At 38.2% G+C, this 142,600-nt stretch overlaps 14 protein-coding genes and 1 long non-coding RNA gene across 22 annotated transcripts; 11 read left to right on the top strand and 4 right to left on the bottom strand.

Annotated features, from left to right (window-relative positions):
- The first annotated feature begins 21,569 nt into the window (after positions 1-21,569).
- On the top strand, positions 21,570-24,956 carry LOC103439318 (protein DEFECTIVE IN MERISTEM SILENCING 3-like). Its single transcript, XM_008377861.4, has 7 exons — positions 21,570-21,816; positions 22,644-22,734; positions 22,990-23,233; positions 23,635-23,826; positions 23,900-24,220; positions 24,310-24,511; positions 24,645-24,956. Exons 1-6 carry the CDS (start codon positions 21,796-21,798, stop codon positions 24,485-24,487), a joined length of 1,047 nt encoding a protein of 348 aa, XP_008376083.1. The 5' UTR covers positions 21,570-21,795; the 3' UTR covers positions 24,488-24,511; positions 24,645-24,956.
- A 3,305-nt stretch (positions 24,957-28,261) lies between these two features.
- On the top strand, positions 28,262-30,119 carry LOC103439319 (cyclic pyranopterin monophosphate synthase, mitochondrial). Of its 2 annotated transcripts, none has more exons than XM_008377862.4 (3): positions 28,262-28,378; positions 28,768-28,901; positions 29,210-30,119. In XM_008377862.4, exons 2-3 carry the CDS (start codon positions 28,797-28,799, stop codon positions 29,798-29,800), a joined length of 696 nt encoding a protein of 231 aa, XP_008376084.1. In that variant the 5' UTR covers positions 28,262-28,378; positions 28,768-28,796; the 3' UTR covers positions 29,801-30,119. The 2 variants fall into 2 exon arrangements, with proteins under 2 accessions (XP_008376084.1, XP_008376085.1); XM_008377863.4 differs by having other exon boundaries at positions 28,377-28,696.
- A 12,807-nt stretch (positions 30,120-42,926) lies between these two features.
- LOC103439320 (aspartyl protease family protein 2-like) lies at positions 42,927-44,908 on the top strand. Its single transcript, XM_008377864.4, has one exon. The coding sequence runs from the start codon at positions 43,175-43,177 to the stop codon at positions 44,636-44,638; it is 1,464 nt and encodes a 487-aa protein (XP_008376086.1). The 5' UTR covers positions 42,927-43,174; the 3' UTR covers positions 44,639-44,908.
- Positions 44,909-50,362: 5,454 nt separating this feature from the next.
- LOC103439324 (UV-stimulated scaffold protein A homolog) lies at positions 50,363-53,046 on the top strand. 2 transcript variants are annotated; one of them, XM_008377870.4, is made up of 2 exons: positions 50,363-50,662; positions 51,046-53,046. In XM_008377870.4, the coding sequence occupies exons 1-2, from the start codon at positions 50,483-50,485 to the stop codon at positions 52,801-52,803; spliced, it is 1,938 nt and encodes a 645-aa protein (XP_008376092.1). In that variant the 5' UTR covers positions 50,363-50,482; the 3' UTR covers positions 52,804-53,046. The 2 variants fall into 2 exon arrangements, with proteins under 2 accessions (XP_008376092.1, XP_070680889.1); XM_070824788.1 differs by having other exon boundaries at positions 50,376-50,694.
- A 2,225-nt stretch (positions 53,047-55,271) lies between these two features.
- LOC103439323 (E3 ubiquitin-protein ligase SINAT3) lies at positions 55,272-58,767 on the top strand. Of its 3 annotated transcripts, none has more exons than XM_070824786.1 (4): positions 55,272-55,777; positions 56,899-57,285; positions 57,722-58,052; positions 58,569-58,767. In XM_070824786.1, the coding sequence occupies exons 1-4, from the start codon at positions 55,577-55,579 to the stop codon at positions 58,616-58,618; spliced, it is 969 nt and encodes a 322-aa protein (XP_070680887.1). In that variant the 5' UTR covers positions 55,272-55,576; the 3' UTR covers positions 58,619-58,767. The 3 variants fall into 3 exon arrangements, with proteins under 3 accessions (XP_070680887.1, XP_028961583.2, XP_070680888.1); XM_029105750.2 differs by having other exon boundaries at positions 57,722-58,085; XM_070824787.1 differs by lacking the exon at positions 56,899-57,285 and having other exon boundaries at positions 55,350-55,777.
- Positions 58,768-61,108: 2,341 nt separating this feature from the next.
- LOC103439352 (uncharacterized) lies at positions 61,109-65,964 on the top strand. The gene is given in 7 exon segments (XM_029105749.2): positions 61,109-62,298; positions 62,301-63,347; positions 63,775-64,291; positions 64,293-64,401; positions 64,648-64,857; positions 65,201-65,418; positions 65,541-65,964. Coding segments are annotated over 7 exon segments (3,342 nt in total). The 5' UTR covers positions 61,109-61,253; the 3' UTR covers positions 65,737-65,964.
- Positions 65,965-67,870: 1,906 nt separating this feature from the next.
- Positions 67,871-70,744, bottom strand: LOC103439321 (phosphatidylinositol 4-kinase gamma 4). Of its 2 annotated transcripts, XM_070824785.1 has the most exons (3): positions 70,469-70,739; positions 68,733-70,373; positions 67,871-68,517 (listed from the first exon to the last, which is right to left on the bottom strand). In XM_070824785.1, exons 2-3 carry the CDS (start codon positions 70,098-70,100, stop codon positions 68,131-68,133), a joined length of 1,755 nt encoding a protein of 584 aa, XP_070680886.1. In that variant the 5' UTR covers positions 70,101-70,373; positions 70,469-70,739; the 3' UTR covers positions 67,871-68,130. The 2 variants fall into 2 exon arrangements, with proteins under 2 accessions (XP_070680886.1, XP_028961581.2); XM_029105748.2 differs by having other exon boundaries at positions 68,733-70,744.
- A 9,614-nt stretch (positions 70,745-80,358) lies between these two features.
- Positions 80,359-81,953, bottom strand: LOC139197415 (uncharacterized). 2 transcript variants are annotated; one of them, XR_011582794.1, is made up of 6 exons: positions 81,663-81,953; positions 81,482-81,555; positions 81,301-81,398; positions 81,120-81,217; positions 80,939-81,036; positions 80,359-80,763 (listed from the first exon to the last, which is right to left on the bottom strand). It is a non-coding gene; the product is annotated as an uncharacterized lncRNA (long non-coding RNA). The 2 variants fall into 2 exon arrangements; XR_011582795.1 differs by having other exon boundaries at positions 81,482-81,536; positions 81,663-81,903.
- Positions 81,954-91,725: 9,772 nt separating this feature from the next.
- Positions 91,726-102,929, bottom strand: LOC139197556 (uncharacterized). 2 transcript variants are annotated; one of them, XR_011583037.1, is made up of 3 exons: positions 102,262-102,929; positions 101,938-102,091; positions 91,726-92,227 (listed from the first exon to the last, which is right to left on the bottom strand). XR_011583037.1 is itself a non-coding variant. In XM_070825246.1 (3 exons), exons 2-3 carry the CDS (start codon positions 101,951-101,953, stop codon positions 96,025-96,027), a joined length of 774 nt encoding a protein of 257 aa, XP_070681347.1. In that variant the 5' UTR covers positions 101,954-102,091; positions 102,262-102,929; the 3' UTR covers positions 95,942-96,024. The 2 variants fall into 2 exon arrangements, 1 of the variants encoding a protein (XP_070681347.1); XM_070825246.1 differs by lacking the exon at positions 91,726-92,227 and adding an exon at positions 95,942-96,782.
- LOC114825786 (cytochrome b-c1 complex subunit 9, mitochondrial-like) lies at positions 97,944-98,333 on the top strand. The gene has a single exon (XM_029104803.2). It carries the CDS (start codon positions 98,027-98,029, stop codon positions 98,243-98,245), a length of 219 nt encoding a protein of 72 aa, XP_028960636.1. The 5' UTR covers positions 97,944-98,026; the 3' UTR covers positions 98,246-98,333.
- Positions 102,930-104,253: 1,324 nt separating the features above from the next.
- On the top strand, positions 104,254-109,309 carry LOC103439325 (phragmoplastin DRP1B). The gene is made up of 16 exons (XM_008377872.4): positions 104,254-104,525; positions 104,630-104,693; positions 104,778-104,882; positions 104,980-105,081; positions 105,346-105,396; positions 105,501-105,562; positions 105,712-105,802; positions 106,214-106,278; positions 106,596-106,790; positions 107,000-107,119; positions 107,280-107,350; positions 107,464-107,689; positions 108,050-108,100; positions 108,244-108,472; positions 108,674-108,813; positions 108,931-109,309. Exons 1-16 carry the CDS (start codon positions 104,397-104,399, stop codon positions 109,057-109,059), a joined length of 1,830 nt encoding a protein of 609 aa, XP_008376094.1. The 5' UTR covers positions 104,254-104,396; the 3' UTR covers positions 109,060-109,309.
- A 3,864-nt stretch (positions 109,310-113,173) lies between these two features.
- Positions 113,174-114,142, bottom strand: LOC139197765 (uncharacterized). Its single transcript, XM_070825724.1, has one exon. The coding sequence runs from the start codon at positions 114,140-114,142 to the stop codon at positions 113,174-113,176; it is 969 nt and encodes a 322-aa protein (XP_070681825.1).
- A 1,728-nt stretch (positions 114,143-115,870) lies between these two features.
- Positions 115,871-117,581, top strand: LOC103410197 (uncharacterized). The gene is made up of 2 exons (XM_008348940.4): positions 115,871-116,176; positions 116,522-117,581. Exons 1-2 carry the CDS (start codon positions 115,916-115,918, stop codon positions 117,161-117,163), a joined length of 903 nt encoding a protein of 300 aa, XP_008347162.3. The 5' UTR covers positions 115,871-115,915; the 3' UTR covers positions 117,164-117,581.
- A 3,688-nt stretch (positions 117,582-121,269) lies between these two features.
- LOC103439327 (uncharacterized) lies at positions 121,270-123,950 on the top strand. The gene is made up of 2 exons (XM_008377874.4): positions 121,270-121,657; positions 122,826-123,950. The coding sequence occupies exons 1-2, from the start codon at positions 121,595-121,597 to the stop codon at positions 123,462-123,464; spliced, it is 702 nt and encodes a 233-aa protein (XP_008376096.1). The 5' UTR covers positions 121,270-121,594; the 3' UTR covers positions 123,465-123,950.
- Positions 123,951-134,022: 10,072 nt separating this feature from the next.
- Positions 134,023-135,187, top strand: LOC103410207 (cytochrome b561 and DOMON domain-containing protein At3g61750). The gene is made up of 2 exons (XM_029104900.2): positions 134,023-134,281; positions 134,543-135,187. The coding sequence occupies exons 1-2, from the start codon at positions 134,024-134,026 to the stop codon at positions 135,185-135,187; spliced, it is 903 nt and encodes a 300-aa protein (XP_028960733.2). The 5' UTR covers position 134,023.
- The last annotated feature ends 7,413 nt before the right edge of the window (positions 135,188-142,600 follow it).

Below are 142,600 nucleotides of genomic sequence, written 5' to 3'. Positions count from 1 at the left end.
GCGAAACAATAAGCAATTGTAGTGGAATTGAGTTTTCTATAATTGTCTTTCACTTATTTCTAATTTTAGAATCTCATCTATTGCACTCCTTTTAATTTTCTCTCACATTTAAAAGTTGAAACTCTATCAAACAATGCTTATTCGAAGCAAACCATCCTAAACCATATTTATTCTTACATTTATAAAGTTTGTTGATGCACAAAATCAGCGAGGACTTTGGTACAACAGAAAGTGTTAAGTTTGTGACCTTCGCTAGATTGCTCTGGTCACTAGTGTGGATAAGTATGTAAATGGATAGAGACAGGGAAACAAACACAAGATGTACGTGGTTCACCCAGATTGGCTACGTCCATGGAGTAAAGGAGTTCTCATTAATTGTGAAGGGTTTACACAAGTACATAGGTCAAGCTCTCCTTTTGTGAGTACTAGTGAATGATTTAGTACAAATGACCTTAGGAAATATTGTGAGAGAATGATCTCTATTTATCGAAGAGAGTTTCTAGTTTCATTCTAACATTGACACGTGTCATGTTGTGATTGGCTTCTGATGTTGACACGTGTTGCGCGGCTTCTTATGTCGATACGTGTCGCTCTATGATTGGCCTCCTGGTTGGAGGGAAACTTTTCCGGGTCCTTGACGATATAACGTTGACCGGTGCTCAGTAGTTTCGGGATTGGACAAGTATGGTACAAACAGTGCTCCCCTAAGTTCCCAAGTGAGGGAAGCTCCTCGGTTGAGGACTTGCAAGATCCAAGCCATTGAGTAATCGCGAAACTTCTAAGTACCGAAGTATGGTATCATTTTCACTTGCCTTATCTGTCTCATATGTAGATGTGGCATTTTCTCTGGAAGTACTTTTCCTCCATCCAGGGGTGGTATCTTTAACCGATGAAGATTCACAAGGTAATGTATCAATTTCACTTGAAGCTTACTTGTAGTTTCGGGCTTGGTCAAGTGCGATACAAACCCTATAGTAGGAGTCCCCCAAGTCGCCGAGCTAGGAGATTTGCCGAATGAGGTAACAGACAAGGTAAGCAATCAGACTTTCAAGCAAGCAATCTAGATCGGAGGTTCGACTTTGGCTTCCAGTTGATTGTTCTCTTTTTCCTTGTGTCGTAAACAGCAACAATGATAAGGAGAAGTAAATGGAGAATAGATGATATGAGATACTTTTGCTTTTGAAGAAGTAACTTTCCACATACTTATTCTTAAACTGGGCTTAAGAGTTTTCTGGTTTCCTCCAGAGTATAAGGCCGACTCAAGAATTTGAGGGTCAAAACAAGTCCATCAAATCTAAAGAACGTTCGACCCTGATGATATGGGATACTTTTGCTGTTGACAAAGTAGTGGATGTATCGGCACATGTTCTGTTACGCTTGTTTCCACATGCTTCCTTGTATTCTTCTCACTTGCCCTATCTGTTCATCAGGCAGATGTGGTATCTTCTCTAGAAGCATAAGATGTTGAAGATGAGTACTCGAGAGCAATGCCAGGTAAGTAATCAGGCAAGAGGTTCCAGGCAGTCAGTTCCTGACTGGAAACTTAATTCTAAATGCTAACTGATTGCTCTCTTTCTCATTGTCTTGTAGGTAAGAACAAGGCCAAAGGAAAAGACGGGGAAAAAACATGATATGGGATACTCTTACTTTTAACCCTGATGATATGAGATACTCTTACTCTGGTGTGACTTGTTTGCAGAGGTATTATCGGAAGGAAAAGAAACTGAATATTTCGAGAGACTCTGCTGAGAGTGCCCTCTCAGATGTGAAGAAAAGTTGAGCATTTTTTTTATTTGCAGGTCTGCCTGGCTGTGGAGGATGAAGGTCAACATATATAGGAGTCTCCCTAATAACAAAAAGTAGTGCTATTCCTTTACCCTTCTTTGTCATAGCAATGTAGTGGGAGCTGCAAGCTTCACGTGTTTTAACTTTGTCAGAGCACTTTGAAAAAATGGTCTATGGTATCTGGAAAGCTGATGTTGCGTGTGAAGATTGTAGACAAGCTTTATCCAAGGAAATCTGGCTCTCGAAGTTCAGAGAGCGATGCCTCTTTGATTTTTGAACAAGCAATCCTGTCAGGGATTTGGCTTTCGAGATTCAGAGAACGGTGCCTCTTCGATTTTTGAGAAAGTAATCCTGTTGGGAGTCTGACTCTTGAGATTCGGATAGCAGTGTCTCTTCGATTTTTAGAAAGTAATCATGTTGGGAGTCTGGCTCTCGAGATTCGGAGGGCGGTACCTCTTCGATTTTTTAGCAATTAATCTTGTTGGGAGTCTGGCTCTCGAGATTCGGAAAGCGGTGCCTCTTCGATTTTTGAGAAAGCAATCATGTTGGGAGTCATACTCTTGAGATTCGGAAAGCAGTGTCTCTTCGATTTTTGAGAAAGTAATCCTGTTGGGAGTCTGAGTCTTAAGATTCAGATAGCAGTGTCTCTTCGATTTTTTAGAAAGTAATCTTGTTGGGAGTCTGGCTCTCGAGATTCGGAGGGTGGTGCCTCTTCAAATTTTTAGCACGTAATCCTGTTGGGAGTCTGGCTCTCGAGATTCGGAGAGCGGTGCCTCTTCAATTTTTGAGAAATCAAACATTTTGGGAGTCTGACTCTTGAGATTCGGAAAGCAGTGTCTCTTTGATTTTTAAGAAAGTAATCCTGTTAGGAGTCTAACTCTTGAGATTCGGAAAGCAGTGTCTCTTCGATTTTTGAGAAAGTAATCCTATTAGGAGTATGGCTCTCGAGATTCGGAGAGTGGTGCCTCTTTGATTTTTGAGAAAGCAATCTTGTTGGGAATGTTTTCTCGAATGTGAGTAAAGGTTGTGCATTTTTGCCAGTCTGCCTTGCCACAGAGCATGAAGGTTGACACACATTGGAACTTTCTAGTTATCAAGCAGTGGTGCTATTCCTTTACCCTTGTGGGTAATAGTAGGGTAGCTAGACCTTCAAAATTTATGTGTCTAAACTTTGCCAAAGATCTTTGGCAAAGTTATCCGTGGTACACGAGGAGCTGATGTTGCGTGTGGAAAATGATGCCTCTTCGGAATTCGGAGAGTGGTGCCTCTTCAATTTTTGAACCAACGGCTATGTTGCCCTTTCTTTTGTAAGGGCACCAATTGTGTGCAAGAAGTACATTTAGAGAGATAATGCTTATAGGAATTTTCCCCTTACTTCAGAGATTTATTGCACCTCATTTCTCCTTCATCATTTCTGAGAATGTCTGGCCCATCCGACCGTCGTTTTGACTTGAACTTTGGTGAAGAAGCAGCCATGCTTTCTCAAGACAACATATGGCGCCCATCCTTCTTATCCCCTACTGGTCCTCTTACCGTTGGGGACTCTGTGATGAAGAATGATTTGACCACTGCGGTGGTGGCTAGGAATCTTCTCACTCCCAAAGATAATAGACTACTTTCCAAACGGTCTGATGAGTTGGTTGTTAAGGATTCTCTGGCTCTCAGTGTTCAGTGTGCAGGTTCTGTGTTTAATATGGCCCAACGCTTATTTGTTCGAACTCGCCAAGTTGATTCATTGGCGGCTGAAGTGATAAGTCTCAAACAGAATATCAGAGGGCTCAAGCATGAGAATAAACTGTTGCACAGGCTCGCACATGACTATGCTACAAACATGAAAAGGAAGCTCGACCAGCTACAGGAATCTGATGGTCAGATTTTACTTGATCATCAGAGGTAGGTTTGTGGGTTTGTTCCAAAGGCATTTATTGCCTTCGTCTTCTGGGGCTGTACCGCGTAATGAAGCTCCAAATGATCAACCTTCGATGCCTCCTCCTTCTGGGGTTCTGCCTAGTACTGAGGCTCCGAATAATCACCCTCTGGTGCTTCCTCTTTCTAGGGCTCTGCCGACTGCTGAGACTTCTCCTGAGCAACCTTTGTGAAGGCTCCCTTTTGTTTTTTATTTTGATTCATGTATATGTACATATTTGTAACTTATCAGAGATATCAATAAACAAGCTTTGCTTCATTTCAACATATTGTGTTAAATACACCAAGGTCTTCTTCACTAAGTTCTTTGAATTTTTCCTTTTGTTGAAGCTTGTATGTTGAATCTTTGTGAGTGAAGCATGTAGGTTGAGGTAGTGCTCCCTTAATTTCCCGAGTGAGGAAAACTTCTCGGTTGGAGACTTGAAAAAATCCAAGTCACTGAGTAGTCGTGAGACTTCCGAGTATCAAGGTGCAGTAGCATATGGTAGGAGTCCCCCAAGTTTCCGGTCGAGGGAGTTGACGAAGGAGGTGTCTTGTTAGTAGCCAAGTTTCCAAAGTAACAAAACTTCACCATTTTCCTTTCTAAGTGGTAGCCCAAAACTCCTCCTTCATATATATTTGTTATGAAAGTTGTTAGGCCCAAAGAAGATGAGGCCTAGGCATTTTTTTTTTTTTTTGAATTTTCGAATTTCCAAATTTTTAAATTTTTTAATTTCCGAAAAAAAAAAGTGTGTATATATATTAAGCTTTATAGGTGAAGTTTTGTAGGTGAAGGTTTGAGGTTGAAGCTTTGTTAGGTACCATGAATTGATTTTGCTTCACACTATCTTGATCAAGATAGTGTGAAGCTTTTGTAGGTGAAACTTTTGTGTTGAAGCTTTGTAGGTGAAGCTTTTGTGGGTGAAGCTTTTGTGGTGGGGGAAGCTTTTGTGGGTGAAGCTTTTATAGGTGAAGCTTTTGTGGTGGGTGAAGATTTTGTAGGTGGGTGAAGTTTTTGTGGGTGAAGCTTTTATTGGTGAAGCTTTTGTAGGTGGGTGAAGTTTTTGTGGGTGAAGCTTTTGTGGTGGGTGAAGCTTTTGTGGGTGAAGCTTTTGTGGGTGAAGCTTTTGTTGGTGAAGCTTTTATGGGTAAAGCTTTTGTAGGTGAAGCTTTTGTGTTGAAGCTTTGTAGGTGAAGCTTTGGAGTTGAAGCTTTGTAGGTGAAGCTTTTATGTTGAAGCTTTTGTAGGTGAAGTTTTGGAGTTGAAGCTTTGTAAGTGAAGCTTTGGAGTTGAAGCTTTTGTTGGGTACCATGAATTAATTTTGCTTCACACTATCTTGATCAAGATAGTGTGAAGCTTTTGAGAATTTGTAGTTGTCCTCCATTGATGAAGCTTTTGTTGGTGAAGTTTTTGTGGTGAAGTTTTTGTTGGTGAAGCTTTTATAGGTGAAGCTATTGTGGGTGAAGCTTTTGTGTTGAAGCTTTGTAGGTGAAGCCTTGGAGTTGAAGCTTTGTAGGTGAAGCTTTTGTGTTGAAGCTTTTGTAGGTGAAGCTTTGGAGTTGAAGCTTTGTAGGTGAAGCTTTGGAGTTGAAGCTTTTGTTAGGTACCATTAATTGATTTTGCTTCACACTATCTTGATCAAGATAGTGTGAAGCTTTTGAGAATTTGTAGTTGTCCTCCATTGATGAAGCTTTTGTTGATGAAGTTTTTGTGGTGAATCTTTGTTGGGTACCACGAATTGATTTTGCTTCACACTATCTTGATAAAGATAGTGTGAAGCTTTTGAGAATTTGTAGTTGTCCTCCATTAATGAAGCTTTGTCGATTTTTTTTTTTTTTTTGGAAAACTAGAAATTTGAAAATGTGGGAGAGATAACATATACAAATTTTGCTTCCATACTGTTGAGCAAGAGATTGTGATGCAAGCCACACCTTGTAGTAGTCGAAGGTTTGGATGAACCATATAAATTGAATTTGCTTCGAACAGTCTAGAATTTGCCTCGAAGGTTTGAGAATTGTAGTTACCCTCCATTGATGAAGCTTTTGTTGACGCCATAAATTGGTTTTGCTTCACATTATCTTGATCAAGAGTGTGTGAAACTTTTGAGAATTGTGGTTGCCCTCCATTGATGAAGCTCTTGTTGGCACCATAAATTGGTTTTGCTTCACACTGTCTTGATGAAGAGTGTGTGAAGCTTTTGAGAATTGTGGTTGAACTCCTTTGATGAAGCTTTTGTTGGCACTATAAATTGGTTTTGCTTCACACTGTCTTGGTTAAGAGTGTGTGAAGCTTTTGAGAATTGTGGTTGCCCTCCATAGATGAAGCTCTTGTTGGCACCATAAATTGGTTTTGCTTCATATTGTCTTGATCAAGAGTGTGTGAAGCTTTTCAAAATTGTGGTTGAACTCATTTGATGAAGCTTTTGTTGGGACCATAAATTGGTTTTGCTTCACATTGTCTTGATCAAGAATGTGTGAAGTTTTTTAGAATTGTGGTTAAACTCCTTTGATGAAGCTCTTGTTTACACCATAAATTGGTTTTGCTTCACACTGTCTTGATCAAGAGTGTAAAGCTTTCTACGAGTTGTAGTGTTTGCATTGTTACAGAGAGGAAATGTCTGAAGTAGATGCAAGAGGGCTGAATAGCTTGATCTTCGTACGCCATGCACTGAAGTTGTTGTTGGCTTACAATAAGACTTTGTTGGTGACTATAACTCTTGTTGGGCATAAGTGCTCCCCTAGTTGAGTTGTCAAGCATGAGGGTTTTTTATTATTTGTGAATGCTAGGAGTTCAAATGTACAAGTTGTACCATTGGTTTTCTGGTAGGTGGAATGAATGGTGAGTTGCTTTTATCACTTGGTTGGTGGTACGAAGGTGAGTTCCTTCATCACCTTTCATCACATTTTATCACCTGGTTGGTGGCATGAGGATGAGTTCCTTCTTCACCTGGTTGGTGGCATGAAGGAGAGTACGGGTTGTACATGTCATCACCTGGTTGGTGGCATGAAGATGAGTTCCTTCTTCACCTGGTTGGTGGCATGAGTGGCAAGTTGCCAAATGATATTAGAGTACTGGTTGTACATTTCATCACCTGGTTAGTGGCATGAAGGAGAGTACGGGTTGTACATTTCATCACCTAGTTGGTGGCACGAAGATGGGTTCCTTCTTCACCTGGTTGGTGGCATGAATGGCAAGTTGCCAAATGATATTAGAGTACGGGTTGTACATTTCATCACATGGTTAGTGGCATGAAGGAGAGTACGGGTTGTACATTTCATCACCTGGTTGGTGGCACAAAGATGAGTTCTTTTTTCACCTGGTTGGTGGCATAAATGGCAAGTTGCCAAATGATATTAGAGTACGGGTTGTACATTTCATCACCTGGTTGGTGGCATGAAGGAGAGTACAGGTTGTACATTTCATCACCTGGTTGGTGGCACGAAGATGAGTTCCTTCTTCACCTGGTTGGTGGCATGAGTGGCAAGTTTCCAAATGATATTAGAGTACGGGTTGTACATTTCATCACCTGGTTCGTGGCATGAAGGAGAGTGCGGGTTGTAGATTTCATCACCTAGTTGGTGGCATGAAGATGAGTTCCTTCTTTACATTTCATCACCTGGTTGGTGAGAATAAGGGCCAGGTGTCGAGGCACATTGTAGCAAGTGTCGAAGACACAAAGTATGTTGAACCCTTTCGAAGCACAGTTGGCTTATGTATGGATGTGTTGGAATGTATGATGTTTATGTATGAATGTGTTGGAATGTATGATGCTTATGTATGAATGTGTTGGAATGTATAATGTTTATGTTGATTGATATGAGTGATGCTTATGATTGTTTTGCTATGCATGAAGGGATCCATGCTTTTGATATGTGAACCATGTTGGTTGTAACATTTAGTATCACATACTTTGTGTCAAAGTACGCATGTTGAAGCTCTGAGTTGGAGTATAAGGGTAGGTCAGCGTAGACCAAGTGTTCCAGTGCTAGGAACGTAAAAGACTCAGAAGAAGTTGTCTGAATTCCCTATTCTTTAAATATTTGCCGAATGGCTTGTGTGACAAAAGATCTCAAGCGGATGAGAGTAAAAACATTTGTAATGTGTATGCCTTCTTATAATAGCATTTCCTTCAGTACCTAGTCATCCACTTTGAAAGAGTGAGGCTTGGCCCCATAGTCATAATAGTCAACGGTACGTTCACCCCTGGTTGTCTTGATACGAACTTTTATCCCCCTTGTTGTAATGGGCTTGCTGAGAGTAAAAATCCTTCCTCTTGCCAAGAGATAGATACGTTTGGTGACTTAGCGAGTAGCTAAATGAGGCAAGAGATGATGCAATGGGTGTCTGAATGGCCAATATCTCCTCACTTAGTAGAATTTGACTTCCACTTCCCATTTGTTGATAAGGGTTAACCATATAGAGGTTCCATTGGTATGTCCTTGCTTCAGCGGAGGCGTGGTTGTAAGCATGTGCCATCACCTCAGAGTAAGTCTTCCAAGTGTTGGCATTGATCATGTACTTGAAGAAACAATCATGTAGGTCTGCAGTGAATGCCTTGAGGGCAGTCTTGTCATCTGTCTTAGTGCAGCGAGAATACTCATGGCTGAAACGACCGGCATACTCTCGTAGTGACTCGTTCGGCTTCTGGCGAATAGTGTACAAGTCATTTGCAGAATGCAAGTGATGGTCTGGAAGATGTGTTGAGAGACAAACAGTTTTCTTAATTCCTCAAATGAGTCTACTGTCTCAGGTGAAAGATGGCAATACCAGTTTAGAGCTCCGCCAGAGAGGGTGAAGGGGAAGAGAAGACATCGCTCTTCGTCGGTATGCATCCGATATGCCATGGTGGACTTAAAGAAGTTAAGGTATTCAATTGGTCATCCCTTCCAGTATAGAGTTGTAAACCAAGCTTTTGTTTTGTCTTCGCTTGAAGGGGGTGTCGAGGATCCTTCTTGTGAGAGGGCCAAGCCTGGGTTGGTTACAGTCAGGTATCTCGCTCTGACGTTTGGCCTTCAACTTGTTTATTTCCTCAAGGAGCTGTAGGACAAGGGGGTCATGAGTGGAGTTATGTACCACTGGAATTTTCTTTCGTAAGTCTCCATCGCCTATTAGAAGTAGGAAAGTTTGAGCATAGGCGTGTGGTTTTTTCTTGGACTCGCCGTACTGACTTCTAGGGCGAGTCTGTCGGAATACCTCAGAGTCCCCCGTACCTTCATATTCCTTCCCTAGATTGGCAGCTGGCCTGGGTCGTGGGAGATGACCGAGTCTTTCAGAAACCCTTGGGTCATTGATCTTCGAGCATATGTGGATGGGATTCTCTCGACGTTGCTTTAGGAAATCTCGGCAGTCACGATAAACGACTTTCGATCCTTCCAACCCTTATGCCAGTAGGTGTCTTCCTCCACTTTTTCTACTTCAGGAAGAGCATCTGGGTTGAGAGAAGTCTCATGTTGACCAATGTTTTGATGATTAGCTCACTCCTCATCAGGGATACCCATGTCGAAGGGAGGTGACCCTCCGTGTTGGGAGGCACCCAAATGATGGTTGATGTCCATAGGGGCAACGAGCTCGCGTGTTTGAGTACGCCTAGTTTCGTGGAGCGTCTCAAAAAGCTTCTCATACTGCTCCTAGAGGACCTCATTCTTTATTGCTATCTTGTTGTTCTGAGCTTCTAGCTTATCGACTTTAGCTTGAAGAGCAACCATTTTTCCTTCCTTCTTTCGTTGTTTCGCACTAGGTGCAAGAGGGGTGTCATTCTGTGTGTTATGGCTTCCTTCGCTCCCCATGTTGGAAAGGGATGTCTGGTCAAAAGAGAGTGTACGAATAGTGGAAACCAGCTTGGCAAAGCTGAAGAGAATGGGAATAAGTGTCGTTCCCACAAACGGTGCCAAATGTTGATGCACAAAATTAGCGAGAACTTTGGTACAACAGAAAGTGTTAAGTTTGTGACCTTCGCTAGATTGCTCCGGTCACTAGTGTGGATAAGTATGTAAATGGATAGAGACAGGGAAGCAAACACAAAATGTACGTGGTTCACCCAGATTGGCTACGTCGATGGAGTAGAAGAGTTCTCATTAATTATGAAGGGTTTACACAAGTATATAGGTTCAAGCTCTCCTTTTGTGAGTACTAGTAAATGATTTAGTACAAATGACCTTAAGAAATATTGTGAGAGAATGATCTCTATTTATAGAAGAGAGTTTCTAGTTTCATTCTGACATTGACACGTGTCGTGTTGTGATTGGCTTCTGATGTTGACACGTGTCGCCTATGATTGGCTTCTGATGTCTTCACGTGTCGCGCTGTGATTGGCCTCCTGGTTGGAGGGAAACTCTTCCGGGTCCTTGACGGTATAACAATGACCGGTGCTTAGTAGTTTCGGGATTGGTCAAGTATGGTACAAACAAAGTCTAACGACCATTGAATGCATTGCTGTGAGCATTTTCATTTTTCACATCATCTTACAGCACATGATGCAATGATTTTAGGGAGTTATAACGAAAATGGCCTAACACTATTCATTTTTAATCAAAATTACATTTTTTGTATGAAAAGTCTATGATGAATCAAGCTTTTTTCTTTATTTACTCTTATACCATCATTTTATTATTGTAGCGGGGTTCACAATGATGTTGACATTTCTGTCTGGAAATACATTATTTTACATGATGCTATTCAACTTATGTTAATTTGTTGCAAGTTCTTCATGCTTCTATCATGTTGTCAATGTTATGCAGTTCTTTTTCTGTCAAATTGTTCCAGTACTGTTCATCGCTTTCTACTACCTCTGCGTCTCTTTCTCTATCTTTTTTCACCTTGCAGTACATTTCTGCTGTTTCTTCTTTAAAATTTTGAAGCTTCCAATAGGGTTAATGATTGATCTTTGTCTTGCTGTAAATATAAATTTCTTCTTCTTCTGCTACTAATATCATATCATACCTAAAATCTTCAAACTCATCTAAGGCTAGCATGTGGATCCCTCGAAATTTTAGAATATTTTTGTTTGAATGAGTCCACCTATATGAGAAGATATGGGATAGTCTAAATGACTCTTCATTGATCATGGTTATATTCCTAGCTTTCTCCTTATGCATATGTACATACCAATCTGAATGACTACTAATAAAACTTATGCAATTTTCTTTCCACTTTTCCAGATAATCTTCTGCTAATTTTACAAGTTATTTAGGAAATAATTCTAGTTAGGAAATATGGTTAATGAATATTTTATTAAAATAGCCAAACTCTAATAGTAAGGCAGGGGTAACTTCTACCACATTATGATTTTTCTAATGCTCATAACTAAAATGTCGTGGTCTAAAATCTCTCATGTTAATCTTGGCCACAGCTATGCTAACCTCTGGTTTACAAATACAATTATTTGTACTATCACAAAGACATGGTGGATACATCTTTGTAATAATTTTATCTATCCCTGATTTTGGATCAAAGATGGACTGATACAAAGCACATTGTAATTGTAATTGTAACTCTTTTATGGACTGTAATGCTCTGCTCAGGATCTCATTTTGCATATCTGGTGGCATTATTCTTAATTTTGCTTTTGAAATTTCTTCTAATAGGATATCATCTATTATTAAGTCTAAAGATATATTCTTAAGAAAACTTTTATATATTTCTTGTTTTTCTTTGTCACTCAGATGCTAATACTGCTCATTATTTTGATGATGCTTGTCTTTTTCTAAGAGTTCAATCTTAATCTCTTCTATGGGCTCATTAGCTTCTTGTTCTATGGGTTCAATAACATCTTTTTCTTTATTCTTATGCTGATCAGTTTCTAAACATATTTTCAATTCTCTTTTCAGGGTGTCACTTGCCTTCTGCTGCATTCTAAGATATTGGAGTTCTTGGTTCATTTTGGTAAACTTACTAAGTAATAACTCATGGTCCCTAGAAATGACTTGAAAGTTGTGCTCAAGAGAATGAATATGATGTTGGCTTTTAATGGATACTAAAATTAAAACTATCAAACTCTTGTTCTAAAGCTCTAATTAATTTTTCATGACCTAACCTCATGCTTGGCTGTTTGATTTGGATATTCTAAAAACTATCTAGGAGAACCTGCTGCCTATCAGAAAACCCTAATACTCTTGACCTATACCTCAGAGTTGGATTTCTGATTCCTTCAACAATATTGTTATTAAAGTTGAAAGTTGGTATTGGTGGTGATGTTAATCTGTTTATGCTATTTTGGAAACCATTGAATGGTGGAGGTCCATGGTGCATCATTCTGCTATTGAAAGGTGCTCTTCTGCCTTGTGGTCTTGTGCCATTTGAGGATGATGGTCCACGATATTTCATTCATGTTTAACAAATTAATCTTGATAAGATATCAGCTAATGTATTGTCATTACCTTTTATATGTTCAAAATTTGGTTTAAAACCATTTCCTGTAATTGAATCAATAAAATTAACCCATCTTCGGGCCGTCTGTTTATTAACATGTATTTTGTTATAATGATAAACTATATTTTGACAATCTGTTCTAATAGTAAATATTTCATTATGTAAAAATAAATAAAATGCCTCAAGTGAGTTAATTATTCCTAAAATTTCTAAATCTATTGACGGGTAATCTTGACTGTACATCACTAAATTTTCCTGATGAATATCTACAAACTTGTTCGTCAGACTTTGGAGACTCCTTATGCTTTTTTTGGTATAGTATACATGCTCATCCTAATAATGAAGCATCTGTTTCAACTATTTTGTAATTATCATTTAATGGTAATGTTAATGGCTTAAGTTTAGTAATTTCTTCCCTTATATTAAAATACTTTTGTCCAGTTTTGCTAGTTTTACTGTGTTATACTGCTATTTTTCTTCCTAAATCAGGGATAAAATTTCTTGCATAATTTAACAATCCTAAAAATACTTGTAACTGTTTTTTATCTTCTAACTTATCTGGAAATTCCAATGTTCTAAAAATCGGCCTAGGCGCTAGGCGGGGAGTGCCGCCGCGATTTAGGCCAAATTGTCCGGCTTAATCGGGTAGGAATTAGGCGCCCGCCTAGACGCTCTCTAGGCGGTCTAGGTGACCTAGACGGCGACCTAGGCGGTGGCCAAGGCGGTAGGTTTTTTTCTAGCGAATTGAATCTTTGGTCTTCGGTGGTTGTCGGCGTCGTATCTTTCGTTTCCAATCGGTGTTGTATCTTTAGTAGAAAATGAAAGATCTAAAGAGAAAAGGGAGGATGAGAGAGAGAGAACAGTTAAGGTTGCAAACTTGCACCACATCGGAGGAGGAAAATTACATAGGAAAAGAAAGATAAAAGATGAAGAAGTGAGAGGAGGAAGAAGAAACGCTAAAAAAAAACCAAAATAAAGGCTTTAAGCTTTCCAATGCATCAGATGTGTTGGTGTGTGTGTCCCAACACTTAGCATTCAATTGTTTTTAATTTTTTTACATTATGTCTGACATAGATTAGGGCTGGGGTTATGTGAGAGAGGTTGGGAACCGTGGGATGAATTTTTGGTGTGGCTCCACGGATTGGAACGTTAGATGATGTGAAGGAGGTTGGGTGGAGGGATTTAAGAAAACATTAAATACTAATTTTATTCAAAATATCTTATTTTATTATTTTATTCTTAAAAATTAAATTGTTTTGTTTTGGAAATCCTAAGTAGAGAGGGGGATTTTTTGAGACTTTCTCCTCCTTAAGACCACATCGTACTATACTTAAAACTCTAACATCACATATACCATTTATTTTTGCTAATCACAATTTCATTATTGATAAATTCTTATAAAACTATCTCTAAGTGCTTTCTATGTTCATTTCTATTTTTACTATGTACTAAAATATCATCTACATAAACACTACAAAAATTATCACATTTCTTGAAAATTTGATCAATCTTTTTTTGAAAGATCAACAGAGCATTTTTAAGTCCAAATGGCATAACAAGCCATTCAAAATGTCCTTTTGGACAAGTAAAAGTTGTTCACTCAATTTATTCTTCTGCTAATCGTATTTTCCAAAATCATGATTTACAATCAAATTTACTAAAATATTTACTCTCTTGAATTTTATTTATAAGCTTATCCTTATTTGGTAACTTATAACTATCTTTATATGTATTATCATTTAATCTCTTGTAATTATAAACTATTCTAGCATTACCTCTCTTAAGCTCTGAATGTTTTCTCACAATAAATGCTGCTGATCTATGTCTAGACTTAGAGGGTCCAATAACTTTTAAATTTAACAACTCTTTAATTTGTTGCTCATACTCTTGTTTATCTGTTAAATTATAAGGCATATCAGCTGTCTTAATGGTCAAATATGGATTAATTATATCTAATTTTGCTAGTATTTTATTTTTACTTTAATGTAACTGTGGATCTTCTCCTATGATTCTAGTTTGTTCTGCTAATTGTAATAATTCTTCTAAACTTTTTGGTTTATCTAACTGTAATATTTCTATACGGGTTCCTTCTTCTAAAATCGGATATTCATGTTCAAATATCTCTTCATCAAACCCTTCTATGTTATTATGCTCATAATTTTCTTTTGAGTTTTCTAAATAATAATTATCTTGGCCACTAGGCTCTTCTATACTTATATTTTTGTAAACTTCTACAGTATTACTTTGGTCAGTTATTGTGATATCTCTTTTGAAAAATGTTATGTTAGGATTCATAAATAAAAAACCTTGTAAACTTTTCAAAAAATTTAAACCTAAAATGAATGGATATGGTCCTTGTAGACATCGAAATTTCGGTGAAATAAATGTTGACCAATAGTTACAACTTCAACGCTCATGTGTCACATAAATTTTACACGTAGCGTGTGACTAAACGAAAAAATCAAAATAAATCGGAAAAGTCATCAAATAGGACGCATGTCAACACCTAGCAGAAAACAATTTATTTCATCTACATATTATATTCAAAATTAGGCCTTAGAAAATTCTATAAATAGAAAGCCAATGCATTCATTTTAGGGGAATTTAGAACCAATTTATAACCAATTCATGACCAATTCATATTACACCAAAACCTTGAAGCTCTGAAGCTTTGAAACTCCGAAGCTCTCAAGCATCCAGGTTCCCGAAGAATCAAGAAAGCCCTCTTCGTTCTTCGTTCATCGTTCTTCCAAGATCAAGCCACGACGGCCTTTGGATCAACAATCATCCACCTTCAAGATCAAGCCCCAAAGGCCCTTGAAGAACTTCCACCAATTCAAGATCAAGCCCCGACGACCCTTGAAGAAAGTGTTCATCGTTCATCATCCGTTCATCCTAAGATCAAGCCCTAACGGCCCCTTTGGATCAACAACGTCAACAAATCCACACATCCAACCGTCCTTCAAGATCAAAGCCCAAAAGCCCTTGAAGGTCCGTTCATTACCGTTATTCAAGATCAAGCCCAAAAGCCCTCGAAGATTCGTCAATCATTGTTCTTCAAGATCAAGCCCAAAAGCCCTTGAAGATCCTTTCATTACCGTTATTCAAGATCAAGCCTCAACGGCCTTTGAAGAAACACTCATCCTCAAGATCAAGCCCCAACGACTCCTTGAAGATCCGCTCAAATCCACCTTCAAGATCAAGCCCACGGCCCTTGAAGAACGTTCATCCTTAGATCAAGCCCAACGGCCCTTTGGATCAATCGCACGTCCACAAATCAACACCTTACGAAGATCGAATCAAATGATCAAATTTGAGAGAGATTGTAACCCAAAATCATCAAATACAAAATATTATTTTGTGCATGTGTTCTTGTCTCGTTTGTTTCAGGAAAAATACGTGTTCACAGTCCTACTGGTGAAACAAATGTTAATGGTAAATTAAATTGTTGTTTTTCTACTTTAATAGACTCATTATTAATACAATTTGTTAAATAAACTGGTCTTTCATCAAACTATGTTATTCTCACTAGTTTTGCTAATTTTTCTCTATTTTTTTCTAGTACTAACTCTTCTCTTATGACACTTTTTGTGCTTCATGTATCTATCATAACTGTTATTTGTATCTTATGTTCTTTTGTTAATTCTATTTCACAATTTATGGTAATCAAAGAACTATTTTTTGGCTTTTCTATACTATGAAAAGTATTTCCTAATATTTCAGTACTTTCTTGTGATTCTGCTGAATTAATTTCTAATAACTTATTATTATAACACTTTTCGCACAATATTGAATATGTATTATAATATTTATTTGCAACTAATTTACTACACTTATGACATTTTTCTGGCCAACCTAAATGAATGTATATATATTTTTCTTCATATTGTTCTTCTATGAATGCACACATATAATATTATAAATCACTATTTGTGCTACTTGAATCTTCAGAATATGAGTCTATCATGTTAATACTCTCTATACTAAAAATATTCTCATTATCACTTAAATCATCTAAAATGTATATTGACTAAATATCTTCATCTTCTTCTAACTTAAACAACTCCATCAAATGTACTTTTTCTCTTGATTGTTTTCCTAATTTTGGACATTTAGGTCTAATGTGTCTAGTCTCTCCACATGAATAACATTTACAACTACTCTTATATTTTGGTGCTTTATATTTTCTAATCCAAGGTCTGTCACTTCTTTTCCTAAATTGTTTTGGAATATATTTTATTTTCCTATATGTTCTTGAAGATTTTATGCTGAAATTCTTATATTGTTTGTAGGGTTTGTATAACCTATATTTCTTTTTGTATATTTTCTTATGCTTATTTTCCTTATGACAACCATATTATTGTGGTAAATCTATATTTTTACAATTCATGTAAAATTGCTTCCTAATTTGTTTCTTAGCTTTTATTTGATTACACTATTGTCTAAGTATATCATATACATGTTGAATTCTATGGCCTACTGCAATATCATTTTTTCTTTGGATGCTTTTGTCATTCATTCCAAATCTTTTCTCCGATTGATCCTTTTATTTTTGTCATATAAGTATCTAGTAAATTAATATCACTAATTCTACATGTTCTTTCTAAATATTTAAAGAAGTCTATTGTATACTCAGCTATATATTGTAAATCACAAATTTGTAATTGTTCTAAATTTCTAATTGCTCTTATTTGTTCTTATTTGCTTCTGCCATCTAACCTATTATGATCTAAAAATTCCTGTTTAATCAAAGTAACAAAACCATCAATGTTAAAATGTGTTTTAGCTGCCTTATGCTGTTCTGGATTTTGAACTTTCCATGACTAAAAATAATCAAAAATTAAACCATCTAAAATATGCTCAAAGTAATCTAACATATTTTGTGAATTACTAAAATCTAGCATTAATGCTACATGTACGCAACATTTCTATCATCTCGCACTAATTCTTTCTTAATCTTGTGGATCTACATTATCTAAATTTAATATATTTCCTGCTATATTAATTTGTTCTAATCCTCTCAGATATGGAATCCTATTTTTTCTAGGTGGTTTTTATCATAGTTTCTTCAACATAATCTATTCCAGCTTGTTCTTTATATTGTTCATTTATTGGTCTCAAAAATTGTTGATCAATTCTACCTGTGTATCCTGGATTTTGTACTCCTGATGTACTACTTTCTTCTGCTGGATTACATTTTGCTTTCAATTCTAATAAATTATTATATTCTTTTGATCTTAAAATATGTTCTACTCTTATTTCTACGATTAATTTTTTCATCTCTTCATTTGAAATTCTATATAGTCCTAAATCATATGTCTTATATTTTTCTAAGTATTGTTCTTCATCTAAATGATCAATATCTTCTATAAATTTATCTACAATATGGTCAAAATTTTGCTCAACTAAATTAATATCTAAATTATCAAAAGCCATATAAATATTCTCATTTTCGATCTCACTTTCATCCTCTTCTATTTTTCTAGTTGCTTGTAATTACTAAACCTAATTGTTGCTTGACTTGCACTAGTTTCATATATTTGAACTTTATCTGGTTGTCTATTTATTGCTACTTGTAAATTAGGTAATGTCCACTGAGTTCATTCTAAAAAGCTATTATCTACGAGTTTTGCTTCTATTATATTTACATGTTTATTACCAAATGTTTGAACTAAAATTTGAAATTCTAAATTAAACTTATGATTATATCTATCAGACACTTTACCAATATACATTAAGCTAATACACAAATTTTTATACTCTCCTTTCATATTATAATTTTTCGTTCTTATGCTTACTTTAATATATTTACTAAATTCATTAGTTGTCATAACATAATTTGGAATACATCATATGATTGCTAAGTTTGAACTTAAGTATACTTCAGTTGTTGCTATTGCTGCTTGTTGGTGATTATCCCATCTATCATCATATATGTATACTAAAGCTTTTGTGCCTACTTACGCTCTGGTTAATCCTGATATTCCAATTAATATTGTTCCTATGTGAATCAGACTGAAATGTGATTTTCTCAAATGAGTAACTGATTCTTTACTAATTAAATTAAGTGTAACTTCTTTATCAATACAGTTGACTTCATGTTGGCTGATGCTACTTACAATTCTGCTTCTATTTTCAAATAAGCCTAATTTATACAAATTATATTTATTTTTCTGTGTTCTCTCAAAACTTCTTCTAATAAATTCTTATGTTTCTTCGTCATTTGGATAAATATCTTCAGCTCTAACTACTTCTTTTCCTTTTCTCCTAAAAAGTTCCATTTTCTGTTATCAAAAGGATTTATCTTAGGTCTTCTAATATGATTATTTGTACTTAAAGTTAAATTTTCTAATTTTTCTAACAAAGATGGTGGAAGCGATGAAGATGCTTTATGTAAGACTTGATTTATTTATGCTATTTGTTCTTCAACTTGATCTAATTTTTCAGCCAAACTTAAAACTAATTGAATAATTAAATTATTTTGCCTAATGGGAATATTACTACTGGCTACTTGTGTTGAAAAATCTGTTAAACCTACTGGTTCTTTATCTAGCTTACTAGTTTCTTTCAAAGTTTGGATATATTTTCTACTAGTTCTAGAATCGGTCATTAAACTAATAATTTATTTACTTTATTATGCAACTTATCTACTCGTTCACTCAACTCTTTTTGCACTAATTGAATTTTTTGAACTTCTAATTTTAATTGCTCAACTATTTCTAATAATCTAAGTTCTACCTACTTAGGCTTACTATCTATGAGATCAACAAACTTTTTTATCTCTCTTTTGCTAGGAAACATTTGAATATTTTTATTATTATCTTCTAACTGAGATGTAAAATAATCTAAATTTTGTCTAATTGTTTTTATGAAATCTTTCTGAAAATACTCTAACAACTGGTTTAACAAATAATTATGCTTATTATTTTCTAATTTTATATTTTCTGCTTGACTAATAATAAGATCTACAATACTATTAGCTTGTGGATTTTCTTCACTATGCAAAATATGATTATGTTTTCTCAATTGAAAATAACAAACTAAACTATTTTGGTCCAAGGTTATTTTTCTTTTTTGAGGTTCACTAATTTCAAAATTAAGATAATCTATCATAAACTACAGTCTACCTTTCTCTAAAATTACTGCTAACTGGTTTCTTAAAAACTCTATTTCTTCTCTCAATGTCTCTAAAACTTGATATGTCTCTAAACTAGTTATATTTACAACTAGTTATATTTACGAATAAATGAAGGATGTTCAAGATAACCAAGATAAAACTTATGCTTCTTCAAGGTCCTGCTAATTCTTTTGGATATATATGCTAATCTTCTCTTTATGCTAGTTATAGTTGGGTGTCTGGGACAATAAATACCTAGTGATTGTGGTTGACAAGGTCTACAAAGACAATAGTATATGTTGTTCATACAAAATAAACAAGTGTGATATCAGTTGTTTCAATGACTTTCGTCCTCAATGTACTTTACTATTATAATTATACTATTAAAATTCTAAATTTGGCTCTGATACCAGATTCGGATAGCAGACCCTGTTAAATAGTCGAATGGCCATTATAACAACTAGACATAAAACCTTGCACATGGAATTCGACATGTTTCAGCATGACGACCACTCACAGTACAAGTATAAGGCCTTAAAGGCTGAACTCAGAGGTACCTTGATTAATGTCCAGTTATTTGTATGGCAAACATTCAGCTATAACAAAATACTCGAACAAAATATGATCATCAGTTTAACAGGTTAATAATATAACTATAATAGTGTTTCCCTATTTTGGACTAGAAGTCTTAATTAAACAAACACACTAAAGAAATAAAAGAAAGTTTACTTAAGACTAGTACACTTGAACTTTTATTGATATATAGAATGTTTGCAAAGAAGTGTTTACAAAGTATGCTATGAAGGTTTTGGATGCTTGAATGTTTGCAGGTTGAAGTATGATATGAGTATTGTGTTGAGGTGTTGAGATGTTGAGGTGGTTTTTATAATGAATGGAATTCCTCTTATATAGACTGAATGAGTATACAGCGGTATAAAATTTTTACAAATGAATGGTGTGGACATCTCCTTGGTATTTGTCACTTTGCTTCTACTAATACTGAAAATGTCAACACTATTTCTGGAACGTGGTCTAACTTTTGCTTTGTTTGATTAATGCATGTGAACTTGCTTGTCTCCTTTTGCTTTGCATGTGAACTTGCTACATAGTTTTTCTCCTGGAGTTTTTGTATTTGCTTTGATGAAGAGCATGTGACTTCTTATGAATGTTGGAGATTGGGATATTTTTTATTTGTTCTGTCAGAAGGTTTTCAAGGGCAACATTGCCATTTTTTGAAATTATTTGTCCTTATGGTTAAATAAAAGTTTTCTAGGGTGTTTCCATTAGTTTTCCCTTGATTTTATGGATCATCTGTCTCTATCAACATTATCTACAAATCTTTGTTTACAAGTACTTTTCTTGTTTTTTTTTTCTTTTCTTTTTTTTTTTTTTTTGTCTTTTTTTTTTAAATAAAAAGGGTACAACTGATGGTAAGCCATTGTATTTATTTATAGCTTTTTATGAACACTAAACTCTAATTTAAAAAAATAAAAATAAAAAATAAAAAAATAAAAACACTAAACCCTTAATTGTTCTCTTAAAAAATCATAAAAACTTCAAAACTGTTTAACTAATATTTAACAATGTGTGATTATATAAATTCACGGTAAATTTGGTTTAGGATTCATATGTAAAGTGATGCTTTCCTATTAGGTTTTTGTATTATTTGGTGAGTAAGTTTCTCTCTCCTCATAGTTTATAAATAAAGGCACCAATACATCTACAAATTCTCTAAGCCGTATTCTCTCATTTTCTCTCTCTATTGCTGCACCTCCCTCTCTCCTTTCAGTAAATTGCTCACAACACGTTATCAAGCATGCTTCATTGTCACTCTCTCTTAATTGAACCACTTGCTTCTCCAATGTGTTGATCAATTGTTACAACCACTTGCAGCACTTGACGAGTTGATGCTTCTTTATGCCCTTAGTTTTGGGCACGTCTCCTTCTTTGTTGTTCTTCTTCTCGCTCGTTTTCTTGCTCTTCTTTCTCTTGCAACCTACTTAGGTTATCCATTGTTGAAATAACTTTCTTTTTTAAAAAATCTATGAGTTGAGAGTTGGGAGGATGAAGTAGATGTGGTAGTTTAAAGGGCTTTTATGGAAAAAAAATATGTGGAATCAGTAGATTGGATAAGAACACGTAATTATCACATTCCGGCCCGGACCTAAATCAAGGCGTGTTGGACGCCTTGATTTAAGTCAGGGTGTGTTATAATACTACATAAATGGTCGATAATCTTAACAAAATCTTAGCTAATGTTATTAATGGATAATGACAAATGACACATCGAAAGTGGTTAAAAATCTTAGGTAATAATGACTCGTAAAGAAAACCCAAAAAACGTAAAATAAAAAATATATTTATAAATAGTAATCGTTATTGTCCATACTCTTTCTTCTTTGAAAAAGGTGAACTTGCACAAAATAATTATTTTTAGAGGACAAATCTCAATGCTTGTCCTTGGCCTTGCATTACCCCAAAAACCGGTGAACTTGCTCTAAGAAAAATGCCAAGCAAGTTCCAGAAAACCCACAAAGCTGCCATTCTACTCTGAACTGCCCGAGACCTCAACAGAGCAAAAATCAGAGAGCCGCTGAGAGTCAATTTCTTCGCCTTCGGCATGTCAAAACCCAACCACCAGGTTATATATCTGCCAATTTTGTTGCTCTTATTTCCTATTTCTCCACTGCTTTCGCTTTTGAATCTTTCTTGCTGCAGAGTTCTCAATTTTTACCATGAACTGAAGTAAAAGCTTTTCTTTTTGGATTATTAAGTGCCCAGAATGTTTCACTGTAATTTTTTTGCTGTAATTTAGTCTCGTGGTATAAAATTTTTTATGGGTATTTGCAAGTTGGTTATTGTGTGGACAATTTTAAGGTGATTTATTTACTTGGAGTGTAAAACCTAGATAAAATTTGGAATGTAATAGCAGAAATATATGCTTGATCATATGGGTTTTGGTTTAAATTTAAAAAAAATGGAATATGGGTGAGCAATGGAAGGTGAATCTATATATTCACCATCTAACGGTCAGATATGATTAAATTTGAAAAGGAATAGCAGAAATATATGCTTGAGATTCATATGGGTTTTGGTTTAAACTTAAAAAAAAATTGGAATATCGGTAAGTAAATGGAAGGTGAATCTATACATTCACCATATAACGGTCAGATATGATAATTCTTTATTTTGGTTGCATATATGACCGTTAGATGGTAAATGTATTACATAAATGCATGTACCGTAGCCATGTCCGGGAGGTAGCATGGTGTGAGAATGTGGCAATGCAATGTGAATTGTGATATGTAAAGTTGTGTACTTTTGTATATTTATATATGTGTGTGTGTGTTACTGATACTCGGTTTTGAGTCGTTGTTGGATATGCACAAATGATTTCTGCAAACTTCTGCCATATGCTGAATCGATAACAACCAATGTCTCATTATTTCATTTTAACAAATTCTTCAGAATAATCTAGAAATCAAGCGGCACGAGGATAATATTAAGTTCCTTCAGAATGAGATAAACTGCTTAGGTGAATCTATACTGGAATTGCAAGGTAAACGCCCTCCCTCTCCTTCTAATTATCCATCCAAATCGCAGTTTGAAGTACGATGCTTCGGGTACTTTCTGTAATAAACTAGGGTTATTCATTTTGATTTTGTCGAAAAGAAAGTTCTGTCACATTGAGTAAGTTCCAGCTCGGCCTAGTGTTAAATTAGCAGGACATAACCGTGTTCTACACAATTCATCTGTTCTTTTCTGTCTAGTATGTTCTAGATATGACACTACCAAACCTCGACTGTCTTTCCAGTGAGTCTTGCAAAGCATCAGTCGGCCAATGGTACTGTAACAACAAATGAAAACGGTCCTACTGCTGAGGAGGAAGACCAAATATTGCGGCACGAAAAATCCGCGGCTGGCTTATTGTGCAGGCTGAAACTGTTAAAATCGCAGCATGCGAGTCAGGCATTGAATTTGGCTCTGACAAAGGATGTGCTGGGTATTGTTGGCATTGTTGCCACACTTGGCAGAGTCGAGGATGACAACCTTAGCAGGTCAGATTTTCTTATTATCCATTTCTTTCTCCTGGTATAAAACAGAACTTTTTCGCTGGATTGAGTCAAAATTTCTTCACATTATATTCCTTGACTGGCTTTATTGATCGTCTAAATTAAAGGATTCATGATAACGGATTAGTAGGTTGCATTGTCGAGTTCATTCCTGCTTTAGGTTCTGCTACTGCTCAAACTTACTGTAACTGATATAATTTCTGATTTAAAAAAGAAACATCATTGGTCTTGTTTAACCAGACAAATAATAGGCCAAACTATTACGTCAGGTGCATATGGGGGCCTTTTGAAAACTAATGGCCTGATTTTATGATTTAACCTTTGACCCATGAAGGCCACTATTTACAACCTTGTCTGATATGTGCTTCCCTGTAACTTTAAACTAGGCTTCTGTCGGAGTACTTGGGACTGGAAACTATGCTAGCAATTGTATGCAGGACAAGTGAAGCCGTTATGGTTCTAGAGAAGTATGATGGGGATGGGACAGTACTCACCAGCGCTGGCATACATGGTCTAGGAGTTTCTATTGGGAAGAGCATAAAAGGGCGGTTTCTGGTCATATGTCTAGATGATTTGAGGCAAGAAACCCGTTCAACGTTTTCTTTCAAGTTGCTATTACTTACCACATTTTTAACCGTTGTTTGTTTTTAGTCCATATGTTGGGGGATTTGTAGCTGATGATCCACAAAGGAAGCTTGCTCTTCCCAAACCACAGCTACCAAATGGGGAGTGTCCGCGCGGCTTTCTTGATTATGCAGTGAACACGATCAATTTGGACGGCAATAACTTAGTTAATGTTACCAGCAGTGGGCATGGTCTCAGAGAGACACTATTCTATAGTCTCTTTTCTCGCCTCCAAATATACAGAACCAGAGCAGAGATGCTTCTCGCTCTCCCATGCATAAATCATGGAGCACTGTCTTTAGATGGCGGGATTATTAAAAAGAGTGGCGTGTTCATCCTGGGAAGCAGGTTAGTTTGGAATTAAAATAAAACTCACAAAACTTTTGTCTAATGGTAATACCGATTTTTCTTATAAAATTGTTATCTACTCTCATCAGCAAAGATACAGAGATCAAATTTCTTGCAAAATCCGGAGAATCTAGTATGACTGCAAACTACGACGAAACTGAGGATATGATCAAGAAGCTGAAGTTCAAGCGAAAGCATGTTGCTGAGGATATGCAAAGAGAACAAGAATTGTTGGACTTCGCAAAGGCAAACCTGGCACAAGTGTGATTCCAAGAATTTTCCTTTCCGCTGGTACTGCCCCAAGGATGTCTTGCAAACTGTAACATATAATTCATGAGCTTTTATCATTGCAAATTTATTCATGTGTACCACCTTTATAGACTGGATGTTACTCGCTAACTTTTTCTTGTATCGGTTATAACAGATGCATGCAGGCCTAGATGGCAGGCATCGGCAGATTGGTCGGTTTTTAGGCCACGACGGAGGCATCCGCAGATCGGTTGGATTGTTTTGTTTTCAATTGCTGCCTCTTGTGCCTTCTTTGTACCACATTGGAAAAGCAGCAAAGTGTGGATTTTCTCCGTCCGTTGCTTATCGGTTGGCTTGAACCTGTACTGTGTTCATCCTCAATCATGTTTGGTTTGTAATCGTATTGTAACCTTAGAAATTATGGATTCTTTTTCCATTACCATGAAGAATAAAAACATACACTGGCATCGGTATTTTTCGCCTCAAACTCTCTAATACATCCCACACTTACTTTTTCAGTAAAAATACCCCATGCTTACTTTTCAGTTAAAAATATTTTAACACACGCGATTTATTTGCCGAAACTACCTTCACACTCCACACACGCCTTGAAAAAATATCTTAATTCTGTCGTTTGGTTTCCTTATCCCGAGTAGAGGATTGTTACGGTCAGATAAGTCCAATATAATGCATTACTTGGCTTTTCTTAAGCAAGTACCATGTGATAATCTCCATGGATGATGAGTCTGGAGGATAGCATCTTCAATCTTCCTACTTAAAACCTGAATGAATTTGCACCCCTGCCCATCTTAAGAAAAAAATAGAAAACATTCTTAAATAGTTTATAAATTGATTGAATTTTTTTTTTAAGAAAAAAATATACGTCATCCAGAGCCTCTAAATAGTCAATTTCATATTCCATTCGTTTGAAAGTAAGCTTTTCTTCATTACTGTGTTTGTGGTTTTAGTGATTAGGGTTTTGTACTACAATGGAAGGTGTGAATGGATTTGAGAGCTTGAAGAAAAAGAATATTAGGATATAGGTTATCTAACTTTGGGGTGTTTTTTTTTTTTTTTTTTTTGAACAAACGATATTATCGACACCATGTGAGAGGGGATGAGTTGAGCCTTACAATGGGTTAGCAATAATGTACTTCAAATTTATCTTTGGCTAGAATCGAACCTAAGACCTCTCACTTAAATGTGAAGAGGAATACCACTAGATCATAGCACTAAGTGACAACTTTGGGGTGTACTTAGAAAAAGGAAAAATTGGTTTTCAAAACCTTATGGAGTCCAAATGGTCATTTCATATTCGAGCATGCAAGTCAGTCGCAATGAATTTTTACGTGGGGAGTATTCAATAATATGTGAGATCCCAATAAAACAATCTTTTTTTAAGAAAAAATTGATTGTATGGGAGAATTTTTTTTGTTTTAATTTTATTATAAATTAACTGCATTTGAAATATTCATACATTTTTTAATAGATTGCTTATTAGTCAGCAAAAGATAATACAAATTATAGCCATATACTATTGTTTTGACCTAATTTTACACCATCGGCCCAAGCGATCGAGGCCATTAAGTGAGCATGGTTCCCGACCATTGGATGGAGAAGTGAGGATAATTTTGTTATTAAAGGATAATGTTATGATTTTTTATCATAATATTTATTTTTTAATAATGGTTTATCTCGACATTTTCTTATGAAAATAATTATCTCCAAACAAGCAGTATAGTTCGAATAGGCTTGGAATTCTTGTTATCAGATTGTGCGACTAGAATTGTCGAGGTGTATGGTCTTCTTCTATGCGCGGGATAATACCAATGGAGCCACACGTATCCTAGATTGATATAATTGTTGGCATAAGAATTATATGCTAATAATTAGCATACTCTTCAGGGGATAAACACGCATGCATTGATGGTTTGATTCCATCAAATCCTACGGCCAAGATGATGCGGAGATTTTGATGCAAATTGATGGTTTGATTCCATCAAATCCTACGGCCAAGGATGTGGAGATTTTGAATAAAGCATGGTTTGATTTGGTTGGATAACCGCGTACAATTATGATGGTTCTAATCCCATCAAATTGGCATTGACCTAATTTAAGATAAGGACTGGTGGGAGATTAATCTGCACAAGTCATGCCAAAGGTCAAATACAATTCTTTGGAGATTAAGCCACGTCAAGCATGCATGTCTCTATAAATAAAAGTGATTGTGCAACGTTCAAAAGTCCTCCAATTCAATACACAACTGCCCTACGCAAACTCTCTCAACAACTTTGAGATTTTTATTTTTTCTTTTCGCTGACACATCTTCCGTTGGCACCAACATCACTGTGAAAGCAACCGGTGATATCTTAAGTCGGCATAGATAGCTCTGTCGCCGTAGAATCAGCCGGTCTCGCAGCATCTTCCGTTGGCATCAACAGCACTGCGGCGAGGACGGTTGGTTAACTATCCAAGTCTCGGTCGAGAAGGATTTCCGAATCCTTACTGATTGAGGTCATCTCATTAGCTTTCTCAGCGAAGTGAGGTGTTACAGTTTACTGAGCCCGGCGCATTGCACGCCAAGTTATTTTATGATACTCTCATGTGGGATTTAGAGTTCGGCATTCAGACGGCCGAACCACGTTTACTATTAAGACTTATATTCGCTTTGAGTATTTGTGTCCTTACACCTTGGTGTCGATTTGACGTGAGTTTACTCTGACGAATAACATCACTGTGACCGAATCCGACGACGGCGATTCGTGAATTTCGTAAGAATAGCAGCCTTGTCTTCAGGTTCGAGAACCCAAGAGGCCGAGACGTGTTCTTTCCTCGGTCGCAATCGCAAGACGCAGAAGTCAGCCGCGCACCCAACGCAACATCAACAAATTTTACTCATCGGCCGACGAGTTGGCACGCCCCGCATTTAACCGAAGGACGTAGTTAGCTCATAGATTACTCGGCCTGCGCACCATATAGACTTGGTAGTTTTTAAGGTCAACAACTATCTATACCCAAACATGAATATCAAGAACCTTTGCTGTATATTTAAGAAACACACATTGTCTGATTACTCTCACGGTCACGGGGCATAAATTACAACAAAGATGCAAAAACATCAACAATCCTAACTATATGCAACATTAACTAAAAAGATCATGCCAGATTTCTTGGAAATTATCTCTCAAAATTGTTTTTTCTAACAATCCGTGAAGTAGTTGGTTTTTTATACCTAAGTAACGTAGTTTAATAAAATTCCCATACATCCCTCCTCTATTTTTCAGCAATTGATTAGAATTCTTAAATTCTTCCCTGAATTAAAGTTTTCTTACAATTGTAAGAATTTGTTTTGGAATAACACAACACTCAGCCTACTCTCATTCCGCTTTCATCGGTGGGTGGTACTATCCACACGCTTGTTTTTATCTTTCACACTCTCAATTTCTTATTGTCGAATCAAATAAATTGAAAATGATCAAAAGACCTAAATTAATTGATATATGTGAAAGGTAATAAGAGGTGTGTAAATATCATCGCTCTGTTTTTAGTGGTTCGACTTTCACATAGGAAAAAACGACATGAATTTTTAGTGGTCTTCACACGAAATTGTGGGTATTATGGTTTGTTGTGAGTGGATGAACGTTTTATTGTATAAGTATATTTGTAAATATTTTATTGTTGTAAAAAAAAAAAAAAAGTATCATTATTGTCACTCCAAACTTTCGATATTTAGAATAACAAAAAAAAGACATTTTGGAGTGCCAATAACATTACAAAAAGAAAAAAAAGAGGGGGGGGTGGACTTGGGCCTTTTCGTGATGCCCATTTGGCAAAGCCCTCATGAAAAAAGCGAAGCAAACCCAGCAAAGACCGTGTTCTTGGCCAATCGCTGCTTTCTCTTCCTCTCAGGTACGTGCGTGCTTTTACTACATAGCTCCATGATATTGCGCAGAGCGGTAGACACGACGAACTAAGCGTGGCTAACTATAATTTCCTCGCACTTTCTTTTCACTTCCAATGAACACAGATGCTTAAGTTGTTTTTTTCCGTGTGAATTCCCGATTTCCCTGGTTTTTAACCTGATGACCATAACGTGTTTGATGAATTGCCTGACTGAGAACTGGGTTTTATAATTTATGCATCTCTCTCACTCAATCATTCATATTTTTAGCAAAAATGTCGCACTCAAATGAAGTTTAATGTCTTCCAAAACGTTAGGCAACTGATGTGAGTATGATTTTGTCTTTCTACATTGTTGAAAGGCCAAATAGAGTTTGATATTGTTCCACTACTTGCAGCTGGAATTTGAAGTCGAGTTGTACCAGAAATGTTTCTTCGGAGGCTCGCGGTATCATCTTTCTGCTCGAGAAGGTTTTTTAGTACTAACAGCGGTAACAATGATCTTGCAAGAACTATTGCTGAGCTTAATAAGGTAATGTATTGTGTATGCTTCTTATTTACGAATGCTGAGTTACGAAAATGAACTGCCTTCCTTTTTCGCTTTGCTATTAGATTCAACCAATTACGCCCACGGTGGCAGACAATGGGGATTGGAAAATGAAATCCACTGCCATAAAATTTATCTTATATGCAGAACTTCAATTTGAGCTTTCTTATTGATCTCGACAAGTATTTCGTAGTTGTTCTACTCGATACCTTATGTCGAAAACTCTCTTTTGAAGAACTTCAATAAGGCATCTTGCAACATAATTCCATGTATTAACAATATCCTGGTTTCAGGAAATGGAATCGGTATTTGGTGAACATCCAGCAAGTGGACCCCCAAGTTTTCCAAATAACGATTCTATGGCTCAAGAACCCCAATTAGCACCTCAAGAAGAGGGCGAAAACGAACTTGTCCTAACTCACATTGGCAGTACAGGGGAAGCGCAAATGGTGGATGTTTCTCCCAAACAAAGCAGTAAGAGAACTGCCATTTCTAGCGGCAAGGTAATTCTTGGAAAGCAGGTGTTTGATTTGGTTGTAGCTAACCAGATGGCCAAGGGTGACGTCCTTAGCGTGGCGAAAATTGCTGGAATAAGTGGAGCAAAGCACACAAGTAATCTCATCCCGCTATGCCACAACATACCACTGACCCATGTTAGCATTAATCTGTCACTAAATCCGCAGGATTTCAGCGTGGACATTGAAGCGGAAGCCAGTTCAACAGGGAAAACAGGGGTTGAAATGGAAGCAATGACAGCAGTGAGTGTTGCTGGGCTAACAGTGTATGATATGTGCAAGGCTGCTTCGAAATCTATACAGATCACGGATATTCGACTCGAGAGTAAAACTGGTGGGAAGAGTGGGGACTGGTCCAGGGAGGAGTAATGCTGCAGTGATGTGTGTGCAGAAGATTATAGTGCAGGATGTCACTGTCTGCGACTTAATGCTTTTGTGCAAGATGCCACATTGTAATGAAAGCACTCCATTTTTGGGTAACGTGGAGTATGAATTGGGTATCTTTCCTTTCTCAAGTGAAAGCTAGTTGTGAGTTGTGACCAAACAAAATGAAAAAAATAAATGGCTAGCTGCAATACTTTTGGCTCATTATTGTAAGGAGTCATTCATCGTACACGAATTGGAGTTTGACGTATGTGCATAAATTTTTTGAATGGTGATTTTAATGAGGTATTTTTATTTGGCTGAATTGCATTAATAATCCTTCTTGTTTACTCGGATTTTCACTTTCATTCTTATAGGTTTTTCTGTTGCACTTTAGTCCTTGTAGTTTCGTTCAGTTAGCATTGTAAGTCTAAGTCCAATCTGTTAAATGAGACAAAGTTCCTTCCAACTTGGGTTTTTCAAACGAGAGGATGTGTAACAAATTGAATGGAAGAATCAACCTAGCCGACGGATTGAACTAAAGTGAAAACAAAATGAAACTACAAAGCCACGAAAATGAGTAATAACAAAAACTACAGAGACGAAAAAGTAAATTACAAGAACTATTAGTGCAACTTGACAGTCTTCTTGTTCATGTGTCGGACTATGATTTGCAGTTAAAAGACGTAGTGTTCTTATTGAATTAGGGCTTGGCTGGTTTAGAAAGCTTATCTAGTTGGGTAAACTTGGAAGTGTAAGAATGGTTTTATGGTCTCTGCCACGCGTTAGTGCTCTTTCCAGTTGATGATTCCTCTTTTCTCGCCTGCTCTTTTTAGCTCAAGTGCCTGCTTTTGCCCCCACACGGTTTTATGTAAGCAGGCTTCATCTGAAAAGAAGTTAATATCTCAAGCAAATTTTGTCCAATCTGGTAAGGCTTATTTCTTCTTTTTCAGAGTGTGTTTCTTTTATCCAGGCCTTTTTGTCCGGAATCAAGAGAACAGATGTTACACTTACACCTCAGTAGTTACACTGTTTTCACACGGAAAAAAAATATATAAAAATTCACTTCAGTCAAACAACTTCTATAATTTTAGGTATAATCTTACTAAAATACTTGATGCTCATTAAAAGTACACTTTTGCATCTAAACTAAAGAGAGAATTCTATTTATCTGTAAATTACAGTTTGAATTATATATATATTAGAAATTGCTATTGATATTATAAAATTTTCATTTTTCACTCTAAGTTTTGTATAATTAGAAATTAAAATACACTCATAAGAAGTGTAGAATAAGATTTTTTTTGAGTGCTAATAGTAGTTATATATATATATATATATATATATATATATATATATATATATATATATATATATATATATATATATAATTTATTTATATATATATAATTTATTAAGAAAAATAAATTGCACATATGTTAAACTTGTTTGCACATAATAATGGCTTCTTACATGTGAAGGCTTCATAATTTTTGCATAAAAGTTTTTGATAAAAAAAAATTATAGTTTTGATGAGGCTCAATATATTAAAAAAAATTCAAAACTTCAAAATCAGAAATGCATTGATAGAAATTAAATTTGAAGTGAGCCTTATGACCCGTGGTTCTTAGTTTACTTAATCTTTGCTTACAACCGAGTTGATCAAGTAATATTTGGTCTCTACCAAGGTATAAAATATCGATGATATCGGAAATATCGGTAGTCCAAAAACACGGAAATTTCGATGGAAATATCGAGATATTATCGATATCGATAAAAATTGAATAAAAACCACGGAAATTGTAAGAAAAACTTGAAATTTTTTATTGAAACTTTGCAGGTTGTTTATTTAGTCAATTACCTATTAGTTTATCACAAAAAAATTGGAAGGAAATGCATTGCATGATAGATATAACTGATTTAAGTTGATTATATAGCGAGCTGGCAAACATTGTGAGTGAATAAAATATGTAGTAATTAATGAAAGAAGTTTAAACACACCATAATCATTTATATATAATGAATTAGTACAATATTTTACACTTTATACATTGTATGGTAAGATACATGAATGACTTAGCAAGGTCTAAAATATCGATGATATCGGAAATATCGGTAGTCCAAAAAAATATCGGTAGTCCAAAAACACGGAAATTTCGATGGAAATATCAGGATATTATGGAGATTTTAGACCATGGTCTCTACTTGATTGAGGATGTTTTAAGTTCGACTCATACAAATACGACGTCAGATATATTTGTTTTGAGTTAACCGTCAATTATAAAAATATACTATATTATGAGAGAGAGAGAGAGAGAGAGAGAGAGAACCACGGGAAGCACCAACGTCGTTTTTCAACTTGCAAGAAGCTCCATCACAAGAATAATCGTAATAGCTACATGGAAATTTCATGTTTCTTTTTTTCTTTTTAATTCGAAGTCAAACAAATAATGAACAATTTGGAGGGAATGGATTAGTTAGATATGAAGATGATTAAATTGAATGATGCATCAGGATTCACGAGTCGTTTTTTTGTTTTTTTTTTTTGTTAAATGATTCACGAGTCATATTTATATATGACCAAGCAACCAACATTAAATCTTGCCGAGATTGTTGGATTTTGGTCCTCGGTAATCCACATGCACCCATGATTTTCATTATCACGTTAAAGTCGAGGGGTGATTTTTCAATGTGATATGTATACGGGGTAGTACATCATGTGTCATTATACAAATTGTGTAATATGTGTGTTAACAAGTTAATAACTTAAAAGATAAAATTTCTTACCACTTCTATAAAAACACGTGGTGTACCACCCGGTATTCCCGTCACAATGAAAAACTTCTCCAAGTCGAGCATTGTGTAACTCATGAATAAATCTTTCCGAGCTTGCATCTGGTCTTGGGTTCCAAGATCAGCCAATGAAGTAGTAGATTTTGTTGTGTCGTATTATGAGACAAAGGATTATGTTTGGGTTGAAAGACCACCCATCTTCGTTTGCAAGAATCCCAAACAAGGACGGTTTTCCATGTCCCCCTAGCTAGTTTTCTTGGTTTTGGAGTATGTAAGGGGACGACTCTGGCCTTGCACGCTATGTCTCTATCCTTTCCCCCACTCCTCGTTTTTATGTTGTTTCTTGTTAGCCTGCTGTTGGTTTTCGTTTGTTCTCTCTTGACTTCGGTCCTAGTATGAAGCATCCAATTTAACAAATAAATAAATAAAAATATAACAGAGTCACACATCAAAAGACAAGATTCTCTTTAACTAACAAACTGCGTTTGAAATGGTTTGAAGAGCTATTTAATATTATTCAGGATGCTCTTTTAAATAACATATGTAATTGGGGCGAAGTATTACGTCTAACTCATGTTTTTTCTTTCATTAATGAATAAAGCCTATCTCCTACTGTCGGAGTTACAATAATAACACAATAAAGTCTATCCCACTAAGTGGGGTTAGTTGACGAATTTTAGAGCACTATTGCGCTCGGTTTTGCACCAAGTCATTCGTTAGCTCCAAGTGATCCATGTCTTTTCTTAAAGTTTCTGTCTGTCTTCCTACGCCTTCATCTACCCTTTTGCCTCTTATTTTATAATCATATTTTCGAACTGGAGCATCTGTAGGTCTTTATTTCACATGTTCAAACCACCTTAACCGATTTTCTCTCATCTTATCTTCAATTGCAACCACTCATACTTTACCTTGGATATTCTTGTCCTTAATCCTATCTTTTCTCATGTGCCCTCTCATCAACGAAGCATTCTAATCTCCGCTGCACTCATTTTTAGAACGTTTTGATGCTTAATCACCTGACATTCCTTGCCATAAAGCATTGATGGCCTTATTGTCGTCCTACAAAAAATTTCCTCGAGCATTATTGGCATAAGAAAGTCGCACAACACACTTGATGCACTCTTCCACATCATTCATCCGGCTTATATTCTATGGTTGAGATCTCTATCCAATTCTCAGTTATTTGGTAAGATAGATTCAAGATAACGAAATCGTTCACTCTTTATACTTTCTGATCCCCAATCCTTACCCCTATCTGATTTGAACCCCTAATTCTCATTAAACTTGCACTCTATATACTATGTCTTTGACCTATTTTGGTGAAGACCTTTAGGGTGCGTTTGTTGCACCGGACTGTCTCGGACTGGACTAGCTGCAGGGACTAAGCTGGACTGGCTTAGACTAGACTAAGCTGGACTAACTTAGTGAAGTGTTTGGTGCAGTGTCAGGACTAAGGAACAGACTAATAATAAATTCTAATATTATATTATTTAATCCATATTTATTAATATTTTATATTACTTAATAAATATTTAGGAATATTTTATTCTATGCTTTTTTATGTGGCTCTCTCTCTCTCTCTCCCGTCTCTCTACCCTTCTTTTCTTTTCATCCCCGTCTGCTTCGCACCGCCCACCCAGAACTTTTCTTCTTCTTTCCATTTCATTTCCTATGAACAATTTAGGAAATTGTGAATATGTACTTCAACCCATAATCCAAATATTGTACCCAATTTCTCCAATATCAATTACAATGAAGAATTCAAATCAAACCCAGAAAAATTCCAAATTGTTTTTTTTTTCCATTTGCAGAGACTTCGTCTGATTGTGTCGTCAGAATTTTCAGATGCTTCGTCGGATTGCTGGTTGTATAGAGGCCTTCGCTGAAATTGTGCACAGGACGCTGTTATTGGGATTGTTGTTATTGTTTTGAGATTTAGGTGTTGCATCTGGGTTTCTGCATCTGGCATGGTTAGGTGTTGCATCTGGGTTTCTGCATCTGGGCATGGTTGGTGGAAGAGGTCAAGGGGGAAGGAGGCCAATCGGAGGCGCGACCGATGAGCTTGGTCTGAGCGAAGGTGAATCGGACGACGGAGCTCATGAGTTCTCCGATTGAAATTCGAATCGAGGTCTTTGTTCATGATTCAGGGTTGGGGACGAGGTGAGGGAGAGAACGCGAGCAGAGAGGAGAGTAGAGGACGCGAGCAAAGAGCGATCAAAGGGATTAGCTAGTCCCATGGTTCACGACGTCTCTCGCTAAGACCGTCTAGCACGGTCCTTAGTCGAGGCGAGTCCGGCGTACTCCCACTAAAGTTAGTCCCGTGAAGTAACAAACATGGGACTGGACTAACTATTAATCTAGTCCAGTCCAACGAGGGCTAGTGAAGGGAAACAAACACCACCTTAGATTCCAATACATCCCCCCAAAGGTTAAGCTTCACATTTACTCCCTCATGCATTTTATCTATCATCACTATATCATTTGTGAAAAACATACACTAAGGGATATTATATTGAATATATCCCGTTAACTTATCAATTACCGTCGAAGTTATTGAAAAAACAAATATTTAGTGCTAGTGCTCTAAAGAACTTGTTTAGGGTCACATACTCTTATAATAACTTCAGTCTGACCCGTTTAGGACCCCTTTCGGTAACCACCTCGAGTCGGAGCGGATTGTCCTTGTATGATCCAGGTCGCCTTACTCATTTCGGAATGGGACCAGGGTTGAGATGAGGACCCGCACTGAAACGAAAACCCACTGCCATGTGAATCACTGTTCTGAAAAGGTGAAAAATATGGTCCCACGATTTTTAATCCTATCATCAACTGCCTATATATAAGATTAGATGAGAGAAAATATGGGACAAAGGTTCCATGTGATTAAAAGCAAGGTAATGAAAGGATTTTGCTTTTTATCACACAATGTCTTATGCAACCACACCATATTAGGGAAATTTTCTCTATTATTCCGGCAAGGTGAACTCAATCTAATTACCTCAATTAATTATTGTTGATATAAGCATTCATTAACAATCATAATACAAGAAAAATGGAAGGTAACTCATTTTTTTAGACCGTATTTTGTAAACCACATAATATGATGATTAATGGTTGAATACCTTCTTTTAATGATTTAAACAAAAAATATGGTTGAATACCTTCTTAATGATTTATACAAAAATTTCAATTATCAATTGTCACATGACGCGATCTACATAATGCAATTCGAATAAATAGTCTCTATAACTTCACTTTTAATACAAACCCGACTTTTACCAACCCAAACGAATGAACCACTTAAACGCTAGGATCATTTCTGTCTATTTCAAATCCTTTTTTGTCTTGGAAAATAAATTTTGTGATGAGGGCATCTGTCCATAAATAACATGCTCATAACATATACTAGCATATGGGCACACACAAAATGTGTAAGAAATTTTTTTATTTTTGTTTTTGAAATAGAAGGAGAAATGAAGATAGTGATAAAGAATGTGGAAGTGGGAAGTTTTTATTTTTATTTTTATTTTTATTTTTTTAATTAGAGATATGTTAGGATTTGTCACATTCCAACCCGACTCCACTCTGCCTAGCACGATATTGTCCGCTTTGGGTTCTGACCACGCCCTCACGGTTTTGTTTATGGGAACTCACACGAGAACTTCCCAGTGGGCCACCCATCATGGGAATGTTTTTGCTCGAACTCGCTTAACTTCGAAGTTCCGATGAAACCCGAAGCTAGTGATGTCACAGCCCGTCCCGGGAAGTTATTTTTGAAATTGTGAAAAGACGGAAATACCCTCGGACGTTGAATAATATGTGTGTGATATGTGTTGGTTTAATTATTTGGGATTGGTGACCCAATTAGAACTAAGATTTTCTTAGTTTTGGTTAGTGACTTTAGACACACACACATCAGCTCTCTCTCTCTCTTCCCCGTGTCTTCTCTCTCTCTCCTCCCTCTCGATTTTTTGTTTCTTTTCCGTACAAAACGTACGGACAATCTAGAAACCAAACTTTCAAGCACGGATCGAAGGTAAAAAGGTGAGATTTAGAATCCTTGTAACCTCCTGAGTTCATCTATACCATTTTTCAGGTAAGAAATACTTCAAAATCACGTGAAAACCTTATGTTTGTACCATACTTAGGGCCTCTGTATTTAGATCTCGTATAAATACTCGGGGAACTCAAATGTAATTATGCAATAAATGTAGGGGCAAATATGTAATAAGTGAGGAGCCCTTATTCTATAAAAGGACCCCTCACTCTCCTCATTAAGGGAAGCCAATTCTTAGGCTATACCCTCACCCTCTCAGAGCTCTCATCCTCACAGAGAAGCTCTCTCTCTCCCTCTTCAACATCTCAGAGAAATACAATAATCAGTGTGGACGTAGCCCAAACATTGGGGTGAACCACTATACATCTTATGTTATTTACTTTCTTGCAAATTCACGTCGGATTTACGTTGTTCCAAGACCCCTCCGGTTTTGTGCATCAACATTTGGCGCCATCTGTGGGAACCGACACGAAAAGTTATGTCGGTTCTCTCTCAATTTTTCACCTCCATCGTGAATCTGTAGAAACCCAAGAACCAAACACCTGCACAGTCACTGCAAAACCCAGATCTTCCGTTTCAGCCCCCGGTCACGGCGGCATCGATGGAAACACAGTCACATTCCCTTCTCCTCTCTGTCTCTTCGTCTTGCTTCTTTATCTCTCTCTAGATTTTAGAGAGAATTGTAGTTGAAGCCTTTTGACGTTGCTAGAAATCTCAACAGAGCAGAGAAAAAATGTTGTTGGGGAAGAGACCAAGGCCTCCGATGAAAATGACCACAAGCATGTCAGAAATCACCTTTGATTCGAACACCATCAGCATTTCGCCTCTCAACTCTCACCCTCACTAGATTCTCCTCTTTCTCTCTCTAAATCTCTATTTGAGTTTTTCTCTCTACAAATGGCTTGTTTCAGCGGCGTCGTTTTGGGTCCTAATGGCGTCATTCTTGCTGGCCTCGACGGGGGCGTAATCCCCTGCATCGTCTCCAGCCAAGTCTCTTGTGCTTTCTCCCAAACAAGCTTCCGCTGCTTTTTCTCCATCGAGCACTGCACCATCGACCTCGCCTTCCTCATCTTCCGTCGCCGACTCCCCACCTTCTCCCCCATCGTCGTCCCCGGCGACTGTTCCCTCTTCAGGTTTTTGATCTCCCTTCGAGGCTCCAGTTCCTGCCAAGGGTACCGTTTTGAATTGGTTCTCTGCCGCCGAAGCTTTAGCCGTTGAGGTTCTTCGGTGCAGTCGGGTTCGGCCTTCACATTCAAATGGAACTAGGTCCGGGCAGCCTATGCACCCTTTATTTTTTCTTTGACACACCCCCAACTTCATATATGCCCAGAGCATTGGTTGCTCCAGACACAAACCATCCAACAGGAACAGTTGGCCATCAGCACCGTAACATGAGTGTTCTTCAGCAGCATATTGCGTTTTTCGACCAGGACGACAATGGCATCGTCTATCAGTGGGAAACTTTTACTAGGGTGGATTCCTTCTCCTTTCTTTCCCATATACATCTACAACATTCACAAGGCAAAGCACGGTAGCGATTCCGGGACATATGACATATAAGGAAGGTATAGCCCAGCCAACATTGAGAACATGTTTAGTAAGTATGCCCATATTGTGCCTGACATGTTCACGTTGGGAGAGCTGTGAGCCATGACTAAGGGGAACAGAGTTGCCTTTGATTTCTTTGGATGACATGTCGGTCTCGCTGGAAAGGGGAACAGAGTTGCCTTTGAGAAGATGCCCACTCTAAAAAGATAAAGCTTCATATTATTATTTCTATCGTGATTCCTTTTGTCTGTCAGGTGAAGAGACGGAGATAGGTGCAGTAGAAAAGAGAAAAGAAGAAGGCAAAAGCAATCAAGTAAGCTGAGAAAAAACGAAAGCAAAAGCAAAGCAGAAAACGAAAGCAAAAGAAAAAAAAACAAAAGCAGAAAAGAAAAGAGAAAGCAAAAGCAAAGAATAAACACCCCACAAGAATAATGTGATTTACTTTTCTTGTTTTTTTTTTTTTGTATGATATAATTTATTTTTCTTATCTTTCGGAGACATGTATAAACCCCATCAGAGGGTAATAAAAAAACGGCAAAGCCCAAAATAAATGGGCTGGAATGTTGTGTGGAGGGCAAAGACCCATAAGCCCAAAATAGTACCAACCAGGTGACCAAAAGAACGCCTAATACTACAAAAAATTATTCGGCACCCCGCATCTATTATCGCCAACCAGGTGATCAAAAGTACGCCTAATACTCCAAATTATTCGGCAGCCTGTCGCTATTATCACCAACCAGGTGATCCAAAGTATGCACAGTATTTCAAATTATACATGAGCATTACCCATGTCAATCATACATAAACATTCATGAGCATTACTCATATCAATCATACATAAACATTCATGAGCATCACTCATGTCAGCATTCATGAACATCACTCATGTCAACATCCATGAGCATCACTCATATCAATCAACATAAACATTTATAAGCATCACTCATGTCAATCAGCTTCAAAAGCTTCATTTACAGAGCTCTAGCTTCAAAAGCTTCATTTACAAAAACTCGAGCTTCAAAAGCTTCATTTACAGAGCTCTAGCTTCAAAAGCTTCATTTACAAAATCTCTAGCTTCAAAAGCTTCATTTACAGAGTTCCAGCTTCAAAGCTTCACTTGCAAAGCTTCACCTACAAAGCTTCAGTACAGAGTATACAAATACCGCCTCCGAACAACCGCCGATTCGGCCCATACATGGATTCAATTTGAAGTCTCCAGCCAATAGACTCTATTGACCGAAAACTTGGGAGACTACACTATGTACCATATATTGGGCCTCAACTAGGCCTCATGAAAAATACTCGGGGGACTTAACCCATTATTCAAGTACTGAGGAGCAAGCCCTTATTTTATAAAAGGGACTCCCTCACCATCATTAGAGAGCACCCACTATTCATGTACTGAGGAGCGAGCCCTTATATTACAAAAAGGACTCCATCACCTTCATTAGAGAGCATCATTGCCAGCTGAGCAACCGCCTCGCTGCGAACATCACTCCTAACTCATCACTTATGTATTGAAGAGCGAGCCCTTATCTTATAAAAGAGACTCATTCACCATCATTAGAGAGCATCGCCACCTTACTGAGCAACCGTTTCACCGCGAGCATCAACTCTAGCCCATCATTTTTGTATTGATGAGTGAGCCATTATTTTATAAAAGGGACTTTCTCACCTTTAACGCCACAAGCCAAGCCAACCAAGGCAATATAAGCCACAAACAGAGCAGCCTCGCAACATATACTACTTCTAGTTAAGTATCATTTCAGATTGAGCACCGCCTCATATCGAGTATCAGTTATAGACGACATCTAGTTACTTCGGCCCACACATGGACTGAATTTCAAGTCTCCAGCCAAAAGACTCTCTTGACTGAAGACTTGGGGGACTACTGTTTGTACCATACTTAGGACATCCGTATTTAGATCTCGTATAAATACTCAGGGGACTCAAATGTAATTATGTAATAAAGGTAGGGGTAAATATGTAATAAGTGAGGAGCCCTTATTCTATAAAATGACCCATCACTCTCCTCATTAAGGGAGGCTAATTCTTAGGTCATACCCTCACCCTCTTAGAGCTCTCATCCTCACAGATAAGCTCTCTCTCTCCCTCTTCAACATCTCAGAGAAATACAATAATCAGTGTGGACGTAGCCCAAACATTGGGGTGAACCACGATACATCTTGTGTTATTTACTTTCTTGCAGATTCACGGTCAGATTTACGTTGTTCCAAGACCCCTATGGTTTTGTGCATCAACACCGTAACCCCGAATGAGGTACTGTTCATGCACTTTATTATGAGGTTTTTAGGGGATTTCAAGCTCACAAGGAGCTTTAGAAGGTTGTCACGAAGCTCGGGGTGTATCGTTGGAGTGTTTTGGACGTCGGGATCACGAGTTCAAGGGTTGGCCGATTTTTGTGGAATTTCTCCGGTGTGATTCAGTCGACTTTGGGGCTTTAAAGTGGTATATTTCTCTTCCTTATGTCCTAAGCTTCATTTTGGTGGTAATTTCGTAGAAAATGGATGAAAAACGAATGAGTTATAGAGTTTTGAAAATTACCCAGTTATCCGGCGACGGTCGCTGGAGCTGAAGGTAGAAGACGAAAGGATATTCCGTTAAGTTTAACGGAATATTCTAACGGCGTTAGGTCATGCCGTTAAGTTTTGTTAAGGAATAAACGGAATATACTTGACGGCGTCAGTTGACATCGTCAGTGTGCCTGGCACATGGCCGCACGTGGGGGGCGCATCTGGCAGTGCCTTGGCCGGCGCGTGGGAGCTCAGAAAAATATTCTAAAAATTTGGGGATGATCCTGAGATTGTGTAGGTCACCATGGTATATTCATATACCCAAATTGAGCAATATATGAGAAATTATTACTTATTGTTGATTATGTACGTTAAATAACGTTATTCGGTTATTACGCCTATAAGTGAGGCCTATTCTCAGGACGAGCGTAATCAATCGAGGCTTGGGGGCTACGACCCATCGACATATCAGTGAGTAGGCAGTTATTTTCAGTATATATATATATACTTGACGTTTTTCCCAGAAAACATATTTAAAGGAAATGTGATTTAAATGCCATGTCATATATGCCTCATATTTTAGTATATGCATTATCATAACTATGCATATTGTTGCATGGTGCTGTGGAGACTCAGGTAAGCCCAGGTAAGTATGTTTGGTTATGTGAATTGTCAATGATGTAATATGTGATTGAATAAAGTTGAGCTTATAAAACTACACCTAGGGTGATTGTGAATTAGCCAAAGATATGATACATGCCTGTTTATTATGTCACATCTCGCATTATATGCTCATATTGGATCCAATTTAAGTGCACAGTCTTGTTGTACAGACCTTATTTACTGTTCCGACTCGTAGGTGACTATCGATTTATCGCCCGACTATTATGTGAGAGTAGTATTGAGCATAACTATATTACACCCATTATTGTCGTACAAACCTTTTCATTTGGTTCCGACTCTTGTGCAGTTCATTGCTGTATAGGTCATTGTAGTGACTCCGGCTAGATTGACTTTTGAGCTATGAATTCAGCCGTACAGACTACCACAGGGGTTCCGGCTAGCATGTTATATGTCTATGAAATTATTCTTACTTGAATGGCTTACTTTATCTTGGCATGGCATACATATTATTATGATTATGTAAAGCATGATTTGAAGTGATATATTTATATACATATTTATGTATTCTATTTTTTGGAAAAGTAACTATATACTTGTTTTACGATGAGGGGTTAGTATATTCAAAGGAAAATAAGGTTTTCGTATAAATGTGTTTTACTGACTCACTCAACTTTGTTTTTTGCCCCTTCAGGTCTTAGGTAGCAGAGTTTGGTGGCCACGAGGAATCCAATGGTGTTCTGACAGAATCCGAGAAAGTAGGATTCACCTTCGGATGTTGTATTTTAGTAATTGTCCTACTTGACTGTAACTAGACTTTCTTATTGCTCTGAAAGTGTATTTATAAACTTAAATTCTCACTAGCATCATTTCTTAATTGGGATTGTTAGTTGCTTGGTTTTAAATTGTTAGTATTCCCTTACTCTTTATCGCTTCCGCTTTGCGCACATGGTTACGTCACTCTCACATGACGGTCAGCAAGTCTCGATTTCGGTCGGAGTGTGTCAAGTGAGCTCCTAAAAGGCCTCGTGCTAGGTAGATATGAGAATATACATATCAGGTTTACATGATCCACTCCTTTGGGCGATGTGGGATATTACAGGATTAATGTAGATGAGGCTTTGAAAAAAAAGGCAAAATTTGGATGTGTGAAATTACATTTCTACCCCATATTTCTTATTCATGTTTTGTTTTAATTAGAGGGTTAAACTGATAATTTTATAAAGTTTTGGTTGACAATGAGTGTTTTATTAATTAGTAGAGATATGAAATTACCAACTCTGATTTTATAAATAAATTTAATAATATATAAATTCTGCTGAAATTCTAGTATAATACATTATATGATTATGTTATTACCGGATTCTCTTTGTACGAATTTAGAGGATTAATCAATTGTATCCGTTCATCATACATCGTACGGTCAGAAATCATTTTAAATTTTGTATTTAAAGTTAAATATAAACAGTACCAAATGAAAATTAACCGTACCAAATGAAAATTAACCGTACGATATACGATAAACGAACACAATAAATTAATCCTCCAAATCTCCACAAAAAGAATTTGAAAAGGATCTTTATCCATTATTTCCCACCTAGATAACATAATAGATCTCATAATCTCACATCTCTACCCTCCCCACCAAAAAAACTGATTTAACTTCACTCCCTCCTTCACTCCCTCCTCCATTCTCACAACCGCCTTTTCCACTATTCACACCCGCACTCTCGCACTCCAATTATTTATACGCCTCCTCTCTCCACCCCCACTTTCCTATAAACTCCCATTTCCTCTCTCTCTCTCTCTAACACTCCAGTCTCCAAAATGGAAGGGAAAGCAATACTTCCCCTTCTCTTCCTTTCCCTCTCCGCCATTTTCCTCTCCCTCTCCTCCGCCCTCGACCACCAGACCCTCCTCCTCAACCCCCTCCCCTCCCCACCCACCACCCTCTCATGGTCCGACACCGTCTCCGAATCCGATTCCGCCCAACTCCACCCCAACTCCCCCTCCGCCACCGCCACAACCCCAAACACTCTCTCCGTACAATTACACCACATCGACGCCATGGCGCTTAACAAAACCCCCACCCAACTCTTCCACCTCCGCCTCCAGCGCGACGCCTTCCGTGTCAAAGCCCTTACCACCCTCGCCGCCGCCGCGGCGTCCCCAAACAGAACAACCAGAGGCGGTGGTCACGTGCCTGTCACGGGCTTCAGCAGCTCCGTCGTCTCCGGACTCTCTCAGGGCAGCGGCGAGTACTTCACGCGCCTTGGCGTCGGCACGCCTCCCAGGTACGTCTACATGGTCCTCGACACCGGAAGCGACGTCGTTTGGCTCCAATGCGCCCCCTGCAAGCGGTGCTACACCCAGACCGACCCCATTTTCGACCCACGTAAATCCGGATCCTTCGCCACAATCCCCTGTGGGTCCCCCCTCTGCCGGAAACTCGACTCGCCGGGCTGCAATTCCAAGAAGACCTGCCTCTACCAAGTCTCCTACGGGGACGGTTCCTTCACTGTCGGCGAGTTCTCCACCGAAACGCTGACGTTTCGCGGCACCAAAGTGGGACGCGTGGCGATCGGATGCGGTCACGACAACGAGGGCCTCTTCGTCGGTGCGGCGGGGCTTTTGGGACTCGGCCGGGGGAAGTTATCATTTCCCGCCCAGACCGGCTCCCAATTCAACCGGAAATTCTCCTACTGCCTAGTGGACCGGTCCTCTTCTTCCAAACCGTCCTCAGTCCTCTTCGGTGACTCGGCCGTTTCCCGGACCGCCCGGTTCACCCCCCTCCTCGCGAACCCAAAACTCGACACGTTTTACTACGTCGAGCTCATCGGTATCAGTGTCGGTGGGACACGTGTCCGGGGTATCACGGCATCGCTTTTCAATCTCGACCCGGCAGGAAACGGAGGGGTCATCCTCGATTCGGGCACTTCCGTGACCCGATTGACCCGATCGGCTTACAATGCTCTCCGCGATGCTTTCCGGGCCGGTACTTCGGGGCTTAAGCGTGGGCCCGAGTTCTCTCTGTTCGACACGTGTTTCGACTTGTCCGGAAAGACCGAAGTCAAAGTCCCCACGGTCGTGCTGCATTTCCGAAACGCGGACGTTTCACTTCCGGCAACCAACTACCTGATCCCAGTGGACAGTAGCGGCAGCTTCTGCTTTGCTTTCGCGGGTACGATGGGCGGGTTGTCCATAATTGGTAACATCCAGCAGCAAGGTTTCCGGGTGGTGTATGACCTGGCGGGCTCCCGGGTCGGGTTTTCTCCACGTGGGTGCGCTTAATTAATTTTGGTAGCGGCAACAGGAAATGCCCAATTTCCCTGAGTTTTATTTTTATATTTTTAATTTAATATAAATCAAAGCGGGGAAAGGCAAACCTTCCTTGCTGGAATTAGGATGATGATTTGCTTTGTTGAAAGAGTAGGATTTGAGATGTTTTGTGTTGCTTATTACAGGTTACAAGTTACAATGCCCACGTGTGTTTTTTTTCCATGTATTATCTACTCATGAATTATTACTCTAATATATATGGGTAATTCAAATTCGATATTATTTGACACGCTTCGTTTTTTAATGGGTCATGGGATTAGAATTCGTTTGCAATTAGTTTTTAGTTTAGCGATATTATTTTCTTTTTACTTATCAACTTGTGTTCCGATTACATGAAAAATCATGAGATGGTTTACGGAGTAGGGAAGATTTTCTGGGATGTGGGGGTGTTTGGATATGAGAGAATGTCAAGAGGAGCACATGGATGCACCTAGTGATTGATTGCTGATTGGAGTGTGAGCAGAAGAAAAGACGGTGTAATTTTTCAAAGATTAAGGTGTGGGTTTGGCAAGCACAATACGATCACGTACGGTACCTTTGGCTTGTCCCCTTCCTTGTGTTGTGTGCCAACTTCCTCCCATTGTTTATTTCTTCCTCCATTTCTTTCCTGCTTACTGGCTTTCACATGGAAACTTCGCAAAATTCTCCCTTGTGGTAGAATAAAAGGTCACGTCATGTTTTTTTATTTTACGCGCTATGATTAGATTAGTCGATAATATTTAATGTTTTGAATAATTGAACAAGACAATTTGTTATAGTAGGAAAGCACGGAAGAGAACGTTTGTTTTCGTAATTGTATCAAATAATGAATACAGATAAAGAGAAAGGAGAGATTGTATTGTCACTTTCTAATTTTTTATTTCGTATTTGGTCTGAGCATACAAAAAAACATATCTCTATATATAAACGTTTTGATTCGACAACATTTTACATGCATGAAGAAAATTTTTCACCTTTATGATACTTTTTCATCTAAAACTTTTAATTTTCACCTATGTGTTGCATTCACACCGTATTTCACAATAAATTTCAAAATTTTCAATTTAATTAAATAATTATGTCACATAAGCGTATGTGTCCCGAAATATTACACGTAAGCTAGGATGGATAGTAAAGAGGAAAGAAAAATTATCTCCTCGAAGATATGTTGGGTTTATTGTAGGTGTAAAAGAAAATTAAAAGTTAAAAGTGGTGGGGAGGGTGAATTAGAGGTGGGCAAACGAGTACTACACTACACCCGCAGGGCGGGTCGAGCATAGGGCGAATTTGAAAATTATGAAACACAAACGGGGCAGGGCGGGTTCAAGAAATTAACGAGGCGGGGCGGTTCCAAAAGTCCCAAGAAATAGGGCCCCGGCCTGACCCGTTTCTCCCATTCCCATACTTCTCAGCCTTATCGTCCCCAGTTCCCACTTTCCCCTTCTTCTCAATACGCTTCAAATAATCCTCCGCCATCTTTTCGAGCATTCTCTCTTCTTCCGCAACCCTCCACTCCTCAAGCTTTTTCTCCGTATTAACATGCAGTAACAACTCGAAACCACCTTTTTCCACCGACGAGCCGGAGCAGAAGATGCACTGTTGGGAAGTACGGCGCGTCGGAGGAGGAACACGAGATGACGAAATCATCCTAAAGTTGTTGAGTCCCGATGACGAGGCGCTGGTGCTAGAGGGGTATTTTGGTGATTTTGTATAGGAGGTGCTTGATGGAAGTGGCGGGAATCTCCAGGGTTGTGAATTTTAGGGTTAGGATTTTGCCCTCCAAAAAGGTCACGAATAGGTTGTAGGTGTTGGATTTGGCGACGGTGGATTCCACCATTAATGAAAATTGAGGGGGAGAAATTAGGGTTTTGAAGGACGAAAGATTGATGGTGATCGAGTCAATCATTTTCTGAAATGTTAATTTTATCTCCTTCCCCTCTCCTCTGCAGTAATCACCATCTCTGATTTGTCTCCGACAGCGCCCTCTTCCTATTCAACAATTTGATTTCGAACTTGAATCAGAACTCGATCGAGTGAAATTAGATTGGGAATCTGGTAACTGAAAATTAGAAGAAAAAAAAAATGTATTCGTTGGACCTGTAAGATTCGGCCTGTTTTATACGGGCCATGCTAGGTTCGATTCTCAGTTTTAAAATAGTATAATCCGCCTCGTCCCGACCTGTTGTATTTTCAAACAGGTTCGATCCAGTCCCTCCAATTTTGGGCCCGTGCCCATCCCTAGGGTGAATACAAAGCATAGTAATTATTTATGTGCAGGCAACATTGGAACATGGGTTGTGTTTTTTGGTGATGACCCTACGCTTGATATTTTAATGCTATTAAAGGGTTTGTTTTTTGGTGGTGCCCACTGTCCTCCCCTCCTTGTCTAGTTGCAAACTGGATCATGGCCTAAGTTAGTGACAGTCGTTGTAGTCCGTAGATAGGTAGATATATGTACAAACACCCATCTTAAGTAAAAAATTACGGAATTGGATTCGCTCCTGACGTTAGTGTCCAGAGTCTAGGGATCAAATCATTTGGGCCGCTGATTGGTGTATAAAAGAAATTAGAGCCGTTGGTTTTGTGTGGTGGGCAAAAAAAACAAGTTAATGAGGACCGTTGGATGTGCGGCCCAGATGAATTGATCCCTAGGCTCCGAACACTAAGGTCTGAAGCGGATTCAATTTCCAAAATTACACCCATACTTAAAATAAATTTGCTATTAATATTTCACCAAAACGTTAAGTGTACGGTATGTACGATTTAGTGTTGTTTTGTAGAATATGAACTCTCACATGAATCTTAATAGTTAGTAAATTACACAATACTTCGATTTTTCGATAAATACCAATCACGGTTCTAAAAAACGCTAGGTGCTAGTCGGGCGGTGGGCTGGGGCACAACGCCTAAGTGGTTAGGCGGGTCTAAGCGAGGGTCTAGGTAGACTATGTGGATTTAGGTAAATTTATTATACATCATATAAATAATTGTTTGTATATACTTAAAAAATACATGATTTCATTGGGATACATAAACTGCAAAAATAGAATGACATGTAGATCATAAAATATTATAATATAATGAAAACATGGAGAACAAGTATATAATGTGTGCTCATCTAAGTATTTCACAAGTCTCTTAAAATTTATTGAAAAAAAATGCAAAATGAAAGTTATATAATTACTCTCTAAGTGAGAATCGCAACTTAGGCGAGTTTGGGCGGGCTCCCTCCTCTCACACTTTCCTTTCTATCTTTTTTTTTTTTAAATAAAAAAATTCAAAACAAGATATTTAAGTGACTTAATCGTAACCGTTTAAATAAGAGAATAATGAAGATGAGTGAGATTCGGAGGAGAGAGAAGCAATAAGGCAAAACATAAAATTTGATGTATGCATTTATGAGCACATGGCTTTTCTTTTGTTTCAACATCATCACGGTCCACGGACAATGTTGAGAGATTAGGGAGCGGGTTTTATATTATGAGACGATCTCTAATAAAACTCAATTCAGCCTTAATTTTATTTATTTATTATTTTCTTTTTTGTATTGTTTATTAGAGAAACGTGGAAGAACAGCATACATGCATCAACCTAGTATTCTGTCCCCAACACATGTGAACCTGATCCGATCTTTGATGAGCCAACAAAGTACTAATCTCCTGCAGGCTGCTGCATTAAAATCTAAATCACCAACTAAATCATTCTTTAAATACCATAGTCTGAAATATTGATAATATCGACGAAATATCGAGGATATATCAGTTTTTTCGAATCACGGATATTTCGGAACATATCCATGTACATATCGTACAAATATCGATAATATCGAAAAATATCGATTTTGATAATTTCGCTTACACTTCAGCAATATTTTGTCAAAATATCAGTGTAATATCGCTAAAATATCGAAAATATTGATGTAAAGGAGGAAAAAAAGAAAGAAAAAGAAGAAAAAAAAAGGGAAAAAAAAGAAGAAAAAAAAAAGGAAAAAAAGGGAAAAAAGGGAGGGAAAAAAAAACACAAAGGGGATTTGAACCCCTCCCATTTTACTCATCCAACACCGTAACCACCATATATCACTTTTATATGAGTGGCATATTAACAATTACATGCAAAATTATTTTGGAGATTTATCATTTGATGAATACTCTTCACAATAAACTTACTCTACACATAGAGATGATGAAGATAGTGAATATTTTGAACCTCACAGGAACTTTATGTGTTACTAAATCACTCATATATGCAATGTATAAAGTGTAAAATATTGTAGTAAATCATTATATATAAATGATTATGGTGTGTTTAATCTTTTTTTCATTAATTACTATATATTTTCTACACTCACAGTGTTTGCCAGCTCGCTGTATAATAAACTTAAATAAGTTAAATCCATCATGTAATGCATTTCCTTCTATTTTTTTTGATAAACTAATAGATAATTGACTAAATAAACATTCTCCAAAGTTTCAATAAAAATTTCCAAGTTTTTTTTACAATTTCCGTGGTTTTTATTCAATTTTTATCGATATCGATAATATCTCGAAATTTTCATGTTTTTGGACTACCGATATTTCCGATATCATCGATATTTTATACCATGTTAAATAATAACCTGCAACATTCAAATCTAGAGAACTTTAATGAAAAGATCCCGGTATTGTTTATTTTAATGAAAAACTATATTTTTACACTAAAAAGTCAATCATGGTACTATTCACTTTACCCTTTATTTTGTCTTTATCGTTAAAACTTAAAGTTTTCAAGCCATTTTCATTAGTTTTCCTTAAAATCTAAAACAGTCACCGCCTCTCCCTGCGCAAATTATCGATGCATAAGTTAGGCATCCTTATACGAAACAGTGGTCTTTTCAGATTGGTTATAGTGTGTCACTACCTCACACCTGTCATACACATTTGAGTAAGAAGGGTCTTAGCGTCTGGCCATTGCGACTCTGCACCTTCATGGGGAATTCAATTTCACCGGATCCATGTCGGAAATAGCGGGACACATTTTTTGTTTTTGCCATCCCGAGTACCCTTATTAACTAACGGGCCCAAACCAAACGAGTCCGGATTGGACCAACCATTTCTAGGTCCACTAACTTTCAAGAGAGGTGTGCCTTGGTCCCCAAGTCTTGTAGGCCTCGTTAATTACAGTGAACTAGTTCAGACTGGATTAGCTTCAAAAACTAAGCTTGATTGACTTGGCTTGGACTAAGCAAGATAAGAACAATGAAGTGTTTAGTACAGTTCGTGAGCCCAAATCTATTAAGCTCTGAGCTATTTGAAAACAATCACACTTTATATACAAGTTAGTTGTGCGACGTCACACAACTAATGGAAAAGAAAATGAACTAGGCCAAAAATTGTCAGGGGAAAAATTGAAAACTTAGTCAGTTATTTTAGTTGGGTTGGTTTGATATTGAGTTTTGCCTAACCATTAAATAAAATTGTTTGAATTCTTTTGATTAAGATTCAAACTTCTGAAGCCTTTTTTACTAAAATCCTTAAATTAAATTCACATTCTTTTGATTTAAGATGGGCCTTAGATTCTTTTGGGTCGAAGAACTGGGATAAGCGGACTTTCGGATTTGCAAATTTCTAAAACATCTTATCCAACAAAATAATTTAAAAAAATTTGGAGGATCTAAATAGCAAAGTCTCTTATATATATAGTGCCCCTCATAAATTCAGATTGTGACATTTTACCCTTTCTTGCTCAGCGCGAAAAATACCCAAATCCACAAAGTATATTATCCTCGACTTTGAAAATTCAAAGAAGCTTCCAATCTCTGCGTGGTTGAATTGAGAAACAATGGAAGAAGAGGAAGGAGGGAAGGTTAGGGTTTTGATAGAGACGGCGACGATCTCGACCGAACCGGATGTCGACCCACGCCTCCTCAAGGCCATCAAGTCGGTTGTCCGATACTCCGATTCGGAGCTCCGACTCGCCGCTCGTATTCTCATGGATCTTATGAAGCGCGAACACTCTCAGGTCCTTTTGTGCATAGAAACTCTCTTTCTTCCGTAAAAATTCGAATCCTTATATTTAATTTCTCCGTTGCTGTTTGTAGTTTGTAGTGTATTTTTCTAGGGTTTATTTTCTAGCTTGTGTTTGGTTGCCGAGAAATTTTGAAAATTTGAAAGGGAAAATTCGATTTACCAATCAACATCTTGTTAAATTACGTATCCTTTTCATTTTTCTGAAATTATAGGAAATAATGGTAAAAAATTGGATAGTAAGCTGTTCAATTTGGTTAGAAATTGTTGTTTAATCTCTGTTTGTTTGGGTGGGTGTTAAAAGTTTAGGGATTCAGATTGGTACTATCAGTTGAATTAGGGGAGAGAGGTTTTTGATGAAATATATAAATTTTGCAGGTGCGCTACCTCACACTTCTTATCATTGATGAGCTTTTTATGAGATCAAAGCTATTTAGAACCCTTGTTGTGGAAAATTTGGATCAGTTATTGACTTTAAGTGTTGGATTTAGAATACATTTGTCACTCCCACCTCCGGCAAATGTTGCAACTGCTCTGCGTAAGAAGGCAATAGAGTTTTTGGAGAAGTGGAATTCTTCGTTTGGGGTTCACTATAAGCAGATTAGGTTAGGGTTTGATTACCTTAAGAACACCCTTAAGTATCAGTTCCCGAATCTACAAGAAACTGCGACTCGGCTTCAGCAGGAGAGAAGGGAAAGGGAGAGGAAGACAAGAAAGATCTTGTTGAAAAAGTTTGAGATTTTGGAAAAGAATTTTGTGTCAATTAAGGAAGAAATTCAATCTACCGTTGATGAGATTGGGGAGTGTTTAGAAATTGTACGCCCTAAAGAGGAAGGTGTGCCGTTTTGTCCATTAGATGAGGAAGATATCGAAGAGTTTCATTCTTATGAGTTCCGGCAGTTGCGCTTACAAGCATTGGAAGAAGGAGAAAAGCTTCATGAGAATAGTGAAAACAAAGTGGTTTTTGATGCCCTGCGGGAGCTTTACAAGATATTGGTAAAGCATTTGACTGCAGTGCAAGAATGGATCCTTGTTCTTGTAAAAGTTGAACTGACTGATAACAGATCCAGGGATTCATATTTGAAGGAGTTCATCGATATCCGGAATAATATTCAATCAGTGAAGAAGAAGTGTGAAGAATCGGGATGCAATCTTTCAAACATTGCAAAGCACGAGGAAGAAGATTTTTGGGAGGAAGGCAAGATCGAAACAACTGAGGGTGGGAATTTTAATCTTCCCAATAACAGAACTGGAGGTCTGGCTGTGGCATCAACATCCAAGGAGGTGCAAGGTAGCATTCCTAAACGCCATGATAAGGAGAGCGATGCCAATAAGAGGCTCAGTCATGAAGGTGGGGGAAGCAATTCAGACCCTCTGAGAAGTAAGCTTCTGGCTGAAGCTCCTGAGGTGAACTGGAGCAATCATTTGGCCAGTTGGGGTTCAAAGATGGATGTATTGGCTAACCATCGGGGGTTGGAGCTTGAAAGTCATTGGGGCAGGGTGGATCAGGATGCAGTTATTCCAGCAGAAAAGATTGCGGAATTAAATCTTCAGGCTACTGTGTACAAAGAAAAGCAGGTTGAAATTCAGCCATGCCGAGCACCATTAAGCAATGGAAAACTTTGTCCGAGAAGAGACTTGAGAATTTGCCCATTTCATGGACCTGTTATTCCCAGAGATGATGAGGGAAAGCCACTGAATCAGAACCCTCCAAAAGATGAGAAAGCTCCTGATTTAGGGACCAATTTAGTAGAGCAGTTAACGAAACAAGCCGTGCAGAATGTTCGTGAGAAAGATAAAGAGTTGGCAAGGAAGAGAGAAATAGATAAAAAGGCACTGAAGCGTGCCAAGCTTGCCAAAATAAGAGAACACAATGAAGCGGTTTTACGGGATTCTGCAATCGCTTCAACTTCTAAATCTGCATTTATTGGAGAAGATTGGGAGCCAAGTACTAGTAGGAACCCGTCATTCAGAAACAAAAAGAAAACCCTTGCCTCCATGCTGCAGAAGAAAGAGACACCAAAAGATAGATTAGCTCGGAGGATTTTGAATACACGAGCAAGTGCTGCAACTGTAAGACAACTTACATTGGGCGAGGATGCAAATTACCGAGAAGCCTTCCCGAATCAGTGGTAAATGGTCGCCCTATTTCTCTGCTTCTTGGCTAATTAAGAGGATTGTTACTGATTGATTTACATGCTTTTTGTAAATTGTTACACACATTTTCTTGACTTAAGCAATTAGGGACTTCCCCTAATTAGTGAATGATTAGGGAAGCTGTCTTTCGGCCGGTTTTGTAACATATGTTAATTTTCGGATTTGAATTCTTTCAAAATGTATGCATAAAAGGGAGGTTAATAAATAAGAAGTTTGATTTTATTTCATGTGTAATATCTGTTGTGGTTTGTTCTAAATGGACAGGATGACTTGTATAGCACGGCTGCACGGGCATACTGTCACGGTGACTGTCACATGCTAATAATACAAATATATATCGTAATTTCTCTTCATGTGTCCTTGTATTATTGGCACGTGAACGCCCATGCTATACAAGTTGCTCTCGATGAAAAGGTGTAGCAGCTTCCCGTGGCTGCTGCTGCATATCATAGACAATAACAGCTAATACAAGCATGTGTAAAGTGTGGCTTGTTCCAGTTTGGTTATGCTGTCTGCCGACAAGAATCAATGAATCATAACCAGACAGAAGGTACAGAATATTCGGCTTCACCTACTTTTTGGATAGTTACTTGTTATGGCGGCACAAAACAAAATGGTAGTAACGTTGAGGTCAAGTCATCCTTTTACGCCTTTGTTATTTATTTATTTATTTATTTTTTAATTTTGATCAACATTATGTATTTGTCTTCTCCCATGAAAATCATGTCTCGATTTTCGCTTGATCAAGTAATTTGAAATGTTATGTTGTCAGCCTATGTATTAACCGTTAATTAGGTAAATTGTGTATGATATTTAGTTAAGATTCCCTGTTTGACAACAAACATGTCAAACGGTACGGAAAGAGAAAATTCCTTTAGTTAAATAATTTCCAATTGATAAGTTTGATCTGATTACTTCATGAATGAGATAAAAATAAAAAGGCTTCCAAGCATGTGACCATGAATTTAGAAACGTTCAAGTCACCTTTGCAGCACTAACTCTTAATTTATGCGATAATATGAAGATATCATTGGCAAACAAAATTGTCACCAAGTTGTGTGTGTGTGTCACCGTGCAAGATACGTTGGATCTCTTAAAACTTAAACCCTAATTAAATTACATAATTGCTTCAATCAATTTTGAAACTAATGAGTATCCATGGTTTACAGTAGGATCCAATTCAACCTTGAATTGTTGGATATAAGTTTACAACATATTTGTGTTGTGAGCACCATTGGAGGAGTAATTCTTTTGTTCATGTTGGATATTTGAAAGTTTTTTTGTCGGAGATCACTGAAGTTGGTTGATAAGCCACATGGCGTTGCCCGTTGCTTTACTTTGTATGCTCTTCATGTTCGTCATTAAGCCAATGATGTTACTTATTGCTTTGCTCGTTATGCTTTTCACATTGACAATTCTTGCTTTTGGTTCGATGAACCTTTCGATTTTATTTTTCACTTGTTGTTTGAGGGTTGTAGTAGCTAATTGGCTGGCATGATTGGTTAGTATTTTGGCTGTTATTTTCACATTATTTGCTTGTATTTTCTATGGTCATAGTACACTTATATCTGTATTTATATATGACATGATAAATTCAATAGAGCTGCATTTCAACATCATTTCCAAGTCATTATAAAATTGTGAAAATGTCCACATTCCTTATTCAACAAGGTATCACTTTACAAACCATAATCAACTCATGCTTCAAAATTAATCACAAAACAATGTGTTACCAAATCTGCCATCATAACATCCATATGTAAAAAATTTTATATAAAAAATTATGCCTAATAACACAAACAAGTGTGCAACTTTTATAAGGATAAAATAGGACCCACAGTCGGCCAAAAAATTCAAAAAAAATGGAGCATTTTTGCTCACCACCATAAACTATAATGTATGCTCACCATACACCTAATCAATTAATACATGTTATTTCACTTAATCTTGATTAATTTCTTTTTCAAAATTGAAAAATTAACATTTAATGTGAAAGTTAATTAGAGTTAGTGAAATGACACCACATAAACCGGAGATTCATCCCCTTGTCTCCCTGCTCTTTTACTAAAAAGGCCGAACCTAATTAACAAGGCTTCTCATTTTATGATGATCGAGTTTTGACGTTACATAAAAGTTATTTTTTTGTGATTGAAAGATCACAAGTTCAATTCGAGTCATAAAAACAGCCCTTTTGCTAGTGATCTTTTACTACTCATCCAAAAAAAAAAAATCAGTTAAAACTTAAAACAAAACCCATAATTCCACATTAACAACAGCTAATTACCAAATCAGAAAAGTTAAAAATTAAGTTCCCTAAATTAACCTACCCTACTATTAAATCCCCTCGCTATTCTATTAACCTACCAATCATATCAAACCGCTACTCAAAAACCCTTAACTGAATATTAAACGGACACTTGATACCCGTCTGATCTTAATCAGACGGTTGATGTCATCTGGACGGTGACCCATCTCTTGTCTCTCTATCTGTAAAACCAACGAAGAAGAAGAAGCACACCTTTTTGTGGAAAAAGAATAAAAATTTTGGGTTTCTTATTACGCACATTGCAATCCAGGATTTTCCCTTTTTTTTTTACCCTTCCAATTTTTTATTCAATATTGTATAATTGTGTATTGGGGAATCATACCCATCAGTCAAAGAATCGAAAGATTTCATCTTTTTCCCAAATTTTGATTTTTTAAATTTTGGGTTTCCAAATTGTTGCTGTTTTTTTTTTGTCTCCATTGAAGAATGGAATCAGACATCATTGAAAGTTTTGCGTCTTTGGATTTGATTGACGATGACGAGATCCATAGCCGTCCGATTCACCAGTTTGTTTCAGTTCCGAAGGCGCACAGCAACACCGGCAGTAACATTCCCGGCACCACCAGCGTCCACGAGCTTCTTGAATGCCCTGTTTGTACCAATTCAATGTACCCTCCAATCCATCAGGTTCGCCCCTTCTTGCAATTTCCTCAATTGGTTTCCTTTTTTCTTTTGATCTTTGTTTTGCCTGTTTTGTTTTTTGAAGATTTTGAATTTTTGGGGTCAATGCTAGGGAATTATGATTTATTGAGTTTGATTAGTTTTTTTTTTTTTTTTTTTTTTTTGTGGGATTTAATTTTAAGGGGTGATTGTGTTTCTGGGTTTTGGTTGGTAGGTTTATTGGATTCTATTATTTAGAAGGTTAAAGATAATATTCAGTTTCTGAATTTGGTTATAAAGAAAAGAAAAATGAATCCTTGTTAATTAGGATTCTATTATTTGTTTAGGCAAACAACAATCGAAAATAATTCTGGTTTGGCTAGTAAGATTTTGAAACTTGCTTCACTTATAAGTGCTTTTCCGGAGTTCCTAGTAACAGGGAATACCAAAGAACAGAATCAGATTTCGTTCAAAATATTTTGTCTACGTGATACTTCCTGGAGTTGGTGAATATGCTAGTTTGGACATATTTATCAGTTAGTTTGTCAAGTGAAGCAGGCTGACAGGTGGGGAGCGGTAACACTACCACCAATTGATAGAGATGCTTTGGGTGCTTTATCTGTGTAAAGCTATCGTGCTTGAAATTGGGTACACCAAGTTCATGCTATTTATTCATTAATAGGGTTTAGGACAGAAATTTTATCTGTGTAAAGCTATCATGCTTGAAATTGGGTGCACCGATCCGTGCTATATATTCATTAATAGGGTTTAGGTCAGAAGTTTATTAGTTGTTTTGTTAGAGCACTTTGCTCTGCCTCACACACATACTCTTACATCTCTCATGGCTGTAGAGGCTATAGAGTCACATAACTTTATGCTGGGGGTGTAATGCATCGCACGGGCTTCATTTTAAGTGTTGGGGGTGTTGACATGTTTTGATGTTTATGTGGCTTAGTTCGGATGAGTAGACCTACCCCACCTACTCTGGAGCTTATTGAAATCAAGGGATACTCACTGAATCGCTATCCTTAGATTTATTTGGGATGGCTAAGCATGGGGATTCTTTTAATAATATGTAGCTGCTTGTAAAATTCATCTAGGATTAGTTGACCTTTATGGCTTATAAATTAAACTATTTGTTTCTGCAGTGTCACAATGGGCATACCCTTTGTTCCACCTGTAAAGCAAGGGTGCATAACCGGTGCCCAACTTGTAGACAGGAGCTTGGTGACATAAGGTGTCTAGCACTGGAGAAGGTTGCTGAATCGCTTGAACTGCCCTGCAAGTATTGCTCTCTAGGGTGCCCAGAGATATTTCCCTATTATAGTAAACTCAAACACGAGGCTGTCTGTAACTTCAGACCATACAACTGTCCATATGCTGGATCAGACTGCTCCACTGTTGGGGATATTCCATTCCTTGTTTCTCACCTCCGGGATGATCACAAGGTGGACATGCATTCCGGATGCACTTTTAATCATCGTTATGTAAAGTCTAATCCTCGTGAAGTAGAAAATGCCACATGGATGTTAACTGTAAGTACATACGTGTTTCTCCCTCTTTGTATAAAACTCGTGGCTGAATGAAAATTGCTTGGTTTGCTCACCTCACGTTAGATATTAGTAGGCAGAGGTTGCATAAATCAAGAAACCATCACTTTCACTATGGGGGCAATAAGTGAAGTTAATACTGGAATTGCATCATTAGCCATTGAGAATAAGACTTTGTTTAGTTTAACTTTCCCAATTAGAATATAAATACTTAATTGATTAGTTTAACTATCCCAATTAAAAGTGCATGAATTAGTTGATTGGTTTAACTTTCCCAGTTAATATGGGACGATAGGAATCATGGGACCTTTGATAGCAATACTTGAGATGGATCAACTGTGACTATATTGCAGATTGAAGATGTAGGCTTTGGTTTTTGTTATGGTAGCAAACTAATTGTCTTATTTTTCATCCTTGATAGGTCTTCCACTGTTTTGGTCAGTATTTCTGTCTACATTTTGAAGCCTTCCAGCTTGGTATGGCTCCTGTTTACATGGCATTTCTCCGGTTCATGGGGGATGAAGCAGAAGCTCGGAACTACAGCTACAGCCTGGAGGTTGGAGGAAATGGCCGAAAGCTGATTTGGGAGGGCAACCCAAGAAGCATAAGGGATAGCCACAAGAAGGTTAGAGACAGCCATGATGGCCTCATAATACAGCGCAACATGGCGCTTTTCTTCTCTGGTGGGGATAGGAAAGAGCTGAAGCTGCGGGTCACAGGACGAATATTGAAGGAACAGCAGAACCCAGAAGGTGGGACCTGCATACCTCTCTGTAGCTAGCCTGGTTGGATATCTCTTTCCCTCATTTGTGTGCTAAATATTATCTTAATGTTATTAGTGAATTTAGATTTTAAGGATTCTTTTATTGGATTATAACGTTTCAATGCTGGAGGCTTTGTACTTAGTCTGTTAAGCTTCCAGTTATCCTCTTAAAGCTGAAACACGAAACTGTTGTCTTGATGGAGTCTTGGTTAGAGTTTGATATTAGTATTAGATTAACAATCATGACAGCTGTCCATAATTTCTCAAAAACCAATTGAACTTTGCTCAATGGCATTATAGTCAAAGCACGGCTCATGCCGCCGTTGTTTAACTGGAGAGATAAGGAAGGGGGTGAGACAGACAGGTGTATCCTAGGGTAAAGCTTGTTAAGGTAAAACGAAGGGAAAATTATGATGATTAGAACCTTGACAGCTTTCACTTTAGTTCCTAAGTTATGAAACAATCCATTATGTCCCCTAGGCTTATAATTTTTTCTACGTTTCAGGGGCGAAAGTTTGTGAAGTACCGTGTACGATTGCAGTTCAAACTGACTGATAAGCAGTTGGTGAGACAGCTAGAGCTTGGGGTATCAGTTTATATACTTGGTAGGTATGTATCAATGCCTAAGATAGAAAAACCATAAGCTTTTATCCTATGATCTGCAAATACTCAACAGGGAAATTACTCCTTTGCTTGTCTTGGAATTACTTGACTTTATTTGATACACAAAGCTCAACGTTGAGTCAGATGAAACCTAAACAAAGTAGATCAGTGAGGAGTCATCGTTTCACTTTCAACCATCATGTTTGCTATGAGTTGGGGGCAAAAGCGGAGATAAGATACGTAATCTTTAAGTCTCTCCAGCACTCAATGTTGCATCCTTTGGGGTTGCCATTGCAGTCTTTGATGGCAAACGATCTCGAAGCTCAAATACCGTATGTTTCATCAGCAGCAGCGTTTGTTTAGTGCAGTTGATATAGGTCGATCGTCTCATGATCATCAGATGGTGTTGCTGTACAGTAGTGGATCGGACTGGGTTGGCCGGGGACTCCCTCTATTCCGAGATTGTTTTCCTTGCCATTTTGATGACTCTACGTGCTTCTTTTTCCGTGAGAGGTTGAGGGAAACAAGAAAAAGGAACTTGAAAATATATGTACGTCTGTGTGAGGTTGGAATTTGTTTCTTTTTGCTGGAAAACACTAGGCCTGAAATATAGATAGATCATAAACAATTCAGATTAGGTCACAGCTTTAACGATATTCGAACTTAATGTGTTTCCAAATTTCGATTTGTAGATACAAAAGGCTCACATTTCTCTTTACTTGTAAGGGAGAGATTTCAGATTCCGTTTTCCTGAATAGCGAGTGCGACACCAAATTATGACCTCCAATTGGATGTCATAGCCCAATTCCCACCCCCAATATAATGTGTTGGAGAGAAGAGCCAACACATGATACAAAAGTCTTCAAATCTCCATCCTTGAATTGGATCACAAACAAAACGACCACTCGATCTTGCAGCCACGGTTGTTGGCATCATCGTGGTCGTTGATGGGCAGTATTGCATGGTTGCAACGAAGGATCTAATCCCCATGTTATTATCCATGATCTCATGACTCATACATCGTTCGATTGGATCAAACGTCAGTAGCTTCTCTTTCCCCCACTAGATCAATCTGTGATCGTCACCTGATCGGCAGATGATGATGTTGATGCGAAGGCATTGGAGTAGATTGCGCTGTACCGTATCAGGCCATGTTTGCTGAGTACAGGCAAGATTTGGGAACCATTTGTGGAAGTAGCAAAGATCTGCCACGAAAGGCCAAACTTCATCTGCCGTTGGAACCAGGCAGTATTGTCCTTGAGAATTCATAGCCCAAGCGTTATCCGCACTCACCGGAAACTCCGGTCCCGTGAAATGAAACACAATATCCGGCGTTTTATCCACTTGAAACCGGCTATCATCGTAACAAACTATGGAAATCGGATAAGGCATTCACGATTACCTTCTCCAGCTCACAAAAAGCTTCAAATGCAAGCATATGGTATAAGTCCACGAAAACACCTCCATCTCCACCTGCGGTCATATTAAAAACTGAACTCGAAACATTTAGCATTGGGCCATCGACGCTAATGCCCTCTAAGCTTAAGATAGTACAGACCAAATTTCACGTTGCTGTTGTTGTAGGTGCCATTATTTTCGGATGAAATGCTATACGAGAGGTGGGGGTACGAAATCTGACAGACAAGTGAAGAAGGCTCTCTGCTAAGTCCCACAACTCCTGGTGGATGGTGGTATGGTTTCGACATTAGTTAATGTTACCACCTAATCCATCATGTTCAAGCATCATGGTCTCCCTGGCAATGTCTGTGTTTGCAGGATCAACTTTGTACCTCATGATGTAGCCTCCATAGTCTCTATCAATCAGTTCTCCATGCTCTCTATCGATCGGTGCGCTGATGCCTCGAAACCTTGGACTGGTGTCTCAGGAGAAGACTTGGACGACGGAGGTATGGTGATCAAATGAGGAGGGAGAATATCAGAGTTGAGGCCATGGTTGCTAGCCCTAGGGAGAATATCACAAAATTTACACCTGTAACCAGGGAGAATGTTTTTACGTAATTGGCAATCCTTTACATGTATTTCATCATCGTTAGTTGTCCATGTGGGCAGGAAAATTTGACGTTTTTGCATTGTGAGCGCTATATGCATAAATTTTACGAAAGAAACTTACATGCAACAAGATGTCATTGTGACGGTATTTCAAACTAATCATGTAAACACATAATAGTAAATGATAAACTTAAAATACTGATACAATATTATTCCCGGTATATTATATGTAGGTACTTAACTGCAACAACTTCTCCACATATGGCATAGTAATGTGTAGGGTGTATAAAAGGTAAAGTAAACATCATATTTGTTCACCAAAAACTTGCTATAAAGCTTTTGAAATCTCTAATTAAACGACATATGTTACATGTCGTTCTCCTTCCTGAACGACGTGTGACGATATGCTGAAAAACCTCTCCAAATTCTCCGCCAAAGCTCTGAATCCCTTCACTTTATGTAACCTCTCAATCTTCATCCATGGAGTTTCCCTCTCTTTCTTCACCTTTCCCATCCAAATTTCCCGCCAATTCTCCGAACAAGAAGACCCAATTTCGATACAACATTCCCACCTTCGATGTCTACAGAACCCCATCATTTTCCATCTATTTACTCTTCTGTAACAGCAGAAAAGTTTCGAGCTTTCGCGCAGTTCGGTGGGCTTACCAGCCGCAGAAACTCGCTGAGGAAGAAGATCACTGACGGCCCAAGGGTGAACCAGAATTCCATTCCTTTAACCCCAAGTTCTGAATTTCAGTTTTTGAATAGTAATGTTGTTGATTCTGAGAGTCAGTGTAGTAATTTGATTTCTGATGATAGTGTGAAAGAGAGTAAATTTGGTAATGGGGTTGTTGATGATAGTGTTGCTGAAACGGGTAATGCAGAAGAATCGAATTCGAAGCGTCTTGGTGATTCGGTTTTGTTGAGTAAATTGGAGGGTTGGATGGACAAGTATAGGAGGGATACTGAGTACTGGGGCATTGGTTCGGGTCATATTTTCACTGTTGTGCAAGATTCTGATGGTAGTGTGAAGGCGGTTTCGGTTAATGAGGATGAAATCTTGAGGAGAAGCCGAGTTGAGTGAGGGGAACTGGAGGGCTCGGTGGAGATGAACTTGAAATTTTTGCAGGCGGAGAGTTTAGCTAGAGAGATGGAAAGAGGGAACAATGGGATTCCGAGGAATAGTTCCATAGCCAAGTTCGTTAATGAGGGTGAGGGTCTTGTGAAGGCGATTCAGGGTTTTACTCTTGGATCGGAGTTGATACCAAAGCTATCTCGAGTTGGGAGATTGGTGTTGTATGGTTTCATTGCGTTGTGGGCATTGAAGAAGTTATTCACTTTTGGAAATAAAGAAGAGCGATACTCGGAATTGGAGAAGGAAATGATGAGGAGAAAGATCAAAGCAAGAAAGGAGAAAGAGATGTTAGAACCGAGCAGTGTGGAAGTTGTTCAAGCAGCTCCGGAACTGCCACTGGGTTCCTTTAAAAAGCCTAGCCTTGAGAAGCAACAACTTATGAAAGTTATTGGGAGAGGAAAATCTTCAAATGGTAACCTGGCTCTACAAGTTTCTCCAAGTTCCATGATCACTGCTGAGTATACAGATTTTGATGATAAAGTTCAGGAATCAGAAATATGGCCAGGCAAGCACGAGAAATTGAGAGCAGGGATAGGGACAGAAACAATATTCAGACTCTGAATGATGAAATTTCAGATGAAACTGTAAATGAAATTTCGGATGAAACAGAAGCTGTCAAACGGCATGGAGACGAGCAAGAAAATATTCTACCCAACCTTGTAAATGGAGATTTCAGGCAAAGTGAGGGTAGTGATGATACTTCTTCTAGTAAAAAGTTAGACTTTGTTGAGGATGGGAATAATCAAACTTCTAGTATTTCAAATATAGAGGTTTCAGATGATCGGGAAAGCACTAACCAGGATGTAACAAAGTCTGAACAGAATTTACACTTACCAGACAATGCTCCTTTTAGGGAGTCCAGAAAGTCCAGCAATGGTTCCCTGCAAGTAAAACCAAGGTCAGTGAAAGAAGCTAGGGAGTATCTTTCTACAAAAGATGACAAAACAAAGCTAAATGAAGAGCTCCGGTTTGAACCTGTCCCTAGAAGTGATGTTCTTGGAAGGCTACAAAGTGCTAAAGACTTTGGTAACAATGGAAGCCAGGGAGAGTTCGTGGTCAGCAATGTTTTAGCTTCTGTGGTTCCAGATGAAACATCAGATCCTCCATCTACTGAAAATAGTAACAGTGATTCAATGATAGAATCATCTGTTAAATATGAGAAGTGGATGGAGGAAAACTTTAATGAATTTGAACCTATAGCTAAGAAGATTGGAGTTGGTTTTAGAGATAATTACATGGTTTCAAGAGGAAAAGCAGATGAAGAATCAATTATGAGTTCGGACATGACACAGCTTGGATCTAACGAAGAAGATGACAGTGAACTTGAATGGATGAAAGATGATAGTCTAAGGGAAATTGTCCTTCAAGTCCGAGACAATGAGTTGGCAGGAAGGGATCCGTTTCATATGATGGATGCTGAAGATAAGGATGCATTTTTTAAGGGTCTTGAGAAGAAAGTTGAGAAAGAGAGTACAAACCTGACGAAACTGCATGAGTTACTCCATTCGAACATTGAAAACCTCACTTATGGTGCAGGTAATTTTTCGACTCATACCTATTGCTCTAGTTTTCAGCATTGAGGAAGATATAGATGCTTTTGTTTTGATTTTGAAATTTTATGAATTCAGAAAGGGGTCATTTAATTGTATAGCATTCTAACCATGGTGAGATGTTTCAAGTTTTTACTGCAACCAGTTTGATCGGCCTCATAGGTTTTCTGATTGTAATTTACTTTTCTCTCTGTATTTGTTAGCTAAACCGGTTCCTTACATAACTAGATTCATTGACCGCTTGTCAGGCCAATTGTTTGTTAATATAATCTTTCTCTTGGACATGAAAATGGAGGGCTGTAGTCATTGTAGCTTTTAGGTTTAAATCCTGCCAACTAAATAGAAGATTAAATATGTGATTTTTTCTTGAATACACATATTTTGCTTGGACTAATATTTTGCTTTCCTAGTAGACGGTATCAGCATCTATGATCCACTAGAGAAAATTATACCCCGCTGGAAAGGTCCCCCATTAGAAAAGAGTCCTGAATTCTTGAATTATTTCCAAGAGCAGCGGAAGTCAATTTTTGCTGAGAATGATGGGACTTCGGTGAATAAAGACGAGCAGAACTTTCTTCAAAACTCAACAGGATCCCAATCCCATGAGAATATTGCTGCCACTCCCATAACCAATGACCCAAATAAGAAGGATATTAGAAGTTCAAAGACAATTATAGAAGGGAGCGATGGTTCTGTTAGGGCTGGAAAAAAATCAGGAAAGTAGTTTTGACAACACACAGAAAAATGGTCTCAGGGGTTTTTGGAATCCTACAACACGGAGACAGACCCAGAAATTAAATCCACTATGAGAGACATGGGGAAGGGTTTAGATCGATGGATCACTGAAAAAGAAATACAGGAAGCTGCTGATCTGATAGACAGAATGCCTGAAAAAAGTAAGGAATTCATGGAAAAGAAACTCAGCAAGCTTAAGAGAGATGGAATTGTTTGGGCCACAAGCTTTTGTGAGCAAATACCATGAATATGCAGAAGATAAGAAAGAAGATTACTTGTGGTGGTTCGATCTTCCTTATGTGCTGGTAAGCTAGATATGCACTTCGAGTTTTCTGCAATTTTTTTAAGCTTGATTTATGCTGTTAGTTCATTCCCTGATAGTTTCATCTTCTGAAAGTTGTTGTCTAACACACTATATTAAAGTTCCAGGAGGTCCTGAGTTTCAAACCTCTAATCCTTATTCCCAATATATTTGTCCACCTTGATTCTAAGCTTTATATAGATATTTTTACCGATACTCAACCAGTCGTTAATTCTCTTGTATTTTCCAGTGCATTGAGCTGTACACAGTTGATAATGAAGAACAAAGGATTGGATTTTATTCAGTGGAGATGGCTGCGGATCTTGAATTGGAACCAAAGCCATACCATGTGATTGCTTTCGAGGACAGTAATGATTGCAAAAATCTTGGTTATGTCATACAGGCTCAAATGGAAACACTTGGGAATGGCCATGCCTTTGTTGTTGCCCAGCAACCTAAGGTAAAGAATTAATTTGTTTTCAGTTCTGAATGTAATGTTTCTGGTAGATCATCATTCTTCAGTTGCAGCTATTGGAAATTTCCGTGCAATTCATACTTCATAGTCTTAGCAAATTATCTTCTCTCAAGAGAGGCCAACTTAGGTGGAACTGCGATTTGTGTTTTCAATATCACTCGGTTAACAGTACTTGTAATGTTTTTTCATTTTAAGTCGAGACTTGAGATCTAATGCTCTATAGTTTTCATATGTTCAATTGTACCCTTGCAATTGTTCAGTCTAATTTTTATTGATCTGTTGAGGTGGGTGACCGATTTATCTGAAGGTCCACTTATCTTCTCTCCAGGATGTTTTTCGAGAAGCCAAAACAAATGGCTTCAGTGTAACTGTCATTAGGAAAGGAGAGCTTCCGCTCAATGTGGACCAAACTTTGGAAGAAGTAGAGGAACAGATCAGTGAGATTGGGAGCAAAATCTACCATGATAGGATCATGCGGGAGCGCTCTATGGATATAAGCTCGTTGATGAAGGGTGTATTTGGGTTCAGCGGCAGACCTATTATGAAGTAATTTCTTAACTCTAATAAAGTTGTTTCCATACAATACTTACCGGGTCCATGGGACACGATTTCATTGTATTCTGTTTTGAAGTGGTCACATTTTTGTATCCTGGCTGTCTTGATGGCAGAAAAAGACCAACACAAACAATGAAGAGTGCAATTGGTTTCAGTGGCAAGCCCGCTAAGAAGTCCTTCATTCTGATGGGGTTGTTTCCATGCAATACTGAACAAGCAGAGAACACCAAAGCATTGATTCGTGCTATTTTATATCATTGCATTTTATTTTGCGAGTATGAACATTTTCTTACATCTCTATATCTTTGATTGCAGAAAAAGATCAAAGAAAATGCTGAAGAAGCCCAGCAAGAAAGAAAGGTGATGCTTCATCATTTACATATTCCGAGAGACAACAGTACTCAACCATGAAAGAAGTTCATGGTAATGTCAAACTCCACATTCTTACTCTGGATGCACGCACAAACGCCTGACAAACTCTGTACAAGTAGCCGGAGCTCCATGACTTGGTGCCAAGCAATTACCTTTCAGGTTACCTTTTACCCAATTCACCGTTTCGCCCATTCTTATACCGGAGCAGAAGTTGCACTAGTAAAATGTACATGTTGCCCCTTCTTCTCACCCAAAGACTGGACATTTTAGTTCAGCTAGCTCTCAATCCCGACTCGGAGTGTCTCTATTGCAGAGGTGCAAAAGCTCTTATCTTTGACTCAGGAGGGCTTTCCACAGCATCGACTGATGCGGGCTCGGATCTGGTCACTTGCAGCAACACATCTTCGGAGCTGGTTCCTTAAAACATTAATTCCTATATTCCGTGTTAATTTGTGAATAAATATCCAACCTCATTGTATTTGGCCCTTTTATCTTACTGTAATTCCAGCTTAATTTATTTAACAAGCCGGAAAAAAGCATCGGCTTATTTTCGGGTTTCTCAAGGCTAGTTTGATATTGCTGTGCTTTTAAAAAAAAACTGTTTCTGCTGTGCTGTGAGAATAAACAGCTGTAAAATAAAGTAGTTGAGTGTTTGATAATTTTTTTATTTTATAAAAGTGCTTTTAAGTGTAAGAGTATTTGGTAAACTTTTATATAAAGATGATATGACTATGTCAAATGACAAAAATGAGTATGATATTAAATGTAAAATAAGAATAATTTTATTTATATTTGACAAAAAAATAAAGAATAATGATTTTATTTATTAATACTCTCTCTAGAGTCTTCCCCCTTTATTTTCTCCATCAACTAGACCTTTCCAAAAACCAAAAAAATCTCTCTAGAAGTCTCCTCCACTACCCCAATTTTCTCAGTTTTTATTTTTTTTGCTCCGGCTTCTTTTTTATTTTCATCTTCATGGATTCCGAAGGCACCAACGCCGAGACTATGTTGTCTTTGATGGGTTGTTCCTCAATCTGTCTCACTTGTCTCACTGCATTTTTCTTCCTCATTTTCTCTGTCTGGGCAATCTGGGCTCTCTCCTGTAAGCGGTGCAATCTGGGCAAGTCCGTGATGCCAAAATTGAATATGAATCCGAGTCTGGTTATTGTCGGAAAAGATGGTGCTGTTTCTCGGCGCGATTTTGTGACGTGGGAGTGAGAGAGGATGAATGAGAGATGGGTGAAAGGACAGAGACAGAAACGATGTCGTAGGGTATGGAATCCAAGGTCAATAACGATGATTGTTGAATCTAGGAGTGAACGGCGTTGTGGTGGAGTTGACGAGGACGATCTCCCAATTGAAGTCGGCGACATCTTCGAGTTGGTATTATGTGTACTTTATTTAATTGTTTAAGGCCATTTTGGGTATTTGAAAGTTTCATTAAAGGACTCAGCACCTCTTGCAAATTAGGTTTGCGCAGAAGCTATGAAGCAAAAAAAGCCGGTTTTTCAAAGCTAGCTTTTGCTGCTTCTGTTTTTTGGCTTTTTTTTTTCACCCAAAACTGTGAAAAAAAACTGAAATTGAAAGATTACCAAAACACAAAAAAGCTCCTAGCTTCTAGCTTTTTTGACACTCGCTTTTTTAAAAGCACCTAAGTACCAAACCAATACTCAGAATTCAACTTACAGGCTTATTTTCAAGTTTCTCAGAATTCAACTTACAGTGTTTAGTGCACCGGAGTTTTAACGGAGTAGATAAAAGTGATGAGCGTATATGATACGTTTCACTATAGCATTGGATTGTAGATTTTCCGCATCAACATGCAGATTTCCAACAAAATCAGAAAGCTCATTTAACTCATTAAAACCGAAATAGTTCTAATTGTATCATCCACCACCTGGCACGCAACTGTTAATGAAGCGCTAATCTCGTTTTATCCTTTTTTACAAAATTTATTTATTAAAAAAAAAAAAACCCAATGCCAACACGTTGCCATTTTCCTATTTTATTCTTAAACATTTATCAAAATATAAAATACTTGTCTCATCTCATATGAAACAAAAAAACATCCCAAACCTAACGAATGAAATTTCTGTCTTCAACACAAACGGATTAGAGATTGTCACGAAACGAACCACAAACTTGAGTACAAGTCAAACGAAACTGGATTTTGGTCTGCAATGAAAAGCACGAATACGAAAGGAACTGTGGTCTATAATGAGAAAACGGATGCGAAATTGAAGGTGTATGGGCAAACATATGTACGCTAATCACATGGTCATATACACGCTTTATATACCTATGTTCTCCACATGATTCAGCATCCCATTACGAAAGTGATCTTGCAATCTCTTCAAGGCGACGGTCCATAATTTGGGACACGGTCTCAAGAAAAGAATCTTCACTTGAATCCGGGAGCACAGAATCCTCTGCTTCTTGCACCATCTCCTCAATGATGGATTCCTTGTTCAGGGTTTTTCTGCACATTATGTTTCCTATAGCAAAGGGAGTGAACTGTCTCTCTGCCCCTTTCTTCAACAGCATGGTTGAAATGCGAAGTGTGCGGGCACATTTTCGGGGCATGTCCCATCCATGGAACTTCAAAATGGCAATATCTTCTTCTGCATCCAGTGATTTGATGTAATCGATGACCTCGTCAGCATAAGGCTTGCGTGCTTGTGGCCAATACAACCAGTCAAATGTAATGTCTTCAAACTGCGGGAACAAGATAATACACAAGAAATTAGTATTACAATATCAGAAAACAAAATGAAAATAAATCGCCTAGAGAATATCATGGCAATGAGCTGATGAATATAAGATGCGACAAACTTCATGAAAACGAGAAAAGAAACTCCAAACACAATAAAAACAATGACAACAAAGACAAATCACCGCCAGTTAATAAAAGTTGCAGCGAATGTACTTACTGTTTCAGGTAAGCAGTAGCCATGATCAATTGGAATCAGCACAGTCTGGCCATCTTCACCCTCTTTGCCCAGCAAAATGTTTCCAGCATGCCTGTCCGCATTTGCCAATCTGATATCTAAAACAGAAATCTTATGCACTTCCTCAGTTGGGAAAGCAGCAGGGCCCATGTCTTCGCAACTTCCACTATTCTCCATGAACTTCTGCAAGGACCCGATCTTAACAGTGGCATCCCCAGGATGGTTGAACACTTTATGGAAGCACTTGACAATAAATGTAGGGGGGACCCCAGCAAAGCCCTTTGCATTGCCAAAGGGCATGCGATATCCACCCATTGGATGATCCAAGAGGTAAGCTGCCACTTCCCTAAATGCTCCTTCTCCAACTCTTGTTCCCTTTTTCAATCCTTCACCATCCAATGACAATGGCAGCCCCCTCGGATTGTTTTGAGCCATAGGCTCCTCATCAATCGGCTTAAAAACAGATACATACTTTTGACCTGACGAGTCTAGCATAAAGTACGCTCCTCCTGTACCCTCCATGGACCTGATTGGATAACTCCCACTATCTAGTCCGACAGACGTGTCATGAACCATATCCCGAATCTGGGAAGGTAATTCAATCTTGCGGTTAACAATGACAGGCTCCAACAAAAATCCCCTGTCAGGAGGTTTTCTCAGCACAACTTCATAATCTCTCTTAAAGTCATGCTCATCATATTGTCGCGTCACATTATCTCCACCAACTTCATAATTTTTCCCATCATCCAACTGTGACGCCACAACTGACAATTCAAAGTTCTTCACAACTGGCCTGGCCCTAACTTTTGCAGACTTCCGGACCAACAGATGTAAGACAGCATCATTATGTTTACATATGTCATCAATAAGTCTCTGATCTTCAAGTAGTTTTCCATCATACACAACTTCTTGTTCTTCTAGATCAACAAACTCTTTACTCTTCTTTGCAATCTTTTGCTTCACATATCCAACATCTTGACCACGTTCCACGTGGAAGGTAAACTCTTTACCGCAAGTCGTTCGGACATTGATCTCTTGAAGGTCAGAAAGCCTAAGGACCAAATGTAGAATATTCCCATCAGTGACCCCGTATTCCCGGAGTATGGAATTGCTCCTAGCCAGCTCTCTACCTCCACAAACTAACTTTTGCTTCTTAGCAACAAACCCTTTATAGGTTTGTATCCTAAGCTTCACTGATTCAATAGAGTCCGATCCCAAAACACTCAGAGGAGTAGTTGACCCAGACACAGAGAGATATATCAATATCGATTCATCCGAAGACATACACGATTGGGGAAACGCGGGCTCACTGTGAACCGGAGTAAGAGCAGCAATAACGGCCGACGACATTATGCTCTTAATTCTAAATTTTCCAAGAAAGTCAAAGAGCTCTTCAAATCAATGCAGAACTTTCAAACCCTACAAAAACTATACACATATTTACAAGAATGCAGCCACATCTAACCCTAAATTGACCACCCGATCGATACCCAGATGATCAAACAAACCCTAGATTCAATTTTCTCAAACCATACAGCAAAAGGAACAAACTTGAATACCCTCCTCCCCTCCAAACGGGAAGGGAAAAAGTACCCACGGATCCAACCCCTATAAATCCATCACCTGCAAACCAAAATTACAAATCCCAAGTAAAAATCCAAGAACCCACAAACCAATCGGCAAAACAAAAACCCTAGAAATCGGACCCAACAAAATACCAAAAAAAAAGGGGTAAATGAACAACAAAGATGGATCACGATTCTTAGCAAGAAGGAAGAACCGGAAAGCAGGGAGTGACCGAGAAGAATTCAGCTCGATTGGCGATTTGTCGTGTAGCAGCTAGGGTCTGTAAAACCGAGGGAAAATGGGAGAGAGGAAAGGGAAGGAAGACGCGTGTAGCAGCCTGTGAGATGTGAGGAGTTGGATTTTGACGACGAATAATGACTTTATCAAAGTGCCCTGGGAATGTTCGCAGAAGCATTACGACAGAACAGATGGTTGCAGTGCTCACCAAGTTAAAATCCCTTTCACTTGCGTGGCTTGCCCAATTAGGGACGGCCACGTGTATTACACCTGATTAATCGGTGAATGAGTTTGGAAATGGATTCTCTCCTCAGCATTTGCTCACGATCCTACTGACCCATACACAAGGACCATTAGATGAAAATCTAACGGCTACAAATATGAGAATTTTTTTAAAGTTATAATAATTGTAGCCGTTGGATTTTCAATCAACGGCCCTTATATGTGGGTCAGTATGATCCTGAGCATCTGCTCAGGAGAGAATCCATTTCCAATGAGTTTGTTTGAAAATAACCATAAATGACAGGGTAAAAAAAAAAAATTATATTCACACTTATTTTTGTCTCTTATATATTTTTATTAATTTTAATCATTTATTCTCTTTAATTTATTTGATTCAATAGTCGAAAATTAAAAAATTATATAAAGTAAAAATAAGTTATCATTTTTGTTGAACTTGAATATAAGAAAGTCAGATTTCAAATTCAAACGTTTAGTGATTGGTAGGGTCCTATTGCCACATTATTTGAAATTTGAAATACAAAGTTGCCCTATTTTACCAGAAACAATAGAAAATAAAAATTTGGATGACCTAATCCCCCCGCTGGCTGGCACTGAGGAGAGGCCACCAATCCATGACTCGCAATTATTTGAGAAAAGAATTGAGTTGTTTTATTATTTTTTCCCCGGAAGCTTTTAGAGAATTAGAATAATAATTAGCTTTAGAGATCATGTTAGTGACTGATGAGGTGATGTCAGTAGAAGGGATCATCCATGACATTCGGGTCCATGTGTTGGAAAATATTAGTATTTTGGTTTATTTGAATGTTTGGTTTTATGGGCTTATTCCGTTAGAATTAGGTTTTGTTAGAAATTAAAGTTAGTTTATTATAAATAGGATGCTTTGTTTTTCATTAGAGAATAAGTTAGCCATAATGTAGTCTATTAGGGTTTTGTAGCCGTTTCGGCATTCTCAGTTTGTTTAAGAATATTCTTATTATTTGTTAGTCTTATTTGTTGTGCACTCTAATATTCTTATTATTTGTTAGTCTTGTTCGTTGTGCACTCTGATATTCAACTTGGTATCAGAGCAGGTTTGATCCTTCGGGATTTGATCTGCTTCGGGTTGGTATCTGTTTGCTCGTTTCCGTTGTCGTTCATGTTCAGATTATTAGTTGGTATTGATTGTTTGCAAGAAGAAAAAAATTGTTCGTTCGTTTTTTGTCCCGTGACTCTGCTTCTGCACCTTTAAACGGCGCAACCTGAGTATCCGCAAGTCTGTATTGCTGCAAAGGAAAAAAAGAAGGAAGAAACAAGAAAAAATTGGTTGCTTGTTTGAGGCCCATGCGGGCAAAGGGAAAAAAAAATTTGGTTGGATATTTTGTTTGTTTGTTCGGAAGTTGGCATCGGTATTGGTATTGGCATCGGCATTGGTATTGGCATTGGCATCGGCATCGACATTGGTATTGGCATTGTCATCGGCATTGGTATTGGCATCGACATCGACATCGACATCGGCATTGGCATTGGAATTTGGAGGCTTGCATCCACATCTGCTTGTTGGCAAACTCATGTCGTGTACCGCCATGAGTTTGACGGGGGGTGTTGGAAAATATTAGTATTTTGGTTTATTTGAATGTTTGGTTTTATAGGCTTAGCCCGTTAGAATTAGGTTTTGTTAGAGATTAGGGTTAGTTTATTATAAATATGGTGCTTTGTTATTCATTAGAGAATAAGTTAGCCACAATGTAGTTTCTTAGGGTTTTCTAGCCGTTTCGGCATTCTCAGTTTGTTTAAGAATATTCTTATTATTTGTTAGTCTTGTTTGTTGTGCACTCTGATATTCTTATTATTTGTTAGTCTTGTTCGTTGCGCACTCTGATATTCAACTCTATGAACCAATTTGACTTTTCAGTACTTCCACCGTCGTTGTTAATGTATTTATTCGTATTTGATTATATATAAAACAACTTTGTGTTCGACTAAAAAGTTATGATAATAATTTTTGAGAAGGGTAATATTAGGGAGATTAATTATTTAAACTAAGTTTTGTAAATCATATGACATGATCGTTAATGATTGGATTATTATTTAAGTGTTAATTAATGTACTTATTTCCTATTAGTGACACATTACATAATTTGTTTAGTTAGTCTACATAACATTAGTCTTTTGAGAATATGTTAAAGTGGGTGGATCAAGTATAATTATCATTTTGGACTTTGTAATCAGGACTAATTGGGCCTTATTAGTCCAATTTTGGAAAGAATTTGGGCTTGGGTAAAATGAGTAACACACTTGCTTGCATATGTTTCGTCAAAAGTCACGTGATAAGAGAAAGTTTAAGAAGAATATACTCCTAAATTACATTAAAAAATTGTCATTTTCGTTTCTCTGTCTCTCTCATCACATGGTCTCAAGACTTTGTGATTACCCTCTTAATTTCTCACCTAAGTATTCTCACATTGATGGATTACCTTTCTATTGATGTATATTTCTTTTACACTCAGTTACGTGGTGAGAGAAATAAATGAGAATGACTCACATAGCATGTGTACACTGCCAAGGTGGCATACCATGCCAATGAAATAAATACATGTATAAGTTTTTATTCCAAAGATTTTTCGACGTGGACCCATTGTCAGTACTTGTGATGTTTTAAACATAAATACAATTGCAAATGTGTTGAATTATAAAAGAAAATTGGAAAACGTAGGCTGTAGAGTTTTAAAGTCTTTTTGTGTTGTGAGTTGAGTGTCCTTGTCTTTTGCCTTTTTGCTACCTTTTATAAAACATGTATTTCTTTCAATTTAGCTTTTTATTCTCAAAACAATCATCTATGTTCCTAATTGCTAATGTGACTTCTACCACAGGATAAGAATTTACAATGCAACTTAAGCATTTATCCTCTCAAAGCTAATACAATGCCATCCAAAAGCATCTTCTATTCTGTAAAAATTGACTAAGATAACTTATTCAATGTTAAAGAGAGTTCGCTGCCCACAATGCCACATGTAAAGCACTTTTGAAATCTTTGAGCTTGCCCACTGTTCATTCCATTCAAATTAACTACCCATTATGGCCTTTAGTTGAAAAATAATGGATGGGACCTTAAGTAGGCCAAATGTTTAATTTCAGTCCAAAATCTTAAAAGTGTTGTAGGCCTATTTGATTGAACGATCTTAAGGTTTAGAGAGAGGGCCAGTGACAATTAGAGAGAGGAGAGAGTGATTTAATTGTGAGGTGTATTTGTATCACCCCATTGTGACTTTATTTATAGTAGTAGGATAGTTAAAAACATTTCCCTTTAGATTGCAACATTTAATAGGTAATCAACTCCTAATAGGAATATAAGATACATTCCCATATCTACTAGGATTTACACAATTACATTCCTATTCTAAATATGACTGCAACACTCCCCCTTGAGTGTGTAAATACTCAACAAACCATCGCATCATATATTCAGCAGATAAGGTTGAATAGTTGATGAAGTCATCGGCACAACGGGTGAACGCAAGTCTCAACTTTAAGAAAGTATGCATTTGTAGTAAAACTCATAAAACCTCGCTATAGTAAAACCCAAGGCATGGGGAAAACCTATAGACTAAGGAGAAAAGTGAGAAGTATGCATAATGTCTAAAACAAACGTCAAACAGGACGAAAGTAGTGAACTTAACGGAGTATGATCATCCCATGATGGGTGCCTCGTTAAAACCTTGTTAGGTAACAAAAACCTAGTGGGAAAAATGCTCCTAATTGTAGGAAAATGAGAACATTAAGATCATGTGAGTATGCTTCTAGATACTCCCTCTAAGTTAGACATAACTTCAAGAGAACTACAAGCGATTCAACTCAGATAATTTATGCATACCGATTCCTTGGACAAGCTTCTGAAAAGTAGACTTGGGCAATGACTTGGTGAAGAGATCGGCCAGGTTGTCCTGGGAACGAATTTGCTTGACTTCAATGTTTTGATGCTACTGTTGCTAGTGTAAGTAAAAGAACTTCGGCGCTATGTGCTTGGTGTTGTCTCCCTTGATGTATCCATTTTTTAACTGCTCGATACATGCTGCATTGTCTTCAAAGATCGTCGTATGAAGGTCAACAACTGATGTAAGACCACTAGTGTTTTGAATATGTTCCATAAATTCTCTTAGCTAAAAGCATTCACGCGATGCTTCATGTAGGGCGAGAATCTCAGCATGGTTTGAGGAAGTCGCAACTAGCGTTTGCTTGGTAGACCTCCAAGGTATAACGATGTCTTCAATAGTAAAGACATAACCCGTTTAAGAACGTCCCCTATGTGGGTTAGACAGATATCCAACATTTGTGTAACCAACAAGGCGATAATCAATTCGAGAACTATAGGGGGCGGCAACACTCGAAGATTCACGGGTATAGAACAAGCCCAAATCCGTAGTACCCTTGAGGTAGCAGAAAATGTCTTTAACACCAATCCAGTGCTTGCGTGTGGGCGTATTGCTATATCTAGCCAAAAAATTAACAGTGAAGGAGATGTCGGGTCTAGTGCATTGAGCCAAGTACAATAAAGCCCCAATTGCACTTAGGTAAGGAACTTCGGGTTCCAAAATCTCTTCCTCATCCTCCTTTGGACGGAAGGGAGCTCATTTAGCATTTAGAGTCCGAATGACCATGTGTGTACTCGAAGGCTTCGCTTTATCCTCATTAAAATGACGCAACACCTTTTGGGTGTAGTTCAATTGACATACTAGGATTCCATCCGAACAATGGTCAATCTCTAGGCTGAGACATGATCGACTTTTCCCAAGATCAATTTCTCAACTTCTGATTTCAAGTGTACAACAATTTCCTCAAGCTTTGCGGGAGTCCCGATGAGGTTCATGTCATCGACATAAACTGCAACGATTGCAAATCCAGAATATGACTTCTTTATGAACATGCATAAGCATAATTCATTGTTCACATAACCTTGACTTGTCAAATATTCATTCATACGGTTATACAACATTCGTCCGAATTGTTTCAATTCGTAGAGTGACCTCTTCAACCTAATTGAGAGAGTGTTCTGTGGTCTAGAACTATTTGAACCAGTCAATGGAAGTCCTTCTGGAACTTTCATGTATATTTCTGTATCTAGATCCTCATAGAGATACGCAGTTACCACATCCATAAGCTGCATGTTCAGTTTTTCGGAAACTACCAAACTGATAAGGTAGCGGAACATTATAACGTCCATTATAAGGGAATACGTCCCCTCGTAATCAATCATAGGGCGCTAAGAGAAGCCTTCCACTACGAGGTGTGCTTTGTATCGCATTAATTCATTCTTCTCATTACTCTTCATCATGAAAACCCACTTGTAGCCAACGGGCTTCACACGTGGTGGTGTAGGAACGATAGATCCAAATACTTTACGTTTCAGGAGCGAATCGAGTTCGACCTGGATTGCTTATTTCCAGTTTGACTAATCGGTTCTACGTCGACATTCATCGACGGAACATAGTTCAATGTCATTGCTAAGCATGATGTCAGTAGCTGTTGAGTACGTAAATGCATCATCGACGATCATCTTATTCCTATTCCAAATCTCATCAAATACTGCATAGTGGACCGACATCTCACGATTCTCGGGAGGCCGACATGTTTTGTCTACAACATCACCGTTAGGCCTAGTAATTCCTGACATGACCCGATAACTCGACACGACATGACACGAAATTAACAGGTGTTCGGGTCGACACGATAACGAAACGGGTCGTTATCGGGTAACCCGATAAGCACCTGTTAAGATAACGGGTTGGTTCGGATATACACGTGGGTAACACGATACACGATAAGCAGAATATTAATTTAATAATTTTATAACCCTAAAAAAACTACTATAATAATTATATATATATATATTAATTTAACAATTTTATACCCCTAAAAACTATAATATATATATATATATATTAAATTAACTATAATAATTATAATAATTATATATACGATAATAATTATACCCCCAAAATATTAACTATAATAGTTATATATATATATATATATATTAAATTTTATACCCCTAAAAAATATAATAATTATACATACAAAATAAATAGATTTAAATCTACTTAATAAATAAATATATATGTTTGTACCATACTTGACCAATCCCGAAACTACCGAGCACCGGCCAACGCTATACTGTCAAGGACCCAGAAGAGTTCCCCTCCGACCAGGAGGCCAATCACTACTCGACACGTGTCAAGATTAGAAGCCAATCAGAGCGCAGCACGTGTCGACATCAAGAACCAATCATAACATGACACATGTCAATGTGACAAAGCTACAAGTTTTTCTATAAATATGGGTCATTCCCCCACAATATTGCCTAATGCCATTTGTGTTAAATCATTCACAAGAACTCACTAAATTGAGAGCTTGATCCTTTGTACTTGTGTAAGCCCTTCACTACTAATAAGAACTCCTCTACTTCGTGGACGTAGCCAATCTGGGTGAACCACGTACATCCTGTGTTTGCTTCTCTGTCTCTATTCATTTACGTACTTATCCTCACTAGTGACCGAAGCAACCAAGCGAAGGTCATAAAACCTGACACTTTCTGTTGTACCAAAGTCTTCGCTGATTTTGTGCATCAACATTTGGCGCCGTCTGTGGGAAACGACACTTATTCCTACTCTCTTCAGCTGTGTCAAGCTGGTTTCTATCATTCGTACACTTTCTTTTGATCAGGCATCCCTCTCCAGCATGGGAAGCGAAGGAAGCCACAGCACACAGAATGACACCCCCCTTGCACATAGTGCGAAACAACGAAAGAAGGAAGGAAAACGAGTTCTTCTTCAAGCTAAAGTCGATGAGTTGGAAGCTCAGAACAACAAGATAGCAATGAGGAATGAGGTCCTCCAGGAGCAATATGAGAAGCTCTTCGAGACACTTCACGAAGCTAGGCAAGCTCAGACACGCGAGCTTGTTGCCCCCGTGGAAGTTAACCATCAACTGGGTGCCCTCCAACATGGAGGGTCACATGCATTCGACATAGATATCCCTGATAGGGAACAAATTACCCCTCGATTTGATAATCAACATGAGGCTTCTCTTAACCCAGTTGCTTCGACCCGAACCATGAGAAGCGGAGGGAGACACCTCTTTGCTGAAGGGGCAGAAGGATCGAAAGCCGTCTTTCGCGATTGTCGGGATTTCCTGAAGCAACGTCGAGAGAATTCCATCCATATAAGCTCAAAGATCAATGACCCAAGGATTTCTGAGAGACTCGGTCCCCTGCCACGGCCCGAGCCGGCCACCAACTTGGGGAAGGTGCAACAAGTCCTAGAGAGACATGAGGGTACAGGGGACTCAGAGGTGTTCCGACAGACATACCCTGGAAGCCAGTACAGCGAGTCCAGGGAAAAATCACATGCCCTTGATCAAACCTTCCTAATTCCAAGAGGAGATGGAGATTTACGAAAGAAAGCTCCAGTGGCACATAACTCCGCTCAGGACCCCCTTGTCCTACAACTTCTTGAGGAAGTAAACAAGTTGAAGGCTAAACGTCAGGCTGAAATACCTGACTGGAACCAACCCAGGCCTGGCCCTCTTACAAGGAGGATCCTCAACACCCCCCTTCAAGCAAAGACAAAGCAGAAGCTTGGCTTGCAACTTTATACTGGAAAAGAGGACCCGATTGAGCACCTTAACCTCTTTGAGTCCACCATGGCATACCGGATGCACACCGACGAAGAGCGATGTCTTCTCTTCCCCTCCACCCTCTCTAGCGGAGCTCTAAATTGGTATTGTCGTCTTACACCTGAGACGGTAGACTCATTTGAGGAATTGAGGAAACTATTTGTTTCCCAACACATTTTCCAAACCGATCGCTTGCACTCTGCAGATGACCTGTACACTATCCGCCAGAAGCCAGACGAGTCATTACGTATGTATGCTGGCCGGTTCAGCCATGAATACTCCCGGTGTGCCGAGGCAGACGACAAGACTGCCCTCAAAGCCTTCACGGCAGGCCTACGTGATTGTTTCTTTAAATACATGATCAATGCCAATACTTGGAAGACTTACTCTGAGGTGATGGCGCAGGCTTATAACCATGCCTCCGCCGAGGCAAAGACATATCAGGAGAAACCCCCTCACCCAACGCCATGGAGGAAGAACTAGCAATAGCTAAAGTTCGACGGTTGGGAAGATCATCCAATGTTTCTCTAGTACAGGACTCTAACAAAGACCCTGAAGACTCCGACATTGCAGACTCAGACTTAGAGCTAAAGCTAGAAGAGCCCTCATCACTAGAACTTCCAGGCTCTGACATCTACAATAAGAAGAAACAAATTCTATCACTACATGCATGATCAAAACATAAGGAAGTTCTTATATTACCCACAGGAAGATGGTGCAAAGCGATGTCGGAACCCTTCTCAATCAGAAAGCAATCCGTCTTCCACAGTCACTACAAAACAAGCAAATGAAGACCGTGTCAAGCGCCAAAAAAAAAAAAAAAAAAAAAAAAAAAAAAAAAACAGCTTCATCCAAAAAGCTTCACCTCCAAAACTTCACCCAAAAAGCTTCATCCAAAAAGTTTCACCCAAAAAGCTTCACCTAAAAAAGCTTCACCCAAAAAAAAAACTTCACCTCCAAAAAGCTTCACCCACAAAGCTTCACCTAAACAGCTTCATACAAAAAGCTTCACCCGAAAAGCTTCACCTCCAAAACTTCACCCAAAAAGCTTCGTCCAAAAAGTTTCACCAAAAAAGCTTCACCTAAAAAAGCTTCACCAAAAAAAAAAAAATTCACCTCCAAAAAGCTTCACCCAAACAGCTTCACCTAAAAAAGCTTCACCCACAAAGCTTCACCTAAACAGCTTCATCCAAAAAACTTCACCCAAAAAGCTTCATCCAAAAAGTTTCACCCAAAAAGCTTCACCTAAAAAAGCTTCACCCAAAAAAAAAAACTTCACCTCCAAAAAGCTTCACCCACAAAGCTTCACCTAAACAGCTTCATACAAAAAGCTTCACCCGAAAAGCTTCACCTCCAAAACTTCACCCAAAAAGCTTCGTCCAAAAAGTTTCACCAAAAAAGCTTCACCTAAAAAAGCTTCACCAAAAAAAAAAAAATTCACCTCCAAAAAGCTTCACCCAAACAGCTTCACCTAAAAAAGCTTCACCCACAAAGCTTCACCTAAACAGCTTCATCCAAAAAGCTTCACCCGAAAAGCTTCACCTCCAAAACTTCACCCAAAAAGCTTCATCCAAAAAGTTTCACCCAAAAAGCTTCACCTAAAAAAGTTTCACCCAAAAAAAACTTCACCTCCAAAAAGCTTCACCCAAACAGCTTCACCTAAAAAAGCTTCACCCACAAAGCTTCACCTAAAAAGCTTCACCCACACAGCTTCACCCAAAAAAACTTCACCCGAAAAGCTTCACTTAAAAAAGCTTCACCTACAAAGCTTCACCTAAAAAAGCTTCACCTACAAAGCTTCAACACAAAACCTTGCTCCAAATAAACAAATTTTGTTCACAAAACCCAAGATGCCCTTGAACTTGTACAAAAACACTTGGGTAAACATAAACATTTTTTGTTTTACACCCACAAGGGCCCAAAATTTTCCTTCTTATTTATTCACTTATATATGTTCCCAAACATATTATAATAGATCCAACAACAAGCCAAAGTCCCAAGTTTCATAATGGACAAAAGTACAAGCAATTCATCAATAATGAAGGTGCTACAAAACTTGGAATCTGCCCCAAAATAGAAATCCAACCCAAGAGACTTTTTCTCTCTCTCCCTCTTCCGCCTCCTTTCATCTATCAAATTTCTGCAACCTCTGCTCTTCTCCAATGGAGCTGAATTTTGGACACCCTATAGTTTTTGAGCATATGAACAACTTTCAAGAAGGAACCATTTCTGTTTGAGCGACGGAAATTAAAGTGTTGAAGCTCCAAACATGACAGTCGGATTCTTGCAGATTTCGAAGCTGCTGTGATGTTTCGAAGATCTGGAAATATTTAACCATTAGTTCATTCTGAATTTTTGATATGTTATGAAAGAGACGATGAGGAACAACTTCAATGAAGAAAGCATGCTGATCTGAACAATAGAAAATGGAGTTTCGAAGCTCACAACAAATCTGACGGGTTGACAGAAAAATAATAACCAGTCATTCATCATACCTGAATTTCTTGAGTTATACAGCTCCGAGGGATCTCAAATTTGGATATGTTGTAGTTCACAAGCTGAGGAACAACTTCAATGAAGAAAGCATGCTGATCTGAGCAAGAGAAAATAGAGTTTCAAAGCTCACAACAAATCTGACGGGTTGACAGAAAAATCATAACCAGTCATTCATCATACCTGAATTTCTTGAGTTATACAGCTCCGAGGGATCTCAAATTTGGATATGTTGTAGTTCACAAGCTGAGGAACAACTTCAATGAAGAAAGCATGCTGATCTGAGCAAGAGAAAATAGAGTTTCAAAGCTCACAACAAATCTGACGGGTTGACAGAAAAATCATAACCAGTCATTCATCATACCTGCATTTCTTGAGTTATACAGCTCCGAGGGATCTCAATTTTGGATATGTTGTAGTTCACAAGTTAAGGAACAACTTCGATGAAGAAAGTATGTTGATCTGAGCAAGAGAAAATGGAGTTTCGAAGCTCACAACAAGTCTGACAGGTTGACAGAAAAATGATGAACAGTCACTCATCATACCTGAATTTCTGGATTTGTACTGCTCCGATGGATCTCAAATTTGGATATGTTGTAGCTGACAAGGTGAGGAACAACTTCGATGAAGAAAGTATGTTGAGATGAACAAGAAAAAATGAAGTTTAGAAGCTCACAACAAGTCTGACGGGTTAACAGAAAATTGATGAACAGTTACTCATCATACCTGAATTTCTGGAGTTGTACTACTCCGATGGATCTCAAATTTGGAGATGTTGTAGTTCACAAGATAAGGAACAACTTTCATGAAGACGACTTTGCGATCTGAGCTATAGAGAATGGTGTTATCTTGCATCCACTCAGGCTGATTAGTGGAAACGAAAAGCAATTCCACCAAAGAAAAGATGAAAAAGAGAGAAAAGCTACTAATTGCACTTAATCTTGTCTAGTCAATAGCATGCAGCATCAAACACACAAAAGTTGGAAATATTTTTAGATAAGGCATATGCGAATGTGTGACATCGAAACAAGGATTCGTTACTTTGACAAATTAGTAACAAGCGAGACACCTCATTCGGCAACTCTCTTCGCCTGAAGACTTGGGGGACTCCCACCATATGCTACTGCACCTTAATACTCGGCAGTCTCACAACCACTCAGTGACTTGGATTTTTCAAGTCTCCAACCGAGAAGTTTTCCTCACTCGGGAAATTAAGGGAACACTACCTCAAACTACATGCTTCACTCACAAAGCTTCAACAATACAGGTTTCAACAAAAGCAAAAATTCAAAGAACTTTATGAATAAGGCTTTGGTATATTTAACACAATATATTGAAATGAAGCAAAGCTTATTTATTAATATTTTCGATAAGCCACAAATATGTACATATACATGAGTCAAAATAAACAAACAAAAGGGAGCCTTCACAAAGGTTGCTTAGGGGAAGTCTCAGCAGTCGGTAGAGCCCCAGAAAGAGAAAGCACCGGAGGGTGGTTATCCGGAGCCTCAGTACTTGACAAAACCCCAGAAGGAGGAGGCATTGGAGGTTCATCATTTGAAGCTTCATTACCAGGTACAGCCCCAGAGGACGAAGGCAATAAATGCCTTTGGAACAAACCCACAAACCGCTGATGATCAAGTAAAACCTTACCATCAGATTCCTTCATCTGGTCAAGCTTCCTCTTCATGTTTGTAGCATAGTCATGGGCGAGCCGGTGCAACTGCTTATTCTCATGCTTGAGCCCTCTAATCTCCTGTTTGAGACTCATCACTTCAGCAGCCAATGATTCAACTTGGCGGGTTCTAGCAAATAGGCGTTGGGCCATATTAGACACAGAACCTGCACACTGAACACTAAGAGCCAGAGAGTCCTTAACAGCCAACTCATCAGACCGTTTGGAAAGTAGTCTGTTATCTTTGGGAGTGAGAAGGTTCCTGGCCACCACTGCAGCGGTCATATCATTCTTCATCACATAATCCCCAACGGTAAGAGGACCAGTAGGTGATATGAAGGATGGGCGCCATATGTTGTCTGGAGAAGGCGTGGCTGTCTCTTCTCCAAGGTTCAAGTCAAAACGACGGTCGGAGGGTCCAGACATTTTCAAATGTGTTGAAGAGGGAAGAGGTCAGACAAATCAAGATCTTAGAAGTGCAAGAAATGAGCTTTTACTGGTAGAGATTCAAGTGTGCTGTGGAACTTAATGCCAGCCTCTATAAAAATCTGCACTCGACGGAGCTTCAGAAATCGAAGAGGCGTTTGCTTTCTCAAAAGCTGGGCTGCTCAGAGACCACGAGGGCCGATCTCAGAAATCGAAGAGGCGTTTGATTTTTCAAAAGCTGGGCTGCTCAGAGACCACGAGGGCCGATCTCAGAAATCGAAGAAGCACCTGCTTTTTCAGCCTCGTCAGCACCTGTCACATGCGCAATCAGCTTTGCGGAAATTACGGGCACTCTGTCGAAGATTTCTGGTGAAGTAGAAAGCACGTGAATCTTACTGTTCAATCACCGCTCTCCATATGCACCATCAACTCCTCGGGTACCACATATAACTTTATCAAAGATCTCTGACAAAGTTTAGGCACGAGAATTTCGAAGTTCCAGCTACCCTACTATTACCCATAAGGGTAAAGGAACAGCACCACTGCTTGACAACTGGAAAGTCCCTATGTGTGTCGACCTCCGTGTTTTGCGGCAAGACAGGTTGGCAAGAACGTCCAACCTTTACTCACATTCGAGAAAAGACTCCTAACATAATTACTTTCTCAAAAACCGGAGTAGCACCGCTTTCCGAATCTCGAGAGTCAGATCCTCGACGGGATTGCTTGTTCGAAAACCGAAGAGGCACAACTCTCAGAACTTCGAGAGCCAGATTTCCTTAGATAAAGCTTGTCTGTAATCTTCACACGTAACATCAGCTTTCCAGATACCACATACCACTTTTTCAAAGTGCTCTGACAAAATTAAAACACGTGAAGCTGGCAGCTCCCACTACATTGCTGTGACCAAGAAGGGTAAAGGAATATCATTACTACTTGTTATTGGGAAATCCCTATATACATTGACCTCCCTCCTCAACGGACAGGCAAACCTGCAAAAATGCTCAACCCTTTCTCGCATTCGAAAAGGCACCCTCAACATAACCTCTCGAAATACTCAGCTTTATTTCCCCCCGATAATACCTCAGCAAATAAGCCACACCAAGAACAAGAGTATCTCATATCATCAGGGTCGAAAGCAAGAGTATCCCATATCATGCTTTCTCCCTGTCTTTGTCTTTGTCCTTGTCCACACCTGCAGGACAAGGAGAAAGAGAGCAGTCAGTCGGAACCTGAAATCAAACCTCCAATTTGGAACTGACTGCCTGGAGCCTTTGCCTGGTTGCTTACTTAGCATTGCTCTCGAGTACTCATCCTCAACTGCTGTCAAGGTCACGAATTCCACCGGCAAATACCTCATGACAGTTGATCAGATATTGGCTCTTTACACTGAAGCTGCCAAGCATGGATGAGTCACTATGAAGGAATGTTCTGAATGACCATTTAAATGCAAAGGTTGCACACCACTTCTGCCATGCAAAAGATTGAAGCAGAAGGTTCAACGGTGAGCTGAAACAGATCACTACAGCACGACACCTTTCCATACCACATTCATTATTCCGTCAACAGCAAAAGTATCCCATATCATCAAGGTCGAACGTACTCTAGATTTGATGGACTTGTTTTGACCCTCAAATTTTTGAGTCGGCCTTATACTCTGAAGGGCACCAGAAAACCCTCCAGCACAGTTCAAGAATAAGCCTGTGGAAAGTTACTTCTTCAAAAGCAAAAGTATCTCATATCATCTCTTATCCATTTGCTTCTCCTTATCCTGGCAGTTGAATGAGAGACAAGGAGAAGGAGAACAATCAACCGGAAGCCGAAGTCAAACCTCTGATCCTGGGTTGCTTACTTGGAAGTTTGACTGCTTACCTTGTCTGTCACCTCTTTCGGCAGATCTCCTAGCTCGGCGACTTGGGGGACTCCTACTATAGGGTTTGTATCACACTTGACTAAGCCCGAAACTACAACTAAGCTTCAAGTGAAATTGATACATTACCTTGTGCGTCAACATCAGCTAAATACACCATTCCCGGATGGAGGAAAGGTACTTCCAGAGAAGGGCAGATGAAGATCAGACCACACTTCGGTACTTAGAAGTTTCGTGATTACTCAAGGGATTGGATCTTGCAAGTCCCCAACCGAGGAGTTTTCCTCACTCGGGAACTTAGGGGAGCACTGTTTGTACCATACTTGACCAATCCCGAAACTACCGAGCACCGGCCAACGCTATACTGTCAAGGACCCAGAAGAGTTCCCCTCCGACCAGGAGGCCAATCACTACTCGACACGTGTCAAGATTAGAAGCCAATCAGAGCGCAGCACGTGTCGACATCAAGAACCAATCATAACATGACACATGTCAATGTGACAAAGCTACAAGTTTTTCTATAAATATGGGTCATTCCCCCACAATATTGCCTAATGCCATTTGTGTTAAATCATTCACAAGAACTCACTAAATTGAGAGCTTGATCCTTTGTACTTGTGTAAGCCCTTCACTACTAATAAGAACTCCTCTACTTCGTGGACGTAGCCAATCTGGGTGAACCACGTACATCCTGTGTTTGCTTCTCTGTCTCTATTCATTTACGTACTTATCCTCACTAGTGACCGAAGCAACCAAGCGAAGGTCATAAAACCTGACACTTTCTGTTGTACCAAAGTCTTCGCTGATTTTGTGCATCAACAATATATATACACACACACACCATTGAACTTCATGGGATACGAATTATACGAAACTAATTTCAACAATCCAACCGTTAAACTTGTTTGTATATGCTTCGAGATCGCATCAGCAAAAAATTACAAAAAAAAAACATTCACAGATCAAGTAACTAGACAAAACTTTCCGACGGTTATAAACGAAAAATCTCGATTTAACGATTATTTTAACTCCGATTTTGATGATTTTTTACAGCTACACTCCTTGACCCTATATGAATACAATGAATGAATTCGATTTTCAATTTAAAATATTTACACTAGGGGATACCACAAAATCTTATGTTATACTTGATGAAAGTATGAATAAACTCTTAAGTGTTTGTGAATCTATTGTTTTGATGGGATACGCATTCTACAAAACTAGTTTCAACGATCGAACCGTCAAACATGTTTGTATATACTTCGAGATCGCATACGCCAAAAATTGCAAAAAATAAACATTCAGAGATCAAGTAACGAGACAAAACTTTTCGACAGTTATAAACGAAAAATCACGATTTAACGGTTATTTTAACTCCAATTTTGATAATTTTTTACAACTACACTCCTTGACCCTATATGAATACAATGAATGAATTCGATCTTCAATTTAAAATATTTACACTAGTGGATACCACAAAATCTTATGTTATACTTAATGAAAGTATGAATAAATTCTTAAGTGTTAGTGAATCTATTGTTTTGATGAGATACGCATTTTGTGAAACTAGTTTCAACGATCCAACCGTCAAACTTGTTTGTATATGCTTCGAGATCGCATACGCCAAAAATTGCAAAAAACAAGCATTCATAGATCAAGTAACAGGACAAAACTTTTCGACGGTTATAAACGAAAATCACGATTTAATGGTTATTTTAACTCCGATTTTGATGATTTTTTACATCTACACTCCTTGACCCTATATGAATACAATGAATGAATTCAATCTTCAATTTAAAATATTTACAGTAGTGGATACCACAAAATCTTATGTTATACTTAATGAAAGTATGAATAAATTCTTAAGTGTTAGTGAATCTATTGTTTTGATGAGATACGCATTTTGTGAAACTAGTTTCAACGATCGAACCGTCAAACATGTTTGTATATACTTCGAGATCGCATATGCCAAAAATTGCAAAAAACAAACATTCAGAGATCAAGTAACGGGACAAAACTTTTCGACGGTTATAAACAAAAAATCACGATTTAACGGTTATTTTAACTCCGATTTTGATGATTTTTTTACAGCTATACTCCTTGACCCTATAGAAATACAATGAATGAATTCGATCTTCAATTTAAAATATTTACACTAGTGGATACTACAAAATCTTATGTTATACTTGATGAAAGTATGAATAAAATCTTAAGTGTCAGTGAATCTATTGTTTTGATGGGATATGCATTCTACGAAACTAGTTTCAACGATCCAACCGTCAAACATGTTTGTAAATACTTCGAGATCGCATACGCCAAAAATTGCAAAAAACAAACATTCATAGATCAAGTAACAGGACAAAACTTTTCGACGGTTATAAACGAAAAATCACGATTTAATGGTTATTTTAACTCCGATTTTGATGATTTTTTACAGCTACACTCCTTGACCCTATATGAATACAATGAATGAATTCAATCTTCAATTTAAAATATTTACAGTAGTGGATACCACAAAATCTTATGTTATACTTGATGAAAGTATGAAAAAACTCTTAAGTGTTAGTGAATCTATTGTTTTGATGGAATACGCCTTCTATGAAACTAGTTTCAACGATCGAACCGTCAAACATGTTTGTATATACTTCGAGATCGCATATGCCAAAAATTGCAAAAAACAAACATTCAGAGATCAAGTAACGGGACAAAACTTTTCGACGGTTATAAACGAAAAATCATGATTTTACTGTTATTTTAACTCCGATTTTGAAACTTTTTTACAGCTACACTCCTTGACCTTATATGAATACAATGAATGAATTCGATCTTCAATTTAAAATATTTACACTAGTGGATACCACAAAATCTTATGTTATACTTAATGAAAATATGAATAAACTCTTAAGTGTTAGTGAATATATTGTTTTGATGAGATACGCATTTTGCAAAACTAGTTTCAACAATCCAACCGTCAAACTTGTTTGTATATGCTTCGAGATCGCATATGCCAAAAATTGCAAAAAACAAACATTCAGAGATCAAGTAACGGGACAAAACTTTTCGACGGTTATAAACAAAAAATCACGATTTAACGGTTATTTTAACTCCGATTTTGATGATTTTTTTACAGCTATACTCCTTGACCCTATAGAAATACAATGAATGAATTCGATCTTCAATTTAAAATATTTACACTAGTGGATACTACAAAATCTTATGTTATACTTGATGAAAGTATGAATAAAATCTTAAGTGTCAGTGAATCTATTGTTTTGATGGGATATGCATTCTACGAAACTAGTTTCAACGATCCAACCGTCAAACATGTTTGTATATACTTCGAGATTGCATATGCCAAAAATTGCAAAAAACAAACATTCAGAGATCAAGTAACGAGACAAAACTTTTCGACGGTTATAAACGAAAAATCACGATTTAACAGTTATTTTAACTCCGATTTTGATGATTTTTTACAGCTACACTCCTTGACCCTATATGAATACAATGAATGAATTCGATCTTCAACTTAAAATATTTACACTAGTGGATACCACAAAAATCTTATGTTATACTTAATGAAAGTAAGAATAAACTTTTAAGTGTTAGTGAATCTATTGTTTTGATGGGATACGCATTCTACGAAACTAGTTTCAACGATCCAACCGTCAAACTTTTTTGTATATACTTCGAGATCGCATACGCCAAAAATTGCAAAAAAAAAATATTTAAAGATTAAGTAACAGGACAAAACTTTTTGACGGTTATAAATGAAAAATCACAATTTAATGGTTATTTTAACTCCGATTTTGATGATTTTTTACAACTACACTCCTTGACCCTATATGAATACAATGAATGAATTCGATCTTCAATTTAAAATATTTACACTAGTAGATACCACAAAATCTTATGTTATACTTAATGAAAGTACGAATAAACACACTAGTGGGTCACTTTCATTAAGCTTTGAGTTCCATTGGCAAGGTTTAAACTTTTGAGAAAGGCTTCACAACCTTGAAAACAAAAACGCTTTCAATTTGTATATCCTTGCACATTTAATATTTGTAATAGATTAGTAGTGTATGGATGTATTTTTTATAAGGCTCTTATTTTCGAGTGTAGATGTAGTACTTAAACGACAAATGTGTTTTAATGTTTTGAAGTAATATTTATGTGACAATGTGTGGTATGTGCAAATTTAAGAATTTTTTTTTTCTTAACGGGTAATAACGGGTCGGGTCACTTTACCCGTTGGGTTAAGTGACCCGACCTGTTAAGGACCCGTTAAGATAACATGTGTGACACGACACGACCCGTTAAGATAACAGGTGTCACATGAAAAATACACGAACACGACTGACGCGACCCGTTTGCCAGGCCTAATCACCATAATCTAGAATAACCTCATGCGTTGAAACGGATAAGTGAGCGATGGTCGGATTCAAACTAGGGTCGCTAGTTGGTGCCATTTTCCTATTCCGGGGTTGTGAATCCTTTGAACCAAGGGGTTTGCCACGCTTCAAGGTTGAAGTTGATGATTGGCTAGCCGCCAATGTACTTTGCCGCGTAAAAGGTGCGGCCTCCCCACCTTCGGGGATGGTCCAACCTTCCTAGGCGGGTTGTTGACGTACGCAGGGTACATCTATCCTTGCAGGTGTGTTTGTAGCGGGTATATGTGATGTTGTCACCTTTGCTAGATCATTAAAAGCATCTGACATGCTTTGAGCAATGCTCTAAAAATCTATAATTTGGTGCACCTCAGTTTTTGACTGGGCAGTGTGGGGGTTTAAATGAGACATAGTGGGAGCATACCACGACAATTCGCGGTGTTCTACAAGAATGTTAGCATACTTATCTCCCCCTAACAATGAGAATATTGTCTCATCAAAGTGACAATCCGCAAAATGTGCGGTAAAGATATCTCCTGTCAAGGATTCTAAATAGCGAACAATTGGTGGCGAATCATAACCGACATAGATTCCCATTTTTCTCTGAGGACCCATTGTGATATGTAGTGGCAGCGCTATTAGCACATAAATGGCACACCCAAACATCCGTAAATGTGAGACGTCATGCTTGTATCCAGTGACCAATTGTAACGGTGAATGTGGTTGAGTAGCGGTGGGCCTCAGGTGGACCAACATAGCTACGTGTAATATTGCATAGCCCTAGGTAGATATCGGCAGTTTGGTTCTCATAACCAAAGTCTGAGCTATCAATTGAAGGCTCTTTATGAAAGCTTCTTCCATGCTATTTTGGGTGTGAACATGGGGTACAAGATGTTCCACATCAATCCCTACTGACATGCAATAATCGTCAAAAGTTTGTGAAGTAAACTCTCTAGCGTTATCCAGTCAAATCGACTTAATCAGATAATCAGGGTGGTGAACCCTTAGCTTAATGATTTGAGCTAGGAGTTTAGCAAAAGCAGCGTTGCGTGTGGACAGCAGGCAAACATGTAGCCTTGGTGTTGATGCATCAACTAACACCATAAAGTATCTAAATAGTCCGCAAGTTGGTTGGATAAGTCCACAAATGTCTCATTGAATCCTCTGAAGAAACTTATGGGGGTCGTGAATAATCTTTGTATGTGAGGGTTGAGTATTCAACTTCCCTAAAGAACATGCTTTGCTTGGTAGGAGTCCAAGATAGGGATGTAACCAATGCCTATGAGATGATTTGAAGATACATCACATCATGTCACGTCTAGGATGTCCCAAACAGTCATGCCAAAACAATAAAGTGTCCTGGAACTCAAGCATATGGCCGGCCACACTGTGGGCTTCTATGCCGCGAATGTTTGTGATGTACAACCCACTCAGCAGACGTTCTAACTTCTCGTGAATACGTTTCTAGCCATATTCATACGAAATGATATAAAGAAATTCAGAACCATTATCTTCAGTGGTTTTAATATGATATTGATTATCTCGAACATCTCTAAAACTCATCAACGTTCTTCCAGAACATGGAGAATAAAGTGCCTCTTTAATGGTTAAGATAATACCATTGGACAACATGATACGGGCCTTTCCGTATCCTTCAATTATGTTGGATGGGTATGAGAAAGTTGTCAAATGAGCTTTCTTGGGTATTAAGTTAGTAAAATAATGTTGTTCATGCAAGATGGTGTGCGTGGTTACATTATCTACCAGACAACTAGCTTCCCCACTAGACATACCTAGAAATAAATTGATTGAATTGGTCACATGCCTAGAAATATAAGTCCATTCATTCAATTAAGCAATTCAAGAAAATAAAATCCATTCAAATAACAATCCATAATTCAAAACAAACCAAAACCAAACAAATGATTCAAAATACTTAGAAAAATAGTTCAAAATTAAACCATAAACCTAGAAAAATAGGGGGGAAAGGGCCGGCCACTCCTAGTCGGTTCGGCCATTAAGGGTAAACAACCTAAAAACATGTCTAATTTATTCATCCATAGGAGATGACACCTCCTGAAAATTCGATATCTCCATTGATGTAGTTGCATCTTCCGGATGATCCACATATGCAAAGTTAGATTCACGATGGGAATGATACTTGGCAATAGCCTCAGGGGAAGCTCGGCATACATGTGACTAATGATCCCTTGAACACAACAGTAACACATTTCCTCCCTTAGGTGCGGCACTCTATTGACCATAAGCCATTGCCACATCCACGATGATTCTTTCGTCGTTTATGGTTGCTAGAATTGGTCGCATGCGCTTCAGGTGCGACATTTCAAGCCAGTCGGTCGATCTTGATGATTCTTCATCAAAATCTAGTTTTTCTTTTCAACAAGAAGTAAAATATAGATCAAATACAAAAACTTGGTGAATTTCTGTGCCCTATATTGTTGCTGCAGGACAATATTGGTGGCATGGAAGGTCGGATAGGTATTCTCCAGGAGATCTGATTCGGTTAGTTCCACTTTGCAGAATTTCAACAGTGAACGGATTCTACAAACTTCAGAGTTGTATTTATTCAGGGACTTAAAGTCCTGGAAGCGAGGGTGTTGCCAATCGTGTCTTGCTTTAGGCAAGTATGTGTCTTTTGATGATCAAAATGGTCGGCCAGAGCAAGCCAGATCGTGCGTGGGTCCACCTCAGCGAGGTACTCGGTTTGCAGTGCATCATGGATATGTCTTCGAATGAAAATCATTGCATTAGCCTTCTGAGCTTCGTCGACATGTTTGTTGGTGACGGGTGCCTCGATAGTGGCTCTAATACCCTTTGCAGTAAGATGGAGCTTCATGTCTTGAACCCATTTCAGATAGTTTCTTTTGAAGACTTCTAGAGCGGAGAAATCGAGCTTGTTCAAGTTCGACATGTCCTTAAAACGGAGGGAAAAAACGTGATTAGTCATATGGTAAGCCATAGACATATATCATAGAACATACAGGTTCTACATACATGTATTGGTTTAATTTATGCATGAAAACTATAGGTTTCATGTGGTATGTTTTGAATGAAAACTTCAGGTTTCAAAAGCACTAAATTTGAAACTGCAGGTTCAATTTAGTTTTATGAACAATTAGCTCATAATGAGAGGTTCCTACAAGAAACACAAAATAAAATATACTAATTTAAATATAGTGGGTTTAAGTTTCTTCGGGAACTCAAGTGTGAGAGCTTCGTTACTACAAAAGTATGTCAACGGTTCAAAATATAAAAATAAATTATTGAATCGTTAATGTCCAAAAGTGATCTTCTGGTCAATAATTTTGGATTCATTATTAGATTAATGGACTTCAGGTCATTTTTAATTAATTCAATAAATCAGGCCATATAGGGTTGATTGTAGAAGCAAAAAATAAGGTTGGATGCCATGAGCAAAAGAGCTTGGGTTGGTTGCAATAGCAGGCCGCTAGTTCAAGTGGGTAAGCCCAGTCGTGAAGGCTAGTGTGTTGGGCCGAATGGGGTGGCACAGTTTCAGGCTTAACAGATTACTGGTCTGTAGGTTCGCGTAGGAAGGCAAACCCAGCAAAACTGGCTTGTGGCTTTGGGTTACACGAGGCCCAGCCGAGGCTGGAGCCGAGTCCAATGGGCTGTGGCGTAGGCCTTGCAACCAAAAAGGCTACGACATGTAGGCCGGGGCAAGGGGAACGAAGCCTAGTGGGCTAGGGACTCGTTGGACGTCGAGCCAAAGGCTGCTGGCTTTTGGTTTTGTGTGAATGAATTATAGGTCCATCAGTCAGATCAGGCCCTAGGGCCTTGAGATGTCTGGGTTAGTGCAGCAAACCCAAATGGTGCTGTCGTGTGATCCACTCGACTGGGCTTCAGGCCATCGGTGGTCCATGGTGCCACGGTGGGTGCTTCAATATATATATATATATATATATATATATATTGACAAAATATATAAACATAATATATATATATATATATATATATTGTAAGGAAAATATTAACATACATCACACTACCAACTAGAGAGGCATAAGACTTGTCTTTCATAACTTGGATGTCATGATCAGTCACGGGACTTTGTAAAAGAGAAAACTTGTCACCTTTGGCAATGGTAACATCACCACCACTGGAATTCTCCATATTAAACCTTTTGAGAACTCAATCAATGTAATTCTTTTGAGATAACCCCAACGTTCTCTTCATCATATCCCTTATAATCTCAATGCCTAAAACATAGTAGGCCTTACCCCAATTATTTCATATCAAAACTATTGGACACATTTTCTTAGTCTCATTTAACAACTGCATATTTGAACTTGCCAATAGTATATCATCAACATAAAGAACCATAAATATGAAATGGGACTTATGCTGCTTCATGTAAATGCAGTTATCAATCTTGTTTTCCACAAAACCAAATGATTACGCAACTTGATCAAACCTTATATGCCATTGCCTAGAAGCCTGTTTTAGTCCATAAATAGACTTGTTGAATTTACATACCTGATTCTCTTTCCCCCTTTCAACAAATCCTGGTGGCTACTTCATGTAGATGTCCTCATTAGGACTCCTATTGATAAATGTAGTTTTAACATCCATTTGGTGCAACTCTAGATTAAAATGAACCATGAGGGCCATGATAACTTGAAATGAATCTTTGGTAGACAGAGGGGAAAAAGTTTTAGTATAATCAACACATTCCCTTTGTGTAAAACCTTTAGCCACAAGTTGGGCCTTAAACCTTTCAACTTTTCATTGTGCATCATGTTTTGTTTTAAACACCCATTTGCAGCCAATTGGTTTAAGGATGAGAGAACCTTCAACCAAAGACCAAACATCATTCTTTGCCATTGAATCCAGTTCGTCTACCATTGTAGCTTTCCAAAGAGCACTTTGTGAACTCTCTGTTTATACCATATTTAGGGCCTCGTATTTAGATCTCGTACAAATATTCGGGGGACTTAAATGTAATTATGTGATAAAGGAAAGGGCAAATATGTAATAAGTGAGAAGTCCTTATTCTATAAAAGGACCTTTCACCCTCACAATTGGAGAATGCCAACTCTTAGGCCTGAAGCCCCCTCACCCTCTCACATCCCCTCTCACATTACAGAGGTTCTCTCCCTCACAATCCTCTTAGAAATACATAATCAATGTGGACGTAGCCTAAACCTTGGGGTGAACCACTATACATCTTGTGTTATTTACATTACTTGCAGATTCACGGTAGGATTTATGTTGTACCAAGACCTCCGGTATTGTGCATCAACACTCTCAATTGCTTATTTATAAGTCACCAGATCGTCATGGTCACCTATGTCATATTCAACTTCTTGCAGATAACACAAATAATCACTAGGGAGGGCAGATTTCTTGTTTCTTGTGGATTTCCTCAACATAGGTGGAGGGTCGTGGGAAGAAATGGCTAGTGTTTCCGTCACTATTATTGGTGGATGTGAAATAGTCGAAGGTTCCAATTCACCAACATTTTGAGATGTAGAAGCCACTGTTTCAAATTCATTAGGGAGATCACGAACTGATGATGAAACTGGAATTGCAGCACTATACATTGACAATGGAATAGTGACTGAATTAAGTAATGGTTGAGTTGGTGACTATTTCTTCTCCTCAAATACATATGATTGCCTCGATTGTGAATGAGGCAAACCAAAATCTTCTATAAATTTTGCATTGTTGCTATCAACCAACCTTGTATGTGAATATGGGCAATAGAACTTAAAGCCCTTCGACTTTTCAGAATATCCAACAAAGAAACAACTTGTAGTCTTCAAGTCCAGCCTATTTTCATTAAGATTGTACAATTGTGCCTCACAAGTGCATCCCCAAGTGTGAAAATGATTGAAACTCGGTTTTGTCCTTGTCTAAGCCTCCAATGGAGTGGTTTTCATTGCCTTAGTTGGTACTCTATTCAATATGTAGTTAGCTGTTTTGATAGCTTCCCTCCCCCCGCCCCCCCAAAAAAATAAGGCAACTGAGAATGTGACAACATACTTCGAACCATGTCATTCAAGGTTTGATTCCTCATTTCTGCAACTTCGTTTTGAGATGGGGTTCCAGGCGTGGTGTACTCTACTATTATCCTTTCTTGTTGTAAAAACAGTGCAAATGGACCTTTGTGTTGTCCACTTTCAGTATATCTGCCAAAAAAATTCCCTTCCACGATCTGATCTCACAATATTTATTTTCTTATTAATTTTTTTTCAAGTTTGAAAATTTTAAAACAGTTAAGAACTTGGGATTTTTCTGAAATTAAATATAGATATGTAGATCTTGAAAAATCATCAATGAAGAGAACAAAGTAAGAATTTCCACATATTTTCTTGTTGGAAATGGTCCACACACATCAGTGTGGATAATCTCTAAGAGATCATTACATCTATTGGCTTTCGACTTCTTGGTTGAATTTGTCATTTTTCCTTCATAACAGTCTATGCAATTCTCAAGTTCATTAAGTTCAAGTTTTGACAAAACACCTTCTTTCATTAATCTTATCATCATCTCTTTCGAAATGTGCCCAAGTCTTCTATGCCAAAGCATGGAAGAAGTTTAATTAGTGAGCAATTTTTTGATGCAGAGTGTTCAATATTAAGACATTCATGAAAGTAAGTGCACTGAATTTGCCAAATATCACCATTGAGAAATGCATATCCAAGGAGATTGTCAAACTGATTTTTAAAGAAAAACTGAATTTGATTGTCATTACCAACATAAGAAAAACCATCTTTTAATAATTTTCTTTGGAGGAAAAGAAGAACCTGGATTTTGTGCAAATGGCTTGGAGCCTTTGTAGTTGGAACTATGGTAGCTTGCAGGCATCTTTCCATTCATATTCCCAACATGGACAAGATGGATAGTATCATGCTTAGCATTCTTCATCATTTCCTCTTCTTGGCAGCAAATGGCAATCAATTCATTTATATCCCAGGTCTCATTTTGAGTGTTGTAACTCACTTCGATCTGCTTATAATCATTCGACTGTGAGAACAATGCCATGTGAACTAAGAACTGATATGTTATTCCTATGTCCATGGCATTAAGCTTGTTGGAAAGATTAACAAGCTTGAGCAGGTGCTCCTTGACGCTTCCAACTCCATCATACTTGGCATTGATGAGTTCTAAGAGATACATTCTAGTTTCAACCTTGTCAAACCTTTTGAATTTCTCCTCGATCTTTTCCATGTAATCCTTAGCCAAATCACAAGATGAAATCCCTCCTCTAATGTGATCTTCCATGGCATTTTGCATTATGAGAATGGACATTTGATTAGCCCTTTCCCACTTAGCAAAACTATCCATTTGCAGCGATGTGCTTTCTTCAGTGATTGCAGTTGGTTGAGGTAACCTGAAAGCTAGGTCAAACTCCAACATCCCCAAATGAATTTCAATCTTCTGCTTCCAAGCTTTGAAATTGTTTCCATTCAGTTTCTCTATGTTGATAAGACTCAACATATTGGAATCTGCATTATGATTCATAAGTTAGTGACATGGTGTCACTCAAAATCTATAGAACCAATTACACCTTTAGGTAAGAAATTGTCTATATAGCAACATTAGGTTTCTTATTTTGTATAGCCAAGCACAAAATTATGTAACACTATATAAATACCACACCTTTAGGCAAGAAGATTTACATGCACTTTGTTTGTACCATACTTAGGGCCTCCGTATTTAGATCTCATATAAATACTCGGGGGACTCAAATGTAGTTATGTAATAAAGGAAGGGGCAAATATGTAATAAGTGAGGAGCCCTTATTCTATAAAAGGACTCCTCACTCTCCTTATTAGGAGAGGCTAATTTCTAGGCCATGAGGATCCTCACACTTTCTCCCTCACAATCCTTTCAAGAAATACAATATCAGTGTGGACATAGCCTAAACCTTGGGGTGAACCACGATACATCTTATGTTCTTTACTTTCATGCATATTCACGGTCGGATTTACGTTGTTCCAAGACCCCTTCGATTTTGTGCATCAACATTTGGCGCCGTTTGTGGGAAACGATACTAAAAGTTGTGTCGGTTCTCTTTCATTTTTTCACCTCCACCGTGAATTTGCAAAATCAAGAAAACCCATGATTTCCGCTCCAGCTTCCCATCATGGCAACAGCTACGAACAAGCTTCACAATTCTCAGATATACATATCTCTCTCTCTCTTTCTTTCTGTAGAAATGCTCTCCTCATCTCTCCTCCTGTCCAAATCCAATCTCTTCTGGCCCATCCTCAACTCCACACCCATGTAGCTTCATCTCATCCACAGTAACAAAACCCAGATATCCCATGTATCTGGAACAATGGAAGGTACACTATTTCCATCTCGACCTGTATATGTCATCCCAGCAAACAGACCAACGCAGCCAAACTCTTCTGTGAAATTCAACTTAATGATGCTGCCACCGCCTCCTTAGTCGCGAGCTCTACCGTTTCCTATAGACTCTCTCCTGCAGCACCTTTTGAGTCTTTCCTCGCCTCCCAACATTCCTCACAAGCTCAAGCCTTTAAACCCACCTCACCAAACCAATGGCAGTTCAATTTCTCTTCAAATTTTGGTGGATTCGACCTCCAAACAGCATCAAATGAAGAAACCCACCTTAGTTTTGGCCCCAAATTTCGAGGACGACGCGAGAGTTGTGAACAAAATCTTCCACCTCGCAGCTCAGATCAGATAAGAAGCAGGCAGAAACAGATTCGCGTAGATCGCCATGGATTCAGCTGCTCGAAGGAGTGGCGGAGACCTCTTCGAAAGTCTATACAGGGTCATCATGCGCCGTAACTCCATCTACGTCACCTTCGTCATCGCTGGAGCCTTCCTTGGCGAGCGGGCTGTAGATTATGGAGTTCATAAGCTGTGGGAGTACAATAATGTTAGGAAACGATATGAAGATATTTCAGTTCTGGGGACAAAGCAATCGGAAGAATGAGATTATAGATGCTTCTCTTTGACCGTTATAAAGTTCTCATAATCGAAGGTTGGAGCATGCAATTATGCTTTAGGAACACTCTTGCACTCGGTAGGGTTAAAACCACCTACAGATGTTCCATTAGAACCACTCAGCCGAACCCCCAACTTACAACGGATTTACGGACTGCCCTTGATTTTTTTAAATAACTTGTTGATGAGTCTAAGTTGGAAATGCGTGGCCCAAGTTCCCTCGGAAACTCTGCTGATAGCAACCAGAAGGAAGGTTGGCGTTTGGAAGGATCTGATGACAAAAAAGATTGGAGGCGGCCAGCCACTGAAAGTGAAAATAGCCGTCGTTGGTTTGAATAGGAAAGAGAAACTAGCTTGCTTGGTGGTAGACGAGACCGAAGGAAACCAGAACGCCGTGTCGACAATGTTCCAGTGAGAGACACAACTGACAATAGGCCACTGCCTGCATCTGAAAGGTGGCATGATGGCCATACCTTTGCACATGAAGCATGACGTGATAGCAAATGGTCATTGAGGTGGGGTCCTGAAGATAAAGAAATGGAGTGGGAGAAACAAAAGCAGAAAAGAAAAGAGGAAAGCAAAAGTGGAATAAAGGTAAAATGGAAAGAAAGAAAAGCACTCTGATGGGGTTTTTACAGCTGGAGTACACCAGCTTGTGTTTAAACAGCAGAAAAAGAAAAAGGAGGAGGCATATATACCAAAGCTGCTTATGTCGGTGCAAATCTTGTCAGCAAGGTTGAAAGAAATATTCCTGAGGATGACCCAAGAAACCTAGCTATGATAGTTGATAATGTCAGAGACAATGTTGGAGATATAACTGGTATGGGATTTGATCTTTTTGGATCCTATGCTGAGCATTGAATTGCCCGCGCACTTCCTCAACCAATACGGAAGCGTTGTCTGCCATCTGCTAAAAGGGAAAAGAGAAAGCACAAGAGAAAGCAAAAGTAAGGAATAAACACCCCACCAGAATGATGTGATTTACTTTTCTTGTTTTTGTATGATGTGATTTATTTTTCTTATCTTTAAGAGACATCTGTATAAACCCCATCAGAGGGTAATAATAATAAAAAAAAATGTCAAGCCCAAAATAATGGATGAAATGTTATGTGGAGGGCAAAGACCCATATGCCCAAAAGAGCCAAGCCCTTTATTATCACCAACCAGGTGATCAAAAGTACGTCCAGTACTTCAAACTTATTCGGCACCCTGCTGCTATTATCACCAACCAGGTGATCAAAAGTACGCTTAGTACTCCAAAAAATTTATTCGGCACCCTACCGCTATTATCACCAACCAGGTGATCAAAAGTACGCCTAGTACTCCAAAAAATTATACATGAGGATCACTCATGTCAATAATACATAAACATTCATGAGCATCGCCCATGTCAATCATACATAAACATTCATGAACATCATTCATGTCAACATTCATGAGCATCACTCATATAAACATTCATGAGCATCACTCATGTCAATCAGCTTCAAAAGCTTCATTTACAGAGCTCTAGCTTCAAAAGCTTCATTTACAAAAGCTCTAGCTTCAAAAGCTTTATTTATAGAGCTCCAGCTTTGAAAGCATCATTTACAGAGCTCTAGCTTCAAAAGCATCATTTACAGAGTTCTAACTTCAAAAGTTTCATTTACAAAAGCTTTAGCTTCAAAAGCTTCATTTATAGAGCTTCAGCTTCGAAAGCTTCCTTTATAGAGCTCCAACTTCAAAAGCTTCATTTACAAAAGCTCCAACTTCGAAAGCTTCATTTACAGAGCTCTAACTTCAAAGCTTCACCTACAAAGCTTTAGTGCAGGGTATACAAATACCGCCTTCGAACAACCGCCACTTCGGCCCATACATGGATTCAATTTAAAGTCTCCAGCCAACAGACTCTATTGACCGAAGACTTGGGGGACTACATTATGTACCATATATTAGGCCTCAACTGGGCCTCATGAAAAATACTTGGGGGATTTAGCCCATTATTTATGTATTGAGGAACGAACCCTTATTTTATAAAAGGGACTCCCTCACTTTCATTAGAGAGCACCCATTATTCATGTACTGAGGAGCGAGCCCTTATTTTATAAAAAGGGACTCCCTCACCTTCATTAGAGAGTATCGCCGCGAGCATCACTCCAAACCCATTATTCATGTACTAAGGAGCGAGCCCTTATCCTATAAAAGTGACCCCCTTACCATCATTAGAGAGCATCACCACCTACTGAGCAATCGCCTCGCCGCGAGCATCAACTCTAGCCCATCATTTATGTATTGAGGAGCGAGCCCTTATTTTATAAAAGGGAATCTCTCACCTTCAACGCCACAAGCCGAGCCAACCAAGGCAACATAAGCCACAAGCAGAGTAGCTTCGCAACATGTGCTACTTCTAGTTGAGCATCATTTCACTTTGAGCACCGCTTCATATCAAGTATTAGTTCAAGACGACATCTAGTTATTTCGGCCCACACATGGACTGAATTTTAAGTCTCCATCCAAAAGACTCTCTTGACTGAAAACTTGGGGGACTACTGTTTGTACCATACTTAGGGCCTCCGTATTTAGATCTCGTATAAATACTCGGGGGACTCAAATATAATTATGTAATAAAGGAAGGGGCAAATATGTAATAAGTGAGGAGCCCTTATTCTATAAAAGGACTCCGGCTCACTCTCCTCATTAGGAGAGGCCAATTCCTAGGCCATGAGGATCCTCATACTCTCTCCCTCACAATCCTTTCAAGAAATACAATATCAGTGTGGACGTAGCCCAAACCTTGGGGTGAACCACGATACATCTTGTGTTCTTTACTTTCATGCAGATTCACGGTCGGATTTACGTTGTTCCAAGACCCCTCCGGTTTTGTGCATCAACACACTACATGTTTTTATAACTGACAATACAATGGTTTATAACCGACCTAGTAGAGTCATTCTTTGGAAATATTATATAAACCACAAACTGATCATCATTATTGAAATCATATGAGAAAAAGAATAAATAAAACACTTTGGTGATTCATTTAAACATCAAATGATTTCATAAAATTACAAAAAAAAAAAAAAAAAAAAAATTGTAGAAGGACCCAACGCTAATTTTCCAAATTGTTTGTCTGTGCTCTGATTTGGGCTTATGATATCTTTCCGAAAAGAGAACGACACTATGAAGATCAAAATTTCCAGTGCTTTTTGGGGGTTTTGAATATTTAGGGTCCCAGTATTTATGTTCTTGAAGGAAATGATCAAATTCTTCGTAAATCTATTATTTAGGTCAATAATTTGGTTTTGGCCCTATCGATTCTACAACTATGTCATGCATGTTATGTAGGCAAGAGCATTTTAACCAAGGAAACTAGTGTGGAATCTCATACAGAAGGAAGCATATTGTATTATATATGAATCATGAACCCCCAACATAGAAGCATAGTAAAAAATTGAAGGCAGCGGAATACATAGTGCAGAAACTGAATTCATACATAATTAAGCATATTGCAGCTGAAATATGTAGGTAAAAACCAATAAATTCCAAACGAAATTAATACTTGAATTGGTGGCTGTGATACCACATGTAAACCTTTATTAATCATCATTCAGAGATCATAACAATCAAACAATTAATCTACGTTTTCACAACTTTGTGTATATAGTAGTAAACCCTAAATGGAGAAGCTATTATGGGACTTACTTGCAGTGGAAGACATCACAATTTTGATGAATGTTTGATCTTCACTTCTCTGAAATCCTTTAGCGTTAAGTGCTCTCAATAGGACTAGCAATCATAAGATAAAGACGTTGATTTGAGAAGAGGGATCAAGCCACTTATACGACAACTGCTTTTCCTATCGTAGAGACAATTACCATCAGTTTTTAATAGTTAGTAACTAACTCTAATTCTAAGAATTAATTATATTAGTTCACTTGATTAAACCATGTGTTAAGTCTTAATATATCATAATCCTTTATTTACTTCTTGTGTGACATACCAAAATAAATAGTTTGATCAACTTACATATGAAAAACTCTTACACCCACTTCCTTTCCACAAAGAAATTCAGCAAAACTTTCATAGACTGCGCAATAAACCATGCGAAAACCCCAAAACGAAGGTCGGATTGGCATCCAATTATGCCACAAAAGGACTAATTTTCACCTTGGCATTGGTCGTCGCACTTAGCAGAGCCACCCCAATCCCGCTATTGTGTAAAAAATCATTGCTTTTTGCTTCCACGAAACTCTCTGGCCCCCTGTAAGCTTGTAGGAAAGAAACTCGCTTTTGGGTCCGTGAGGAGGCCAAGACTCTGATGCTTTGGAGGACCGGGACCAAAACCCAAATGAGATTTAGGGGAAAATTAAGAGAATCCCATTTGAGTTTTGGTATCTTAGATTGGAAGACAGTCTGTGAGAGCATGAGATTGAAGACGTTGAAGTTATGAGTTTTCTAGATGGAGAGAGTCTGAAGAAGGAGGACGAGGAGGTTGCTGGGGCATTGGTGGTGGGAAAGGGGTTGAGATTGAAAAAAGTGAGTTTGTGTTTCGTTACAGCTGTGTCCATGAGAAGATTTGGGTTGCAGTTAACATTTCAGAGAGAGAGAGAGAGAGATGATGTGAAAAAGTGCGAGAAAGTGGAAGCAGAGTCGTGAATGACTAGTGAATTTATATGGGATAAGATTTATGGCGGAGAAGAAGTCGGTTGGGTAGATTTTATGGTATTGTCGTTGGACATCCAAATGAGGAAGGAATATGCTAGAGAGAGAGTCCAAGTACCTTTTTCCTTTTCTAGTTTTTGGACATTTTGGAAATTGATACATGAATGTTCCGCACTTCATTCTTGTCGAATGACACAAATTAACAAGGAGTGTGAGAAGTAAAAAGGGGTGTGCGAATAGACACCTATTGCAAAATGGGCAATATATGTGTTCATATGTGCACTCAATTATTATAGCATCTCTAATGGTTTGACTATATTTCTTCATAGTGTGGGATTATAATTTTCAATCTCTAGTAGTGCATGAGTTACTTTTTGTTGGGACTGGGTTAAACCTTATAATAGGCTAGTAATAATGTAGTTTAAATTCGCTTTTGGCAAGAATCGAACCCAATACCTCTCACTTACAAGGGAAGAAGAATACCACTAGACTGTAGCACTAAGTGGCAGTGCATGAGTTGGTTTTAACCCTCTTTATATTACATTTCATGGCTTAATTGTTGGAAGTGCATGATATTTGATGTACGATGCCTCGCTGAAGCAAAACCAGTGCACCAGCCCAATCAGTTTGTACACGGTGGACCCCCAACACAATGTCAGAAAGGGAGGTTACATTTGGCAAGCCCTTAGGAATTGGCATATAATTTTTTTGGAGATTCTTTTTGGCTCTTCATTGGAGATGCTTTTTAGGTGGAGCCATTTTGGGCGATATGGTACTCCATTGGAGATGGCCTAATAAAGATTGTTTATTATTATTATTATTATTATTATTGTTATTATTATTAAAGGATTGCTTTAGCAAACAAAACTTAAAACAAACTGAATATCATATAGTCTTTTGTACATATTTGACAGTTTTTGCAGCTACTAAATTTTGAGGATGAACCATTTATTTATTTAATATATGTAAACAATTAAACGATCTTAAACTTTGTTGATTTTTCTTGCAGAGATTTAGATGATAATTAAACATAAATGGTTATAATTGTGACATTGATACAATAAACAATACGCTACATTTTATGCCAAGGTATGAGATGCAAAATAAATTAGTATCGAACTTAAAAAACTTATCACTTACAATTAAAAAAAATAACACCAGACCGTATAATTTGAATTGACGAATATGGAAAACCAAAATTTTCCAAGGCGGTTTTGGATAGGTTAGGAGTTGGGCCAAAAATTGAATTCGTTTAAAGTCCATATTAAGCATCAGCTCCGGTAGAATCGGTCAAGCATCTTTTTGGGCTTTTAATCCAAAACTGGCCCAATTTTCAAATCTTTGGAAAATTTTCGCACCAACGACCCAAAATTCCATTTCCCGTCGTTTCCTTCTCCAACCTCCAACCTCCAAAATCCGGTTATTTCTCTCTCTCGACGCTCCCACCTCCTACTGATCCTCGAAAACGACTCGACTCAGCGATCCGAATCGTCCGTACGATGGAGAATCTGATATCGCTGGTGAACAAAATACAGCGGGCGTGCACAGCCCTCGGCGACCACGGTGAGGAGGGCGCCATGCCCACTCTCTGGGACTCCTTGCCCGCCATCGCCGTTGTCGGCGGCCAGGTCTCTCATTTCTCACTTCTCCCTCTCATATTTCACGCTTTCTTGAATTCAATCTCATTGAATTTCTCGTTTCTGGTCTCTCGTTTTCTTTCTTGCTTCGACAGAGCTCCGGCAAGTCTTCGGTGTTGGAGAGCGTCGTCGGCAAGGACTTTCTTCCTCGCGGTTCAGGTAATGCATGAAACGCCGTCGTTTTCTGTTTCTTACCCGGACGCGTTGGTTTTCCTGCTTTTGATTCGTACACGTTGCGTGCAGGAATTGTTACGAGGCGTCCTCTGGTTTTGCAGCTGCATAAGATCGACGAAGGAAGAGAATACGCTGAGTTTATGCACCTCCCGAGGAAGCGGTTCACTGATTTTGGTAATTTCCTTCTCTTCTTCTTCGTTGTTCCTGCAAATTGATTTGGTTTCTTGACTTGCGTTGCAAATGCTGATCTTGTTTCGTTGTGTATGTGTAGCTGCTGTGAGGCAGGAGATATCTGATGAAACCGACAGAGAGACGGGCCGCTCGAAGGCGATTTCTACCGTTCCTATCCATCTTAGTATCTTCTCCCCTAACGGTGAGACAGAATTGTCGAAAACCTTGAATCGTTGGATTTGACATTCCCAAAAATCAGAATGCAGCTAACTGGTTTGATTGCTCATAATAAATTTAGAGATAAAGGTTAAGAAAAAAAAGGAAAGAAAGAGAGGTTACTTACTCTGGAGCTCACAAAGTTTTTCTAATCGCTTTAGTTCTCTTTCACTAAATTTTTCACGGTAATCTTCACTAGGATTTTATCAAATCTGTTCTATTTATCTATATGATTTGTTTATCTTGGCAGTTGTGAACTTGACATTGATCGATCTTCCTGGGCTCACGAAAGTCGCTGTTGGTGAGTTAAATTCCTTTAAGCATTTTCAAGTAGCGTTGGATAAATTCCCTTGGAAGTTGGCACCTTAGTTAAGTTGACGTTGTGTCAATTTTGTGGTCTTGTAGATGGTCAACCAGAGAGCACCGTGAAGGACATTGACGACATGGTTAGGTCCTTCATCGAGAAGGTAATCTTCTTACTGTTTTGTTGAGAACATTTATGAGCTATTAGATTATGAGACTTGCGTTTTGTGTTTCTATGAGGTATTGAGTGAGTTTATGTTTCATGAGATGAAATATGCTTAATTTATTGGAATAATATGCCTTTTCTTGCCAGCCCAACTGTATTATTTTGGCAATTTCCCCTGCCAACCAAGATCTCGCTACTTCTGATGCAATTAAGATCTCTCGTGAAGTTGACCCTAAAGGTAAGATTATAAAATGTTTCCTTATGGAATTGCCATGAATTTTTCACCTTCTAGCCAAAAATACATGGTGCGGATGATTAATAAGCCTACTTAATTCCAAAGATCAAAAAAAAAAAAAAAAAAAAAAAAAGAGATTGAGCAGGTGAACAAATTTGACAACTTGTAAACTGGAACGGTGGAAGATGTGAAAAGGAACAAAAAAGACAAGAAGATGGTTTTAATTTGCAGCAGTGAGGTGAAAGGATATCAAGATTTCATATGTTCAACTTTTAAGTTCTGTTTCCACTGGTTTTGAGAAATGCTCTCGTCTTCGGTTGATCAAAACATATGTCATTTCAAAAGTGGCATATTTCACTAATTAGGAGTATTATTTACACACATTGATTTTAAATTTGGTTTCCCATTTCTCAGGGGAGAGGACATTTGGAGTTCTGACGAAGATTGATCTTATGGACCAGGGTACAAATGCAGTTGATGTAAGTCACTTCTGAATTCATAGACAAAAGAGGAAAAAGGAAAAGAAAAATAAGAAAGCAAATGCTTTTAAGATGTGGAATCAAGCAGTTTACCTGCTCGGTGACATTTTATTGTCATGTTTTCAGATCCCTTGTTCTAGGCCTCTGTGAAACCTAATGTTCTGAGTAAATTGTAAGGGTGGTGCTCTGAGATCATCAATGCTGCAAGCATGTTTTCATGATATGTTTTGTACTCAAAAGTCTCGTTACAGTATCATTATGGCTGCCTGCATTGAGAGTTTCCAGTTTCTAGGGTTTACTTTACTTTTACTTTTCAGATTTTGGAAGGAAGATCATATAAGCTACAGTTCCCCTGGATTGGCGTTGTCAATCGCTCTCAAGCCGATATAAACAAGAGTGTTGATATGATTGCTGCTAGGCGTAGAGAGCGTGAATATTTTTCTAGTAGCCCAGAGTACAGGCATCTTGCAAACAGGATGGGCTCTGAGCATTTGGGCAGGGTGCTTTCTAAGGTATGCAGGTTTGTTATCCTAAATGCATTTTACATGCTCAGTTGTTGAGCTTTCACGCACAATTATGCTCTTATAGATTATAAAGTTAGAGAACATACTTAAGAAATCCAGTCTGCTTGCTTTTAATGATATATTTGCAATGGTGGACAGTTTTGTTTTGTTTTACTGATGAACTTCGTACCTATCGCTATATGTCATCAAACTTTCAGCATCTAGAAGTTGTCATAAAGTCGCGAATTCCAGGCCTTCAGTCTCTTGTCAGCAAAACTATTGGTGAACTAGAGGCAGAACTAAGCCGACTCGGGAAGCCTATTGCTGCTGATACTGGGGTAAGAATATACATATAAATAGTTCCTTTTGGCTTATCCTGTACTTTTCACCATGATATGTAGACCTAGCAAAAATTTCTTGGGCGGTCTGTATTGTTGTATTGTTGTAGTACAATAAGCATTGCTAATTTCAGTTTCATTGGTTTTTTTTCACATGCAGGGAAAATTATATGTGATCATGGAGATCTCTCGTACTTTTGATCAGATATTTAAAGAACATCTAGATGGCGTGTATGTATTGTGCTATCATTGTCCGATTTGAAGTTAATTGGAAAGTTTGTTTTCATCTCATTTTGGTTTCCTTATTCAACCTTGGGATTTATGATAATTTCCATTTTCTCCAGGCGCTCTGGTGGTGAGAAAGTTTATGGAGTGTTTGACAATCAATTTCCAGCTGCTTTGAAGCGGTTGCAGTTTGACAAGCATCTTTCAATGGATAACATCCGAAAGCTAATTACTGAAGCAGATGGATACCAACCTCATCTAGTTGCTCCTGAACAAGGTTACCGTCGCCTTATCGAATCTTCATTGCTCTGCATCAGAGGTCCTGCAGAGGCGGCTGTTGATGCGGTGTGCATACATATCTTTGCATGTAATCTCCATAGGCAATAAACCCTGGGAGTTTTTTTTCTTCATCTTAGATTGATAGTGCACGAGTAAGCTAGTGTCTTAGTTTCCATGTGGCCAAAAGATTTTCATACCTGAGGGAAAATGCTTTCTTTGCAGCATGGGATGCGCACACGAATGTGTTAATAAGGAGATGTTGATTTTTGTATTTTCATTCCGCACAATCTTTTGTTTGTTTTAATTCTCCAACTGTTATTGCCAGTGCTGCTGCTGGTGCTAGCATAATATTTTTTCATTGCAAACATGTATACTGTGTCAGTGCTTCAAATCATTTTGCTTGATTTTCTTTTGTCACGATATCAGGTTCATGGCATATTGAAGGATTTGGCTCAGAAATCTATCAACGAGACTACGGTAAGTTCATTACCTTGTATTCCTGAATTCTGTCCATAAATTAGGAATTTAGGACAGCTTGTCAACATTGCTTATCATTCCTTATTTGTCCCTAAACATGATTAATCTTTTCTCTTAATGGATGGTTCTTCTTTGGTATGTAGGAACTAAAGCAGTATCCCACTTTAAGGGTAGAAGTTGCAAATGCAGCATTTGAGTCGCTGGAAAGGATGAAAGAAGAAAGCAAGAGAGCTACTCTGCAGCTAGTAGATATGGAATGTGGCTACCTAACAGTTGACTTTTTCCGCAAGCTTCCTCAAGATATTGACAAGGGTGGAAATCCGACACACTCACTCTTCGACAGATATAATGATTCGTACCTCCGGCGGGTTGGTGAGTTGCTCTCTAATACTAAATACCTCTATAATCATATCCAAGATTTGAATCACTTAACAAGAACTGGGAGGTAGAATCTTAAAACGATACATATTAATGGCCTGTTTGATAACCATTTCATTCTACCATCATCATTAGGTTTATCAGTTTATGTGGTTGCGTTGATGATCGTGGTTCTTTTGTGTTTGAAACAAACAGGACACAATGTGTTAAACTATGTCAACATGGTTTGCTCGAGTTTAAGGATTGCCATCCCAAAGTCCATCGTCTACTGTCAAGTACGGGAGGCCAAACGCATCTTGCTCGATCATTTCTTTGCAGAGTTGGGTGCGAAGGAGGTGAGGATTGTTCCCTAGAAGAGTGAAATTTACGAAAATATTTGAAAAGAACAAAGAAACTAAGGCCGGTAGAATTAGAGTTATAAGATTTTCGAAACTATTTTCTTTTCGTTGCAGGCAAGGCAGTTGGCTAAGTTGCTGGACGAGGATCCGGCGGTCATGCAGAGGCGTACATTGCTTGCAAAGAGGCTAGAGTTGTACAGAAGTGCCCAGTCTGAGATTGAAGCAGTTGCTTGGTCCAAGTAGAGAGAGAGAGAGAGAGGAGAATAATTGCTTTGTTAGGAGTTAGAATATAGTAATTAGGCTGGCAGTAATTGGTTTGCTTCATGATTAGTTACTAATTCTTTTTTCATTAATTACCTTGGCTTCGTGTGTTAGGGAATTTTGTCATCATCTTAATGACGCCCATTCTATTCTATTGGGTTAACTTTCTTGTTAAGAAAGAGCTTATTAAAGTTTTGTTATCATTTTCTGTTAAAGGGATATAGTTTAGACATTTTTCGGCAATTAAAATTTTCTTCCACCTTTCCGCTTTTTTTTTTCTTTTTTTTTTCTTTTTGTCATTGTGAGAACAGAAAAAAAAACATTACATATCAAAGTTTAACATACGAAAAATTATTAAATTAGATTCTGCTCCTACGTACGTAAGTTTCTTTGCCCAATAATAATAGCTCAACCTACAATGATGGTATTACTCAATTGTGGGATGTTTGAGGAGATGGCCTTGATAACTTGGGTGAAGAAAGTGTCGGGATGCTTGAAATTGATAACTATTGAATTTTTTATGTATATTTCATATATAAAACAGTTACAAGATCAAACATATATATAAGAAGAAACGGGAAAGAAAATGGAGGACAAAAGGTAGAGAACAATGGCAGCTAAGCAAGCATAATGATGACCTCCACTCTCTCTAACTTAAGCCACTAACTGACTTTACAATGATGAGGGAATATTATCACTTAACTATGCCTAAAGTAATCATTAAATAAGAGATGCACCATGACTAAAACAAACAGCTAACACTAGCACTAAGACTAGCCGAAAGCTGAGCTGTTATCCATCAAAACTAGACAAAAGCTTGCATTATTCTTCCAACACTCCCCCTCAAGCTGGATCTAGGGGATCCCTTGAGCCAAGCTTGGACAGAATGCACAGAAACGGAACCGTAGGAAGAGATTTGGTAAAAATATCAGCCAACTGATCATGACTGCGAGTATAGTAGGTGGTTATGATTTTGGATTGAACCTGTGCTCGAACATAATGACAATCCACTTCAATATGCTTCGTTCTCTCGTGGAAGATTGGATTGGAAGTAATGTGCATGTCAGCTTGATTGTCACAGAACATAGACATAGGTTCATTGCTGGGAAAGCCTAGATCCAACAGAAGGCTTTTTAGCCAAATAAGTTCACACGCAGTGGAGGCCATAGCTCGATACTCGGCCTCTGCACTGGATCAAGCTACGACAGTTTGCTTCTTGCTGCGCCATGTTACCAAATTGCCACCTACAAAGGTGCAAAAACCTGTTGTTAACTTGCGATCAAGAGAATTCCCAACCCAATCAGCATCTGTATATCCCATGATGGCAGTGCTATCATTTTTTGTCATAAGGAGTCCTCGACCAATAGACCCTTTTAGATAACGAAGAATTCTCTTCACAATTTGCATATGAGCTAATGTAGGAGCATGCATAAATTGACTCACAATACTCACGGCATAAGAGTTATCAGGACGCGTGATTGTGAGATAAATAAGCTTTCCTACAAGTCTTTGATACTTAGTAATATCAGAGAGAGCTTCACTGTGAGTACTAAGTTGTAGCTTGCTATCCAAAGGAGTACGTGCAGGTTTACCATCTATTAAGCCAGAGTCCTTCAAAAGATCAAGAATGTATTTCCTTTGATTGAGAAAGAGGCATTCCTGTGAATTTGCAAGCTCAATACCTTGGAAATATTTGAGACGTCCCAAATCTTTTATTGCAAATTTGTTTTGAAGAGCGAGCTTGAGAGAGTAAATTTCTTCAGCATTGTCACCTGTCACTATAAGATCATCAACGTAGATTAAAACGATTACTTTTCCAACTAAGCCATCACGAACAAATAGTGAGGAATCAGCACTACTTCTTTGAAAGCCAAACTCTTCAAGAATGGAGCTCAGTTTTGCATACCATGCACGTGGAGACTGTTTCAATCCATAAATGGATTTGTGCAGTTTACAAACCATGTCAGGGTCATCTGATTGAGGATGTCTGGGTGGTAGTTTCATGTACACTTCTTCCTCTAATTCCCCATGCAAAAAAGCATTCTTCACATCCATTTGATAAAGAGGCCAAGACTTATTTACGACAACTGATAATAGAACCCTTACAATGTTCATTTTGGCTACGGGAGCAAATGTTTCCTTGTAATCCAAGCCATAAGTCTGAGTAAATCCACGAGCCACCAAACGAGCTTTGTGCTTTTCAATCGTCCCATCTGAGTTGAACTTAGTCTTGTACACCCAACGACGGCCAACTCCCTTCGGGAAGTTTAACTACACTCTAGGTTCGGTTGTCATGAAGAGCTTGCAGTTCATCCATCATCACTTTTTGCCAAATTTCAAGTTTATTTGCTTCTTGAAATGTTTGTGGTTCATGAGTATTGTCCAAGGTACTAAGAAAAGAAGTATGAGAGGGGGAAAACTGCTTATAGGAAACAAAGTTTGTAAGAGGATACCTAGAAGTGTAGGTGACATAATCATGTAGTCGAAGTGGAGGCTGTCGAACCCTAGAAGGGTTTCGACGAATTGGAACTTGAGGTTCAATATCTGTGGTTTGAGATGAAGGTAGCTCATGCAATAGAGTTGGTGGGTTACGTGAAATGGGACTTTCTTGATAGAGAGGAACACTAGGTAATGGAAACATGTCACTCAAAAACTCCCCCTGATCTGCATCACTTAGTTTCTTGGAGAAGTAGAGCATGTTTTCATCAAATCTCACATCCCTTGAAACCATTATTTTCTTTGTGATTGGATTGTAACACTTGTAGCCCTTTTGGGTAGACGAGTAACCAAAGAAAACACATTTGGTTGCTCGAGGATCCAGTTTATCATGGTGGAGAGATTGGTTGTGAACAAAGTAAGTGGACCCAAAAACTCTCAAGTGTGAGAGATCACTCTGTCTGTCATTCAGCACTTCATATGGAGACTTGAAACTGAGTACTCTACTAGGCAATCTATTGATTAGGTAGGCAGCTGTAAGTACTCCTTGTGACCAAAATTTCTTTGGCACATTCATATGAAACATGATTGATCTTGTTTTCTCAAGAAGGTCTCTATTCTTTCTCTCAGCAATCCCATTTTGTTGAGGTGTGCCAACACATGTTGTTTGGTGTAGTATGCCATGAATACTAAGATATTGAGACATGTTATGGGACATGTATTCAGTGCCATTGTCGAATCTTAATATATGAATTTTTGATGCAAATTGAGTACCAACCAGTTTGTGAAAATCTTGAAAAACATTTGAAAGTTCACTCTTAAATTTCAAAAGATACAACCAAGTCATCCTTGTAAAATCATCAACAAAGGTTACAAAGTATTTATATCCATCAAAGGACTCTAGTATTGGACCCCAAATGTCTGAATGAATGATTTCGAAAGGATGGCTAGCTCTAGAAGTGGAAGAATCAAAAGGCAACCTAGAAAACTTAGACAAGTGACAAACATCACACTTTAACTTGTCCTTACATATTTTTGGAAACAAAAAAGACATTACTTTATCAGAAGGATGTGCCAAACGTTGATGCCAAAGTTGTTGGTCTTGAAAAACACTTGAACTGACTTGAAAAAACTTGGGATTCTTAGTGTCTTTAGCCAAGTAGTAAAGCCCATTCAACAAGAAACCTTCACCAATCGTTCTCTTGGTGATGATATCCTGAAAAATGACATTGTGAGGGGAGAAAATGACTAGACAGTTTAGAGAATTGGTGATAGCTCATACTAATAGAAGTTGAAAAGGAAAAAAAGGTATGTAAAGGGCTGTTGACTCTATGTGTTTTGACAATAAGTTGATTTTTCCTTTTCCTACAACTGTGGCACCCTTCCCATTAGCTACTGACACTTGATAAAAATTTGTCATTTTTGTAAAATCATGTAAGTTATTAATTTTATTTGTCATGTGATCCGTGGCTCCTGAGTCAATGATCCAATAATCATGTTCATTATTAGCATTTAGGGCAGTAGAGAAGGCACTAAAAATACCTGGGATATCTTTCTGTGAAACATGGTCATGTTTAGCCAGAAAACCAGCAAATTTTCCAAGTAAAGCTGTTTGATTTTTCTCTTCAGCTACGGGAGCTTCATCTATATTGTTAAGCACCTATTTGCTGTAGAGATATGCTGCAAAATCATTGATTAATGCAGCAGGATTGGTAGTGAAATTCACCATTCCTTCTGTCGACAAGGTAGCTGCATGGTTGGCCATGTAGCTATTGTTGTTCAGATATTTTTGTGTACCCTTTATCTCTGGACCTTTTGTCTCCTTCAAGAACTTAGGCTTCAATTCAGTATGAAGAATCCAACATCTATCTTTTATATGGCCAAGAGAATCACAGTAGCTGCACTTTAAATCTGGTCTTTTTCCCTTGTAAACTTTGCCTTCAGGACGTTTGTTGCTAGAGACATAAGCCCTAGTCTCAGAAACGCTGTCTTTAGTCTCTTGATTCATGACTTTCCTCCTTACTTCTTCCCTTTGGATTATGGCACACACACCAGTGAAGGAAGGGAGTTCAGCATTCATTAAGATGTGACTTCTAAGGTCTTCGAACTCTGGACCTAAGCTTGCCAAGAGTTGAAAAATCTTGTCTTCTTTTGCTCTCTTGATCAACACAGTGGCATCAGTGGTATGAGGACGATAAACATCGAGCTCATTCCACATGTTTGTAAGACTGCCAAGGTGTTGAACAAATGTTTTGCTTCCTTGTTGTAGACTTGCCAGATTCTTCTTAAGCTGGAAGACACGGGCAACATTATTTTGATTTCCATACATCTCTTTTACTTGCTTCCAGAGATGCATGGATGACTCGGAATAACTAAAAATTTCAGCAATCTCCGTTGAATTGAGCAACCAAGACATGACCAACTGATCTTTGCGCAGCCACAACTCGTATGTAGAAGAAGTGATTACTGGAGCTTCAATAGCACCATTTACATAGCCAATCTTTGATCTTCCTCCAAGTGCAAGAGATACTGCACGACTCCAGGGAAAGTAGTTGAATTCATTCAACAAAACAGAACTGAGACGTTGATTAGGATTGACCTCAACGTCAGAAAATGCTGGAGCATCCATCGAGCTTTTAGTTTCAGAGAGTTATTCAGCCATCTTGGCTTAGAGCAAAAGAAACTTAGCGGAAACGATTACTAGAGTCAGGAATTTAGAGTTCCTGCTCTGATACCATATTGAATTTTTTATGTATATTTCATATATAAAACAATTACAAGATCAAACATATATAGAAGAAGAAACGGGAAAGAAAATGGAGGACAAAAGGTAGAGGACAATGGCAGCTAAGCAAGCATAATGATGACCTCCACTCTCTCTAACTTAAGCCACTAACTGGCTTTACAATGATGAGGGATTATTATCACTTAACTATGCCTAAACTAATCATTAAATAAGAGATGCACCATGACTAAAACAAACAGCTAACACTAGCACTAAAACTAGCCGAAAGCTGCCGAAAGCTGAGCTGTTATCCATCAAAACTAGACAAAAGCTTGCATTATTCTTCCAACAATAACCTTTCACTTGATGAACCATCACTGGATACTACTTTGGTTAAAGTGGGAAACGTCATGGAAGTTAAATGATACTCTTTCTTTTTTTTTCTTTTTTTTTTTTTTTTAAAAAAAAAATTCATTTGGATGTTCTTTCTAGTTTTTCAAGTTTGGAAACTAGTTTGGTTGGTTGGTGGATTATCCTTTTAAATATCTGAAGTTTATTGAAATAAATTTGATCATGAGTAGTATAATAATTGAATGCTTATTTTATAATGTTTTAGATATATTTATATATTTATAATTGTCGTATCCCTGTTGTATTGTGTTATCTACATTAAAGGGAGGAAGTGAGTTTAGCATCTCAATAGGCTAGCAATAATGTAGTTCAAATTCGCTTTTGGCCAGAATTGAACCTAAGACCTCTTACTTACAAGTGAAAAAGAATAACACTAGACCGTAATACTAAGTGACAAGATTGAAATATGTTTTAAAGATGTTGTATGAAGTTGTAGTTGAACACAAACCTAAAGATGTAAAATGTAATTTACCGTGCTTTTAAAGTGTTAAACCTTATCAAAATTACTTAACCTCTTTATCGAGTAAAGTCAGGTTACTAGTCTTATATGATGACTTACGTTATACATGAGGGCATGTTTTTCTATAAAACTTATTTCGTTTTTTTATAAGAAAAAAAATATAAAAAATTCAACTTCATATGAAAAGAAAGGAAAGACATATTTAAAAAGAGTCGATTACACTTCAATCCTACGATATGATTTGAACATATTATGTACCAGTCTATTGCGTTTTTGTGGAGAAATTTTTATAAGTACTGACAACACATATCATATGTATATTTCATATGGATAAACAACAATGTTGATATGTCGGATTTTGAACATTATCCTATGTTATAATTTAATTGAAAATATAACATCACATGACCGTATTTTGGATCACCGAATATTTCCTCAATGAAGTACAAATGTTAGAGGCCCTAAACTAGAATGTTGCAAAATCTAAATAGTATAGTGGAAGCTTTTAAGCCTGTACCAACAACCAGAATTAAGCTTCTAGCAGAACTACCAGAGTTTCCCATTTTTAGAAAAATGAGAGCTGAGTCAATACTGCCCGCGCGTATTTTGCTCTACGGTCTAGAAACTATAACACGGTTTGACTAGACACGATCGATCACCGCGTCATTAATCAGCTCCAATCATACAGAACGGCCTCGATCTTCTGAGCTTCTCCCTCTTATATATGCTACCAAGTACCAACAATACCACCAAAAAAAAAAAAACCATATCAAACCAAACAAACAAGAAAAAAAGAGAGTACATATATGAACAGTAGACCACAAACATTAAACCAGGACTGCACTAAGCGTTTTAATTCTAGTCCTGAACGTCGCGAGAGAAAAACACGTTCTAATCCCTTGTCCTTGATTGTTATTGCTCAAGTTTTGTTGCATCTTCTATCATTTGTGGTTAGTGCAAAGTTCGGAATTGGAACAATTTATACGAATCAGATCATGGGGGCTATGAGGATGATGGAATGGTCTGCAGCATCTGCTACAAACGCTTATTTTGATACCCTAAAACTGGTACTTTCTTCCTTGAATTTTTATTTTCACGTTTAATTTCTCTCTTTTGGAGAAGAACTTATGATTGATTCAAGAATTCACTTGGGTTTGTTTCTCTTAGAGGTCGTTACCGAAACGGGACTTGAAAATCTTGCCAGATAGTTGACACGTTATATTGTCAGAATATTACAAATTACACCAAATTAAAGTTTACATTTTCAATTGTACAGATTGACAGTTTGAAAACATGTCGTAGCAGTCAAATAAAAGAACAATTTCATATAAATCCTAGTTTTTCAGCTGTGTATCTTGGTTCTTGTGTTGTTTAAATGTGCTATAACTCCAAATTTATATTCATTTCTGCAGTGTAATGACCGCAGAAGACAATGTGACTCATGGAAAACACAAGAGCCAGGCAGCAATGAATTTGTATCGGCCTTGGCTGCTGGCATGAAAGCCAAACTCATAGTGGAGGTCACCTCAAGTGTTTCCCCGTCAACGATAGCCCTAGCAGCTGCTGCAAAACACACAGGTGGAAAATTGGTTTGCATTCTTCCGGAGCCAGTCCTTAATGAATCAAAGAAAGTTATCAGAGACTCAGGCCTTAAAGACTTGGTAGAGTTCAAGACCGGTGACCCTTTTGAGCTCTTGTTGAATTACGAGAACATTGATTTTTCTCTGGTTGATTGCAAGAACGATGAGTACACAAGGCTGTTGAAGTTGCTTGATGTTAACCCTAGAAAATCAGTGGTTGTGGCTAATAACTTGGTTGGTGAAAGAAAAGGATTGGAAGGGAATTTAGGAGAGAAAAAGAAGAGGGTTCCGGTAAGGTCTACGAAGCATCCGATAGGAAAAGGAATGGAGGTCACAATGATTGGGAAGAATATTGATCAGAGAGGAAATGAAAATTGGGGTGGAGGAAGAAAGAAGACGAGTGGTAAGAGCAAATGGGTTGTCAAGGTTGATGAGAAGAGTGGTGAGGAACATATCTTTAGGGTTCCAGGCTAAATCAGTTTTCATGTTATCTTTTGGTCTCAACTTGCTAAGGGAATAAGAAAGGATCCGGATGTCTTCTATATGTGAACTCTCCAAACAAATCTGTGAAGTGATCTCTCGAGACTTCACCCTCGTATTTGTTGCCTCCTCAATCTGCAGGTTCCTGCAGGCAATGTTGGTTTCGCATCTTAATGTTGAATGAACTTCAACCCTGCCTGGCTATGGAAGAGGTTGGTATGTCATCATAGCCAGAGAGAGTTAGAGAACTAGTGGATTGATCACTGTACTCTTTATGTATGAAAATCTCATAATTTCTATGCGTTTCTTAAAAACTCATCAGTGATGAGTGAGTATATATATAAATCAAGTGTAATAACTGTATATAATCTGTAAAATATTTCAAATTTGATCCACTTTACATATTCACTTAGTTTGTAATTCTAGTTGTTTAATTTCCTTCTGTATGTAGTGATTTTGGCGCTCCACTTTTTCTCCCATGCACTCATTTCTAATTTTTCTAGCCTTAGAGTGCACTAATAAATCAAGGGAGAAGGGATAAACACAAAATGAGGACATAAAAAGAGAAAATGAGAGTGAAAGTAACTATCCTTTCGTTTCATTACTAGTTCTTTGGTGCACAAGTTATTCAATTCTTTGCCCTTCTATCCATTAGCGGTACCATCAAACATAAGAGATAAAACCTAATAGTGACATGCAATTAAATAGATCTCTTGGCTTATTATTGTATGTTGAGAGTGAATCTCATATCAAGAAAATAAGTGACCTTGTATGTCGTTATAACTTATAAGTAACTAACTACTCCTCATATAGCCATTTGGTTTTATTGTGAAAATTCAACTTTCTTCATGGTATCAAGACAACAATTTGGGGTAGAGAGAGGTTGGATAGGAAGCTCATAATTAAGGAAGTTGAGGTTCCACCATAAAACCAATTGACAATATAGTGAGTAGCTCAACGACTTATAAATACATGCAAAGTCCATTGGGCTTCACATGTGGGACAACCTGCTCTGATACTATAAGGAAGTTGAGGTTCTACCATAAAACTAATTGGCAGTATAGATAGTCACCTAACTACTTATAAGCACATGCAAGGTCTCTCATCTCACCAATGTGGGATTCATCTCAACAACTGAATGTACTTCGATAAGCGTTATACCTGCAAGTCCTTACATGAAAAATAAATTTCATTAAAAATATATGGCGCGACACATCATCACGACCTGTTTGAGGATCGAGACACCTATAACTTTTATGATGAGGACTATAACCTATAAGTAATTAACTACTCCTCATATAGGCATTTGGTTTTATGGTGAAAATTTAACTTTCTTCATGGTATCTTGGATAGGAAGCTCAATTTACCCAAAGAGCGTTGTACTTGCAACTCATTATAGGAAAAATAAATTTCATTACAAATAACATGACGTGACACGTCAACACGACCTGTTTGGGGATCAAGACACCTATACTTTTATAGTTTTATGATGAGGACTATAACCTATAAAGACACATGGCTTAAATCGACTCTCTAATTTGTGGGAGACATAAGATTCAAGATGAGGAAAACACAAACACTCGAAGACACGAAGGTGAGAATAAGTAGGAGGAAAACCAAAATGAAAAAAATAAGGAGAATTCCAATTAAGAGTGAGGCAGGAAAAAAGATTAATGAGATGGACGGTTGTGGGGGCAGCTTCATCCCATAATGCATAAGGGAGCCCCGAAATGTTGAGTAAGGCCCGTATTAAGGTGGCTATATGGCGATGATTACGTTGGGCAAGTCTATTTTGTTGAGGAGTAAGAGGGCGAGAGTAGTGTTGTTCAATAACCAACTCATGACAGAGAATAGGAAATGGATTAGCATATATACTTCGTACCATTGCCACTTTGGAGAACCTAAATAGTAGCTTGAAAAATATTGCGATAGGCCTGTCCAGAATTTATGGCCCATTTAATCTAAATATTAAGTAGTTGAGGACCTGACTTCTTTGCTCTTCCACTTCCCATACATTAGGCCTGGCAAACGGGTCGTGTCAGTCGTGTTCGTGTCGTTTTCGTGTAACACCTATTATCTTAACGGGTCGTGTCGTGTCACACCTGTAAAGTGACCCGACCCGTTATGACCCGTTAAGAAAAATATTTTTTTTTCTTAAATTTGCACATACCACACATTGTCACATAAATAATACTTCAAAACATTAAAACACATTTGTCGTTTAAGTACTACATCTACACTCGAAAATAAGAGCCTCATAAAAAATACATTCATACACTACTAATCTATTACAGATATTAAATGTGCAAGGATATGCAAAATGAAAGCGTTTTTGTTTTCAAGGTTGTGAAACCTTTCTCAAAAGTTTAAACCTTACCAATGGAACTCAAAACTTAATGAAAGTGACCCACCAGAGTGTTTATTCGTACTTTCATTAAGTACAATATAAGATTTTGTGGTATCCACTAGTGTAAATATTTTAAATTGAATATCGAATTCATTCATTGTATTCATATAGGGTCAAGGAGTGATCCACTAGTGTAAATATTTTAAATTGAAGATCGAATTCATTCATTGTATTCATATAGGGTCAATGAGTGTAGCTGTAAAAAATCATCAAAATCGGAGTTAAAATAACCGTTAAATCGTGATTTTTCGTTTATAACCGTCTAAAAGTTTTGTCTCGTTACTTGATCTGTGAATGTTTGTTTTTTGTAATTTTTTGCTGATGCGATCTCGAAGCATATACAAACAAGTTTGACGGTTGGATCGTTGAAATTAGTTTCGTATAATTCGTATCCCATGAAGTTCAATGGTGTGTGTGTGTGTGTATATATATTTATTTATTTATTAAGTAGATTTAAATATATTTATTTTGTATGTATAATTATTATAGTTTTTAGGGGTATAAAATTTAATTTAAAATTTAATATATATATATATATATATATAACTATTATAGTTAATATTTGGGGGGTATAATTATTATAGTATATATAATTATTATAATTATTATAGTTAATTTAATATATATATATATATATAATTATTATAGTTTTTAGGGGTATAAAATTGTTAAATTAATATATATAATAATTATAGTATTTTTTTAGGGTTATAAAATTATTAAATTAATATTCTGCTTATCGTGTATCGTGTTACCCACGTGTATACCCGAAACAACCCGTTATCTTAACAGGTGCTTATTGGGTTACCCGATAACGACGCGTTTCGTTATCGTGTCGACCCGAACACCTGTTAATTTCGTGTCGGGTTATCGGGTCGTGTCAGGAATTGCCAGGCCTACCATACACTCTCATCCCCTCCTATTTGTGCTGTCACGGTTAAGCCACGTCAACATTTTATATTACTATTGCTTTTTGTCTTGTTATCTCTATAAAAAATCAATATAAAATATTGACGTGGCTTAACCGTGACCACACAAAATAGGAGGGGATGTGAGTGTATAGGAAGCGGGAGGGTAGAGAAGCCGGGTCCAGTAGTTGAAGGCCTAGATTGCATGTCTTGTTGACAGACCTGTCAAGAATTGATGACAACAACTGCCAACTCCTAATCATGAAGACTTGATGCAACTACTTCTTAAGTTGTACACATTTAAGGGAAGTGTTGTAAATAATATTATTAATTAGGAATGTGATTGTGTAAACTGAAAATAGAATCCCAATAGGATTTTGAGATCAAATCCTCATAGACTTTGTATTACTTGTAAGGCAAGAAAATCTGTCACGATTAATATAAATAAAAGTACAAGAGGTGAACATACAATTCTCATACACCTGAGCCCTTTTCTCGCTTTGATAATTTAATTTACAACATTTACAAGTTATACAGTTATTGTATCATTTCAATGATATTATATAATTATTTTCCCAAAATAAACCATAAAAATGTGCTTTGTAAGGGTCCTCAATCCAAATCTTATAAACGACATTTGTTGATAAGTAGAAAAACAAAAATGAGACTTAAGTGTGTACCCAAAAAAGAAGCATCTGGTCAAACGGTGAGTTTCCCAATTATAGACAAATGAGGCGAGTTATAGCTAATTTTCCCGCATATTTTGTTCTAGGGTTTTCCGGCATAAACACGTTTTGACTACGTCCGTATGACCATCGCGTCAATAACCAGCTCTAATCATGCTTCGTTGCTTCTGAGCTTCTCCTCTTTGTATATATATCGTCACCAACAAAACAAAAAAACCGAACAAACACAAGACAAATACATATCAACTGTAGAACAGCAACAAATCCAGGCGACAATAAACGATTTAATTCTTGTCCTGAACCCGAACAAGAAACACGTCCTAATTCTTCGATTCTAATTGTTTTTTCTGCATATTTTTTTTTCTTCCGTGGTTGGATTGAAGTTGGAATTGAAACAAGTTAAAAGAATCAGATCAGAGGGGCTATGAGGATGATGGAATGGTCTGCAGCATCTGCTACAAACGCTTATTTTGATACCCTAAAACTGGTATGTACTTTTCTTGTTCCCTCTTTCTATCTTCCGTTGATGTTTTTTCTTTCTTTGTCAATTTCTCTGTTTTGTGTTTTCTTCCAATTTGTTTAAGAGCATTAGAACCAATGGTTGATTCAACTGGTCCTTTGGGTTTCTTAGAAATCAAAGATACAAAGGTACAACCTATAGAACAGATCCACTCAAGTATGGTCGTTGGTCTTTGGGTTTCTAATTAGTTCATAATTTTTTGGAAATAGGTGTAACTATGAAATTTTTTTTGTGTTTCTTAGGGTTTTGTTGCCTTTATATATCACTACAGAAATGGGACTTAAAAAATCATGTGAGACGTTTGACATTTTTTTCTTTTAGTATAGCGATATATTTGCATGTTAAATTCTCGGACTATTAAAAGGTTACTTCATTAATTGTCTAGATTGACAGTTTGACTTCTTTTAGTGAAACAATATATTTTGAATGTCAAATTCTCAGACGGTTGAAAGGTTACTTCATCAATTGCCTACATTGATAGTTTGACAACAAGTGGCGAAGTCAAATAAAACAACATTTTCATATATACTGCCCTCTTTTCAATTTTGAACCTTTTTCCTTGTGTTGTTCAAAGGCTTAATGAAGAATGTAAGCCAATGTTTCCAATGTGCTAACTGTTGAATTGTAATCTTGTCTTGACCCAAAGATAATAGATCTAGCCCATGCACAAAGAAAGATCCATGCACATGCTAGAGAATTCTAGCAAAGTTCAAGTTGGTGGAAGAGTCTAGAAGAATGGTGAGGATTCCACCAACATACAAGATTAGTGTAGATAATTCTAGCATAGGAAGGTAGTGGAATTATCTAGATATATCTAGCATGATGTTTCCATGCTTCTCCAAGGTTCCATCCATGCCTATAAAAGGAGAATGCATCCACACCATTTGAAACAACCAAGAGAGCAAGTAGTGAGAAGTGAGAAGAAGCAACAAAGCTTATAAGAGTGTTTGAGTGTTTCCTCTTGTACTAAGTTTGTGAGTGAATAAAAATCTTGTGTAATACATTGAGTGTTCTTTCTTTCTCTTGCCTATCAATTCCAATGCGTTACATTCTTCTTTGTGAGATAAACATCTCCAAAGTAGTGAAGTCTTTTTAAGCCCCAACACTAACTCCAAATTCATACTCATTTCTGCAGTGCAATGACTATGGGAGACAATGTGGCTCATGGAAAACACAAGAGCCAGGCAGCAATGAATTTGTCTTAGCCTTGGCTGCCGGCATGAATGCCAAACTCATAGTCGAGGTGACCTCAACTGTTTCGCCATCTACAATAGCCTTAGGAGCTGCTGCAAAACAGACAGGAGGAAAACTGGTTTGCATTCTTCCCGAGCCAGTCCTTGATGAATCAAAGAAAGTAATCAGAGACACAGGCCTTAAAGACTCAGTCGAGTTCAAGATCGGTAACCCTTCTGAGCTATTGTCGAATTACGAGAACATTGATTTCTCTCTGGTTGATTGCAAGAATGATGAGTACACAAGGCTGCTGAAGTTGCTAGATGTTAACCCTAGAAAATCAGTGTTTGTGGCTAATAACTTGGTTGGTGAAAGAAAAGGGCTGGAAGGGCATTTGGGAGTGAGGGGAAAGAGGGTTCCGGAGAGGTCTACGAAGAATTCCATAGGAAAAGGAATGGAGGTCACCATGATTGGGAAGAACACTGACGTTGGTAAGGGAAATTGGCGTGGAGGAAGTAAGAGGAGGAGTGGTAAGAGTAAATGGATTGTTAAGGTTGATAAGCAGAGTGGTGAGGAACATATCTTTAGGGTGCCTGGCTAAATCACTTTTCATGTTTTCTTTCGCTATCAAACTTGCAAAGGGGAGAGAAATGATGACGATATCTTATACGAACTCTCCAAGCAAGTATGTGCAGTGTTCAGTGATATAAAAGGTTAAAGAGTTGTTGCATCCCATCATGAATCAGCAGGGTGGTGATTGTGGATGTGTTCATGCATGGCTGAGACTGCGGTGCTCCCTCCCTCCAATTGTTGCCTCAGTACTTTGAATGCTACATGAAATTTATGGGAGAATCTTAGCCATCCCGGTTGTATTTCATGTTCTGAGACAGATAACAGAAGATATACAACCGGATACAAGTACGCTATTTGACTACAAAAAATGCCACTATTTTTTTTGTCATTATGTAGCGAAGAAAATCCCAAATGTCTAGTGATTAATTTGTTGACTGTACTTTTTGTACGAAGTCTCTAATTCTTATGTATTGCTGAAAACCTCATCAATAATTATTGTATCTTTTTGTATGAAGTCTCTAATTCTTATGTATTGCTGAAAACCTCATCAATAATTATTGTATATCAAGGTACCATTTGGTACGTGGGACGGGACGGAACGCAATGAGACGAGGTGTTCCGTCCTACGTTTGGTGCACCTAAAAACCGTGGAACACCCTGTTCCATGAGACGAAATTTGGCTAATTTTCGTTCCACCTCTCCCCTCTGGAACGACTCGTTCCACGCCCGTGGAACACAAAATTATAAAATTTTAAGACAAAAATGCCGCTTATCTTTTTCAATATTTACACCATCCAAATCACAAAACAAAACCATATCATCTTCTTTCCCTCTTCTCTACCGCTTGCATCTCCTAGGTATCTCGCAACCTTCCTCCTCATCCTCTCCCGTAGCCTCTCTTCTCTTCCCCACAGAGTGGAACTCAAAGCTTTGCATCTCCAGGTTCGATCTCTGCATCCAATTCCAATTTCATTTTTTTTTTCACAATATTATCTGATCCTCTACAATCGATAATCTGATTCTAATATGGCATCTTCTCCTTAAAACCTAGATTTTGCTCTCAAAGTTTTGATCTTTACATTTTTCTGCTATAACTTTTTCTGTGTTTTGGTTTTTAAGGGGCTTGAAGGTTGATTTGTTTGCTTTTGAGGTAGTTCTTGTTGATTTCATTGGATGATGCGATATAATGAATGATCTAGTTTGGTTTGGATTCATAATCTAAGGTCTTGAATTGGGATTAATTGTTCAAGTAATTTTTAATTCTGTTGATTGTCTGTTTTTTGAGTGTTTATGTGTAATTAGCTTCTGTTTATGCTGCTAGGAAACTACTCAAATTAATTAATCATTTTAATTTGATTTTTGTGTTGTAATTTGATCAGGTTCCAATTTAGTAATGAGCTTTTGCTTTGTTAGACTAATGAAATAGTCTTCATTTTTTTTAAATTTTGATTTGTTAGACTAATTGGGTTTTCTTTGTGTGTTTATTGTGCGAAGTGTTGGATAATGTTTGATTAACTCTGGGATTTTGTTTCCCTTTAGTTTTTCCTGTGGAAGAGTGAGGGCATTTACTATTGATTTGGAATTGAAGAAGTAAACTTTAAACCTTTCCATGGTGTTGAATTTCAAACCTTTAGCATCTGCGCGAAGAATTTAATTATCTTCGACCAGACTGATCATCAAAGTCAGATTATGTTCAATCCTGAAATTGCCCACAAAATTACTGGTCCTACCTTTAACCTCTGTGCAGCTTACATCCAAGACAATCTGGGATTGATAGCTTGTTGAAAGTTTTCTTGTTTTTAATTAATTGGGGTTTTCTAGTGCTTATTGTAAGGCATATGATGCATGGGTAAGTTAGTCATTTAATCTCTTGGTTCCGTTTTGTCCAGCGTGTACCAAACGTATAATAGAATAATTGTCTCGTTCCGTCCTGCATGTACCAAACATAACACAGAACCTTCGTTCCATCACGTCCTGTCCCGTCCCGTCTTATCCTGTTTCGTTCCATCCCGTCTCGTCTGCATACCAAATGGTACCTAAGTGAACTTCTTTACCCGTTTTCACTTATGGTGTAGTTTGTTGCTGTTAGATTCAGTTAAGGGCATGAGATGCTTTTGAATGCAATTATAAGCCCTTCATTATGGTATATTGTAATTAGACCTGACATTCGTGTCGTGTTTTCCGTATTCTTGTCGTTTTCATGTTATACCCGATATCTTAATGGGCCGTGTCGTATAACACCTGTTAAAATAAGCGGGTAAAATGACTTGATCCAAAATCGACCAGATAATATTAACAGGTAATATGACCCGATCCGTTACTTGTTAAGGAAAATATATTTTAAACCAATAAATAATCAAATGAAAAACATAATACTAAATAAGTATATATATACCATATTGTCACATCCAAAACATAAAAATGCAATTTTCTTTTAAGTATATTTTCGCTTACCTAAATCAATTCCTCTAGCATTTTTCTTTACAAGACTTCTATTTGTATTGTCTATAGTTTTGCTTCCAAGATCTTGTTCTATTCCCATTATAATCTCTATGGACTCCTCATCACTAAGGTGTACTAAATCTGAATCTCTAGCATCCATTACTTCTGAAACAAAATGGGTATAAATTAATGGATAGCTTAATTAATTAAGTAAAGTCTTTAATAGTTTTTTAATTAATGTAGAAGTGTAAAAAATATAGAAAAAATATATATAAACGCTCATAATGACAAACTTTACAACTTTCATGAAGAGCTTAACTTAAAAAATCGCCACTATAATCATATAAATCATTGATCAAAATTTAACCGTTGATTGTTGTTTACATTTATGCTTCATTGTTCTCATCAAATTTTTTTTCTTCAGATTTTGTTTTTTTGAAAACATGATCTATTAGAAGATGCAGGAAGATCAACAGTTTGGATCGTTGATATTATATTCAGAGTTTTACGGTTAGTGAATATATTGCTTGATGTTTATAAAGTTTCTACAAACTATATGACATCGACTCATATTTCAGTTAACCGTAAATATCGAAACGTGATATCAAATATCTGAATTGTTCATCTTTTTACATCCGCCAGATGATCATGTTTTTAAAAAAAAAATTAAAATGAAATTCAGTAAGAAGAATAAAGTGTAAATGACAATTGACGGTTAAATATAAATTTAAGGTTTATGGATTATAGTGTTGGATTTCGAAGCTGCCCCCTTCATGAAAGTTGTAAAGCTTGTCACTATGAGTGATTGTATATATATATATTTTTTTTTTTACATTTTTTACACTTCTACAATAATTATTATTAATTTTATTAATTTTGTCCTAATATAAAAAACATTATTCATGAGGGTTTGGAGGATTTTAAAAATCTAAACGATAATGTAAGTGTAACCATTATCTGTTCGTAGAGGAATAATGATGAATCACAATGTTTAAATATTCTTTCACATTTTTCATACTTGTATGTATGTCTTCTTAGTTCTTGCCTATACAATCAAATACTACACTAGTTTATTTTAATTTTGGAAAACAACATGTTAAGTAAAATTTATCCTAGTAATGATAATAAGGAACTCTCATAATAAAAACTAGCGGAAAGCACACACTTTGTGTGTGTGAACAATTTATCTTAATAAGTGCATATTTTTTTTAATATTACACAATTACTGTTTTGTCCTCCTTATGTAAATATTGTGTATCAAAAGTGAGGGTAAAATTGAAAAAATAAGTATATGATTGTCCTCCCTTTGATGCGTGTGCCAATTTTTTTATTTTTGTCACTCAATTCATTGGATTATGAGTATCCATTTATGCTTTAATTTATAAAATCCCTATTAAGCTTAAATAAATAAACGACAATACCACTACTCCACCCCCGTCACTTAAAACGGTACCCAGTGAAACCCATCTAAGTGGTGGCCTCATCCAACGATCATCACAAGTGCACACCCCTCCACCACCTACCTAGCCCACCCTCTACGACCTAACCTCCACAATTCGATCCACCACCCCCTCATTCGAACCACTACCCCCTCCTTCGAACCACTCATGATCTTGTTCCCACACACCCCGTCCTATGAGACCTATCCCACCTAAACCTGACCCGGATTTGTGACATCGACGATGGAAGAAGAAAATAGAGAGATAGAATTAGAGGGAAGAGAGGAATGTGGCAAGATATTGAATTTCCAACCTGTTATCATCACTTGGCTATGAGGTTCATATAAAAAACAATAAAATTTGTGTTCATGAAATTACAATTTTGGTTTTGATTAGAGGGTTATATTAGTAATTTTATACAATTTTGGTTGACAACCAGATTTCTATTAATATAGTGTTTAGATAAATAATGACTATTTTTTTTTTAACTTATATAGAATAATAATACAAAACAATATATTTAATATAGAATATATTGTATATATTAATATGGCTATTGTATTTTATAATTGTCACAACCTGTCTTGGAAATATACATTATTTTGTTACTGTTGATGTGAAAAGACTAAAATGCCCTTGAGCGTTTGTGGCATTGTGAGTCGTATGTGACAGTTTTAGAAATGGACCAATGTGGTTATTTTCCTAAGTTTTTAGGGCCTATGAGAACTTAACCTTGGTTAGTTATGATTGGTGTGTAGGTTGGACCACACACACATCCATATCACCTTCATTCTCTGTCTCATTCCCGTGCACCCTCTCTCTCTCTCGGACTCACTCTCTCTTCCCTCTCCTTGGTACGGACAAGGTCAAACCAAGCCAAATCTTCATAGATCAAGGAAGAAAATGGTACCATCGTGTTCGTGAGGACCCTACGAGTTCAAAGGTACCAATTTCAGGTAAGAACTTGTTCGATATCACGTTGAAAACTCAAGCTCCGAGTTGAGCACTATTCATGAACTTTTAAATGGTTGTGTTTTAGGACAATCCAAGCTTATAGCAAGCTTAGTGAGATCCCAAGGAAACTCAGAGTGCTTCGTTTGAAGGTTTTGGACGTAGGGATCACGAGGTTAGAAGTTGGCCGGTTTTGGTGAAATTGTCCCGACGAGTTTTCGAAGGATTTGGAAGTTTTAAAAAGTATAGCCTTCTTCCTCTCGAAATTTATGAAGTTCTGGTGAAAATTTCATGGAAAATGGTGTAAAAACGAATGAGAAATCTTTGATTATAGGGTTGCCCAGTTTTCCGACGTCTGGACGAAGAAGATGATGCGCGTGGGGGGCGCGTGGCACCGTGGCCTCCCCGGCGCGTGAGGGCGCGTGGGCCCTAGGAAAATTATTTTAAAAATATCTCGACGTCCGCGACGTCGAGTAGATCACTGTGGTATATTCATATACCCATTTTGAGCAATGCAATGTATGAGAAGTTATTAGCTAGTTTTGTCTATGTGCTTTAAAATAACATTTTTATAGTTTATTCACATATAGGTGAGACTTATCCCGAGGACGAGCGTATCCATGGGCGAATCGGGGGCTATGACCCTTCGGCTTATCAGTGAGTGGGCTTTTGTTTTCAGCATATAATTTTATACTTGATATAATTCTCAGAAATGTGTTTTAAATGAAAATATGCTTTGAAATAATATGCCAAATGCCATTATATTTTGAATATGCATTTCATGGTTGCATATATATATATATATAATTGTGGTGTTGTGCAGGCACAGGTAAGTACATGTAAGTTATGTTTGGTATATGTGAATTACGAACGGCTTGATCTCTGTTTAGGGTACGTAGGTAGCCTAACGAAATGTTAGGTGCAGCCATACAATATATGACATGAAATAAATGAGATATAAGTTTATTTGAAGAATTGAGTAGCGTGATGAACATGTTTGGTTGGATATATGAGATGTGACTGAGAACGATGGGCTCATAAAACTACACCTCGGGTGATTGCGATTTAGCCAGAGAGAGTTGGCACATGACTGTAAATTATGTCACATCCCGCACCATATGCTCACATTGGATCCAATTAGGTGCACAGTCTTGTCGTACAGACCACTATAAGTGGTTCCGACTCGTAGGTGACTAATGTATTATTGCACAACTAGTATTGAGAAAGTAGAATTGAGCATAACAATATCTCACCCAACCTTGTCGTACAGACCATTTTTAGTGGTTCCGACTTATATGCAGTATATTGTCGTATAGGTCATAGTAGTGACTCCGGCTAGATTGAGTTTGAGCTATGAATTCAGCCGTACAGACTACTCAGGAATTCCGGCTAACATGTCATATTTCTTTGAAATCATTATTACCTGGATTGTTACTTATTATATTTTGGCATGGCATACATATGAATATGTTTATGTGAAGCATGAATTGAATAGTTATGATTTCAGATATATGTGTATATGCTCACATCTTGATTCTGGAAAAATTTTACATGTTTTACAGCGAGGGGTTAGATATGTTGATAAATGAAATGATTTTGTAAAACATTTGTTTTTGCCCACTCACGTTTTCTGTTTTGCGCCCCTCCAGGTTTTAAGTAAGATTGTTGTTGGTAGTTAGAGGATGTCGGCAGTTCTGACTTATCCATATAATAGTAGGACATTCTTGGTACTGTATAACTAGTACTTCTCCTACTGAACTGCACCTAAACTTTATACTCTGACTAGGAGTGTTACTGTTGTACTTAACTCCTACCACTTTCTGTTTAGAAGTGCACACTAGTATTATGTTTTTTAATTATTCGTATGTTTGCTATATTTGTCGCTTCTGCACTGTGCACATGACTACGTCACTCTCACGTGATGAATAGCAAGCCTTGACCTCGGTCGGGGTGTGTCAATAATAAATCTTTTGGTAATTAAACTTTAAAATTATCAAAATAATTTTTTTCTTAACGGGTTACCCACTTGTTATCCGCGTGTATACCCGTTAAGAACATGTTATTAACGGGTTCTTAACGGGTCACCCGATAATGACCCGATTAGTTATCGTGTTGACCCGAAACCCATTATTTTTGTGTGTTTTCGTGTCGTGTCAAAAACTGTCGGGTAATACACAAGAAGTCAACTTCAAAGTGCTTCATCATTCATATCCAATCATCCCATATGTTTTTGTCTAATATATATCCAAGTAATAAAATTGTACTATTTTTATTTTTTTAATTGGGTAAATTATAATTTACCCTCTCAGGTTTGAGATCGATTTCAATTCCTTACAACATCTTTAAAACATTTCACTTTCATACCTCAAGTACTATTTTATTTCAATATAATACATCCGTTACATTTTTCATCCATTGGTCTATTAAGAGTTGACGTGGCTGCCACATTTGTGTTGACGTGGCTGTCACTAGGGATGGGCAACGGTTATGGCGGGCGGGTAACTGCGGTTATTTACCCATAACCGTTTATGCTCATACCCGCATAACCGTTTACCCGTTGGGTAATTGCCTAAACGGTTATACCCATAACCGTTTATAAACGGTTAACCATACTCATAATCGCATACCCATTTAACCGTAACCATTTAATACCCATTTACCCTTTTTAAGCCGTTTATCTTTCTTTGTTTTCTTTGTTTTCTTTTTTTACCCTGACCACTTTTTCACCCATCATGTTTTTCAACAACTTGAAAATTAAAAAAAAAAAATGGTCAAGTTTTTTTTTTTTTTTTTTTACAATTAAACACCATTACCATTATAGGTACATTCATCATAACCGTAACCATGTGTATTTTGCCCATTCCTAGCTGCCACATTTGTACCACGTAGCAAAAATAATAATTTTTTACCCATTTAAGATATTATAATATTTATCCTATTTATAAATTTAAAAAAAATTAAAAAAAAAAAAACCCAATCAAACCCAGAAACCATTCCCCCCAAGCCCTTCCCCTTCTCTGCAACCCAAACACCCCATCCTAACCCACCCCACCCAAAACCCTAAAAAACCCACCATAAACTTCTCCAATGCTGCCTCCCCATCTGCATTCTCGAGCAAGTTTTTGCAATTCATCCTCACCCTCATTCCCCCTTTTGTCCATCCCCCCTATTTTTACCACCAAAACCATAACTCACTCCCCCATCCCTGAAGGTGGAGTCGTGAACAACTAATAATCTGGAATTTTCAGGAAAAAGAAACCCTAATTTCCACAATTAGGAGGCGGAGCTTTGAGGTCGGATGCCGAAATTTACCGCGGAGTACATTGGAGGAGAGGTCCAACACAGCGAAGAAGAGGAAGGGAGCGGGCCTTTGACGAAGAGTGACGGGAGGGGCGCCAACCCAGTCGTAGTGCAAGGTGGAAGGCCACCACGAGGGGAGAATTAAGGGTTTCTAAGGGCGGTTTTGAAGTAAAAAAGGGCTTCCCGTTCTGGGTTTTGGCGAGTATAAAGAGGGGACTCATAAACTATGAAAATAACTAAAAACAAAAGATTTTTTCGACCTGGGGGGGAGATGAGGGATAGGGAGGAGGAAGCCATTGGAGAGGTGTAGGGAGAAGTGGGTTTGAGGTTGTAGAGAAGTGAGGGGAAGGAAAAGGATATGGGTGTGGGTGTGGGTTTTTTTATTTTATTTAATAAATAGGATAAATATTATAATATTTTAAATGGCTAAAAAAATATATTTGCCATGTGGCACAAATGTGGCAGCCACGTCAGCTCTTAACGGATCAATGGATGGAAAATGTAACGGATGTACTATATTGAAATAAAATAGTAGGTGGGGTATGAAAGTGAAATGTTTTAAAGATGTTGTAAGGAATTGAAATCGACTCCAAACATGAGGGGGTAAAATGTAATTTACCCAAAAAAGAAACTCATCTTCTTCCCCGAGCACACCTCATCCCACCCCACCCCGCCTGCAACCCCCTACCCCTACCTCGTCGATTCCCAAAAGGCCATCCACCAAACCTAGATTTCCGCTCCTGCCCCCTCTCCTCCCTCAAGTCTGTTGAGAAATGCCTCTCATCCATGGGCATCGAGTGCTCCGCTCAGGGTCAGATCCTCGACAACTCTTCACCATGGACCGCACTCTACCCTCTATACAATCTTCAATTTCCTCTTCACCGAGGTCTGAATCCCCTTTCCGGATATCCGGAAGTCCATAATCCGGTGCCTGAGGGTGCGTTTTGGGTGCCATCAAATTGATTCTCAGATTGGCTGAAGAAGGACCTCAAACAGGTAAACCTAATTTTTGACCCTAATCCAATTCTCTCTCCGTTTTGTTGTTTCTTCCTTGCACATTTCATCTTTAAATTATATTTTGTGTTCTATTTGGCTGCTGGGAAAACCGTCGGGAATAAAAAGATTGGGTATTCCACTAGCAATAAATTTTCCAGGAAAAGGGTTTCTCTCTAATTGAATGGATATGCGAAAGATGCTTCTTTGAATAAAAATTGGGTTTTGCACATAGGAGAAATGGACATAACATTTGAATTGCACTTTATGGGTGCTTATAGTTTCTTCGTTGATGGGTTGCGGGGGAGGTAAGGTGGGGGAGGGGGTGTTCGGGGGAAGAAGATGGGTTTCTTTTTTTTTAATAGCATAAATTATTATAATATTTTAAAAGGAAAACTAATGAAAATGGCTTGAAAACTTTGAGTTTTAACGAAAATGACAAAAATGTGTTGTAAGTGAATAGTACCAGGATTGACTTTTAGAGTAAAACTGTGGTTTTTCATTAAAGTGAACAGTACCATGAGTTTTTCGTTAAAGTTCCCTATTTTAAATGCATAAAAAAAATATTTTTTTGCCATGTGGCACAAATTTGGCCACCGCGTCATCACTTAACGTTTTACTTAACAGATGTATGAAATTGAAATAAAATGATAGTAAATGTATGAAATTGAAATGTTTTAAAGATGTTGTAAGGAATTAAAATCGACCCCAAACTTAAGTGGTAAAATGTAATTTACCGTTTTTAATTATACTTTTAATCCAGTATTCCGCCGTCCCTCACCGCTTACTATAACTTCTAGCCAAAACAAAATAGTACTTTTTTTGTTTTGTTAAATTAGAGGGTGTCGATAGTCTTGAACTTAGTTTACTTGTATCTATCGCTCTCCCCAGCCTCTCTACTGGACTAACCCAGTGGCTTAAAATACTATTTGCAATATAATTAGGGGTGTGATATCCACACACCCATTTTTACTTCTCACATATCCTTCTAATTTTCGACCGTTGGATCGGATAAATTGAAGAAGATCAACGGATAAAAATTAACAAAAAATGTGTGAGAAGTAAATAGGGGTGTGTGGATAACACACCCCCTATAATTATGTCCCCGCCCAACAAAATATTCTTGTGTACTAATTTTTTTTTGGGGGGGGGGTGGGTGGTGGTTGTTTTAGTTTGCAAGAATTGGAAGATTATTAGTAAAGATATTATGCCTTGAAAATATTGATTTAGTTAACTTTTAGTCATTAATATGATAATAATTAAACCATTGTAACACTCAACATCCGCCAACACCAACCGCATCCCCACCACCACCAACCACATTCCATTTTCCTTCAAACCCAAGAGACTAAAACCTCCCAACCTCCTGAATGTGCATTCTCATTCACAACTTACATTTTCCATGGTGTTGTCACTGCCTGTTCAAGCCTTGGATCCCATTCCTAAGTTTTTGGTCTTTCCAATGGCGAGCCCGGGGTATTGGGTGGTTTTTGCTTCGATGTTTGCTTTCAGGCTATGTATTCTGACCCTTGTCTTGGAGACCAAGTTTTTTGTTATGGCTGATGATGACAGTTATGTTCCGGGGGTTAATAGCGTCAGCAGGGGCAATGTTGAATCGGAGCTTTGTGACAATGATCTGAGCAATTTTATGCTACCACCATATAATAATTCATCATCTGATCTAGTCTGCAGGCCTATTTGGAGCACTTTTGTTCTGAGAGTAAGTTTGTCCTCAATGTTTATTTCATTGCTAAGTTGGTTCTGTTGAGAAACAATTTATGCACACTCCCTCTTTCTGCACTCGTGTTTATATTTGTCCTTCGATTCTTAGTTAATTTATTCAATCCAAATGTCATAATAAACAAAGGTGTGTAAGGACGAAAAGACATGTGCAGAAATCATTATACGGTTCAAAACTATATATATTCAACATATAATTAAATGAAACTAGCTATTTCTTTCATTTTCTTGGTTGTTGTAGTACTCTCAGACAGAAGATCATGTCGTGAACATTATATTATCTGTTGTATACACCACAGGATGGGTAGGAATGGGATTTTCCAGAAATGGAATGATGGTTGGTTCAAGTGCAATAGTGGGATGGATTAACAAAAAAGGCCAAGTAAGAATTAAGCAATACTATTTGCAAGGCTCCAAGGTGTCACAAGTCATACCAGACAAAGGTGAATTGCCACTCACTGGCATTCCTGCTTCTGTTGTGATTCATGGACCTAGAATTTACTTGGCTTTTCAGATGAAATTCAAAACTCATCTTGCTCGTCAGCCAATCATCTTAGCTATCGGAAGCGGTTCCCCCAAGCACAACCACCTAACCATACACAATGATAAAACAACCGTCTTGTTCGATTTCTCTTTAGGCTCAGCATCTGTGGGAGAGGCACCTAGTGATCTTGGACAAATGAAGAAGAACCATGGAATATTGGCTATATTTGGATGGGGTCTAATAATTCCTATTGGGGCAATTGTGCCAAGATACTTGAAGCACAAGGAACCTTTGTGGTACTATCTCCATTCAATGATTCAATTTGTTGGATTTGTGATTCAATTTGTTAGATATCCAACTCTCCTGGTACCAAAGAAGGAGAGTTGGATATCTATAAACTAGCTAGAGCAAGGGAAAAGAAGACAAGGGACCTAAACCAAGTGAGGTGCATCAAGGATGAGGATGGAAAGGTTCTTGCTACAGAGAACGCGGTTAAAGACAGATGGAAATGTTATTTTCATAATCTTTTCAATGAAGGACATGAAAGAAGTGCTTCTTTAGAGGAGTTGAGTAACTCAGAAGAGTGTAGAAACTACTATTTTTATCGTAGAATCCGGAAGGAATAAGTGGTTGTAGCTTTGAAGAAGATGAAGCATAGAAAAGCAGTAGGCCCAGATGATATACCAATCGAAGTGTGGAAAGTTTTGGGAGAGACAGGTATAACATGGCTCACTGACCTTTTCAATAGGATTTTGAAAATGAAGAAGATGCCAAATGAGTGGCGAACGAGCACTTTGGTGCCTATCTACAAGAATAAGGGCGATGTACAAAATTGCATGAACTATAGGGGTATTAAGCTAATGAGTCATACAATGAAGCTCTGGGAGAGAGTCATTGAACATAGATTGAGGCAAGAGACACGGGTTTCGGACAACCAATTCGGGTTCATGCCAGGGCGCTCAACCATGGAGGCAATCTATCTCTTACGAAGATTGATGGAAAGATATAGAGATGGGAAAAAGGATTTACACATGGTCTTTATAGATTTGGAGGATTTTAGAGAAGAAAGGAGTACGAGTAACATATATCCAAGCTATACAGGATATGTATGAAGGAGCAAAGACTGCCGTAAGAACTCATGAAGGACAAACCGAAAGTTTTCCCATAACTGTAGGATTACATCAAGGCTCATCCTTAAGTCCTTACCTTTTTGCGTTGGTAATGGATGAGTTAACAGGACATATTCAAGATGATATTCCTTGGTGTATGCTTTTCGCAGACGATATAGTGTTGATAGATGAAACTCAGGAAGGGGTAAATGCAAAGCTTAACCTTTGGAGAGAAGTGTTGGAATCTAAAGGTCTTCGCCCAAGCCGATCAAAGACAGAATATATGGAGTGCAAGTTCAGTGCAAATGGAGGCCAAAACGAGTTAGGGGTGAGGATCGGAGATCAAGAAATACCAAAGAACGACCGTTTTCGTTACCTAGGATCTATCTTGCAAAAGAACGGAGAATTAGATGGAGATCTCAACCATAGAATACAAGCTGGATGGATGAAGTGGAAGAGTGCATCCGTCGTGTTGTGTGACCGCCGTATGCCACTGAAGCTCAAGGGAAAATTTTATAGGACGGCAATAAGGCCGGCGATGCTGTATGGCACAGAATGTTGGGCGGTGAAGCATCAACACGTACACAAAATGGGTGTAGCGGAGATGAGGATGCTTCGTTGGATGTGTGGACACACGAGAAAGGATAAGATTAGGAATAAGGATATCCGGGGTAAAGTAGGAGTAGCCGAAATTGAAGGAAAGATGAGAGAAAATCGGTTACGATGGTTTGGACATGTGCAAAGAAGGCCTATTGACGCTCCGATTAGAAGATGCGACTATGGGACAGAGGTTCAAGGCCGAAGAGGTAGAGGAAGACCTAGGAAAACTTTGGAAGAGACCCTAAGAAAAGACTTAGAGTACTTGGATCTAACGGAGGACATGACACAGGACAGAACACAATGGCGTTCTAAGATTCATATAGCCGATCCCACTCAGTGACTTGGATTTTCCAAGTCTCCAACCGAGAAGTTTTCCTCACTCGGGAAATTAAGGGAACACTACCTCAACCTACATGCTCCACTCACAAAGCTTCAACATACAAGCTTTAACAAAAGAAAATTCAAAGAACTTAGCGAAGAAGGCTTTGGTGTATTTAACACAATACGTTGAAATGAAGGAAAGCTTATTTATTGATATCCCCGATAAGTTACAAATATGTACATATACTTGAGTCAAAATAAACAAACAAGAGGGAGCCTTCACAAAGGTTGCTTAGGAGAAGTCTCAGCAGTCGGTAGAGCCCCAGAAAGAGAAGGCACCGGAGGGGGATCATTCGGAGCCTCAGTACTGGACAGAACCCTAGAAGGAGGAGGCATCAGAGGTTGATCATTTGGAGCTTCATTACGCGGTACAGCCCCAGAAGACGAAGGCAATAAATGCCTTTGGAACAAACCCACAAATCTCTTATGATCAAGTAAAACCTGACCATCAGATTCCTTCATCTGGTCAAGCTTCCTCTTCATGTTTGTAGCATAGTCATGTGCGAGCCGGTGCAACTGTTTATTCTCATGCTTGAGCCCTCTAATCTCCTGTTTGAGACTCATCACTTCAGCCGCCAATGATTCAACTTGGCGGGTTCGAGCAAATAGGCGTTGGGCCATATTAGACACAGAACCTGCACACTAAACACTGAGAGCCAGAGAATCCTTAACAGCCAACTCATCAGACCGTTTGGAAAGTAGTCTGTTATCTTTGGGAGTGAGAAGGTTCCTGGCCACTACCGCAGCGGTCATATCATTCTTCATCACGGAATCCCCAACGGTAAGAGGACCAGTAGGGGAGATGAAGGATGGGAGCCATATGTTGTCTGGAGAAGGCGGGGCTGCCTCTTCAACAAGGTTCAAGTCAAAACGACGGTCGGAGGGGCCAGACATTTTCAAAGGTGTTGAAGAGAGAAGAGGTCAGACAAATCAAGATCTTAGAAGTGCAAGAATGGAGCTTCTACTGGTGGATATTCAAGTGTGCTTTGGAACTTAATGTCAGCCCCTATAAAAATCTGCACTCGACGAAGCTTCAGAAATCGAAGAAGCGCCTGCTCAGAAATCGAAGAGGCGTTTGCTTTCTCAAAAGCTGGGCTGCTCAGAGACCACGAGGGTTGATCTCAGAGATCGAAGAGGCGTTTGCTTTCTCAAAAGCTGGGCTGCTCAAAGACCACGAAGGCCGATCTTAGAAATCGAAGAGGCTTGCTTTCTCAAAAGCTGGGCTGCTCAGAGACCACGAAGGCCGATCTCAGAAATCGAAGAGGCACCTACTTTTCCAGCCTTGTCAGCACCTGTCACACGAACACTCAGCTTTGCAGAAATTATGGGCATTCTGTCGAAGATTTCTGGCGAAGTAGAAAGCACATGAATCGTACTGTTCAATCACCCACTTCCCACACGCAACAGTAGCTCATGGGTACCACAGATAACTTTGCCAAAGTTCTCTGACAAAGTTGAGACACGTGAAGCTTGCAGCTCCCACTACATCGCTCTGACCAAGAAGGGTAAAAGAATAGCAAAGAAACAACACTAACAAAGTTTAGACACATAAATTTTGAAGGTCTAGCTACCATATTATTACCCACAAGGGTAAAGGAACAGTACCACTGCTGGATAATTGGAAAGTCCCGGTGTGTCAACCTCTGTGCTTCGTGGCAAGGCAGACTAGCAAACATGCCCAACCTTTACTCACATTCGAGAAAACACTCCCAACAAGATTGCTTGCTCCAAAATCGAAGAGGCACCGCCCTCCGAATCTCGAGAGCCAGACTCCCAACATGATTACTTTCTCAAAAATCGAAGAGAGGGTAAAGGAACAGTACCACTGCTAGATAATTGGAAAGTCCCTATGTGTCAACCTCTGTGCTTCGTGGCAAGGTACACTAGCAAACATGCCCAACCTTTACTCACATTCGAGAAAACACTCCCAACAAGATTGCTTGCTCCAAAATCGAAGAGGCACCGCCCTCCGAATCTCGAGAGCCAGACTCCCAACATGATTACTTTCTCAAAAATCAAAGAGAGGGTAAAGGAACAGTACCACTGCTGGATAATTGAAAAGTCCCTGTGTGTCAACCTCTGTGCTTCGTGGCAAGGTAGACTAGCAAACATGCCCAACCTTTACTCATATTCGAGAAAACACTCCCAACAAGATTGCTTGCTCCAAAATCGAAGAGGCACCGCCCTCCGAATCTAGAGAGCCAGACTCCCAACATGATTACTTTCTCAAAAATCGAAGAGACGCCGCTCTCCGAATCTCGAGAGCCAGACCCCCAGCAGGATTGCTTTCTCAAAAATCGAAGAGGCATCGTTCTCCGAATCTCGAGAGCCAGATCCCCGACAGGATTACTTGTTCGAAAATCGAAGAGGCACCACTTTCCCAACTTCAAGAGCTGGATCTCCTTGGATAAAGCTTGTCTGTAATCTTCACACGCAACATCAGCTTTCCAGATAACACAGACCACTTTTTCAAAGTGCTCTGACAGAGTTAAAACATGTGAAGCTGGCAGTTCCCACTACCGTACTATGACCAAGCAGGGTAAATGAATAGCATTATTACTTGATGTTAGGGAGACTCCTATATATGTCGACCTCCATCCCCAACGGACAGGTAGACCTGCAAAAATGCTCAATCCTTCCTCTTATCTGAGAGGGCACTCCCAACGAAGCCTTTCGAAATATTCAGCTTTCTTTCCCCCCCCCCCCGATAATACCTCTGTAAACAAGCTATACTAGAGCAAGAATATCTCATATCATCAGGGTTAAAAGCAAGAGTATCCCATATCATGCTTTTTCCCTGTCTTTTCCTTTGGCCTTGTTCTTACCTGCAAGACAAGGAGAAAGAGAGCAATCAGTCAGCACTTGGAATCAAGCTTCCAGCCAGGAACTGACTGCCTGGAACCCCTTACCTGATTACTTACCTGACATTGCTCTCGAGTACTCATCTTCAACATCTTATGCTTCCAGGGAAGATACCGCATCTGCCTGAGGAACAGATAGGGCAAGTGAGAAGGATACAAGGAAGCATGTGGAGACAAGCGTAACAGCACACGTGCCGATACATCCACTACTCTGTCAAAAACAAAAGTATCCCATATCAGCAGGGTCGAACGTACTCTAGATTTGATGGACTTGTTTTGACCCTCAAATTCTTCAGTCGGCCTTATACTCTGGAGGAAACCAGAAAACCCTCCAGCCCAGTTCAAGAATAAGCATGTGGAAAGTTACTTCTTCAAAAGCAAAAGTATCCCATATCATCTCTTCTCATTTTTCTTCTCTTTATCCTTCATGCTGCCTGCAAGATAGGGAGAATGTGAACAATCAGTCGGAGCTCTGATTGCTTACCTTGTCTGTCACCTCTTTCAGCAGATCCCCTAGCTCGGCGACTTGGGGGACTCCTACTACATGGTTTGTATCGCACTTGACCAAGCCTGAAACTACAAGTAAGCTTCAAGTGAAATTGATACATTACCTTGTGCATCTCCACCAGTTACAGATACCACCCCTGGATGGAGGAAGAGTACTTCTAGAGAATATGCCACATCTACCTATGAGACAGATAAGGCAAGTCAAGACGATACCACACTCTGGTACTTAGAAGTTTCGTGGTTACGAGATCATTCTCCCACAATATTTCCTAATGTCATTTGTACTAAATCATTCACTTGTACTCACTAAAGGAGAGCTTGAACCTATGTACTTGTGTAAACCCTTCACAATTAATGAGAACTCCTCTATTCCGTGGACGTAGCCAATCTGGGTGAACCACGTACATCTTGTGTTTGATTTCCTATCTCTATCCATTTATATACTTATCCACACTAATGACCGGAGCAATCTAGCGAAGATCACAAAAAGTGACCGTTTTCGCTACCTAGGATCTATCTTGCAAGAGAACGGAGAATTAGATGGAGATCTCAACCATAGAATACAAGCTGGATGGATGAAGTGTAAGAGTGCATCCGGCGTGTTGTGTGACCGTCGTAGGCCACTGAAGCTCAAGGGAAAATTTTATAGGACGGCAATAAGGCCAGCGATGTTGTATGGCACAGAATGTTGGGCGGTGAAGCATCAACACGTACACAAAATGGGTGTAGCGGAGATGAGGATGCTTCGTGGGATGTATGGGCACACGAGAAAGGATAAGATTGGGAATGAGGATATCCGAGGTAAAGTAGGAGTAGCCAAAATTGAAGGAAATATGAGAGAAAATCGGTTCCGGTGGTTTGGACATGTGTAAAAAAGGCCTACTGACGCTCCGGTTCGAAAATGTGACTACGGGATAGAGGTTCAGGGCCGAAGGGGTAGAGGAAGACCTAGGAAAACTTTGGAAGAGACCCTAAGAAAAGACTTGAGTACTTGGATCTAACGGAGGACATGGCACAAAACCGAGCGCAATGGCGTTCTAGGATTCATATAGCCGACCCCACTTAGTGGGAAAAGGTTTTGTTGTTGTTGTTGTTGTTGTTGTGATTGGGCTTGCAGCTGTGGTACTTGGCCAGCAACTCTACACTAAAATAGGAGCCAACTTTCCAACGCATAGAGGCATAGGAATTTTTGTTCTCGTACTTAGCATCCTTCAGGTTTGTCCCTCACAACTAAATCTATTACAATAATACTATTTAGATGCATAAAATTGGTACACTTGTTGACACATTCTCCTAAGGCGGTGGGTTCTATCATTACATATGAGACCCTTATGTATTAGAGAATCTGTCAGCAAATCTGTTACGTTTGTGTTCCGCAAAGGAATTGTAATTTGATATTTCTGAGTTTTTTACTAGAGGTAATTTGCAGATATTGGCATTTTTTCTAAGACCCAACAAGGATGCCAATAATATTAGAAAGTACTGGAATTGGTACCACCACTGGATTGGAAGGTCTGCAGTCTTCTTTGCAGCTGTGAACATAGTTCTGGGGATCAAAATTGGAGGAGAAGGAAATGATTGGAAGGTTGGTTACGGATTTCTTCTAGGCGTAATTCTTGTCTCAGTAATTGTATTAGAAGTATTGGCAAGGATGAGAAGAACAGAGAAGGGTGATATTACTCCAAACTTCCAAATGAATCCAATTCAATAGGCAGCAAGAAAGATTCAAGTTCTCTAAATAGGTTTCTCTCTCCTTTTTCTTCCTTTTCTTTTCTTTGTCTTTTGTTATGCAAGATATCATAGTGAGGTAAAATACAGAATGAGAAAAAAATTGGTATGAAATAGCCACGCGTATTTTTTGACATATATGAATGACAAAAACATGTATAATATGTACCTAAAATTGAGAAGTGCATAGAAAAAGCTAAGGGAAAGTCGGAAGTGTTTTTCAACATTACGTACATGTATAATATGTGCAAATTTACTAACTAACTTCCATATTTAAATTATTCATGTATGGTATGAAACAGGATGAGATTTATATGATTAAAGTGCATAGCAATATAGCATCTCAAACTTTGCGGCATGGAAGGTGATGATCCTGCTCTGTAAGGTGAATGCTTTAATAGTTGATTGCATAGATGGATTTGTGTTCCTCTTGTCCAAACCTAACATTTTGGATGTCACGAACTAATTCCTACTGCTGCCTCCACGTTGTAAATCCAGGATCGTTTTTAATTCTTTTATTTTGTAAATTAGATGTTTTGAGCGGTTTTTCATCATTTTGACAGTACCCTTTTTTATTAACATTTTTTTTTAATAAACTTTATAGACCCAACATATTTTGACCACCAATA

Source organism: Malus domestica, chromosome 07 (assembly GCF_042453785.1).
Source record: "Malus domestica chromosome 07, GDT2T_hap1".
In the NCBI taxonomy this organism is placed as follows: Eukaryota; Viridiplantae; Streptophyta; class Magnoliopsida; order Rosales; family Rosaceae; genus Malus; species Malus domestica.
The sequence above is the reverse complement of the archived record's forward strand: the minus strand, read 5'-3'. Positions and strand labels throughout refer to the sequence as shown.

Bases quoted from the DNA above. Each gene is read 5' to 3' on its own strand.
- LOC103439327 (XM_008377874.4), top strand. From the start codon at position 121,595: ATGAGGATGATGGAATGGTCTGCAGCATCTGCTACAAACGCTTATTTT. The intron at 121,658-122,825 runs GTATGTACTTTT...TCATTTCTGCAG, and splicing joins ATTTTGATACCCTAAAACTG to TGCAATGACTATGGGAGACA.
- LOC103439323 (XM_070824786.1), top strand. From the start codon at position 55,577: ATGGAATCAGACATCATTGAAAGTTTTGCGTCTTTGGATTTGATTGAC. The intron at 57,286-57,721 runs GTAAGTACATAC...CATCCTTGATAG, and splicing joins ATGCCACATGGATGTTAACT to GTCTTCCACTGTTTTGGTCA. The intron at 58,053-58,568 runs GTGGGACCTGCA...TCTACGTTTCAG, and splicing joins GGAACAGCAGAACCCAGAAG to GGGCGAAAGTTTGTGAAGTA.
- LOC139197765 (XM_070825724.1), bottom strand. From the start codon at position 114,142: ATGGATGCTCCAGCATTTTCTGACGTTGAGGTCAATCCTAATCAACGT.
- LOC103439319 (XM_008377862.4), top strand. From the start codon at position 28,797: ATGTTTCTTCGGAGGCTCGCGGTATCATCTTTCTGCTCGAGAAGGTTT. The intron at 28,902-29,209 runs GTAATGTATTGT...TCCTGGTTTCAG, and splicing joins CTATTGCTGAGCTTAATAAG to GAAATGGAATCGGTATTTGG.
- LOC103439320 (XM_008377864.4), top strand. From the start codon at position 43,175: ATGGAAGGGAAAGCAATACTTCCCCTTCTCTTCCTTTCCCTCTCCGCC.
- LOC103410207 (XM_029104900.2), top strand. From the start codon at position 134,024: ATGGCGAGCCCGGGGTATTGGGTGGTTTTTGCTTCGATGTTTGCTTTC. The intron at 134,282-134,542 runs GTAAGTTTGTCC...TGGTTGTTGTAG, and splicing joins GGAGCACTTTTGTTCTGAGA to TACTCTCAGACAGAAGATCA.
- LOC103410197 (XM_008348940.4), top strand. From the start codon at position 115,916: ATGAACAGTAGACCACAAACATTAAACCAGGACTGCACTAAGCGTTTT. The intron at 116,177-116,521 runs GTACTTTCTTCC...TCATTTCTGCAG, and splicing joins ATTTTGATACCCTAAAACTG to TGTAATGACCGCAGAAGACA.
- LOC103439324 (XM_008377870.4), top strand. From the start codon at position 50,483: ATGGAAGAAGAGGAAGGAGGGAAGGTTAGGGTTTTGATAGAGACGGCG. The intron at 50,663-51,045 runs GTCCTTTTGTGC...TAAATTTTGCAG, and splicing joins TGAAGCGCGAACACTCTCAG to GTGCGCTACCTCACACTTCT.
- LOC103439318 (XM_008377861.4), top strand. From the start codon at position 21,796: ATGTCAAAACCCAACCACCAG. The intron at 23,827-23,899 runs GCAAGAAACCCG...GTTTGTTTTTAG, and splicing joins ATATGTCTAGATGATTTGAG to TCCATATGTTGGGGGATTTG. The intron at 24,221-24,309 runs GTTAGTTTGGAA...TACTCTCATCAG, and splicing joins GTGTTCATCCTGGGAAGCAG to CAAAGATACAGAGATCAAAT.
- LOC114825786 (XM_029104803.2), top strand. From the start codon at position 98,027: ATGGATTCAGCTGCTCGAAGGAGTGGCGGAGACCTCTTCGAAAGTCTA.
- LOC103439321 (XM_029105748.2), bottom strand. From the start codon at position 70,100: ATGTCGTCGGCCGTTATTGCTGCTCTTACTCCGGTTCACAGTGAGCCC. The intron at 68,518-68,732 runs GTAAGTACATTC...TTGTTCCCGCAG, and splicing joins GCTACTGCTTACCTGAAACA to TTTGAAGACATTACATTTGA.
- LOC103439325 (XM_008377872.4), top strand. From the start codon at position 104,397: ATGGAGAATCTGATATCGCTGGTGAACAAAATACAGCGGGCGTGCACA. The intron at 105,563-105,711 runs GTAATCTTCTTA...TTTTCTTGCCAG, and splicing joins TTAGGTCCTTCATCGAGAAG to CCCAACTGTATTATTTTGGC. The intron at 106,279-106,595 runs GTAAGTCACTTC...TTTACTTTTCAG, and splicing joins AGGGTACAAATGCAGTTGAT to ATTTTGGAAGGAAGATCATA.